The sequence below is a fragment of the Semicossyphus pulcher genome, unplaced genomic scaffold (assembly GCF_022749685.1).
Source record: "Semicossyphus pulcher isolate SPU_LCO1_2020_fin unplaced genomic scaffold, fSemPul1.0.p SCAF_8, whole genome shotgun sequence".
Classification (NCBI taxonomy): Eukaryota; Metazoa; Chordata; class Actinopteri; order Labriformes; family Labridae; genus Semicossyphus; species Semicossyphus pulcher.
Window position 1 is genome coordinate 31,607,470 of NW_027211759.1, and position 121,896 is coordinate 31,729,365.

The 121,896-nt window shown below is 39.1% G+C and overlaps 3 protein-coding genes and 1 pseudogene across 6 annotated transcripts in view; 2 read left to right on the forward strand and 2 right to left on the reverse strand.

The window, feature by feature from the left end:
• psme3ip1 (proteasome activator subunit 3 interacting protein 1) overlaps positions 1-3,429 on the forward strand; it is a 9,429-nt gene extending 6,000 nt beyond the window's left edge. Inside the window, exons 5-7 of the mRNA XM_069686580.1 lie at positions 623-762; positions 1,195-1,280; positions 2,222-3,429. Of these exons, the coding sequence (XP_069542681.1) occupies positions 623-762; positions 1,195-1,280; positions 2,222-2,484 (489 nt within the window). The 3' untranslated portion in view covers positions 2,485-3,429. The remainder of the gene's footprint in view (positions 1-622; positions 763-1,194; positions 1,281-2,221) is intronic.
• A 3,909-nt stretch (positions 3,430-7,338) lies between these two features.
• On the reverse strand, positions 7,339-57,489 carry cpne2 (copine II). 2 transcript variants are annotated; one of them, XM_069685645.1, is made up of 16 exons: positions 57,285-57,489; positions 53,477-53,677; positions 46,749-46,928; positions 45,430-45,504; positions 44,999-45,070; positions 44,353-44,436; positions 44,030-44,119; positions 43,573-43,671; positions 41,240-41,326; positions 37,044-37,103; positions 25,843-25,976; positions 25,093-25,147; positions 24,570-24,621; positions 20,106-20,239; positions 13,460-13,696; positions 7,339-8,738 (listed from the first exon to the last, which is right to left on the reverse strand). In XM_069685645.1, exons 2-16 carry the CDS (start codon positions 53,651-53,653, stop codon positions 8,634-8,636), a joined length of 1,641 nt encoding a protein of 546 aa, XP_069541746.1. In that variant the 5' UTR covers positions 53,654-53,677; positions 57,285-57,489; the 3' UTR covers positions 7,339-8,633. The 2 variants fall into 2 exon arrangements, with proteins under 2 accessions (XP_069541746.1, XP_069541747.1); XM_069685646.1 differs by lacking the exon at positions 37,044-37,103.
• A 1,152-nt stretch (positions 57,490-58,641) lies between these two features.
• nlrc5 (NLR family, CARD domain containing 5) lies at positions 58,642-97,020 on the reverse strand. Of its 3 annotated transcripts, XM_069686303.1 has the most exons (56): positions 96,985-97,020; positions 95,659-96,002; positions 95,075-95,128; positions 94,305-94,388; positions 93,151-93,336; positions 92,782-92,936; positions 92,441-92,572; positions 91,426-91,741; positions 90,061-90,484; positions 89,577-89,730; positions 84,704-84,834; positions 82,830-83,061; positions 82,501-82,742; positions 81,681-81,764; positions 81,413-81,496; positions 81,102-81,185; positions 80,903-80,992; positions 80,581-80,628; positions 80,451-80,480; positions 80,084-80,167; positions 79,650-79,733; positions 79,418-79,507; positions 79,156-79,236; positions 78,415-78,498; positions 77,869-77,952; positions 77,421-77,510; positions 77,193-77,240; positions 77,076-77,105; positions 76,900-76,983; positions 76,728-76,811; positions 75,378-75,467; positions 75,124-75,183; positions 74,475-74,558; positions 74,268-74,351; positions 73,726-73,815; positions 73,507-73,572; positions 73,106-73,189; positions 72,515-72,598; positions 72,229-72,315; positions 72,040-72,099; positions 69,856-69,939; positions 69,665-69,748; positions 69,498-69,581; positions 67,520-67,594; positions 67,311-67,394; positions 67,125-67,208; positions 66,306-66,386; positions 66,111-66,194; positions 65,215-65,298; positions 63,959-64,042; positions 63,777-63,860; positions 63,590-63,667; positions 63,192-63,275; positions 62,542-62,625; positions 60,900-61,013; positions 58,642-59,779 (listed from the first exon to the last, which is right to left on the reverse strand). In XM_069686303.1, the coding sequence occupies exons 2-55, from the start codon at positions 95,990-95,992 to the stop codon at positions 60,932-60,934; spliced, it is 5,736 nt and encodes a 1,911-aa protein (XP_069542404.1). In that variant the 5' UTR covers positions 95,993-96,002; positions 96,985-97,020; the 3' UTR covers positions 58,642-59,779; positions 60,900-60,931. The 3 variants fall into 3 exon arrangements, with proteins under 3 accessions (XP_069542404.1, XP_069542402.1, XP_069542405.1); XM_069686301.1 differs by having other exon boundaries at positions 58,642-61,013; XM_069686304.1 differs by lacking the exons at positions 92,441-92,572; positions 92,782-92,936; positions 94,305-94,388; ... (1 more) ...; positions 95,659-96,002; positions 96,985-97,020 and having other exon boundaries at positions 58,642-61,013; positions 93,151-93,277.
• A 5,621-nt stretch (positions 97,021-102,641) lies between these two features.
• LOC138612521 (myosin heavy chain, fast skeletal muscle-like) lies at positions 102,642-113,162 on the forward strand (annotated as a pseudogene).
• Positions 113,163-121,896: the final 8,734 nt, after the last annotated feature.

Below are 121,896 nucleotides of genomic sequence, written 5' to 3' on the forward strand. Positions count from 1 at the left end.
CTTGTCCACTGTACACGTACACACCAAGTGCCCTTGCAGATAGACAGATTCCTGACAGACAGGTTTATCTGCAGATAAATAAGAGAATGGGTTGTCGTGGAAACTGTATCATAGGCTGGTAACTACAGTGAACTCAAAGAACACACACAAACACACAAAGTGCAGACCTTATTAATGCAGTAAAAAACTCTGGACCTCTCGGATGTACGTCACTTCTACCTAATGTCCCACTTTGTGTCTGCTGACCCGTCTGTCGGACCTTTTGTCTTTTACCATGTGTGCTTTGTCTCTCTGTGTGTCTCTCAGTCTACTTTCCTCCGTCTCTGCATCTCGACCTGATTTCAGGTCTCCTGAGCTCTGTCCATCTCTTGGTGTTCTTTTAGGCGCTGTATCTGTGTCATCTCTCTCTGCTTCTCTCCCTGAGTGCCTTTCTTAGCTTATCAGAACTGTGTCACTTTTTCCATATCACTGATGGAGGACTGTAATGGCTCCCCCTCGAAGAACGGAGAGAATGCAACTTGAATGGACTGTTGCTGAATTTTGTTCATGTTTTTCTTGCTTCTCCTGGCCCCCCAGTTAAAGGTTCCTTTATGCTTTATTCACCTTAACTCTGCACCTTCACAGCGCTCTAGTAAAGCAAGTGTCCACTGAAAGCCGCAAAGAGCCTGAGAAAAAGGCGGCACCGAAACATTCAGGGGCAGAGCAGAGGACCAGCCACCTGTCTCAGGCCCATTTATTAGCTGGAGCTGTCAAGAGACGCAGGTATGCAGATACCACTTTAAAAACTCCTTAGGGAAATATCTTTGTCTTTAGCTGCCAAATGCTCCAATATGTTCACCTGCTGGTCACTTACTTTGTGTTTTTGCAGTGTTGTGTTGAGCAGATAGCGTCACTTTATCAGAGCTTTTTTCACAGAAAACAACGCTGATGAAAGTCCATCTGGTAAAATTCGTAAACTCAAGGTTCCTTGGTATTCCCAGGTTGCAGTTGCTAAAAGCTTAAGAAGTATCCAAATAAACACATTTTTCTCACAATATATTTTAAGACTGAAACCAAAACAATGAGCAGAAAGATGTGAAAATACAGAATTAGGTGACAGTTCTCTTTCCCATTCAGTCATTAGAACCATTGTTGACATTTAAACCTGATAACAGCATTTTTAAATCTTCAAAATCTCTGTGTTCTCTCACCCAGCTCCTCTCAGTCGTCTGACAGCAGTAAGAAACAGAAGGTGGAAATCACAACAACAGCAACAACAGGAAATGGAGACAGACACACAGGTGGGCTGCAGCCTTTTTAGATGGCATATCTGTCTGTCTGAAGTGGACAGAAGTTAATTTGTACACCTCTGACAAGTCCTGGAATTATTTTAATTTATATGCTGACCTGCTATCGCCTTTATAAAAAGAAAGGATGGCTGACCCTCTTTACAAGGTGGACAAGGAATGTATAGTCGGTGAAAGCACAAAGATTTTACGCCGCGTATGGCACCTTCACACCAGGATTTAAATGCTAGCTAGTTCACAAGCTCGATGCTGACTATAGCCCTTTTTACACTGCAGTTCCGCCCCGGCGGCGTTACAAAGCTCCACCGTCATGCAGCCTTTGTCATTTTTCATTGGATCAAGCAACGCCGACGTAAAGCCGCCCCAGCGTGTGTTTACACAGCGTTCCGGCATTATGGAAACAAAACGTGTGAGAGGTGTAAACAAACAGCACGTGCTTCAAATACACACACACGGAGCTGTTCCGCCCTGCCGGCTCCGCTGTTTACACAGATGCTGTTACTACCTCCGATGCTGGCTCGGAGGCGGAACGACTTCGCCCCACCGCTCAGCCTCCATGCTTTCTACATAGAAGATGGAACAGAGGTGTAATAATCCCGCCTTGAACTGGCAGTGTAAAAAGGGCTTATGTCTGAAGGCTGTTTGGTGCTGAGCAGCTAGTGCATTGTTGGGTTATTTAAACTTTTTTTATGAAAAGGATTGTAAAAACAGTAAAGCTGTGCGACAGAAAACCCAAACAATGAACTGAAATACGCAATAATTCTCTGTAAAACATTTTATGGTCTAATGGTAAAATGTTCATGGTTTTACAGACTTTCCATCATGCAAGATTTTCATCTCTGACCTTAAAGAAAAGCCTGCAAAGAGAAAAAGAGCCTCATAGGATGACATCTGCATGTAGAAGCTCTGAATCTGATGGTGTGTTTGCTGTTCAGAACAGGAGGAAGGAGCAGGAGAAGGAGCAGGGGGGGCTGAAGACAAACAAATGGTCCCCGGCCTGACAGCGAAGACACCCTCAGCTCCAGTAGGCTCTGGTCAAGGCACGCTACACCTGCCGTCAGCAGCCGTGTGCGTTGGCGTTTTACCGGGACTCTGGGTTTATTCCGGCAGCAGCGACTCTGACAGCAGCTCAGACAGCGAAGGTAGCGTGGACACAATCATGTTGCCGTACCCCCGGCACAGCAGGGCCTACAGATAAACACACAACTGCATACTCTCACACAAACAAACACCATACACACACACACACACACACACACACACACACAAAACCTGAAGTTTGTCTGCAAGCCTTCAGAATGGCTTGCAAAGTGTCAGAAAAGGTAACCTCACACCAGATATGGAGACACACACTGTTGTATATAAAGGTCAAACACACACACACACACACACACACACACACACACACACACACACACACACACACACACACACACACACACACACACACATCAACAGTGTGTACCTGCAAGTTAGTCGTACACCACACATACCTAACAACCATTTTCAGTATTCCTGTTGTTGCACAGCTGTGAGTTGAACTGTTGCTCTTTGACATCAGACAAAGTTCAGTCCTTCAGTATAATCCTTATAAACAGTAATATTAGTACAAATTTAAACTCTATTCTAACTTAATCTGTGTATCTATTTGTGATTTATGCTATTGTGGCACTCAAACATGACACCTCCGCCCTTCCTTCCCTCAATCAAATCTCACGCAGTTTAAGCCGAGCAGCCAATCCCGCACTGCCTATCCCGACGACCTCCTGCCCCCCCCTACAACCCCCCTCCCAACCCAAGCCACAGTGACTGCGAGCTGTGTTGTTGGCTGAGGGAACAGTGATTGACAGCTGTGGAGCAAAGAAAAGAGACTGCTTTAGAGTGGGTCACATGAATCACCTTTTAGCTCTGAGCAGCAGAGGAGAGAGAGTCGGGGCAGGACACGCTTCTCTCTAGCTTTGGGTAAAATGCAAAGTTCTTGTGGCTTGAAAACAGTTGTTTTTATTTGTGTGATGTATTGTGTTCTCTCATCAGTAGTTTGTCTGGAAGTCACATCATGCTTGAAAGATGCTGCTGTCTCAGGTGTTGGAGTTTTGTTTTGTTGTTCAAGTCTGAGCAGAGAATAATAAAGAGCTTTCCCTCGTGTTGTTTCTTCACTCTGTGTGTGTGTGTGCGTGTGCGTGTGTGTGCGTGTGCGTGTGTGCGTGTGCCTGCGCCTGCGTGTGCGCGCGCGCGCGTGTGTGCGTGTGTGTGTGTGTCTGTAAGATGGAGACAGAGCAGGTTTATACTAATAATTCAGTTCAAGTTTCAAGCCTCCTCCAGTCAGGCACTGTCAGGTGTGGAGTTTGTACATGGATTATGAGTGATGAGCTACAAAGAGGGATTTTCCCTTTTCAGGTTGTTTAATTTGCAGGGCTGAAAAATATCTAGTTATTTACAAAACAAAAGCAAAATTTCAGCAAAGGTCATTTCTGAAAATGATTAATTCGCTCAGATTTATTTTAGAACCTAGTGGAATACCCACGGGTAAGGAAATTATGCAATAGCTTTCACAAAAACAAACCATAAACTGAGGGATGTTGAATGCAACATAAGGATGAACAAGATTTTAATCAGGAGGGTTTTGTCGGTAATCCAACAATTTAGCACAAGTATGCATTCACAAAGTATATTCATATATATATATGTATATTTAGTAGGAACACAATTTAAACTGCTAATCTGAAGATTTCAGTTTTGCTCTCTTTGTTGCATGTGCGACGTCCAGGGTTGGCTCAGATTTTAACTCTTGATTTTCCTGGCTGACGGTCGCTTTCCTTTTCAGACTGTTTGCCTTCATCTGAGCGTCCAATTTGTTTCTTTTTCTTTGGATTTCACTTATTTTTGAAGTTGGATTTGTAGTCATCGATCTTTTCTTTGTTTGTTCAGCCTTAGATGATTTTTTACTCTCAACACTTGCAGAGACTGGAAAAGCCGTCGCCTAGCTCCGCCTACCCTCACTGGCAGACCAATCATTGCTGGCTGATGGAAAACACGTCACTAACTGGGCGCCGCTTGTGATTTTTTCCGTGAAATTTGCACCTAGTCTGTAATTCTGCAAATGCAAAGGCTTTCATCAGTGGGCCATAGGCTCAATCACCATTGTGTTACCTCATTCGGCGATAGATAGTGACTTAACAGACACTTATTTAAAGCGAAAATCTTTCAGATTATCACTTTAAATACATGAGCCTTTCAATATAAAGCACTGCAGTACAACACCACCACCCACTACAACTTACAAAAAATAATTTTTCATACCTTTGTGACGGTGTCAACAAAAATAGTAAGGCTATTATTTGTAGAATTCTTGGCAGACCTGTCGTGTTGGATCACATCAGAATGCACGTGTACATATAGGTTTATTTCATAGTATACTCACTATATGTAATTGTCGGGCTCATTATGGACAACTAAAAAATCTAGCAAAAATGCAGCAGAATCGAAATTATGTTTTCTATCTCTACACCTGTGGTCACTAGTGTATTTTAATTTACCTAGTGGTCTTGTTCTGACCTTTTAAGGAAAAATGTTTTCCTACCAAGCTGCCTATTTTCTAAACTTTCCATGTACATGAATAGGAACCTTAAAAAACAGAATGACAATTTTTATACATACTGTTATTTAACAAGACATAATCACTATGCTGAGGATAAGCAGGTTCAATAAAATAAATATTTTTTAAAAAATTAAAAAATAAAGTTATTTGCTATGTATTCAGTGATAATTTGCAAAAATGTGCCAATAAACACTTGGTTCAAGATCAAGATAAACTTTCTTGTCCCACAGTTGGGAAATTTGTCTTGGCTGATGGGAATGTCATTGGTTTTGTAGGTAAAATATAAAAAAGTCAGGATCACCAAGTTAATTAAGTGTATATAAGTGGTCTAAGTATTGTAATAATTTCTACAGCTTGTGCCAAAATAGAGTGTGTTAAAGCACCACCAATTTGTTAATGTGTGCAGCTTTTCTCTCTGCATACAGAGTTCCTAAAGTTCTGAAAATACAAGTCTTTTTTTTTTTAAAACCTTGTTGGCCCAGGGTTGAAAGATCGAGACAGTGGATGAAGGCTTGGCGTGATTATTTTTATTCCTTAGTTAGTTGGGGGTTAAAAGATGTGAGATGAATCTCCTGACCCAGACCTACATGCTCCATTACATTAATGCGTTAAATTGGACTAGTGTGAAATTGAACTTATTAGGGTAATTGGATTCTGGGATGTGTATTCAATCCTCATTAAAACCTTGGCAGGAGAAATGTGCTTCAGTAGCTGAGATCAGTTAGCCGGGTGAGATACAAAAACAGGATGGTAGTCAGGGTGAGATGATATCAAAATATACTGAAGTCCCCTAAGTGTCATTAAAAACCTTAGCAGTGCAATGTTTGTATTTCTCTTTAGTGGACAAAGTGCCAGGATGCACAATAGTGCAGTGGTTAGTGCTGTCGCCTCACAGCTAGAAGGTACCTAGTTTGAATCCTGATAGGCTGGGATAGGCTCCAGGTGACCCTGACCAGGATAAGCGGTATAGATAAGGGATCGATGAATGGACAAAGTGCCTGTCAAAGAGTGACTCAAAGCCTTGTAAACATAAAATGATGATAAAGCTGGAGGATAATTTGATCTTGTGTCTACAGAAAGTAAAAGCTTTCCTGTTTGTGACAGTTGTGACATCATTGAGGCAGCCTTGAGTTTCTCAGTTTAACAGACAGATCCAGCTCTGTGTCATTGCTGAAGCTGTGAAGAGAGTTACCATGACAATGAACGTGTACAAAAACAATATTAGTTACAGGTATAACAGCCACAAGTTTTACAGGAAAATCTGTCTCCAGACACCACTTTTGCAAGCAGTCAGGCAATTGTGATGGTCAAGGTAGTTCGTGGTAAAGACAGCAGCAGGAAAACAAAGCACCAAGAGTGCCACACACTGCCCAAGATGGCTGAATGATGAAGTGCGATGAGAATAAAATCTGTACAAAAAACGTTTTCTTCTTTGTTACCTTTTTGAATTTAATTTTGAGGTTTTATTTTTAACCGACTTCACTCAGCTACTTTTAAACTGGTAGCAGCAGGTTGTAATTTAGCTGAGCTGTGAGTATTTGTTTCACCACCCACTCATTTCTCATTTTTCATCTCCATGTGGTCATTTTGTATTTTTGTGGTTGTTTTGTGTCTGTGTTAGGGTATCTCCATGGCCCTTGCCCCATTTTTAGTCCCTGTTGTGTTTTGCATGTCTTTGTAGTCATTTTGTGTGTCTTGGTAGTGTTAAATATTTTTTGTGGTGGTTTTTATCTCCATATAATCATTTTTTTAAACTAGGCTATATTTTGCATGCGTTCGACATTGTCATCAGTCTAACAAGGAACTTTTTTTTAGCAAGAATGTAGGTTGAGTTGAGAGACGACATCTGCACTTACAGTATATGCAGATGTCTATTTGGAGATTCATGAAATAAATTGGTGCTGAATGGTGGTGCAGTGGTTAGCACTGTTGCCTCACAGAAGGTTCCTGGTTCCTAACCCTAATCAAAAGGGGGCCTTTCTGTGTTGAGTTTGCATGTTCTTCCTGTGAATGCGTAGATTCCCTCAGGGTACTCTAGCTTCCTCCCACAGTCCCAAGACATGCTCGTTATGTTCATTGGTGACTCTAAATTGCCCATTAGGTGTGAATGTGAGCATGAAAGGTTGTCTGTAGTGTCAGCCCTCTGATTGACTGACGATCAGTCCAGGGTGTAACCCCGCCTCTCGCCCATTGACAGCTGGGATAGGCTCCAGCCCCCCACGACCCTAAACAGGATAAGCGGTATAGATAATGGACGGATTAAATAAATTGTCATTTAAATCTGACGGTTGTCCTGCATGCCTACTTGGACTACAAATGGAAACCAGACCATTTTCCATACTAAAATCTTGTCCTGTGCCAACAGATGCTCCATTCATATGCAGATATCTGTTAATAGAGATTAGTGGTGTAATAATCTTACTTACTTTCTATCTTATAAAGACAGAAGACATGTGCTTTTTCCTTCAGTTTATTAACCTGAGTGTGGACACTGACACAACTTTATAAAATCAATAGCAACACATTTAGTACAAAGATGCACAGTAATACACATAATAGTAGTTAAAGAACACATTTCAGCACTGCATAAAAAGTACATTAAAAACATTGTCTTATCAACATAAACAGCATCATATAAATATACATTCGATATATATGCATATCAGAAACTCTTCTTCCAATTCCACTTTTTAAAACTCTGACTAACAGCCTTCTCAGACACTTTCTGTGCCATGTAGTAACACTTCAGTATTTTTCAACAGAATCTCATTAAAATATTTACAAAATCTGATAAAGACATAATTTGAGAAAAAAAAACATGCCTTTGTGATCATCAGCATCAGTTTGTAAACAGTGAGTAGATATTGGCAACATGCAGGATGGACCACAGTCAATTATAATCAAAGGACTTTGCAAAATCTAGCAAACGGCCCCTTATTCAACAGCCACATGAGTTCACACAGTATCCAATAAACATCCTGTGTTGGTGCTACAGCTGCCACTATGGCCTCATCCATGTCTGATTCTGTCCTCTTGAATCAAATAAGCACAGTGGAGCATTAAAACCTCCCTCCTAGACTACTGGTATTTAAAACTGCAAAATGAAACCCTCCCCCTGACGACAGAGCAGGGGTGAAGACACAGCACACCATTAGGGCTCAATCCGTGAGTTCACCACACGAGAGCACAAAAGCAAACAGCCATCATCTGATCTGCTACCTGAAAAGGATCCATGTGACAACATAAGGGGATTCAACCACTGATATAGTTCAGCTTAGAGCGCAGACTTTACACCAAGGACTTGTATGTACCACATGGTATCAATCACAAGACACATACATGCAAAAGCAAAGAATGTACATCGTCTAAATCAAGATATCTTTTATTTCTCTAAAAAAAAGGCCAATGTTTTACCTGCATACTTATCAATCATTGAAGACACCTGCCATCACTGTAGACATAAACATCTTAAAGACATTGTCATCATAGACCTGGATACTGGAAATGTAAGAATCACAGAATATCCCTTCTGATGGATTCACACTGCATATTGATCACACATCCTGTAACCAGTAACAACATTGCTAATATAATGGCAGAGATGTCTTCAATATCTGATTTTTCTTTTGTCCACAACTGAGTGTTGTTCATGGCTAATTTGCACTTTCTTTTTATGTTGTTTACTGTCATGGACAAGGGACATTTAATTGATCTACAGCGCAGCAAGCGGGCTGTCTTCCTCTGGCGTCTCACTCTGATGTGTTTCTGGGAGGTAGATTTCGCTGCTTAAAATACTGGGTCACCTGCTGAGGCAGCTCGGCCAGGACTGACTTGGCGAGGGTCTCCTTGGGTGCCTGACAGAAAAAAAAGAACAAGAGAACACATTAACTTCTAAAATAACAAAGAGAAGGAGCTAATTTGAGACTGAAAAAGGTTAGAATCCTGGTGATCATGGTCTCTTGGTCCAACTTGGAGTGACTTCACTAATCTTGCGAGTATTGCATGTCAAATGTACCAACCCAAAACTGGCTGATATACGTGTGATGTCAACTGTACTGTTTTATGGGCACTTCTTTCTACATATACAGTCATGGCCAAAAATATTGGCACCCCTGCACTTCTGTCAGATAATGCACCACTTCTCCCAGAAAATTGTTGCAATTACAAATGCTTTGGTATTCACATGTTTATTTCTTTTATTTGCATTGGAACAACACAAAAAAGCAGAGAAAAAAAGTCAAATCTGATATAATTCTACACAGAACTCCAAAAATGGACTGGACAAAATTATTGGCACCCTCAACTTAATATTTGGTAGCACACCCTTTGGAAAAAATAACTGAAATCAATCGCTTCCTATAACCATCAATGAGTTTCTTACACCTCTCCACTGGAATTTTGGACCACTCTTCTTTTGCCAACTGCTCCAGGTCTCTCAGATTTGAAGGGTGCCTTCTCCCAACTGCTGTTTTGAGATCTCTCCACAGGTGTTCTATGGGATTTAGATCTGGACTCATTGCTGGCCACTTCAGAACTCTCCAGCGCTTTGTCTTAAACCATTTCTGGGTGCTTTTTGAAGTATGCTTTGGGTCATTGTCCTGCTGGAAGACCCATGACCTCTGACGGAGACCCAGCTTTCTGACACTGGGCCCTACACTGTGCCCCAAAATTCTTTGGTAGTCTGCCATACACACAGTCAAGGCATCCGGTGCCAGAAGCAGCAAAGCAACCCCAAAACATCTGTGAACCTCCACCATGTTTGACCGTAGGGATCGTGTTCTTTTCTTTGAAGGCCTCATTTCGTTTTCTGTAAACAGTACAATGATGTACTTTACCAAAAAGCTCTACTTTGGTCTCATCTGTCCACAGAACGTTCTCCCAGAAGGATTTTGGCTTCCTCGGGTAAGTTTAGGCAAACTCCAGTCTGGCTTTTTTATGTCTCTGTCAGCAGTGGGGTCCTCCTGGGCCTCCTGCCATAGCGTCCCATTTCATTCAGATGGCGACGGATAGTGCGAGCTGACACTGTTGTACCCTGTGTCTGCAGGTCAGCTTGAATTTGTTTGGAAGTTGACTGAAGTTCTTTATCCACCATTCAAACAATCCTTCGTTGCAATCTTTTATCAATTTTTCTCTTCCATCCACGTCCAGGGAGGTTAGCTACAGTACCATGGGCTGTAAACGTCTTGATGACATTGCGCACAGTGGACACAGGAACATTAAGAGCTCTGGAGATGGACTTGTAGCCTTGAGATTGTCCATGCTTTTCCACAATTTTGGTTCTCAAATCCTCGGACAATTCTTTGCTCTTTCTTTTCTCCATGCTCAGTGTGGTACACACAGACACACAACACAAAGGTTTAGTCAACTTTTCTCCATTTTAACTGGCTGCAAATGTGATTTCTATATTGCCAGCACCTGTTACTTGCCACAGGTGAGTTTAAATGCAAATTAAAGGAGCATCACACGCTTGAAATACAATTATTTCTTAAAATTTTGAAAAGGTGCCAATAATTTTGTCCAATCCATTTTTGGAGTTCTGTGTAGAATTATATCAGATTTGACTTTTTTTCTCTGCTTTTTTGTGTTGTTCCAATGCAAACAAAAGAAATAAACATGTGAATACCAAAGCATTTGTAATTGCGACAATTTTCTGGGAGAAGTGGTGCATTATCAGACAGAAGTGCAGGGGTGCCAATATTTCTGGCCATGACTGTACCTGCAGCAGGGGCCTTCCACTTAATCTACACCCTTCATGTCTCTTCACAGTGTTAGACTAGAGTCAAGCTCAACAGGGTCTTCTTTCCCCGCAGACTCTGCCAGTAGGCCTTGTATTTGTGTAGTAGCTGCACAAAGCTGCTTTGAAGTGGTATAAACTTGTAAGGAAGGGGCATAAACCTTGCGACAGAGTAAATACACAAGAAAACACACAGAACGACTGACCATGAAGCCCTGCTGTAAAGGTCTTCATGGTCCACCTGGACAGATGCCCAAACAATAACGGCAAGTGGACTCAAGGCTGTAACCCACACACACACATACACACACTTTTCTTTCTCAGTCACAGGAAGGATTCTCACACACAGCTACCTGACAAAGTATTAGTATCCTAATTTCTATACCCTTCTGTTTTTTATAATTTTTTTATTTACAAACAGAAAAGTAACTCTTTGCTCAAATGATTACTCAAGACTGAATTTGATTTGATTGATGTTTATTATTGTTTGTATTACTTTTAAAGCGTTGTACATTTTGGCTACATGTATCATTTAGATAATAAATCCATACAGGCTTTTTGGCCTCTCAGGTAATCAGAATAAGGGCTCATGGTTGGTCAGCCCACAGTTCAACACTGACAGAGCTTTTGCATTTTGATGATGGAACAGTCTCCCTCTGGAGTCAGATCAGCAAAATCTGTTGAATGTTTCAAATGTTCTCACAAACCTGTTTATTCTCAGAGTAATGTTATTGATGCAACCTTGCAATGTTTAGTCCCTATTCTATCCTATTCACAAACTCTTCTCTTGATGCTTCTTATGTCTTCGAAACTGTGAAGCACTTTGTATCCACGGCTTTGTTATGTAAGTGACGTTTTCCTTACTTATACTGTTCTGTTGGTGGTCCATGCTTCTTTGCCTCATACATTTGACTTTGAAGTAGATTCATTCTAAAGATACAGTAAATAATTACTTCTGATTTAAATGACAAACTTTTAGAGAATCTAATCACTACTAACTACTTTTAAGACAATCATTTGTAGACAAAGTTAGCCTTCCAACACAGGAAAGTATTTAAGATCACTCTCACTATTATGTTTCCTCTCTGTCATAGCTTCATGTCTCCCTCTTCCTCTGTATTATGTCTGTTGCTGTCTCATACCCTCACAACAACAAACTGGAATGAAGCCAGCAAGCACTGTCTGTTCCTCCTACTACAAAGGAAGTCAGCTCACCCACCACCAGCCCACACACACAAACACACACAATATATGAATACAACAGTGACATAAAATGTCCCCCATGCACACAATGTGCTGAGAATGTGTACCCACTAATTAGCTCATGTGCTCACCTGCAGCACAGCCGTATGAATACTCACATTTATTCTTACATTCTATTGTATGTGTTCTTATCAACGCAGCACATACCACACACGCTCACCGTCTCTGTAACGTCTGAGATAAGCAGGCAGCTCTCCTCATCTAGCAGACCTTGTATTTGTGTTGTATAGTGTGTGTGCTGTAATCTAAGAACCAACAGGCTGCTATTTGGTAGCACAATCACACTCAGACAGTGTGATATATCATTAAGTAAAGTCAAAGTGACACTGCAAATCACAGCTGCAAGCTGAAACCTAAGGTTAAGTGGAATCTTTGCAAGTTGTGACTGAAAGGTTTCAAACTTCACTAAAATATGTGATGTTATGTGATGACTCTATTTTACATAAAGAGTCTTTATTGCAGGTTATTGTAAACATGCATTAACACAACTCCTTTTACTCAAGTATTTGACTGAAGTCAAATTTGATGTACTAATATTTGAGTATTTGCTCTGATTGTTGCATCTGCAAATCAGCTCGATGAGAATATCTAACTGCTGTTATTATCTTTTCACTTAAGTCAGCCGCAACAAACATTTGTTGGGTACTTGGGAGCAGCCAAAGTAAGCTCTAGACACAACAGTGACATACTTAGAAGTTTTCAGGTGATCTTGCTCTTCAACAGTTGACAGACTGATAGATCCAGCAGATATCGCTGCATTCATTCAGAATCCTCTGATTAATGGCCAGCTGAAGAATGTCCAATATTCACTTTTTTAATCTCTTTTTTTGGGCTCTTTTTGGTTTCTAACAACTTCTCAGCTGCTAAATGCTTCACTGTGTGCTAACAGTTCTTGTCTGCTGTTTGGTGATTGTCAGGTTGCCCAGCTAGCAGGGAACGTTCCCATAACATTGGCTAACATTACCTACAAGTTCTAATTCCGTTTTAATCTAATATTCAAAGACTGTTTTAAGGATGTTCATCATTTCAAATAAAGTTCTTGTAACGTTGACAAAACGTAAGACAAACTGCAACATTGGATGTCTTTGAGGCCTGGGATGTCAGAACGCCTTTTATAAAACATTTGCTCAATGTTACGTAAAAACAAAGGTAGAACCAGCTTACTGCAACATTCTGAAGATCTTTTCAGGACGTTAGTAGGGCCTGAACTATCAGAACATGATTTATAAAACATTCTTGAAATGTGATTTGAACATGAAAATGTTTTCAGACAACGTTCTCCTTCTATTAAAAGGAACATTCTGGGAACCAAATAAAAACTTCCCGCTCAAAACATTACCAGAACATCGCACGTAACATTCTCAGAACGTTCTTAGAACAAAATATTTCTAGCTGGGTGCTTACCGTGCACGTGTTTTACTGTAAGTATACTATTTCTGATAAAAAAATGTACCTTCAATCGAGCATTGATATTTACTTTCATAAAGGATGGAGCACTTATTTTACCTATGGGACTTTCAACAATGGTGGACCCGATGATCAAATGTCATTGTTCTACAGCCTGAAACAAATACTTACATTACGGAAATCCCTGAAAGGAACAAACTGCACAATGTCTCGAACAGCCTCCTCTCCTGTGTTGGACCTCAAAACGCTGGCGTCTCCATCTAAGAACTCCATGGCAGCAAAGTCAGCGTTGCCCACCCCGATGATAATGATGGACATGGGTAGCTTAGATGCCTGAACGATGGCGTCACGTGTCTCGTCCATATCGCTGATGACGCCGTCTGTTATGATAAGGAGAGTGAAGTACTGCTGCAGAGCGGAAGAGGGATGGTGGAAAGGAAAAGATAGAGGGAGAAAAGGGGGAAGAGGACACAAAGGGAGACAATAGATCACATTTTCATGTACTGATAAAATACAAATCTCGTAGAAAGTTACTCTATAAGTAATCTGCATCAAGAAAAAAGGCAAGGAGTTACAATCACGATGATGTGCCGTCAATAATGTTGAGCAGAGTGACACTATGTTGTGGGGGTGGAAAAGGACTGCGAGGAAAAAGACAGAGATAAGGGAGAAATGAAATAAAGCAATAAAGAACATTTCAGACAGTGTTAGGAAGGACAGTAAAGAGGAGACCAGGAAATGATTCCAGAGGGAGACAGAGAGACGAACATCACAGCATTCGGGAGAGGAAAATAGAAACCAGAATGAAAGCTTTTCTGCACTAAAGCAGGTTGGGCTCCATTCATTTGACTGAGCACACCATCTGTTCCTGGAGAAAAAATAATGATGGAAGGCAAAACTAAATCCAGAGGAGAACAAGAGGAAGAGATGGAACAGAAAGGGACATTAACTGCAGTAAATCAGGCTGGAAAGGGACCAAGATTGGCCATCAGACTGGAATATCCTGGAGCATGTCCATACTTTGTTTCTTTATTGTTTTTTTCTCTATATGTAGATGTAACACTTTTATTCTCAATTTTTGGACTGTTTTTTTTATTCTTTATGCTCTGCCACTTCTTTTGCTGTGTAAATAAAAGCCTCTCTTACATTAAGTGGTGCTCCCGCAGCTGCTGTACAACTGAAAAGTCTGGTGTGTCGAGAAACATGTGAGCAGTTTGTTTTCCTCCTGCACCTGTGAAGGTTAATCTGGTTAATCTGGTTAAGGTGAAGGGTAATATAACATTTTTAAAAAAGGTCGCCTCTGAAACGGGCCATTCAGAATAGCTGCTGGTTACTACATAGAACCTTGCTTTGGCTGAAATCGACCAATCATCAGTCACCATCATTCACCTCAGGCTGCCTTCTTGCACTAGCTCGTAGTCAAAGTCCTTGACAAGGTTTTCAAACATTCCTATACTTCCTGCCGATTCTGGCTCGTACATGGCCGAATAACCGATCCTAGAGCAGCCATGTTTTCTATAAATTTGGAGTGACAGTTCAGTGCAGCCACGGGCTATGTGGTCACTACAAATTCTGTCAGCCAATCATGGCTAAGGTCTAACCTTTGAATGGCAAAATGGCTTGTTCGTTTCAAGAGGAAGGAGAAGCTCCGAAAAATAATGAAATTAAAATAGTTAAAAATGAAACAAACTTTACCAGCGTGATTCAAAAACACATTCAATAAATAGAAAATTGATTGCATCGCTAAAATATGTCCCCTTTAAAAGTAGCATGGGAGGTAAAAAGATGAATCTGCAAAAGTTCTAATTCTAATCAGACATGGAAAAAAATCTAGAGTTTATGGTAAATTGATTCGTAAGAGTGACAAAACATTTTTTATAGACCAGTGAAATTGCTTTTCAATTAATTCCCATGATAAATATTTATGAGATTTTAGACACATTTTTAACATAAAGTGTACCAAGTGTCAAGTGCGGGTTTAAAACAAGGCTTCTAACAGACAAATACTAGCCAAGTAAGGCACACACACACATACACACACACATACACACAGAAGAACATGCATCGGTTCTGTGTACTAGAATGTGAATGCTTATCCTGATAAGAAAAGATAATGTGGAGACACAAACTGACTTTACTCAGAACAAAATCACACTTCCTCATTACACAGACACACACACAGACAGACACAGACACACACACACACACACACACACACACACACACACACACACACACACACACACACACACACACACACACACACACAGGGAGGGCTCTGAAGCCTGTCTCTTTAATGTGCTAACAGCAGCGCTCATTAGAGAATCATTATCACACAGACAGACAGGGTCGCTCACACACTGGGGCACACGCACACTGCACTGGCCTGCAGCATGTTTGCATTTGTGTGTGTGTGTGTGTGTGTGTTTATACACAGGCACACAGTCTGCAGTCACAGGTTCTCTCATTATCTGAGGAGCAGGAACACTGAGGCAGAAGATCAGCCGATTTTTGCAGCCTACAACCACACTACCCACTTTCCCTAACACACACACGCACGCACGCACGCACACACACACACCATTCTAACCGGTAGCCTAGTATGTGGTCCAACCGCACTTCTGCTGTGGCTGTCACATCTTATTTTCAGTTAATCCTTCCTATGTTTCACCCCTGTTTGAACTCACTGTATTACATAAAATGTCTGCAGTCTATCCTTACAGAAAGAAAAGAATTCTGGATGAGTACAATCCTTTGTATATTTCGTTCATGTTTTTGTTCTCCACAGGGTGACAGGGTACAATTAGGGACAAAAAGCACAGTGGGAGCATAATGATACCCAGCTACTGCACTCTCTTCACATTTAGGCAGGCGTCGTGCTACTGGATATATAAGACTGGGACATGTGTTAGTTAAAAGTTCCAAATTTAAAGTGTGTAATATGTTTTTATATGAATGATATTTCCTCACATTTTTTTATCCTGCTGACCTACAGTCTTCAGCAACATATACATATCTTCTTACAAGACCTTTGTGCTCAAACTCTTCTGGTATAAGCTGCAGTGTCGTCACACAGTTGCATGAGGATAGAGTGATGGACCACGGAGAGCAGACAAGCTTGCTTTAGCTGCACATCCTGCTGTTAATCACAGGTTTGTTTCTTTTTGTGATGGAATGACTACATTTTTATACCGGGCACGTCTAGCTGTGAACTGAAAAAAGAAAAAAAAATACTGTTAGAAATTAGAAAAAGATATACTGGCTGGTTTGTTCTCCTGCAGCACCATTCACCATATTCGCACTGCAGCCATTTTCATTTAATGTCAGGCTCAAATTACAATGTTGATTTATAATGTTACACTGCTGCGTCCAGGTTGAAGAGGTTTATAACATTAGGGAATCGATCAATTATCACTTAACTCACTTAACTTAGCTCAGTGGTAGAGTCGGTCGTCTTTCAATCGGAAGGTCGGAGGTTCGATCCCCAGCTCCCTCAGGCTACATGTCGAAGTGTCCTTGGACAAGACACTGAACCCCAAATTGTTCCCGGTGGCATAGCCAACGGGTATGAATGTGGTATCTGATTGACAGTTGGGCACTTTACGTAGCAGCCTCTGCCATCAGTGTGTGAATGAGTGAATGTGATATGTAGTGTAAAAGCAGCTTTGAGTGGTTGCAAAGACTAGAAAAGCGCTATATAAGTACAGTCCATTTACCAATTCCTTGCTAAAATCTGTTTCTGTTTGGAAATGACACCTTTCCTATTGTATAGTGTAACATTATCAAACGATAATTTTATTATGTAAGTGTTTGAAGTGTGTGTGCTAATGTTAGCTTATGAGTTAGCAAATATTTAGTTTTACTTAAAATATGGTCGAATGTTCCAAATTGTCACTATCCATTGTCTTGCTGATCAATCGAAGCAGTAAAATTTGAGGACTTTTCAGATTCCCTTTATTTATAGGATTTGCAAACCTTGAAAAACAGCAGTGTAAAATTATAAAGACATTGGAGGAAACTGGCCACCATGTGAATGTGATGAATTGGGCCCTACTGAGATTAGAAACGAGGACCTTTGACGAGACTCAACTCATTTGTGACATATTAAGCTAAGTTTTTGAATGAAACCAATGTATAAGGACTCCTTCACAGTTACATTTCTAAATAGAGTACAAGGGCAAGTTATTTAGAGGTTTTGTTTTTATTAAAATCTTAGTAATGCCGGGGACACACCGGATGCCGAAGCGCTGCGAAGCGCCGCGCAACGAAAATCGCCGGAGCGCTTCCGTTCACACCAGACGCGCATTTCTCCGCGCCGGTCGACAAGCGCCTCTGCTCCTCAGCTTTGATGGCAGATGTAAATATCTCTTTAGAACTTTAGTTCAGTGTAAGTATGCTAAATAATCATCAATAACCACTTAACACAAAGTACATCAGAGGAGGATGGAAATGTGATTAGTTGTATACTTGTACCAGTAATGGACAAAATGTAAAGTTTAACAAGAGGAAAAGTTACCACAGTTGTTAAAATTCATTCTTTGGGGGACATTTAAGGTTCGTGCCAAATTTGAAGGCAATTCATCCTAAAGTTGTTGAGATATGTAAATAAAAAAGTTAAATTTTAACCGCATGGTGGTGCTGGAGTAAAAGTCAAGGGATGACAGAAGTCATACAGGCCCCTTTAAAGTTGGGAGTTAAACGCGGGACTGTTATGCCTGTGTTACACCTCGTCTTTAATGTAAGATGCACGGAGGTGGAATAGAGGGGCAAAGTTGTTCTGCTTATGAGGCAGCATCGGAGGTAACAGAGGCCTAACAGTGTTAGTGTAAAGGGCAGAGCCGGCAGGGCGGAACAGCACAGCACGGAACAGTGTGTGTGTTTGTGAAGCTTGTGCTGTTTGTTAACACGTTGCGTGCCTTTTGGTTCAGTAATGCCAGAATGCTGTGTAAAGACACACACTAGGGTGCTTGGATCAAAGTTAAATGGCAAAGGTGGAGTAATGGCGGAGCTTCGTTATGGTGCTAGGGTGGAATCGCAATATAAAAAGGGCTTAAGGTTCGTCCACTGGGGAATCTGAGTTCTGAAGTTACAGAAAAGGTAGTAAATACAAGAAGAAAATTATGATGAGGATGCCTCCGGAAAATGCTGTTAAGCCTGAAGATGTGTGAAGTGCCCAGTCAGCGTCTTAGCTGCTGAAAGTTAGTGTGAGGTGAAAGAAGTTTTCCCTCAGTCTGTCAACCTCCTCCCTGACACTGTGGTCAACATGCCAGGAGTCTGGGCCAAAACATGCACACACTTTCCTGTCCTGTCCTGTCAGCCATCAAGCTGCAAAAACAGAGTAAATAAACTGAGGACAAACGGCCCTGACAGGCATCTACTACTGATGGCCTTTATTTAGAGGGATGTTTGTTGGTGAAATTTGCCTTAAAGAATGATAATGAGAACCAACATGATCACACCTTTTTCTGAGTGGTAATGTGACTAAAGAGTGAAGGATTACAGAGACAGTGACATGACATGTACAGAGGCAGTTAGGGCGGGAAGGTGGTGTCCCAGTGGTTCAGGGGTCATTATAGCTCATAACACAAAAATACAGCAGTCTGGATAGCAAACTGCCACATGGAGCAGAAATCTCAAGGGAAACAGTTAAACACTAGAGAGAATAGACAATAGAAATTCTCAAAACTGATGGCATCAAGCAGTCTGGTAAAGCTGAGAACTAAAAAAATGGTTAAAGATGGAAATTCAGTCAAGGAATTAGGAAAACCTAAAGGTGATAGCAGAAAGAAGAGTGCCTTAGAGCTCAGACATCCAGAGAGAGCTCAAAGTAGAACTGCTACTCTTCATCGAAATGGATTACACATGATTTAAAGTAGACCCAGAGCTCGCTGGCGGGATTATATATCCCACCTGGCCTGGGAACACCTCAAGATCCCAGAGGAGGAGTTGGAAAAAGTTGCGGGAGGAGGTCTGGGCTAACTTGCTGAGCCTGCTGCCACCACGAGCCAACCCCAGATAAGTATGAAAAAATTGGATGGATGGAAGCAACAGCATGCGTTTTTCTAAAAAGTACTTTGAACCACATGTAATTCCTAAGTTTAAGTATGAACTTGTTGATGCTATGCAAAAAAAAAAAAAAAAATATATATATATATATTTATATATATATTTATAGTACTGAAGCCTTTTCCACTGAACCAGGTGTTTTTCTGTGCTTTTGAGATTAGATGCTACTGAACCAACAAATTAATGCGTTAAGCTAAGCTAATTTCTTCCTCTACAGAAAGACAAATGAATTGCATACACAACCTTAAAAATCCTTCGCCAACTATTGAGTGGAATTCCCATGAGCCTAATGCCCACTTGATCTTTGCTCTTTTGCCACTCACACGACAAATTTTCTACTAACCTAATGAGCAGATTGCTTTTCTCCGCCCGAGGCTCTCTGTGCATTCAGTCATGATCTGTGCACTCACGGGCAGGTTTGGCATAAAATATGTAGTCAATAAATTCCCCAGACGATGAAGATGATTTTGATTAGTCAAGAATTTTGATTAGTCTGATTTATGGGCATTTTTAAAAGGCATTTTGAAAGATTGTGATAGTTTGTCTGTGTTCAGGCAAGGATTGGTAGTGTTTGGTGATATGACCAGCATCTGTGTCTAGCAAAAACAGCTATTTTCTACATCAGTCTCATAAAGTAATGAGTTGAGATAATAAAATTGGGTGCATGCAATCTTTACCGCCTGCATTTTAATGGTTCACAAGAGAATATTTTCAAGAAATGCAAATAAACAGGTAAGTTGTTTTCACCTACCGCTGCCTTCTCTTGTTGGAGTGCCTGGGCAGCAAAACGTGCTACATGGTTGATGATTGGAGCAAAGTTTGTTGGGCCATAGAATCGAATGTGAGGGAGACAGGCAGAGTAGGCCTGGGCGATACCCTCTACACCTATACATGGAGAACGACACAGACAAAGAACGACACAGACAAAGTATTTCAATTCCGACACAACATAAGCCTGCAGAGCAGAAAGTGACGCTTGTGATAGAGGGCAAGAATACATGGGACATGTGGAAAAAAGGCTTCTGCACATACAGTATATCACAATTCAAATGAAACAGTTTGAACAGAAGGTCAGACACTGTTTCTTTAAATAACTTAACAAAGAGTCGGTCTAGACCTGCTCTTTCTGTAAAGTGTCTCGAGATAACCCTGGTTATGATTTGGCGCTATACAAATAAATTTGATTTGATTTGATTTGATTTAATGAAACTGGAGAGTCAACAGAGCAACTTAAACACAGCTGTTTATATTTCATGTTTATTTCTAAATATACTTTTGTTCTCTTCTGTAACATCTCAGTTTCATAAACAAACACATCAACCTTCCTATCCCTCCTAATCCCTGAAAAAAGTGTGTTCCAAATTGCTGTATATCAATACTTCAGCTTCTCATAAGTTGCTCCTTTAAAAGATATTTGCACCATGCAGCTTATATAAAAATATGTTTTGTAAAGCAGTTACAGGAGCACTTTGTGACTGCAGTTCTCTAATTCAGGTTTTTATGTTTGGCCAAAACGTTTTATCTGAGATGGCCCTGGAGGCTGTTTTGGTCTTTCCAAGAAAGATGAGCTGTAATCTCTCTCATGTAGTTTGTACAGCAGCAGTTTGTCTGCTAACCTTAACATGAAGGTCATGTGTGGAGGCAGATGTTTCAATAAAGAAAAGTCGTACATCTATTTTGAAGAAGCACATAGAAGTTAATATTTTGACACAAGTCTTCATCAGCATAGTGTTGAGTATAAATAATCTTTTGCAGCATAACCTTCTGCTTCTGTCAGGATAAAACATGTGTTACTCAGTATCACTTGCAGTCTCACAGTTGTGCACTCAGCAGTTGGTACGCAAGTTGTTTGCATTTGTCAATAAACACATTTGCTTCCTACAAATTTCAAATTGTAATGATGCATTGACGGATCTGAATGCACAATATTTTATGAAGTGCATACTTTGTGGTTCACTTAATCAAGGTGACAATTTCCGAATCTTTAAAAATGGAATCAAATATGATGTGAGTGAAGAAATGCAACAGCCTGTATCTATGCTGAGTAAACTTTTGACACGCACCTTTAATACAGGGTCTACTGTACAGCTACGCTTGGAGCTCTGTAAACTGCAATTAGGCACCACAGCGCTTTGAGATAAATGCAAACATGTTCATAATGTTAAATGTAGCATGCTAATGTTTAAAGACCCTTCCAGTGAGAATCAAGTGTTTAACCTTGTAAACATCTCCATGTGGTGTTCTTCATGTGCTACAAGACATATCAGGGACAACATCAGCAGTCATCTCCATGGCTGGGCCTGTCTGCTTTAAACTGCAGTGTACCAAGGACGGGCTGAACAACACGTTTTCAGATTGGCAGGTTTGAGACGTCACAAACCTAAGGAGCCAATCCCATTAATGGACGGGGTGACGCTATGCATATCATTATGTGTAACCTATGGCAACCACTTCGGCGATGCTCGAGCCAGCTGTAACCGTCCTCGTAGTTTTCGCAAACTCACTACTGACTAAGCTAGCTAGGTTTTAACAAGTTGCCACTAAACGATGGCAGAAACGTGTTTTGTTTTCTCAATGGAGGGGGCGGTGGGAAATTTAGATAGTGGGCGTGGATGCAGATTCAGGAGTTTTTAATGAGGGAGAGGGAGGAGATGCCTTGGGAGGATTCTTACAAGGTAACTAAATGTATTTTGCAGAAAAAAAACGAATTTATTATTCCAAGCAGAGCATTTTATATGTCTTAAGACATGACTGGAGCTGGTCTTTCAAACTTACCACATTTGCCATATTGGGTTCGTATGTCAGCCCGCAAACATTTGCTACGAACACTTAACAAGAAGTATGGCTTAGATTGATCAGAATGTATTTTGCAGACATTGTGACATAAAACAAAGAATGTGACAATTTTAAAAGTTGTCTTGGGGTTGCAGAGAAAAAGCCAGGGGATCAATAAATCGGTTACAATTTACCCTGAGGGTAGCAGGAATGTTTGTATGAAATTTCATAGAAACACATCCAACAGTTGGCATTTTATTTCACTCAAAACCACATGCCAGTCCCATCATTGTGCAAGAGGAATCAGGATATCATTATAATCAAAATGTCACATTGGCTGTTGAAGACATAGAGCGGTCAAACACCAATCAAAGTTTATGAGGAGGGTCAATCCCTATTCTAGGCATTATGGGGTGCTAAGTAAAAGAAAATTCAGAGTCCTGAAGCCCTGAAGTTTTAGGCGTTATTTACTCAGACTCAGCAGTAACACACACTGACGTGAGCTCCTGCTGCTGTCACGTGATCTTGAGGTGGCTTGTCTCTCTTTTTACTGTGCAGCATTCTTTTAAAACTGAAAAATACACCAGTTTCGCAATGATGTGTTAGTTCTTTCGCTGTAGTGTCACAGTGACATTGCAGCCTTATATCTAAATGTTAATAGAGAAAATGGGACAATAATCTACTGTCCTTTAATGTAACACTAAGTCTGTTTCAGCGTCTGAAGTAGTGGTGGCAACCTTTTTGCAATGGCAACCTCACTGCAGTCATATTTTAATGTGGCCCTGACAGTATATGTAGATAAATATTGTCTTCATAGTGAAAGAAAAAGCTTAGCAACTCCTATCTGTTATTGCAGCCTGCCGGCAGAATGTGGGGGTCCGGGCCACAAAGAAGACAACAACCTATAAGTATAGATAAGCGACAGTGTTTTCAGCTGATGGGATTATAAATAGAATAGAGGTATAAACAAAAAAACAAGTCAGTGTGATCATCAAGTGAAGGCAGAGGTTCAGCTGTTTTTTGTTAGATATCAAGAAAAGTCATGTTTTCTTGCATTTATATCATGTACAATGTCTCAATGGGCTTTACAGGCCACTTTTAGCAAGCATATTTGGTCTCAGCCAAGTAACTATCAAGGCAGATATACTAGACAATATTGCATTTTCATCATTTATGTTGGCAAGTAAGTAAAAATATAGAAATGCCCAAAGTATGTTTAAGTTAGGTTAAAGTAATATCTCAATGATTTTCATTTAAATGAATGTCTGTTAAGTCACTATCTATCACCGAATGAGGTAACACAATGGTGATTGGGCCTGTGGCCCACTGATGAAAGCCTTAGAATTATGGACTGGGTGTCTGATGCGAAAAAAACACTAGGTGGAGTTCAACTGCATCAACCCCATGAAACAGAAGAAAAAGAAGAATTATAAAAACTCATTGTCAGGTCATGTAAGGTGAGGATGGATGGAATGACGAATTTATCTTAATCTTTACATATAAATAATGACAATTGGTATTTGTCATTGGTAGATAGCAAAGTGGGCTGTGCACCTGTGAGTCTTTTCAATCCTTTTAGTAGTAAACACTACCACTGGCTAGCAACCACAGAAAGTTTGAAGTAAATAAAGTTACTTAAATTAATGTACTTGGTTTGATTCAGTTCAATTTATAAATAGTAATAATGTAATTATTGTCATTATTAAAGTAATAATCATTCATTTAAATAAATGTCCCTTAATTCACTATCTATCACCGAGTGAAGTGACACAATGGTGATTGAGCCTGTGGCCCACTGATGAAAGCCTTTGCATTTGCAGAATTAATGGACTGGGTGTCTGATGCGAAAAAAAACACAAGTTAGTGACGCGTTTTCCATCACCCAGCAGTGGTTGGTCTGCCAGAGAGGGTAGGCGGAGCTAAGCAGCTGCTTTTCCGGTCTCTGCAAGTGTTACGAGTAAACAGTAATCTACGATGGCTGAACAAACAAAGAAAAGATCGATGACTACAGATACAACTTCAAAAATCCAAAGAAAAAGAAACAAATTTGACGCTCAGATGAAGCAGAAAATCAAGAGTTACAACCGGAGCTGGACAGTGTCCAAATATCCAGACACTGGCAATTACATTACCATAACCGTTACCGCCAAAGAGAATGAGACTGAAATCTCAGAGATTAGCATTATAAGATCAGTGAAACCATACAATACTGAGTTTTTCACTAGAAAATATCCTGCTCTCTAAATACTTTGGTTCATTGTTAAAGTATTAATTCTATCAAATCATATATCAAATGATATTTTTTACTGTCAACATTTTTTGTTTGATTTGCCTAAAATAGTCCAATCAAAAAAAATTGAAGCATGATGTGAAAATATCTTTATTTCTAAAGGTTACAGAGTTGTCATCTATCGTGTCTGACTAATGCACATTAACTCACCAAAACAGAAAGGGTTGGTGGGGTTAAAGTTGATGGCGAATTCGTGTGACACCTAAAGAAACAAGAAACACGGACCATAAATATTCTTCCTTCACTACAATGCAAAATATTATTCAGAAATATTGTCCATTTCTCCCACACCTTCTCCCTCCCCCTCTCTCACTCCCTCTCTGTGTACTTCTCTCTCTCCTTTGTCCTTTTCATCAGCTCAGTGCCATGGCAACACAGATGGGTTGACAGTTGCGTAAGCATGTGAATATGCATGTATAATGCTTACAGTTTTATCTCTGTGTGCATGATTGTGTGTGTAAAATGCATGTATCACATAGGACTGCTTACACTGTAATTTTGCATAGGACAATCCCCTCTTCTGTCTCATTCTCATTCTTCCTGCTACGTACACACATACATACATTACATACATGTATCACACATATCTCTATCTAGCCTGCAAACATGCACACACATAGGCACACACCCACAAACCAGAACAAACAAGAACACCACCAATAAAAACACACACCTTCCAGTCTGGTGGGAGTTGAGCTCCAAATCCCAGAGCAGGAAACATTTTGTCGCTGAGGAGGAAACCATGACAACAGATTGGAACGTTAGTTAAACCCTTTTTCTTCATCAGAATTCAACACGCTGGATTTAGACAGTGGAGGAAATCCTGTTACCTTTTTTCACAAAGAAACACAGTAAAAGACATTTACAGAGAAACAAGCAGAGAGAAAAATGAACACAATACGGCAAAATGGTTTGTCACTAAGACGGAAGCATCTTTTTGGGGGGCAAGACACACAAAAAATCTGACGTATTATCTTATTAACCTGAGTGATTTAAATAATACCTTTAAGTCATTGTGGAGAGAGAATAATCACTTTGAATGTTCTTAAAATGGCATATAATTATATTCCTGAAGATAACATATTTATTATTAAAGGTCCTCATTATATTTTCAGTGACATACAGCATATGAACATATTAAAATCCTAAGAAATAATTTGTTAAAGACACACTAAAACCAATAGATAATTTTACTCATGTGGCCACAGGTCATTTTCATGGTATCAACTATCTGAGCCTTCATAAAAAACAAACATTACAACATCAGCCAACACTCTTATCTTGTCACATTGCATTTAATCACCCAGTTCTCCAAAAATGATGACTACTGTTGAACAATCAAGAGTGTTATTACCTGAAGACAACTGAAGTCCTGAGTGATTAAAACATTGCAACAATCAAGAGGGCTACAGAAGATACTCACGTGTCATAATCCTGTATGATTTGTCCCACAGCTAAAATGGCAGCGAGATACTCATTGCTGCCAAGTGGGTTGATGTAGTGGAGGGAGGACGGCTCACGAGGGTTCCCATTCGATGCTGTGAAGTCGATACCGACCTATGGAAATACAGAGATTAGAGGTCATCTTTGAAACCTGCAGTGTTGTTAAGGAGCTGTATTTTTTTTACAATGCTGTGATACTGTAAATGTGGGGGGTCGTAATTTGTTTTCCTTCATTATCTGACACATGCTGCTTTGAATGATGCCTCAATCACTTACGGTTTGGTTTTGTTTCTCTGTAAGAGGTGCAGTAACTGTAGAAGTATAACTGTTTTATCGTCAGGATTAATACAGTGATGCTGCAACAGAAGACTGTGCCATGTCCTCTTACTGAGGAATTTGAGGAAGTGAAAGACTGTTGTGTTTAATTTACTGGCATCATTTTAAAGGGATTTTGCACGTTAGGAAGTTATTTTTATCACTTTGAAATCACTAACAACATTACATTTCTGTAAAGGGTTAAGATGAAACACAATACAAGGTTCCCTCACAATATTAGATACAAACTGTATGTCAGTATACAATTCCGTAATTACTCGATCTATCCAAAGAGGAACTGGAGTTACAGGTCATTTGAAAACAGTATTATAAAACAGGTCCAACATCTCAATATCTTATGACAGTCACGGATATATATATAACAGTCAGATGTGAAAAAGTTATATCCACAATGACTCTACCGATTGATCGTTTGGCAAATTAAAGGCAGCTATTGGCCCGACAGATAAAAAGGCCAATTGAAAACTTTTCTGATACAAATAATGTTGAAGAGGATGCTGGATGCCATTACTATTACTATTATTACATTACTATTCATAGCCAGCAAAAGTGCACTTAAAACCTTTGTATAATAATAAAATAAATATAAATGTATACTTTTATGTGCAATCTGCTCTCTTTCTCTTTCTTATCTGTCCTATATGTCTGCAATTATACATCATTACTTTGTTTCTGACATCCATTGTTACGACAATAATTATATTTAACTTCAAGTTGTCTTTTGTTTAATGAGCAACAAACCTTATTGATTAAATATGTTCACTTTAAAATACAAGGTCAACAACAAGCACTGAATACGTTTTTCATCATTCTTGGAAGTACAAAGTTTTCATCTGACAGTTTAAAAAAAGAAAGAAATATTGGACCTAAAGCCACAAACAAGCTTATTTTTAATGTGGATGACCACAGGGTGACACTGCAATGACATACAGTATGGACTAATACAAACACAAGAACCAAAGATGTAGCCAAAGAACAAAAGCAAAAACACACAAGGACCACAAACATACACATGCCGATACACAATGCCGAACATAATATGAGATTAAGAGTGACAAGCTTTTCCTCAGGCGGTGAATAGTGTTTGTGTGCTGACAAGAACCCAACCCAGAAACTCCGCCTCCCTCCCATCAGCTTAAAGATAGTCTAAAGCATCTCCATGCTGTCTTCATAAAAGAAAAATATTGTCGTTGAGAAAGAGAAAATGGATAAGAAGGAGGAAGGAGAAAAGGTGGCCGAGGTGTAAAAACAAATTCGAAAAATTAGTTAAAGGATGGTTTGAGAGAACGAGAGGACTGAGCATGAAGAGCAGCAGGGGCAGCAGGAGTGATGGACACAGAGATGCTGGGTGACAGAATTAGGGTGCTGTTGCATTTTGCATCGGTGTGAGCATGTGTGTTAGTCCTTCAGCGACATATGTGTGAAAAATACTCGTATGGCATACTACTCATGCCACAGGGTGTAAGAATAACGGCCTGTAATCACAGCTAGTTGCTGGAAATTAACTTGATGGCTCAAAAATGTGCTAGGGATTTAACCAGGTTATTGTTAACTATTTTAATAATTTATCAATTTAGTCATTTTTTAACAACAGTGTCAAATATTTGATGGTTCCAGCTTCTCAAATAATAATATACTTTGGTGTTTTTCTAGCTCTAATACGACAGCAAATTTCACATTTTGGGATTTGAACTATTAAGATATTTAATGAAGCTACCTTAAGATTCAGGATATTGTCAAAAGCATTTTTTCCTGTTGTAAAAGAGGGTATACATAAATAAAATGCCTGCTTGTTTGAGAACATGTTAAATACTGGTAGCTCAGTAATTTGACCTTCCTCTTTCTTCAAATATCAGCTCTCCTTTTGCCAAGAATAAATATTCAAACAAATTTGAGCATTATTTGCACATACCACCCCATCCCATCAACAGTTCCTTTCCTCTTTTTTTACAGTTTCAGGCCACATCTGTGATGTGGAAACATTACAAGTGCATCCTGCTCTTCTCAAATCTCAGCACAACACAGAGCAACTGTCCTGCTGGGGCTCTGACAGCGCTGTCAGCCGAAGACTCAATCAAAGTGGACAGCTCTTATTCAAATGTGCAGTGTGGGTTAACACAATGTAAAAGATAATAGAATCTCAGTGCCTACCTTGTTTAAGAGTAAAGATGACAACTTTATGATACAAAGTTAGTCATTATGTCTTAAAACTTTGAGCACCATCTCTTTCCTGACGATATGCAAATGTTCCGGCAGCCAACGCTGGCGTGTGCCCTGACAGTCAACCCTGTCAGGTCTCGTAAACCCAAGACGTAAGTAGCATATCTGTGACTATGCTGAATGTCTTACACCAATTATTAATCTTTTTGAACTATACACCCTGTTAAACATAGCTGGAATTACATTTCTGTTTACCATTGTGTTAACTCTTTGGTCTGCTGATGTTTTAAGTGTTTTAAGATTAAATGAAGAAAAGGAAGAAGAACTTGATTTAACCCTGTTGAGGAAGTTTTTGTTTATTCTTTGTTGTTATAATTGTTATAATGGGTTATGGATATAATTAATGGTTAATTATATACAAATCTATTAGTGATAAATGATACTTCGGCCATATAAAATAACTTAAGAAAAACATTTTAAACATAAATCAAAGGAAAGAGCTGCAACTGGCCGACAACATTGAGTGCAGGCTGGATGACCACGGTGTTATTTCTGCTGTAGCTGCTCTAAATCCGTCCAATTGGCCATCTGATGAAGACGAGCACATCCTATTTGGAGAGGACAAACTTCTCACTATACTCAAGACTCTTGCTATTGAGGCCACAACCAGTCCCATACTCCCATACCATATGAGGAATTCCACAAACTCAAGTGTCATGGTGTCATGGGAGAGAGTCTGCGCAAAGTGCTGACCGCTGTCTCCACGCTCCAAGTGTCAACAGCCGAGTGTGAAAGAGGATTCAGTGCCATGAACCATATTCTCACAAACAATAGAAAAAGAATGAACGTCTCCACGCTGAATAGCCTGCTCTTCATCTCAGTAAATGGACCAGGGGTTTCCTCCACCCCTGGCTGAGATGCACCCTGAGTATATATCTGAGAAATTAAGCCAATTTGATTCACAACAATGAAATGTTTGTTTCTCTGCAAACGTGCTACTATACATGCATCAATGTGTATCTTGCAAACATATGTATTTTTCAGTCTCCATTTCCTTCCTCCATTCTGGACCTGAAATTTTTTATGCCCACACTGACAGTCGATGGAACAAGATCATCCAAAAAAACTATTACTGTTCTTTCCTGCCATGCCCTCTCCGGTGACAGACATTTTTAGTTTGATGGCTGTGAATTGGTTGACAGTGGGAAATGACACCATTCTGTTTCCAACTTATTCCTCGCCCCAAGCTATTAGTAATTGCTAACACACCAGTAGACTTAACACAACATGACAAACACAGTTTCAACAGGCAAGTGTTCAGAATTAGAATGAAAACAGAGGAGACAGTGCAGCATCTCATTACTGTGTATGTGTGTCTGAGCAGTGATGTGGCAGAAAATGTCTGTGGCTGCAATCAGTTAGAGGGTTTTCACTACTGCCAAATTACTGTGAAATGATTAAAATACTGACAATAACACTGTGAGTTTTTTCAAGCTTTATATTAATAAGTCTTAGCCAGTTGTCTTATTTGCAGTAAAACAGCCAGAAAGCTAGATAGTGGTTAAATGAATGAGCGTGTTTTAACATCTTCTGCAGTCGAGATGTTCCAGTGACATACAGGACCCGCTGTCACCTGCCAGACATCTAGTCTGAGAAAGTCGTTTTTTAATCAATATTTGTATTGGATATTGTGCCATAGGGCACAATACATAAGTGTTAAATTGATTGATTGTGTTATGTGGATGGATTTTACACTGCATTTAATCACATGTTATAATTTCTCAAGAAGAGTTACCTTAAATGTTATTAAAACCAGGCATTCATTGACAGGGTTGTATCAGAGACATGACTATTAATAAATTATGAAAAATGTTAAATTTAATTGATTTTTAAAGTTATTTAGAAGTATACTTGATCATAATTTGTGTTTCCCTGCTGTGTAGTCTGCTGCTGTTTTAATTTGCTGATGATGCGAACTCAACAAATCTCAATAGTAACTCTTATTACACAGTTTGTTCATGTTATGTGTAAGAAAATGTTTATTGGTTCATATATCAGATTTTTGAAACTCTGACATTTTTGAAACAATATTGGGAGTGCAGGTTCAAGGCATAGGCCATGCATGTTCTGAGTAGGGCCTGGTAATATGGCCAAAATTCTATATCACGATATAGGATTTTTCATATCTCTGTAACGATATATATCCTGATATATCATGTTTTCTGGTATGGTAATGGTAATAGTAAATAGTAAAATGTAATGATTAGAGTTTAATCAACTCTAGTCATTAAATGTAGCATTTCTAAAGTAAACAGGTTTTTTAAGCTACATATTTCCATTATTTCCATTTAGACATGAATGTAATTAGGCTGCAAAGGATGTGTAAAATAACATAGTCAAAATAGAGGTTGTTTACCTAAAATTTCCCAGGATCAGATCTCCTGGACCCCCTTCCCAACCCCCTCAAATTCTATCACACTGTAATAGGCTAGATCATTATAACATGTATAAAACTAGCTCTGTAGCCTATCAAGCTCCAAAATCACTGGATCCTACAATTCCCATAATGCAACTAGGACGTATCTTGCATGAGACCCTCTCTGCCATTTCCAAAGTTTGTAATGCAGGTTGACATGTTAATGTCCTGGGGGGTTTTTTCAACTTTGGAAAGCTCTCCCAGAGATCCTGAAGATATTTTACATCTGCTCTCACAGAGGACCCCTTCAATTATTTTAGACCTAGACCTTTTTGAAAACTACTTTTAAATGTAGATGTATTTCTGTAATCCAAATTGTTGATGCTATAATCAATAGTATTTTGTGTTAAAATAATAAGAAATAAAATGCAACATAGGCACAATTTTAACAGAAATTCCAAGTGCCATCAGTTACTGTCAGGCTTTGGGAATAAAGAGTTACAACAAGATCTGATATTTTTTCATTGTTGCATGGACTAACTTCATTACTTAAAAGGTCTCAACATTTGTTGTGAGAGTGACATTTGATATCTACATGTAAACAGCCTTGTGGACTAGTATAGAGCATGTAATCCGTAAAAACAACAATATGCCTTCTGTGGTATTGTCTGTATCTTCATCTTGAGCTGTAAAGGTGCTTGTCTATGCTCTCATTCATGAAAAGTTTGTTCTCTCTGTGAATCCACAGGGACACAAGTAGTACGCTCTACAAAGCTTTGAATGATATCAAACATGAGATATGAATAGTTGTGTATTTCAGTTAAAAATGAGTCTTTCACAAACAGCCCCTCAGCAGTAGCGGGCTTTGTGTCGGTGTGTAACAGAGACACGCTGCTCACGCCTCCAGCTCCCACAGCCCAGAGGAGAGACTTTCCCTTCCTGGAGATTAGGATTAGAGCCATACTAAGTCTGATTGAACACCGCAGAACAGCTCTTTCTGCATGTGTGTTTCTGTGTGAGTGTATTTTTGTACACAAATGTGTGTGTATGTTTACTGCATGTAAAATCTGTGTTTCTTTGTGGCAGTGTGTACGAGAGGAGAAGATGTCATCAGTGATCAAGCGTCTGCGAGAGATTATGTGTGTTTGTGCATATCTAAATCAGTCAGCGTGTGTAAGCAGGGAAGGTGCATGTTTGAAGATACTGTATGCGTGTGCATACCTACAGTAAGTCTTGTTCTGAGTGCAGAGGTTTATGTGATAAAATGTCTGTAAGATGAAGATACTGTGTTTGGATCCATGTGAGCAGATGTGTGTGTGTGTGTGTGTGTGTGTGTGTGTGTGTGTGTGTGTGTGTGTGTGTGTGCGTGTGTGTGCGTGCCAAAGTCACGGTTTAGGAGTTTGCATGTGAATCGGTCATAGTGCGGAGGGAGAGAAGTAGAGAGAGTGAGAGGATATTATATGTTTGTGCTCACATGTGTGTATGTTAATGAGTTTGTAAGCAGGAGAGAGGAAGTATCTGTGTTAAGACAGTATTAGGTGTGTGTGTGTGTGTGTGTGTGTGTGTGTGTGTGTGTGTGTGTGTGTGTGTGTGTGTGTGTGTGTCTGTGTGTGTGTGTGCATCAGTGACAGAGCTGCAGGTCTGTGACAAAAGGCAAAAGATTAGGAGGGGAGCAGCGAGGATTTAAGAGTTTCATTCCGCCTTGAATTTGCTCATCTTGCTACCACTAGAACAGGAAAATGTTCACATTGCACTAAAATTATTCTCATTACAAAGCAGCAAGGTCCTGAGTGAGGACATGATCAAAATATTTACATCCGTCTACAAATTGTGATTTTTTATTTCAACATGCTATGGTGGCTGTTTGCCTTTTTTAGTAACATCTGATTCACAGTCAGGATTGGAATATCTCTGCAGCTAAGGGCTGTCCAACACTGTCCAGCCTCTAACTGAGGCACTCCACTGCTGGCTGATGACAGAGAGGAGTGTTTCTCATTCACCTCAGTCATCCAAAAGAGAGCAGGCTGGATGTAGAGAGTCCTAATGCCCGGAAACTCAAAAGCACGTCTCGACTGGACAAGCCAAAACTCCCCACTCTGGTTTTAACTATTCATCAAGGGACATGACCAGAGAAAGGACAAGAGGAGTTATCTACTTATACAACACATGTTTGCAAAGTCACCCTCTACATCACAGCAAGTAGGGGAAAGCTCTCTAATTCTAACTTCACCCATCTTTAGTTTGTATTTGGCTGGCATTAGCTGTGTCCCAATTGCCGATTGCATCACAGTGGCGCATCGAAGGCTGTCCCAATTCGAAGGCTCCTTCAGATGTGGCTGACAAATGTGTCTTCCTTTTCCAGGGCAACAAAGGATCCATCAGGTACGTCCTTCGCGGCCCAACGTATCCCCAGATGCATTGCACACCAATTCAAACGAGATGCCAGACTCTTACGAATAAACTTTTAAATGTAAAAGTTTTGTAACTAGTGTTACACATGTTTAAGAAAATGAAAGGGCTTCTGAAAATAACTATCTTTAAAATAACAGGTTAAGTTACGTGATGTTAGTTATGCTAGCTAGTTAGCCCACTAGGTACCTGTTACTAGGCGACAGGAGCCTGGAAATTGTACCTTTGGCTGAGTCTGCACCCTTTTTAGTTCATGTAGCCTACAAAACATGCAGCGAAAAGGATACAGCATTGTTCTGGTGTTGCAATGTAGAAGTTGTTAGTCATAGAGCATGAAAAATGTGTAACAAACAACAACAACAACAACAACAAAAAGACAATTAAAAAAAGTTGCTTATTTACATATCCACCATGTTCTGGAGCAATATAATCATTCACTTGGAGTCTGGCCAGATGATTAATGTAAAACAATTTCGCACTCTCTTTTACTGTGTCGACCAGCTAGTCCCCACTGTAAAAAATAATTTTTGAGGGTAGTAAATTCTTGCAATTTGTGTAAATTATACTAAAAGTATATAAGTCAGCAAGTGAAATAATAGAAATTAGTAAAGTTTACATGCATTACCTAATTTTCATCAGTAACAATTGCAACCCAAAATAACATGATAAAATCTACCCAAAGGTATTGGGCCTGTACTGCAAAGTGCGCATGTGTCAACGATTCTTCTTGGCTGCAGGCCAGGGTTGGATTAATAGGTGTGAGTATCGCCAGTATTGGTGTGCCATTGGGGTATATAGATTACGATATACGATATACCAGACGATTTGCAGTCGCCGTATTTGTATATAACAAGAAATTAAATTCCCAAAAGGCTCCACGGTGGTGCAGTGGTTAGCGCTGTTGCCTCACCCCTGTGCATGCGTGGGCTCCCTCCGGGTTCTCCAGCTTCCTCCCACAGTCCAAAGACATGCTCATTAGGTTCATTGGTGACTCTAAATTGCCTGCGAGTGTGAGCGGGAAAGTTGTTTGTCTCTATGAGTTGTTATTACTCCTTTTTATCAAGTAATTAGTTGCGTGATCTAATGAGAAATGTTAAGTAGAATTTACCCAATTTATTTTAGTGTCCCATGGTTGTTAACTTCAGGTGCTCTTCATTCAAAACATAGGGTAAAATTTACTCAATCAAAAAAAGTGCAAATTGTTACCTCAATTTTATTGAGTAGATTCTATAGGTTGCTTTTTATAGTGTAACTGTTTTTGCCTGTCTGTGGCTAAGAAAGTTGTGTAAAACAGTGATATCTTTTGTGCAAGAAAGAGGGAACAACAAACCCAAGAGGAGTTGCAGCACTATTAATGACACCTTTCACATCATCACATCACTTTCACATTGTCATTTCATTATCACATTAAAAATAACAACCATGAAAAATAACCCTATTTCAGTTGAAAAAGCTTTGAGGAAAAGTATAATTAAAAAAAAAAAATCCTTTCCAGTGTAACACTGGCTCGGAACAATCATTTAATGGGTCAACTGTTTTTGTTTGCGTGACTCACTTGACTGTCTCTAAGTATTTTTTAAAATAAACAATAATTTAGTCTATCATTTAAAATTATAAGAATCAAGTTAGAGGTTTCTACATTACGTGTAAATGTTTTGAATATGTCTGCCAGGACGAAAACTTGAACTGAGAATATATAAATGAGGTTAAAGTCCTTTTTAGTGATAAAAAAAATACATTCATACATTTACACAGAGAAACACACATATTAATATTGTGCTCAATTGCTCTCTTTCATGCATTTCTAGGTATCTTTCTCCCCCACTTATTCATCATGGTGCAAACATTGTCATTAACAGCAGAACGTCACTATGGCAACACCACTATGCTCTCTGCTTAAAGCCTCATTTCCAATAATAAGATAATGTGAAAATAACCGGCTGACAGTGAAGCTTGTCATTGTCTGTGTTTGTGTGTGTGCTCCTCCACAATGGCCTGAATTAAAACTGAGGATCCAGCAGCTACCTACCCCCAGGAGACATAAAGAACACATCCTCTGACACTGACACAACAACACCAGTGAAGTCACCTCCGCACAACTAAATTTAACTTGACCGAGACCTTGAGCTAGAAAATACTTAACACAATCACAGCAGTACTTTCAACAAGAGGGGTGCAGGTGCTACTTAAAAGATACTACAAGGGACACTATGGAGCCATGTTTTCCAATAGAGCAGCAAGGTCAGAGGGGTCAAAACAGTTGGCCCGACCTCCAGAAGGAGACAGAACCTTTTTTTTTTTTTTTTTACAAAAAAAATGATAAGTATTATGCTTTTTAAGAATAACTGCCCTTGGACTGACTTAAAAAAACAATGTGCGATGGTCTGAAATATCTTTCTGAATAATCTTGGAAATTGTCTTTGAATTGAAATTTACAAATGTGCAACAGAGTAAAGCTTAAATAATTCTTACCTACATAGCTGCAAGGTTTCATGCAGATGTCTCATTTGTGTGCAGATGCAGGAGTGAGTGTGTTCCTTGTATGAACATCATCGCCAATTCTGTTACTTAATGCCATGTAAAAAAAAATTGTGCATGTCCACTGTCTGTATCCATTCTGAAATAACTCTGTGGCTAAAACACAACTGATTCCTGTTGTCCTCACAACATGAGTGAAAATGTAACTCAATCAATGTGCTAAAACATGAAAAATAATCTGTACTGGTCTTTCAAACAATGCATTGGGATATAATCTAATAGCTCCAGGGTCAGAGGCATTGCTTCACCTGTATTCACCTATTCAGCCAAAGTTCCAACATTTAACCTCGGGAAGGGTAAGATATTTAGTCAGTGTTACTTAATTTCTCATTTTAACATTGACAAATCTTTTGTCGATACATATATAAAGAACAAAAGTAATGACTCTTAAAAATATTAAAATACAAGGTGGTGCACGGGTGTCTTATCCCAGAATCCCCTTTAAGGGAAATGAAACAAAATCAAGCATGCAATGATGTACAATGTGTGTATCCCATCTGGAGCTTGGTTGTAGCTCACAAAGCTGGGAAATGGTGGAGACATAGAGGAGAGAAAATAAAATTGACGCTTTGCACGTGCAGACTGTGTTTGTGTTCTCTCAATGTATATGTGATGTGTGCATGTGGTTTCAGAATTTGTGTACATGTGTATGTGCGTTTCAGGAACAGTGAGCCACCCTTAATGGTCCAGAGATTTATCAGAAATGTAATGTATTTGTTGGACAGAAAAAATCCAGAATAAAGTCTGTGTGTGTGTGTGTGTGTGTGTGTGTGTGTGTGTGTGTGTGTGTGTGTGTGTGTGTGAATGATTGGCTGTTATAAAACACAAAAAGGTGTGACACAACAAGAGTTTCTCCTAACAAGAGACAAAAATAAACTATGACGATTTGCTGTCTCTCTCCCTCCTTCTGGTAAAACTCATGTCTCTTTCTTTCCCCGCTTCTCCTTCTGTCGCCATAAATCAATCTCAAAATTACTTTCTATTTTCGCTCTTTAAAAATATCAATTTATTGTATTCAGTTGTTTTCCCTGGTCTCTTTTTACCTTCCTGTTTTCAAAATGCAACAAGAGTACCCATATTTAAATATTTTACAGTACCCCATTACTATCTTCTCCTCCACTCGTTTTTCAGTCTCTTAGTAACTTCTGTCCCTTACAGTTTTTCTTTCGTATGGAAACACTTGTGATCTAACTCTAACCCCGGGAGATGAAATTAGCAAATCTGACTGTTTTCCATCTGTTTTCGAGAGCAAAGCGTGCAGAAACATGTATCTAATTACCACATCATTGCAGAGGAAGAAAAAAAACAGGCATGCCACTCACTGTAAACATGAGCTGGCATCCTCCCAGGATGTAATCCAGAAAGGTGTAGTCTCTTGTAATCTAGAGACACAATAGTGACAGAGCAAAGTAAGGAAACAGTAAAGGAAAATAACTGTAGCCACAAGACAAACTTGGAGTTGGTCAAAAATAATCACGTTTTGATTAAACAATCAGGTATCGGGCACTTGGCATTTGTTTAAATCAATAAATCATTAGTCATGTTAACCACACAAGCTGGTCATCATACTCTAAATCTCAAATAGAAGCACAGGCAGGTTTTACACTACAGACTAAGTAAACAACCCAACTAAACACAGCACACTGAAAAAATAAATTAACTTTAAAAGCATAACCCCAAAATGCCAAAACAGACCATGTTTTCTCTGATTCATGTTCCACTATTGGAGCACCAATCATTACCTTGTTTGAACACAATTTCCACTCCAATTACAATGAACATTAAGCATTTTACTGTCATTAGTCTAATCCCTGTCGGCAGCCAACAAATAAAATTATGTATTATGTATTGTACTGTATTAGCACTTTTGTGCATGTGCAAATGTGTATATGTGTGTGTGCAAATGTCTCTACAAAGGCTTGTTTGCGTGAAAAGAGGAAGAAGGCAAAGAATCAATTATGAAAGCTTGTCATCATATGCACACAGCTTTAATGCCATTCCAATAGGCATCTGAAGACTCGGTGTTCCAGCTTAATGTGTCCTCTGTGGGGCTCAAAGCTGCCGCACTAATTAGATATTCAGGGGGAGTTATGAACGCCCCGTTAGAAGTGTGCCAAATGATCAAAAGCGAGCGTAAGATGGGTCATTATGAGGTGACAAGATGTGAGGAGAGACTGAGTGATTTGTTTGACAGTCGAGTGCGTTATTTATGTTTCTAATGCTCAGAATTTTACTGAATAAAACTTATTGCAATTCACTTCCAAACACAATCAACAGAGACAACAGTAATTAAAGTGCTAATCTCAAAGATCTCAGTTTCGTACCTATGGCGATTAACAGACTTCCCAGATATCCAGACAGTGTTGCATGTGTGACGTCCACGGCTAGCTCCGATTGTAACGGTTGTAATTCTTGATTATCCTCGCTGACGGTTGTTTTCTCTTTTAGACTGTTTGCCTTTATCAGAGCGTCGAATTAGTTTATTTTTCTTTGGATTTTCACTTATTTTTGAAGTTGTATCTGTAGTCATCGATCTTGTCTTTGTTTATTCAGCCATAGTAGATTACTGTTTACTCGCAACACTTTCAGAGACCAGGCGTCCGTTTCAGAAAGCAGGTTTAGTGAAAACCCCGGGTTTGTTAACCCCTGAAGTGAGGGAAACCTCAGATTTGCCGTTTCAGAAAGAGAGGTAATTTTAACTCTGCGTTGGTTACTATGGTAACTGTGTCTGTGAACCTAACCTGGTCGGGAGCAGGTTTTCTTCAGGAAATTCAGAGTTTCACTCTGTCTCCTCCCTCTAGAATATAAAACCCTCATTCGACTTCCTCATTCATTCAGCCCGTCTCACGTGTGTGTTTGAGCGGTTACAAATAACATAAAAAACGTTGCGTCTCTGTGCTGCTCTGACCCCTTTGCAAAAGTCTTTTATAATTATGATAAAAAAAATCAAAAGACAAATCTGTGTCAAAGTCATCATTTTTAGATTTTCCACCACCACTGCCGAGAGCAGCAAATAAGACGCCGTAAGTTATTGGATTTTTTTTTTTATAACTAACACATTCAGTTTAATCAACATGAATTATAATGTATGTGAAGTCAGCATCATGTTAGGGATAAAGCTATAAAGCTAAAAATGAAGCTCATGCACATTAAAACAGCCACTGTATGATATTTCATTAGTTTAATAGTTAAAATCTGATTGAAGTGAGGTTCAGCCATGAGCCTGTTCTGCCTGAGCCGCACCTTTGAATGATGTTCTGGTGTTTTATTTTTTACTGCTTCCATGTATGTTTTTTCTCCCGCTGGATTGCTCCTAAATTAATATACATTTTAGCTTCCGGTCGTGATTAAGTATTAAATAAATAGACCAGTTCAAACTTGCAAATTTACTCGAGCAGCAGTTTCTTCCCACGCCGCTTCTCTCTCTTTTGCAGCTGCAGCCGTGTTACTTTATTTTTCTAAAAACATGCTCGTATTCGCTGAATGTCCGCATGAGGATTTCGAGCTCCACTGATGTGACGTAGGAGGACCTCTTTTTGTGTACCATTGCCATGGTGAATCGTGGTATCGGGGCTCCATGAATGTTGGCTTTTTATAGTCAGCGTGCACGCACTTAATTCTGACTGAACCTACTCAGATTTGATTGAACTAACTCTGTTCAGCTGTTCCGAAACCAAAAAGACAGCGAATTTGAACTCAGAGTAAGTCAAACCACAGTCCGGGGTTAGACTGAGGGTTTGTTGAACCTCTTTCTGAAACGGACCCCAGAAAAGCAGCCAAGACAAGTGTGTTTGCTGCGTTAGCTCCGCCTACCCTCTCTGGCAGACCAATCACTGCTGGGTGATGGAAAACGCGTCACTAACTGGGCGCCGCTTGTGATTCTTTCCACGAAAGTCGCCACAGACACCCAGTCTGTAATACTGCAAATGCAATCACCATTGTGTTAGCTCATTTGGTGATAGATAGTGTCTTAAGAATATTGCCAGAGTCCGCCCGTTTCTCTCTCAGGCTAACACGGAGGTGCTGATGCATGCTTTTATCTCTTGTCGTTTAGACTATTGTAATGCCCTGCTCTCTGGTCTTCCCAAAAAGACTATCTCGAACTTACAATTGCTACAAAACTCAGCCGCACGTGTGCTGACGAAGACCAGAGGGCGGGAGCACATTACACCAGTTTTAAAGTCGCTGCATTGCCTCCCCGTGTGTTTCAGGATCGATTTTAAGGTTATTTTATTACTTTTTAAGTGTCTTAATGGTCTTGCGCCATCTTATCTATCTGAACTGCTTTTACCATATCAACCCTCGCGGACCCTGAGGTCCTCCGGCACCGGCCTTTTAGTCACTCCTAAAGTTAGAACAAAAACCCACGGTGAGGCAGCATTCAGTTACTGTGGCCCACACTTGTGGAACAGCCTGCCAGAGAGCATCAGGACCGCAGAGACTGTTGATATTTTTAAAAAGAAGCTCAAGACTCACTTTTTCATCTTGGCTTTTAACTGATTTATCCTATTCTTTTAACAATTTTATTCTTTTAATATCTAATATTTGTATTGATTTATTCTTAATTCTTTTTGCACTTTATTGCTTTTATCTTATTTTTTCAATTTTTATCATTTTATTTCTTACATTTATCTCAGCCTTTCTTATTGTCTTTTAGCCTTTTACTTTTTAGCTCCAGTGTTTCCTCATGGGAGCCCTTCACACTGGGAGTTGTGTCTGGTCTGCCCACGGGGACGTCGTCCTGGAGATCCCTCAGGCCCGGAGGACAGTGGGGCTCTGCACCTTGTGCGGAGTCTATCCCGGTCTTTCCGGGTAGGGGTGGTCTCTGTGGGTGGCACTCCCTGCGGGCATAGACTGTGACCCCTCCCGATGCGGATGGCTCCCATAGGTGGCGTTTTCCTCACCTGTTCCTCAGTGTCCTGCCATGTCTCTTTACCATGTTTTATCCTGAGTGCGTGCGTGTGTGTGGGTGGGTGGGTGTATGTGTGTGAGTGTGTATGTGCATACGTGTACATGTGTGTGTGATAAAGTGTATGTGTGCCTCTGTGGGTGGGTCGGGAGGGGCAAGCTTCCAGTATTTGTATTATTGTGATATATTTTTAATTTTTCTGTGAAGCACTTTGTGTTGCATTCTTTTTGCATGAAAGGTGCTATATAAATAAAGTTTGATTTGATTTGATTTGATAACAGACATTCATTTAAATGAAAATCTTGGAGATTATTACTTTAATAAAGACAACAATTAAATTATTACTATTTATAAATTGATTGTAGCTCTAACTGAATCAAACCAAGTACATTAATTTAAGTAACTTTATTTACTTCAAACTTTCTGTGGTTGCTAGCCAGTGGTAGTGTTTAGTATTACTAAAAGGATTGAAAAGACTCACAGGTGCACAGCCCACTATGATATCTACCAATAACAAATACCAATTGCCATAATTTAGATGTAAAGATTAAGATAAAGCAAACTTGGATGTTACTGAAAAAAAACAAAGGTCATTCCATCCATCCTCACCTTACATGACCTGACAATGATAACTCCAGAGTTTTTATAATTCTTCTTTTTCTTCTGTTTCTTGGGGTTGATGCAGTCGAACTCCACCTGGTTAGACAGAAAAACTATTTCAGGGAAAATAAATATGGTAAGTTTCATTACCAGAAAGAGATAATGATAAGAAGAGTTGAAAGAGTGCAGGTGAGATGGGCAACTGAAAGACTCGGATCTGCATTAATTCTATATTACCTACAGTAATTACAACTTGACTGTCAAATTTAAATATTAAAAGCTATCTATACAATTGGTGTGAGGTATACAGTTAAAACTGGAGCTTACACAAAAATGCTTTGTGTTAAAAATCACCCATGAATTGACATGATGAAAATGAAGATGCAAAAAAAGTGAAGCTTAATACAAGTGTATGTTACACACGTTAGATAGCAGTGTGTTTGATCAAAACAGACATTTAAGACTATACACACACACGCACTACACACAGTCACATGTCGAAAGTCAGCTGGTGATTCATATGACAGGTAGCTCTAAATGCCTTGTCGTGTTACTAGGGCTCAGCTAAAGGCTGTTTTACATCTCAAAAGCACCTCTCATTTTCTCATCCTTCTTTTCACACACTGTCTCTCTTTCCATCCCCCATCTCTCCACCCTGCCTCTGCCTTTTTTCGCTTGTTATTTTGTGTTTCCCCCCGCAACATTACCACACATGAAGGGACTCAGTGGGAGAACAAGTCGTGAGGCTGCTTTGACACATGCACACACGCAGTTTCACAAATTAAAACACACATTTCCTTAAACACTGATGCAAACACACACGCACACAGCTACTAATGAATGAAGAGTGTTTTGATCCCTGCATCTTTACATCTTAAGTGGAAAAATTGTGAAAAGAATAATTCTCAATAGCATTTAGCAGCTCACACTTTAAAACCAACCAGTTCTCAGTGGCTGTAATGTGTGAAAAAATTCCACATGCAAATCTGTGCATGATTATTCAGGCTTCATTGTTGAAAGATGACTGAATGCATTTAAACTGCAAATTATACTGTATGGGGCAGAGTTGTGGTAAATTAAGTGCAGCTAAAGGATGAAACAAAACTGTTATCTTTTGGCTGATGATGGAGTGTGATTCTCAGTTATTCATGCAAGATCAGATAAATGCTGATTTTAAATTTTAATGGTGAAAAATGTTTTTAAATGAAAACATTTGAAAACATGTTTTATGTAAATTATGTTTCACAAAGTTAGGAAATCAACGATTAAGTCAAGTCAGATGTTGCCTTCACATAATAAAATGACCCTGGTTTCTTCTGCACAGTGAGGCATACAAATGTACCTGCAAAGCTTATTGTTAAAACACTTTTATTGTACACTTAGTATTGGCTGATATCCATGGCTGCAGTATCATTATGGGGAATTAAATAATCTCAACGGTGTATCCCTAATAAAAACAGACAACTTAGATATTCCTGGATCCTCAACATTGATGGGAGTAAATGTCAACTTTGGCGGGATGCTGGAATAAAAATAAGAATAGTTTATGGTATATTTTAGGATTTCTCATACTCATCTTGTCAGCTCTACACCACCAGATTGGTCATCTGCCATTGTTTTAAGCTGTACTGTACAGTCTACTTTTCGGGGCCAGTTTTAGCCTGTCACTTTAGGGTGAGCTCATATCAATAATAGGTGACAACTTCTGCAGTAGGTAGTCCAAAGTTTAGAGAAGTAGACTAGTTGATCAAATCCCTGTCTAACTTTTTATTGGTAAAGTGCATGAGTCTCTGTTAACAGTGACACACAGCTGTCTCATACAATGAGAATGGAGCAGACCTGTTTGTGCCTGAATATGACCAGAGGAGGGGATGTGCAGTGGGCTACTTTGGAGGCCTGCTGTAGGTTGCCCACCCGATCAGAAGTTAAAGATAGTACTGGAATTTATGTGCTATTTTTCTCCATTGCTGTTTAAGATGCAAATTTGGTGTGTTGACCCAAACTACTGTATGTCCCAAGAGACTCAGCTGTTGTTGGATTTAATCTATCTAATAAGACTGCTTATGTTAGAATGCTGACATACTAATGTCACCATTAAGCTATGATGCACATTAACACACACACTGTATTTCACAATTCATTACTATGGTGAGTATTTAGCAATTAGAATGTTTGCTTGCTAATTGGGTATTGTGTGTTGTGTGGCTAATGGGAGTTTTCAGACCCCATTAACCAACAAAAAAATAATAATTGGACAACTTGAAATGTTGAGAAAATATATAGATGACACTAAACTGAACAGGCCTATCCACTTAGTTATGCTAATGAAAAATAAGTTTTACCTCCACAGAGTTCTGGGCTTCACTCATCTTGGAAACCGTGGTTTGAAACTCTCCTATGAAGTCGTGGCCTCCATCATTATCATAGTCGTAGCACAGGACCTGTTATTTTGCAGAACACATCACATTATGCCATTATCTCTTCCATAAAGTGTTAGCTTTTAAAGATTTCATTTTGACTCTGAATAATTCTCTGGTAATTGTATCCTCTTTACACGTCTCCATCATTTTCAGACTTTTTAAAACATGTTTTTTTTTTAAAAATGTTTTAAATGTATTTTATTTAAATAAAAACTGGCTACATTTCATATGGATAGCACCACTGGACTCATTTTTCACAGCATCCTAATCAAATGACCTTTACACAATCCTAACCAGTGCATAAACATTGCTTTCATTTAAAAGAGCAAAAACTGAATTCCTCTCCAGTTTTATAACAAATTAAACTGTAACCACAAACCTTGATGTTCCTGTCCACATCTCCATTGCATAGAGAAATAAGTGGAACAGTAAAGGGTTTCCATGCTGGATCTAAAGTGTTCTTTATGACCTGAAGAAGCAGACACAGAAACAGGCACATAATTACTGAATTGCACAGCAGCAGATATATTAAATGCAGCCACAGAAGAATGACCTAAACTGTTTTTTTTCCAGCCTCCAGCACTTACTGTTAAAGTTACAGTTTAGAACCGCCTGTGAGACCTGGTTAACCGACAATGACAGGCTAATGGTTGACAATAATAACAGTGAGATGAAGATGCTTTGAAACCACGTATGACTCACCTCTGTCCTGTGCACCAGCATCCATTTGCTGTCTTCTCCCTGTTTGTGAAACTCAAGGTAGGGGTCCGACTTCCCAAAAAAGTCCTGCTCAGAATAAGGATATTTTGTTGTAAGGTCTTTATAAAGATGAATCTTGTTTATGCTTAGCTCTTATCTCCTCAGCTGAAGATCAATACATGTATAACTTATTTGAGAAAAGTTACATTTTGTTGTATTAAAAAGACACTCCGACCTCCAGCATTCAATGTGCTTCGTATGGATTCTTGTTGGTTAACCAGAGGATGCTCAGCAGGCACGCATATGATTTACATTAAATCAATATTCCTGTGCTGTTTCTTACTTGAAAGGTACATGATTGAAAATAAACCCATAGAAAAAAAGAATCAAATTCGGCATTGTTGTCAAATCCAACTACAGTACAAGTAGACATAGAAAGCCCATTAGTTTGGGGATAAAGGTGAAAGGTGTGAGACATTGACTGTAAACGTTGTTGTGTGTGCTTTGTCTCATGATGCTTGTGTTGCTCTAATGCACTTGTGTGTGAGTGTGTGTGTGCTTGTATTCTATTCAATGTGTATGTGTGTGTGTGTGTGTGTGTGTGCGTGTCTGTGTGTATATTTGTGTACTTGTGGGTCTAACTGCCTACCTTCTTATCCAGTTTACGCCCACTCAGGGTCAAAGTGATGATTCTGTTATCAGACAGCTCCTGAGCTGTTATCTGAAATAACATAACAGCACAACATTAGCTGCTACAAAAATACTGGCAACTCCTTCCTCTCACATCATCATCGGCAGGAAGAGCCGCAACAAAACAGTCATGACATCAATAATAGTAACAAAAGCAGCCTCAATTACACCTTCATCATAGTTATCATCATCACAGCTGAAGCAAACATGCCATTATAGTAAACAACAGTGACCGTATCCACATGACCAACTATAGCCACCTCTGATGGCCCGGTACACTGTCTGCCTGTGTGTGTGTGTGTGTGTGTGTGTGTGTCAACAGGACACAGAAAGAAACAGATGTAAAGATAGAGAGGAGGGGTACCATTTAATCACAGTACTGAGTCTTACCGTAATGGATCCCTTGCCAGCTGGCTTTCCATTGGCTAAGATCAACGGTCTGTGAAGTTTCTTATTGGACACAATCTAGTGCATAATCAAAGAGACACAGATGGTTCAGGAATCATTAAGCACATGAAAGACAAAACACAAAACACATGTTGTTGTTGGACCCGCTAAATATCCTAAACCTAATTACCTGAATCAGGCCATTCTAGTTCAATTTAGAAGTTCCCTCAATAACTCCTTCAATTCAACTTTTGACCCCATGTGTTTCTGAAACAAGGAAGGGAACGTGCAGGCTTTTGTAGGTTGACATCTGCTGCATTTTACATTTAAGATAACTTACAACATAAAGCATAAAAGACTGACAGAGCAGGAAGTAAATGAGAAACCTTCTTCTACAGCAGTCTGACAAACATCAATTATATATTCACACAGCGTTCTTATAAGATCAGTTCCTCTACACATACCTTAAAAGATTTTGCCTTCGTGTGCTATTATTACATAACATAATCCAAAACACACAGTACACAATGAAACTCATCTGAGGGGGAAGCGTGACAGGATATAATCTTTCCAGGCCAAGTCTCAGAACGACCACAAACCACGAAACAAATGTCATGCAAGCAACAAGGGTCTGCTAGTGGAGAGCAGCATTAACACTTTTTTACAGTTACATGTAAGAAAAAAGATCATAGGCTGGGGTTTAAATCAAGATGGTCGAGAGCTCTGAAGTCAAGGACTATCAGCCATTATCAGGCAACGTTAAGTTAATTACCCCGTAACACATTTGCTTAACTAGTATTGAAAAAAAAACTACAAAGAATTTGATATATATTACATGACACACTTTATCGAAAAGGGAAATTAATATTTTTGATAACAAAGTAGCTTCCAGACCAACAAGGCAAAGACATTTGTGTTCATGAAGCTTCGAAAGTGTGTTTTAAAAAAATATAATTAAAGTTATTAACAATAATCTGCATCATTATACTGAAATATTAAGCACCTGTTTCTAAAGCTTTCAGCTGCAACCCATGGTCATTAAGTTGAGCTATACTGTATGTAAACTTCTTAATACCACAGGTAACTGAACCAAATATCCTTTTTTGAAGTTCATTTTTATGGTGTGTATCAGTTGATACAACTTCTTCAAATCCATATGGATATGTGTCAATTTGTGCCAATTTGATAAGTATTAAGCAAGATGTCTGAATGCACTGATCAGTGGAACAAAAGATACATATACATATATATCAGACATATACTCAGTCATCATATTTAATATAGAACCAACTTTTGACTAAAGATGAAAAGCAATTCCATACCACTCCCAGTGTACAGATGAATTCTCCCAGGAAGTCATGTTCGTAGAGCTGTGTGGCACACTTGTCTTCATCAAACATGGCAAAGCGAAGCTTCTGGATCTCCTCAAAGTGGTAGTCCACCTGAAACTTCACTCCAAACACTGGGTTCAAGTTGTTCACAGCTGTTTCCGTGCGGCAGAGCTAAAACACAAGAAACGAGTGGAGAGAAGGACTTTTTAAGCAGACTATGGCTTGGTCATGTATCCAGCAGAACAGTTAGGTTTTACTGAAAAATTGTCTTTTTCAGGTTGTGATCCTATACACGATTTAATGTTTGCATAGAAAACAAAGTATCCTGGTCATTCCATTAACCTAACACAATGCAGGGGTTTGATTGTGCCAGTGCAGGCTGGTTTCTGACTCCTCCACAGCCAAACTTTCTTGTCATTTCTGAACCAACTGAGCCGAAGATAAACCCGCTTTAGTCTCAGGATGTCTAGACCAATGCATTTACTGCTCTGCTGGATTTTGCCCCTCCATCTTATCACCAGTAATGGCATACAAGTGTAACACCCATCCCATGTAACCATCTATATGACACAGTTAAGTCACACTGAAGTCAGTAAATGCAAAAGTTGGCCAGCACTGCTGAAATAACTGTGAGTTTAGCATCAACACTGTATAAGAGGTGAAGGTCAAATACATGCAATAGTACTAAATAATGAATGCAGTATAACAGCATCTCAGTGCTTTTCCCTAAAAAACTACAGAGGCTACAACAGCTTGTAACTTTTTCTTATAATCAATAGGCCAGAAGCTTATTTCCAGTCATTTGTGCACTTCTACATGAAAATGTGGTAAGCGGTGTAGTTCTCTATGACCCAACAAAGAATCTACAGCCATGCTAATGCCTCTGTGAGGCTGTTCCTCTTCTTTACACATCCATGATACTTGCACTGTGGTGATTTGAGCTAATTGGCAACATATTGCTGAAGCAAGCTAATATGTTTAAAAAGAAAATAACAATAACATGCTGATGTTAAGTAGGTATGTTTGCCTTGTTCACTGCATCAGTTTAGCATTTTAGGATGCTTAAATTGCTCATTAACACAAAACCAAATGAAGAGCTGAAGCTGAGGGGGAAAAGTACACATTTTCAGTAAAATATCCATCATGGTATAACAAGAGGGAAAGTCAGGGAGTAGGGTTGTCCCTTAGATGGCTTAAAATATTCAGGTCTTGGCTGTTTCCTTCTTGTGTTAATTGCTTTGTCTGTATGCCACTGGTGCTGAACAGTTAATTTTCAACAAGTTTATCTAAGCTTTTTCTTGTTTTTTACTGAAAACAGTCAGCTGCTGCTGCCGAAACAGAGTTCAATGAATGTACATTATAGTGAGGTCAAACCGAATTGTTAATACAGCATTGTCCACATTTGGTTGAGCTTTAAGGCATTATAAATGATGAGTTCTTATGGCCTTTATCCCTTACAGTACACAGACAGATCAGAGTATGAGAGTGACTGTAAGAGCACCCTGAGAGTCATGTTTTATGCTCTTGGTCCTCTAAACCTAGTGGTTGGGTGACACCACTAACACTCACTTGCCGTGCTACTCTCCAGTCTGACTCACCCAGAACACACTGCATAGTGTGTTTATCCACCATTAGATGAGGTCAGTAAACGTCTAGCCTGTCACTGCTTCTGAATTATAGTGAATATAAAAGGTATTTTTGAATGGTCATTGGACTGATACACCGGAGATGGCAGCCATGACATGTTAACATCCTTGTACTTACATCCATCTATTCTCCTGCTGATTCAGAGGCACTAGCTAAACAAAGCTCTTTGATTGTTGATTTAAGTGAATACAGTAAGTAACTAACTAGTGTCGAAACAGAATTGGTTATGACCCCACACATGTTGTTCCTTTTTTGGCAATGAATAGGCCCAATGTGCTTTGGTGTTCCTCTGACTCCTCCTTTAGTGCCACAGTAAGGCTGACATTTGTGGTTTTAGGTGAAGCATCTTCAAAATTACTGGACTTATTGCGATGAAATTAGGAATAGACACTCCTGTCCCCACAAGATGAACTATAATAAATGTACTGATCCCCTGACTTTTCATTTAGCACTGTCATCAGGTCAAAATGTAACCTTATCCAAAATGTTGTTTTCTAACCAAATACCTGAAAAACTGATGAAATCCCTACAGCTTTAGCTTTGAATTTTAGGCCTATTATCAAATGTTAGCATGATCACGCGTTAAACCACAATGGTAAACATGATTAACATGCTTGGTTAACATCACCATTGTCATGTTGGCTAGTGAACATGCCACATCATTCAGTAACTTTTATTTTTCTGCTATTTTTCTGCAGCCAGACTGTTTTCTTTGGGTCACTATGGGAAATAAATACCACTTTGCTCTTATTAATCTGTCCCAAGGCAGCTGAAATTTCCATTGTTGTTTGTCATCATTCAGTGTTTGACTTTGAGTTTAAATTCTGCAGATATAAGGTACCTCTATAAATTGTACTTTTACATGCTTTTGACCAAAATATCTCACATCTCTCTGACTAGACACTGTTATAGAACTGGGAAGAGCTGCAGACCTATACTTCACAGAGAAAAGGGTTTAAACTTCAGCCTGCTACCAGTGCTTACAGCACTTACCCATGTGTGTGACGCATGGGAAGAGGGCAGAGAAGAATGGGTGCACTTTGGCTTAAAAACTGATATCACAAAGGCGTCATGGCAGCCCAACAGGCTGAAGTGCATGTCTCATATTTGTGCCGCTGTGGATTTGAACCTGGCTCACTGGGCTAGGCAATAAATCAGACCCTTGTGGCAGTCCTCTCTGCCTTCGTTTATATCTGTCCACGTTTAATTTCAGATAAAATGAGACAAAAATAAAAATGAGCATAACAGGCAAGTGAAAAACACATTGTCCTCAATCAGTGCAACAGAATAATATGAACAGCTGGGTGCACCATGCAACAATAACTTACTGCAGGGCTATGAGATCAAGAATGACTTAGGTCTTAATAAATATCACACAATCTTCAATAACATTCCACTATTTATCTTGTTAAATGCTGGACCTGCTGTGTGTGTTCTTCACTTTTGAGCACACCATTTATAATTCAAATATAAGTTCCTTGTTTAGCAATTATTTGGGGTATGGGGTGTGACTGGAAAGCTGTTTGACAACACAGGACCTGTTTGGTTTGGAATACACAGTCAGACAGCTTAATGAAGAAAGGATGATTCAATGGGATGGCCTGAGTGGTTTCAAAGACTGGGACATGAGAGAAGATGCTGTTACAAAGGAATCACCTGGACAAACCTGAAGCTCCAAAACAAACACATATTGCAAAGAAAAAAGAACATTTTTGGGGGTGCTTACTGTGGGCATCCCAACACAATTAGCTCTAAAAAAAAATCTCACATACTTTCACATTTAAAAATTGATTTGTTGGGCAAAAAAGTGCTAATTTCCCATCAAGCAGATAAGGCAAGACATTAACCTCATTTTCAAGTCCTACTTGTTTCCACCTGATGAATGCAAGTCAGGTTTGATTATTGTTTACCAAATGTTTCACAGTGTTCGCAAACTAGTTGCTAACTCTGTCTGTTGTCTCGTCAGTGGTGAGCAGATCAGTAGATTAATCTGAGCCATTTCTCTGAAAACAGATGCCATCTTAAAATAAGGCTAATGAGAGCAGTGAGAGTGAATGATAACTCCGATAAAGTTTCAAGCAAAAAAGCAAAACAATAAGCAGAAACAGGCTAAAATGCTCCGTAGAGTTGAGAAGAACTGTTGTGTTGAGATATAATTATTACACATCGTGATTTGGTGAATTGTCAACTTAAAGATTCACGGTAGAGCAGCTTTAATAAACCAGGGTTAGACTTCTGTGGATATTTAAATTGATCTGTTGTATCAAGAGGCAGACACTGTGTTCTGGTGAAGGGACTTGTCTTATCACCTATCTTTCCTGGATGCTTATTTCTGATGAGCACAATAAAGCAGAAATGTAATTGAAAACATGTTTCAGTAGGAAAAAATGTTGTTCTTGCATCTGAGGTTTCATGGCTACATAAGACTGTGCCATGCCGTCGCACTCTGCTAAAGATGTCATTTTAAACCCCACTGATTTTGGCATGCCAACTGTACTGTTGTTAATCATCATCAATGTGAGCTCTCACTTGCAGTGTTACATATCTGAGTTCATAACACGTGTTGAGATTAGTACGAGGATTTGGAGTTAGGAGGGAAAAAAATCAAATGAATGTAGAAAATAGCCCAAGTAGTGTGCTAACTGGGTGCCATGTCATTTGCATAGCTGAGTTTCGTATTCCTGTAAGCCTATCTCGTTATTTAAAGCTTCTCTAACGCCAGTTTGAACTGGTATCATTTCATTCCATCATTTTTTCCCCCTGTTTCACTTTCCACTTTCATTCTCCTTTGGTTCAGTCTCACTTTTTTCTCTTTCTCTTCTCCTCCTCCATCCTCTCTTTCACTTTCTCTCACAGATTCTCCCCTCAACCTCTCTTTCCCTCCACCCTTTTCTCATCCCCCCTTCTCACACCTCCTTGCTCTCACACTTTTACCCTCTCTTACCCTCTCCCTCTCTTTCCCCAATGGAGCCAGATGCTTCTCACACCTCTATCTCACAAGACAGACCGACAGTGAGACAGAGAGAGACAAAGGGAGACAGAGAGAGGAAGACTGGAGACAGAAATGAGAAGGACAATCGTAAGAGAGAGAAAACAAAGCTAACAGAAAGGGATCAGAGAAAGTGAGAAAGCTGGGATGTGAGAGAAACGGCGAGCTGTGGATAATATCCGAGAAAAGGTTTGGGCCTCATTTCGCCTCCTTCATCGTTCCCTCACACCAGGAGTGCTAAGCTTTTGTTTCCCTTCCTGTTACCATAGAAACCGTTGGCAATTTCACATCGGAGCCACATGCCCTGCTGACCGTCAGCTAGCTAGAACCTGAGGCACTCGCCTACACACACAGATACACACACACACACACACACACACACAGGCACACACATGCACTGCCGCTTGCCCTGTTGACCAGCTGTTTGCTACAGAAAAGCCTCGAGGCAGCAACCTACACAAACCAAAGCTTCATCACCATGTTCCTCTGGAGCAGCTTAAACTTAGCGCTCATGTTTTTATATTTCTACACGATGAAAATATGATACTCCAGACATCACATCACATTTTGTTTACACAATAAGAGTGAGGCAGAAATCTCCCACAAGAAACAGGAACCAAAGTACAACTGCACCAAACATCTATTAACTGATGCAGGACCAGGTCCACTGAGGGGCTCTGTGTATAAACTCTATAGTCGAGATTAAGATCATTTAAATTCTACCAATTCTAATTGGGCTTATACATTTTGGTTCAAAACACACCCTGGTTTTGATCTACTTCTATTTTGATTCGGCACACACGGGGCAAAAGGTTTGATAAACCCTTGATCATTAGTTTATCATCGGGCTAAAGCAGTGGTTCAGTAAAATTCCTCAATAGGTGAAAAGTTTGGCGACTACTTGCAGGGCCAGTTGGTGAACTGCTATAGCTTGTGAGTTGTGATTATCAAAAGCTTGTGATAACTTGTCCCAGTTACAAGCTGGGCACAGTGAGTACCAGCAAATATCTGTAAAACACTTAATTGCCCTGGTTTTTACAATCACTACCAAATGGTCCCTGTTTTCACCACAGACATAAATTAAAAATATATGTTTTTCATTCACAAGGAAGTGAAGACAAGTGGAGCAAAATGTATTGTTTTACTTCTCTGTTGCATATTGTTCATCATTGTTCAGTTAAAAGTCTGCAGAGGGAAGAAAACACAAGTTTTCTCTCTGACAGAGGAGGATGAATAAAAGGGCTAATAACTAATGACAGCTTCCTTGGACTCGCTGTCCCTCTTCAAGGTCAAATGAAGTCATAGGTCAAAGTAAACCAAAGATCAACTCTTCACAGAGCATTAACTCAGATTAATTTCGCCTCCTTGAATGGATTGCCTAATTGCAGCGATTCCTTTTGAATTAATTGATTTCAGTGTGAAATTTCACGGCAGACATGGAGAGAACTCCCAACAGAGAGGGCCCAGCTAGTAGCTAGCCAGTATAAACACAGGAGTTCTTGCTTTTAATCAGTGTAAAACAGAGATTAGGGTTTCCAAAATTAAAATTTCACCTTAATAGATGTTGCAACATCCTACCAGGCTGAGCCTGCTGGGGCTCTTGGCAGATGGTCATCATGAGTTTGGATGTGGGTCACAGCATACACTTTTTGCAGACTTACATAGCAACAAACAAAACCCTCAGCTCGGCCCTTTGCTGGAAGAGTCTGCATGCTGGATGTGACCTTGAAGGCACTTCTAAAACTCATTCAATCTCCCAGTCTCCCTTTAAACTACTTCTTATCTCTGCCTCTCTATTATCCTTTTCTCTCCACCTCAATGGAGTTGATATAAACAGCATGGAGAGGCACCAAACATGGGTTTGACTCTGTGTGATCCAAGCACTAATATATTATCTCTCTGTTCAGTCTTTTCTCCTCAATCTGCAGTTTTTATCCTGAACTGATGTTTTTTTAACTTCTGTTTTAATAAAACAAAACCGGCCTCTTTTTCACTGCTGTCCCTTTCTCCAGTATCTCCTCCTCCACCTCTCTCTCCATTTGCCATCTGTTTTTCTCTTATCCCATCATCCCTCCATCCTTACCTCCACCCAGTTTCCTTCCACCTCATGGAAGAGAACACAGAACGGGTCGGACTTGGAGGCTACATCTCGGTCCAGCAGGTTGGATGCAGTGACAGACATCTCCACCCGAGTGACGCAGTGCTGAGGTGCGACACTGCGCGTCTGGCCGTCAGTTGTTGAGCCCAGAGTGTAGGCCATGGTCTGAGGTCACAGCTAATCACCCTGGAGAAAAGAAAAGATAGAGGAATAAGTTAGATACACATAAGTTTAATACAACCACACACAGCATCCCACACAGGCTGTTTCTTGGCTGACAACGGGTGCCCTTTAAATCTAAGAACAGCAGAGGTACACTATGAACATTTGGACTACCTCTTAGTATTGGCAGCTGAAACTTCAGAGTGGAGTAGACAAAACTCCCTAAAGAGAGAGGGATGTAGTTTGGATGGTACAACAGGATTTTACGGTATAATTTAATTGAAAAGCAAGTCTAGATAAGTTGATCGAGGTGTATTTCTATTATCTGGTTAATCCTATCTGGTTAATTATTGTGATTCGCAAACAATTTGGCCACGATAATCGTGAACAACTAGCTGAAGTAAGACTCCGGGTAAGAATGCAGATATTAACAACAAAGGCTGATGGGAATGTGATAAGTTTGAAGCAGGTTAAAACCAAAGTATTAGACAACGGCTGTATTAATTGTTATGTTTTAATATTGATTAATCTGCCAATTCTTGAACCAATTACCTATTAACTCAGCCAATTGTATATATATCATATAAACCTCTGAAGTGCAAAAGCGGGTGTTACTAAGGTTTTACTTTTACAGTCTACAACTCTAACACAACACAGCTTTATATTCAACCAAATATCTGAAACTGAAACCATCCAATGTGGCATTTTTAAAAACCAACAAAGTTGGTGGGCCAAAACATTTTGTGCTATTACAGCAGGGATTTGTAGTCTCCACATTGGCTTGTATTGTAACCTAGCTACAAAATTGAACTGTGCTGCAAACAGTGTGTTGGCTGATTCAGATATTTTGCAGTTTTTATATGAGCTAGATTATGGCCAAAGAAAAAGCAGTGGACTGAGGCTTTGGCTGCTTGCATGCAATTGCTACATTCAGAAACATGTAGGCCCTGCTGGCACAGCTTTGAGTTTAGAAAAACTCAACTTTCTCAGTCAATATAAGAGACACTGAGAGTTTTTTGTTTGCTTCAATTGACTGCCTTTACAAAAAACAACGATTGAGCATTCACATTAAATGTGGCACAAATTTCCAGTTCCAATCTGTCCAGTAATTGTTGATATTTGTCAATGTTCAGTATAGAACTAGAACCTGCTGCTGACACTTTTTCCTCTTGTGAAAAATGCAATCAATTACATGAGATATTATAGTCTGGACCAAATGCACCAACCACCAGACATGGCCATCAATACACCTGCCATCCCTTTATTGCCTAATCAATGCTTAAAAATGCTGAAAAAAGATGAAAATATAAAAATAGAATGACACATTTGTGTAAATAATCTCTCTGATGATATTTTAACTGCCATGAAAAGCAAGAACTTGCCATAATATACTCCACAATTAATTATTAGTCAGCATCAGTCCTAAGTATCTGCCAACAACTGACCTAATGAACAATAAACAAAAACAAGGAAAGGTTCAACTAAAACAACATTTCTTAGCTGAACTGCACTGCAGGTTGTTGTTACATGACGGATACATGTAATGGTTACATTGTGATGGCTGGTGTCCAGGAAAACATGCGGTTTCTCGTTAGAGGTCTTACGTAACTAACACTTCAAAGCAGCAAATATGTGTTAACACACTGGCTGTTCGTATCTGTTGCCAGGCAGAGTGAGCATTTCCCATGAGATATCAGTAGTATACAGAATACAGTTATTACAATATACAATTTGTTTTATGTAGGTAACATGTTTACTTTTTACTAAGTATAATGGATTGTTAAAAAAGAGGGGAACGGTAAAGACAATGAGCAAATTAATAAATCACTCTTAAACTGGGTTTAACAGCCATAAAGAGTCAAGTTTCATAAGACTATTGATACTAAAGGGCTTAAAATACCCACTGAGGAAGAAATTAACACAGCAGTAAATTACATGCAGAATGTGAGGCCTTAATGCCAATGCAGAATGGCTCCAGAGTGGGTTTTTAGCTGCATGAGAGGCCCCAATGCTACCAAGTGTTAAGACCTCACGCACTCTTACAGTACCCTAAGCCCAGATCAAAGCTACCATAAAAACCTCTTAAACGGAGGTGCCTCAGGGTAAAAGAGGAGAAAAAGCCAGCAAAAAAACACACATGTATTTTCTAACACGTTTGAGATAAATATAAACTACATGTCTGAACTCAGGAATAACAAGTTAGAAATCGGAGGCTTTAATGACAAATAAACAGCATGCAACCTTGTCTCCATAAAGGTGGTTTTGTTCTCAGAGCGGCAAGCTACAAGGATGCTGTCTGTTGCTAAGATACTAATGTGTCATACCCAGCGTGCTCCTCCCTTCCCTTCACCCCAGTTCTGCTCCTGTGATGTCACACTGCTAGTGGTGATGTGCTGAAAAATGCCAGTGTGATATTTTCATTCATTTACTCATTTACTTCAGTCATTCACAGGCAATGAAAAGCTTGTTGTGACTGGCTGAAATACTTGTATTGGTTCGTTCAGTATTACTTACGGAGGATGAATGGACAAGACAACATTGCGCAGTTTGTTTTTTCAAAGCTAAGCTCATGCAAATTAAAGACACAAAATCTCAGTTGACACTAATTGCACAATTCATATACGCTGTAACAATGCATTTAGGCAGGTGCTTAGGCAGGATACCCTCTGAAATTTGCCTATAATTGTAAATAATGTCACTCCTATTTTTTGACAACCAACACCACAGAAAAAAAGTTCCAACTTCAAAAATGTGATTCGCTTATATATGTTAAGTATGGTTTATCTTAATATATAATTTTAATGTCTTCCAAAAGGAGGACCTTTTGAGTGTGCCATTATATAAAGACTAGTTGTACTTTGTAAAAAGAATAGAGTAGAAGCCCTACAGTTGCTGTATATATGCAGAGTGCATAAGACTACAGGTATGCATGGACTAAATCAAAATGATCCATACAAAACCACCTAAACTAGTTTATAGCAGCTTTGTTTCATGTCCCTAGTTGTTTCGACCCCGAAGAAGTCGTTCACACCCAGTCAGACTGCACATCAACACCTGAGTCACTTCTCTGCAAGAGGGCAGACATTGAAAAAAACGGACAGAGAGGGCAGGTTAAGTGTGACTGACTGACGAGTATAACAGCATGGAAGATGTTTTATACTTGTTAATGGTGTTTACACACAGCCTGTCCTGTCAGTACATGTCCTGTCTTCTATATTCGTGCCACACTGGTCAATAGAAACGAGGTGCAGACCGTAAGCAGTATAGTCATTTACAGATCCATTAGTCCATTTAAACTGAACAAGAAACAGATCAAAACAGTGAATCAGAAACTCCCTCTTTCATACGCAAACGAAAATGCACTTCCGCATGTTTCCTTTGATATTCACCCCGCATGCAAGGTGCAAAATGTCACATCCTAAACAACCTCCTTTTTCTGTGTTTAACCTCTAACCAAAGACTAAGCGCACGTTTAGGCTTCAGTGTCAGGGACAACTGAGCGCGTCTTTGTAGCCTCTTTGAAGCCCTCACCTTTTTCTAACAGCAAAAACCACCCGACAGCTAAATGTTAAATATCTACAAATACACGTTGAACCCGAAAAAAAAACGTCAAAACAAGTTTCACACTCACCTCAGTAAATGACGTCCAACTTCTCCGCTTTTCAGTTGATAATATTAATAATAACTGCGCACAGTGATGAGTAATACAATCCACCAAGTCTTTCTTTCTACAAAAAAGTGGAAAATGAAGTTGCTGTTGCCATTTTTAGTGTACTGAGAGGCGCAACAGTGCGTGGACGTAAATCATCCTTGTTGCCACCTGGACTCTGCTCTCTCTGCCCAACACCACTGAAGGATGGAGCGTAACTAAGCTAGCAGTTATTAGCCTACGACCGGAAGCACTGCTAATTTACTTACAAAATAAAAGCGGCACCGTCAAGCTAACGCACAACTCTTCCGTTGGAAGTGTGTTGTCGGGAAATGTATTGTTCCCCTAGCACTCCCTTGTGGCCAATACGAGTATTAAGAGATAAGATAATCCTTTATTGATACCCAGGGTAGAAATTCGGGTGTTGTAGCAGTACAAAGACAGAATAGCAAGTAAATAAATAAAGTAAGCCTATAAAAACAAGAATAGATTAAAAAAACAAAAAAAACAAAAACGAGGTATATACAGCTGTTATACAAGTAGGAGTAAGTGACAAGTTAAAGTGACAGTTCTGTGATAAAACGACAAGTTAAAGTGAAAGTTCTGTGATAAAGTGACAAGTTAAAGTGACAGTTATGTGATAAAGTGACATGGTATGCCGGATGAGATAATGCCGTACGCTATTAGATCTAAGGTTTACGATATGGTACAATATAATGTAAGAATCTGTCTCACATTTGCACTACTAGTCTTAACCACAAGGGTGTGCCAGGTTACTAACAGTATGAATGGCAATCCTGTGACTGTTTTCAGGCACAGCTGTTATTTCATTTCAGCTGCTCTTGTTGGCATCAGTAACAATGAAACATTTGTGCAAGAAATAAGTTATGTACTCTTGAAACTACAAGTTGTGTTTTCAAGTCATCTTAACTATATAAACAGAATTATGTTACAATTTAAATTCAACTGTGAGCTATTTAAACAAGATGATGTGCAACTTTGAATTTAGATGGTGGGCATTATTAATTCTTTACATTAAAACACAATCAACATGTATAAAATAATCAATATAAAACAGTTTTTGTAATTTTTGAGGTAGAGATTGTGTATTTGTAACTTTATTCAACTACCCTCCACCAGTATCAGGGGAGTTAGATAAAGAGCCTGTTAAAAGACAAAGTGAATTATTAATAGCATATTAAAATCATCTATTTAAATTCAATTAGAATTAAAACCAAGTTTAGAGCCGACTTTTAAATGAAAGATAGAAATAAAAATGGGGACAAACTAAATAAGTAAATAGAGGTCAGAACTCAAGGTGGTCTTTTTACATTTTTAATCAACATCTCAGTGCAAGTCAGAATGAATGAATGTCAAAGATAGAAACATGTCAAAAGAAACTTAAACAAGAACCTTAAAAAGCAAAACTAAATAACAAATTAGCTGCAACAGTACAACATGACCTCCCTCTGCTTTCTATAATTGTCTTTGCAGAGAATGTAGGCTACACAATGTGTCTTGTTCAATAGCATTTATCACATTTTAATTATGTACAAACAGAAACTCATTTATAATTGCAGCTAAATAAATTACTGAAAAAACAATAACCTGATTATTTCTTCCAAGATAACAGCAGAAATAAATAAGTAAACTGGACAGAGGCCACAACCAAGGAGGGTGGGTCCTCCTTTTCAACTCTTCTATTGTGTAAATATGATTTATTGTGTTTTCACTCATGTGGCCTCTCATTATTGCAAACATATCACGTTGCTAAGTGACTCAGTGTAGTCGAGTCTGCATACATGCAGTAAGTATTTTCTCTGGAAAGTACTTTTTGGAACCCCTGACATCCTGGCCTCTAGTTTCACAGCGGCATGTGTTGGCAGGATGAGCAGTGACAGTGTGTAGAAAGCTGGCAGTAAGGAGACTGAAGAGGCAGGGTCTATGCAACACAACAAATTTTGTGGTTTGGCCCTCTACCAGTTTCTAAGATAATCATATCATTACCCTCTCAACAGCTCCCAAAAGGAACACAGTTTATGATCTTAAATGTAAGGAAGTGTGTCTCATACAGTCTTCGCTTAGTACTTTATTTCTTTAAGTGGCTTATATAACCAACTGCTTTTCCACATGCATATAAATCAGCTATTATCCATTTTGTGTTGGTTAAATGCAAGCAGTCAGCTGCTGGGCAACTAGTAAAATAATTATAAAAGCTTTAAAAAATAAACAAAAAATAAATTCCTGGATCACTAGCTCACTTATGTGACAAAATTAAAAAATACTGTGTTATATTACTTTAACATCCCTATTGGGACCTTTAGGCTACTGACTTTACAGTAAGCATATACCCCTTTTCCACCGAAATTAGCACGTTGATGCAGGTTTTTCAGACCCGGGAAGACCTGCTTATAGATGCTGATTGTCTCTTTTCCCAATGCCAGTGGAGTATACTCCTGTCGGTCTCTTTTCACCGTCTGACGTCACAAACAAGCCAGAGACAGGGTTAGTTAACCAACATTGAAGATGTTACGGTGGTTAGGTCTTTATTGTATCTATTACTCATTCAGTCTTTTTATCAAACTCGGCACTGACAAATTAGGAACAATGTTCGAGCGCTGCTCGGACAGAGATGGGCAGAATTTGTAGCTGAGATGACAAGGAGTCGCAGAAGTTACTGATGAAGCATAGCATCGTGCCAGAAAGGGGACAAAGATTAGCGTGTCGACGCAGGTTTTATGTTCCCATCAATGCCAACCGGAGCTGAGTCTACTGCAGAGTCATTTGACCCGGGTCTAAATGCAGATTGTAGCCTTTCCCACTAAGCAAAAAAGCCGGGTGTTAGTGGGTTTTTTGACCAGGGGCTTAAGAGTGCATAATTTCATTTTAGATCTTAAATGTTGGTAGTGTTTTAGGTGTGAGTAAGATCAATCTTGATGCCTATACTGATCATTTTTATGATTCACAAAGTAAAGTATAATATCAGTCTGGCTACAGTATTACATTTATACAATATAATGTATGTATAATGTTACCCAACTTAGTTTAAATCTATCATATAATTTCATAACACATTTTGTTGTCGTTACTTAATAGTGACTTTATGGTATCACAAGGCCTTCTGTGTGTCCTATCCAAAGGCTCTGCAGAACACAAAGACAAGAAGTGTATGCCAGCTTTCTGTCACCAGTTAAAGAGTAGCACTCGACCTAGTGGGTATGTTATGAATATAACTGGTGTTATATTCACAACATACCCACGTCAAGACTGCCATTCAGACATGTGGACCATTGACAAACATTGTGTCAGTGTCAGCTTATCACGCCAGCTTAACACCGTGAAACTGGAGGCCAATAAGTGCATAGTCTTACATATAAACAGGTAAATCATTTTTTCATAAATAATACCATGAGACAATCCACAACCTCAATCTGCAGCAGTCATCGCATACACAATCTTTTGTTTTGTTTGTTTTTTTAGCACAAAATTGTTTTCTGACGATTTAATTTTTTTTCTGTATGATTATAATACTTTTGTAATGTTCATGCTCAACTCAATTTTTGAATGGAGCATGTCTTTACTGAAGCAGTGATTCACCTGAAATTCTGCTGAAGTGAAATGTAATCACATCATGTGGATGAGAAATTCAGCCTTCTGTCCCTCAGACTGAGCCTCTGGGCTTCACTGGAAGATATTTTGTTCCTCCACAGCCTGCAAAGCACAGAAGAGGGGAGTTTAATATATATCACGTTTAAATATGATCAAATAGGCATTAACAAGATGTCATAAATTGCAGTCCAAAAAACTGAATTTGAGTGTATTTATATATATATACACTGAATAAAAACACTTTTGTTTTTGCTCCCATTTTTCATGAACTGAACTCAAAGATCTAAGACTTTTTCTATGTACACAAAAGGCCTATTTCTCTCAAATATTGTTCACACATTTGTCTAAATCTGTGTTAGTGAGCACTTCTCCTTTGCCGAGATAATCCATCCACCTCACAGGTGTGGCATACATCCAACCGGCCTCACAACCGCAGACCACGTGTAACCACACCAGCCCAGGACCTCCACATCCAGCATCTTCACCTCCAAGATCGTCTGAGACCAACCACCTAGACAGCTGCTGCAACAATCGGTTTGCATAACCAAAGAATTTCTGCACAAACTGTCAGAAACCGTCTCAGGGAAGCTCATCTGCATGCTCGTCGTCCTCATCGGGGTCTCGACATGACTGCAGTTCGTCGTCGTAACCGACTTGAGTGGGCAAATGCTCACATTCGATGGCGTCTGGCACTTTGGAGAGGTGTTCTCTTCACGGATGAATCCCGGTTTTCACTGTACAGGGCAGATGGCAGACGGTGTGTATGGCGTCGTGTGGGTGAGCGGTTTGCTGATGTCAACGTTGTGAATCGAGTGGCCCATGGTGGCGGTGGGGTTATGGTATGGGCAGGCGTATGTTATGGACAAAGAACACAGGTGCATTTTAATGATGGCATTTTTAATGCACAGAGATACCATGACGAGATCCTGAGGCCCATTGTTGTGCCATTCATCCACGACCATCACCTCGTGCTCCTGTTGCAGCATGATAATGCACGGCCCCATGTTGCAAGGATCTGTACACAATTCCTGGAAGCTGAAAACATCCCAGTTCTTGCATGGCCAGCATTTTTGGGATGCTCTGGATCGCCGTATATGACAGCGTGTTCAAGTTCCTGCCAATATCCAGCAGCTTCGCAGCCATTGAAGAGGAGTGGACCAACATCCCACAGGCCACAACTCTATGCGAAGGAGATGTGTTGGCGTGAGGCAAAAGGTGGTCACACCAGATACTGACTGGTTTTCTGACCCCCCCCGGACCCCCCCAATACAGTAAAACTGCACATTTTAGAGTGGCCTTTTATTGTGGCCAGCCTAAGGCACACCTGTGCAATAATCATGCTGTCTAATCAGCATCTTGATATGCCACACCTGTGAGGTGGATGGATTATCTGGGCAAAGGAGAAGTGCTCACTAACACAGATTTAGACAAATGTGTGAACAATATTTGAGAGAAGTAGGCCTTTTGTGTACATAGAAAAAGTCTTAGATCTTTGATTTCAGCTCATGAAAAATGGGAGTGAAAACAAAAGTGTTGCATTTATATTTTTGTTCAGTGTATATGCTATCAGCAGATAGTGTTAGTGATAAGCAAATCCATAGGAGCCTGTTAGAACACTATGCAAGTTAACCTGATGAGCTGCAGAGCAGGACACGACTGTAAGGCTCTAACCAGGGCTTCTCCTCCAGTGACAGTCACACTGTTTGACTCCAGACTAGAAGAGAAAAACAAACAAACATACTTTATTCTTTCTTACATTAGAGTGTGTAGGACACAACTCAAGGACGGACTTCATGTGAACTACAACTGAACTCGTATTTTATTGCTTGCACAGAAGGCAATTAATTAAAATTGAAAAAAAAAAAAAGAACTGTGTCTGCTGTACTTTTTTTTAGCTCTATATTTGTTTTGTTTGTAAAAATCTTTATTTGTAAAGTAAACAGTAACTAAAGCTGTCAAGTGACAAGTAGCGTGAAAATAATCCTGTTAAGTAGGAGTACCTCAAATTTGTACTTAGGTACAATACGTAAGTTGACATGTTAAGCTCACATTCAAGCTCTGCCTAAATCAAGAAAAATAAAAGAAAGTTCTACTGAAGTTACTGCAGAAGAACTTAATTTAAAACTGCTTACAAACTTAAACTAACCTGAAATCTTAATAAAATTAAAGAACAAAAAGAAATTAACCAACATAGGTTAGGGTATGAGTGCGTGAGTGTGCGTGTGTGTGTGTGTCTGTGTGTGTGTCTGTGTGTGTGTGTGTGTGTTTTCACAAACTCACTCTATTATGGTCAGTTTCTGACAGAGAGGCATTACTCTGGCCAGCTCCTCTGCCACTTTATCCCCACAGTTATTCCATCCTAAACTAGAGACAAAGACAGAGGGGCACAGTTTGTAGTACTTTGAAACAAACAATCCCTCATAAAATGTAGATCAGTACTTACAAAACTCACTTTAGATAGCAGAAACAATTAAGCTATATGTCCCAAATAGGCTGATTTTCTTTGCGGCCTCTTGTGAATTTATAGATGAGGTAAATTCAATATGTGCATGAGGAATGTGATACATGCATAATCTCATGTTTTGTGAATGTACAAAGTTACTTAGACAAAAATCTTATAATATTGGTTTTAATTACTATTTACTGAACATGTACTGTATGGCATTTTTTCATCTTACCCAATATCCTGTATGAGGGGACAATGGGTCAGACTGGTAGCTACAGCACACAGCTCTGAAGTCCCAACAGAGGTCAGACTGACATAGAAAAAGCAGAAACTCATTATTCAATGTTATATTCATAAAGAAGTAAATTAAGCCATTCCCAAAGTGATTCCCAAAACAGCACAACAAGATTAAGTCTTACTGAATCTTGGTGAGATTCTTCAGGCACATTATAGCTTTGGACAAACTCACTGACCCATCATATCTGATGTGGTTTTCTGAAATACTAGAGAACAGCAACATGCATTAGGAGCATTAACCTCAGGACAAATGTGACAAATGTAATAAATGTCAAAGAGAAATTTGAATAAGCATGTGACTTACTCCAAAACAGTAATGCATGTCAGTGATGGTAAAACGAGGGCCATCCTTGCAGCACTGAGGTCACCCAGATTGTTACTGGACAGACTGGAAGACAGCAAAAACAGATGTTTTTCATCTGCACTAATATAAATATACAGAAGATAAGATTTTTCATTTGTAATGTTATCCTTGCACACAAAAAAAACCACAACAAAAATAATTTTATATTAAACAGAATGAAACACACAAGGTTTTACACATCATGTCATGATTCCTCTAGTTCGGTAAACTTCATGAATGCAGTACTTTCTGCACTTCTCTCTTTATAACTATAACATACAGTATATCTATGGTCTTTTGTTTTTGATTATAGTGCATAGGGTGTGGTGGAACCAGTGGCAAATCCCTTACTTGGATCCTTTTTTTAATAGAATTGAAATCCAATTAACAACGTGTGTTTTTGCTTTGAGTATGTGTTCCATTCGACAGTAGTGTTGAAATGTCAGTTTGAACTATATATAAAAGGCTGCAAATTAGTCAGTGTGGTCCAGTCCCGTTACTTCCTTGTATGCTATACAGTGTAGCCTCTTTAGCCATTCTAAAAGCTGCTGTGCAAAGGTACAGAAATACATGACAGAATGAAATGTCAGACCTTACTAAGGGGGGAATTCATTAAAGGACTGCATGGCTTTTGCGTCCGCTTAACCTGTGCAAATGACATAAAAAGCCTCGATTGTCGAAGCACACACAGAGGGTTGAATGCACCCCAAAATGTGCTGGAGAGCAAACAGTGTCTCTGTGCTCCGGGGATTACATGGACTAGCTGCTATTGTGCACTCGTTTAAAAAAGATGAAGCTGCGTTACAGAGAGTGAAACTAGTAAACACCTGTCGAGTCTGGACTTTACAGTAAACTGTTAAAAGAGCTGCCCTCTCCACTCCCTGCCCATCATCGATCTGTGCATGGAGTTGAGATCAGTCAGTGTGCGCTCAAATAATGCCTGAGAGCGCAGCACCGCGCAGCAGCACAATTAGACACAAAACAAGAGCAAACTGCACGGATCTGCAAAACTTTATGGGCATGTTTGCACTTGAATATCATCAGTACAATTTGCTTTGTGAATCGGACCTTGAGACGGAGCAGATAGCAGGGGCAATTGATGCGCAATTTAAGGAGCTATCAGCGGCCGCTATTCATTCTAAGTGAATTTCCCCCTAAGTGTATTTAATTTCCCAAACAGCATTTTCATTAATCATCATCATAAAAAATGTCCTTACCAAAGCTCTTCCAGGTGACTACAGCAGATCAAAGCCTCCAGCAGCTTGTCTCCTGATTGGTCACTGATAAGGTTCTTTGACAGACTGAAACATGGACACATAACATTATATGTAAAATATTTTTAAAAAAAAGACACATACTGACTTCATCAGCCATTATAGCCATGATCACCATACAAGACACAGGCATGTGTAACAACTATACAACATGTAGTGAATATATAGCAACAGCATCAACTCGTCAAGACTTTCTGTTGCTGTCATTCTGACACCTGAAGAACCTGCTGCCACATGGTCCTTATAAAGAACGCGATGACAGTCCAATAAAATGGCTAGTATGTTCTGAGTGACTTTTACTTCACAGAATTATGACCAAGCATTTGGAGAACCTATGATCTGTAGGAAAAGCTTAACTGCACTATCACACTTTGTAAAAATGAAAAAAATCTGTAGATTATTTGATCAGTTAAATGTTTTGAGAAGGACTGGACTAATGATTTAATTTAGGAATACATTAAATTAAGGTTTAGTACAAATATCATGACTTTGTAGATAACTGCTGCAAGAGTAGTTCGCAGCAGAACTGTAGTATGAGAAGGATTGCTCATGCTGTATAAGAAACTCCTTCTATAACTGGAGTGAGGCTATTTTCTCTTTATACACAATACAAGAATAATGGCTTGTGATAACGATGATCAGTATTTACAATATGTGTACTAAAATAAAAGTGCACACAGCCCAGCTTGAAAATGCAGGTTAATAGGGGTTAACAACAAATGAAATTATAAAATGTATAGGGGCATTTAGGACAGAGAGACAGCAAAGATGGGAAATCTAAATGTTTTTAAAGAGCATATTATCAGCCTATATTTGTCAATAGGACCTTCCTTGCCCACCTGATCTTCCTAAGATCCTTCCAGAGAGGCAGTAGTCTGGTCAACTGCTCTACTCCTCTGTCAGCCATCCTCCAGCCCTCCAACCTGAATCAAGGGCAAGAACACAACAAACATTTTAACGACAGACTGAAATTAGGTTAATCACATTTGTTTACGTGCAGCTTTACATGATATATCCATGTTTGAAAAACTCACTCAATCTCCTCCATTTGTGTGACTCCCTCCATAGCAGCAAGGAGATCTTGCACACTGTCTGCAGTGGCAACCTTATTAATCCTGGCGCACACACACAAACACAATGCACAATGCATACACACAATAAACTATTAACCAAGCAATGAGATCATCTGTGAAATAGTTCTCTTGGTTCCAAACTACCAGTTGATAGAAATATGTGAGGAGAGGAAATTGAAATCTCATGTGAGGAGGATTAATATCCATGTAATTATGATGTGTATTTACATGCTGTATAAACAGCACTGACATTTGCCATCCAAGTTCTGACCTCACAGCTCATCAGTGAGCAGCAGTTTACAGCTTCGCGCTATGAGAGAACAGGGAATGATTCTCCCAAGGGGGTGGGGTTGGAATCAGACACTACTTATTTATGAAGAGCATCATGCAGAGCTGATGACAGGCTGGAATGATGAGCTGCAGCAACAGTGGCCGCAATGTGAGCGGTGGGGCAGCAGTTTTGGCAGCCACAGTGTCAGCAAATGCACAGCATCATAAATAGATCAGATTATTCGAGTGGTGCATGGATACGTGTGAGTTATGAGTATCAGTGTGACTGTAGCAGCAGAAGACGTCTGACTGAAATATCTTTGCAGGTTTGGCACTGTATATTAAATAACACATATTACTACATGAGGAGCAATAAACAGGCCACAGCCTAATAAATCATTTGGTTATTTCTATTACAAATTTTTTGGGGGGGATAAAAATGCGTGATATGTTCGAAGACTACTGTCGTAGTGCCAGAGAGATCCAGTTCTACTAGAATGTGTTTCTTACTTGAGAACACGTATAGAGTTGACATTCCTCAGTGCTTGTGCCAGACACACACTGCTATCCTCACTCAGCTGCAAAGAGTCCAGACTTGGGGGGCACAGAGAAAAACAAACACACACACTCTTAAAACTTTAAGAGATTAAGACATGCCTGTACACATGTTCATTTGTTTGCACATGTGTGTCTTACCAAAGGCTTTCCAGCCTGACGCCTTCCCCTAATGCTTTGAGGAGCTGTAGCCTCCCAGCCACTGTCCATTGACAGTGAGACAGACTTGTGAAGACAGAAGATACCATTGTTTAATGTTCCCACATCTTATTTCCACATCACAGACACTATATATGAAAATTGTTTACACTTCTATGGAAATACTATCAAGCCAAATGTTAAATGCTTACTTGAGTGATCGTAGACGGGGCAATATTCTGGTCATAAACTGAGCTGCTGTGTCACTGATAACATGACCTGATAGACTTGGAGAGAGAAAGGAAGATTTTATTAAAATTTGCAACTGTAGCACAATAATGTTAATTTTGTTTAGGCTATTTAATGGAATTTCAACCACAGTGATAGAGTGATCTCGTGCACAATACAAAAAAGCTATGAAATATTCACAGCTAACAGTAATTATTTCAATAAATAAAATAAATAATAATAATAATAATAACAAACAATTAAGCTCAATTTATAGCAAATAGACTGAAAGAGATAACGTTTTTAATAAATCAGATTTGGGCAGCTGTTAAGTCAAACTGTGCATGAAAACATGGTGTCATGTTATCATGTTTAGTTTTTTATTTAATGTAATCTGTGTCTGACATGATGTAGTTCTAGTTTATTTTTGTTTTTGATTCATATTTCGGGGTTCAAATATCATTTCCTGTTTTACTTTGTCACATTGGCTGCTTCCCAAGTCTCTTAAATTGCATCCATGCTTCCTTCACTTGCGTCTTTCACTTGTGTCTTAGTCCCTCTCACCAGAGATGCATAGAGAGACGCGTGGAAACGAGGGAATGTTTTTTAAGAGACATGAGACATCCTTTTCCGATGAAGCGTCACGTGCTGCGATGTCGGTTGTCCATTTCTTACCAGCACTATGTCTTTATATTATTTGTTCATTATTTACATTGTTGATCACAGATAATCTGATCTGAATTAATTATTTAATAAGCCCAAATACTGTCTGTTCATGGACTATAAAAATGATTTATTAGGCTAAAAGTTTCAGGATAAATAGAAATCACGTCACGCTGATCAAACCCGACCTCACTGATGATCACTCTCACACGTAAAAAGTGTTACCTGCTGACAGAGAGACTCTCCTGCTCCCTCTGAATTCATTCATTCATCCATAATAAAAGTTAGCAGGGGAATAACTGATCATGACAAGAGGTATTTTTGTAAATTCAATTTCATAGAAATGAATTTGTTTTTGCTACTTTTGATTTTTAGACAACTTATTTTTACTCAGATGTTGACTCAGAAAACAAATCAAATTTGTAGTTATTCACTGCATTTTATATATTTTCAGCAAGTTATGATCAATATTTAGTTCTAAACGATCTCACCTTGTCAGATACCAACTCATTATACCGACGTTGTTTATAGTCGGTTTCAAGGCGCCCTGTAAAGTCTGTTTTAATGTCCGCTTCTTCCTCTCTGCGGTATGAAACTCCGGTGATGTTGTGAAGTTTCACATAAGTCTGATCTGCTGCAGCGTCCAATCACTAACTGATATCTTAGGGGGGCGTGTCGGCCAGTAAAAGACTTCCATGGAGGCTGCTCTCGTGTATCCTCGCTTATCGCTCCCCGGAACTCCCTCCTCTCTCCTCGCTCCTCCGAGCAGCGATAACAGCTTTGAGACGGTCCTCAATATGGCGGCTCCGGAACTACTTCCGGTTTGGGTGAGGAGCGAGGAGCTATCAAATAAGAGACTTGGGAAGCAGCCCTTGTCTCTCGTGTTGATCCACTTCCTGCCTTTGTGTGTTTCCCGCTTGTTTGATTATGTGCCCTGCCGTAATTGTTTTCACCTGCCCCTTGATTGTCTCACCTTTCTAATTAACCTCACCTCCCAAGTGTATTTAATCTTTGTGTTTCCCTGTCTCAGTGTCAGTTGGTCATTTGTCTTTGTCATAAAACATCATTCTCTGTGAAACCTTTGGATATCCTGTTTCCTCATGGCTGTTTGTGTTTTCTTACTTTGTTGGACCTGGACTGTTCTCAGTAAGCCTTTGTTTTTTGCCTTTTTGTTAATTAAACTTATTTTTTGTCTACATCTGGGTTCTCTCCCTTTTTATTTAAAACAGAACACATGGCTTGCCTTGAACAAAAAGTAAATGATCCACGTAAATGATCAAATGTGTTTATATCTCTCACTTTAAGCACTGAATTGCTGAAGCCTGCAGAATGGCCTCTGAGAGCTTCTCAGCCACAGTGGCACAAGTCTCTTTGGAACCAATGCTGCAAAAGACAAAAGACGGTGCGTGAATTACTGGAACTTCAAAGATGCATCGGTAAGTGTCAAATCTACAAAAATCTCTAACCTGAGTGAAGTGAGGTTTGGCAGCGAAGGCAGAACAGAAGACAGAAATTCAGCTCCCTCTATACCCAGGTGGTTGTTGGAAAAACTGTGAATAATGACAACAAACATTAAATTGTAGCTTTCTTTCTGCCATTTTCCACATCTCTTTTGCACTCTTACTTGTGCATATTGTATTTGTATGTAAGTACTTACTCCAGCTCTGTCAGAAAAGGACACCTCTGAATGATGCCCCTCAAGGGTGCAAGCTGGTGACCCTCGACTGCACAGTCAACAAGGCTGAAAGAGAGTAGAGGAATCGGGAGAAGCGAAGACAAAAGACAAGAGAGCAATTCATATAATGTCTTTAACAAGATTAGGAAACAATGAAACTTGATTTGTCAAGATCTGCTGATGTAGTTGTTAATAAGCTTTAGCTTCTGCCTACACCCTTTCGGTTTATTACTAAGAATTTTGATGGTGCTTTTATTTTCTATCTTTGTATTTTGTTTTGTCATTTGAAAATGAACTGAAATAAACATTGAAATTGAATTGAAAATTGCCTTAAGCCATGAAGTTGATATGATGCCATAAGAAATGTGCTGTGAAAAAGTTGTGCATCACAAATTAATTTTGCAATGCTAGAATGGTTCAAGCAAAAGAGAAAGTACCATATTTTCTCTGTTTCCATGAACTGAGTCAGATTTGCAGAGGCGTCACTGGAAACCCACAAACACACACATCGATCATTTTCCTGTGTGTGCAGCACAGCCTGGGGTCCGTTTCAGAGGAGGTTCAACAAACCCTCAGTCTAACCCCAGACTGTGGTTTGGCTTACTCTGAGTTAAAATTTGCTGGCTTTTTGGTTTCAGGACAGCTGATCAGAGTTAGTTCAATCAACTCTGAGTCAGTTCAGCCGGAGTTAAAAAGCCAACGTTCATGGAGCCCCGATACCACGATTCACCATGGCAACGGTACACAAAAAGAGGTCCTCCTACGTCACACCAGTGGAGCTCGAAATCCTCATGCGAACGTTCAGCGAATACGAGCATGTTTTTAGAAAAATAAAGTAACACGGCTGCAGCTGCAAAAGAGAGAGAAGCGGCATGGGAAGAAACTGCTGCTCGAGTAAATTTGCAAGTTTGAACTGGTCTATTTATTTAATACTTAATCACGACCAGAAGCTAAAATTTATATTAATTTAGGAGCAATCCAGCGGGAGAAAAAAACGTACACGGAAGCAGTTAAAAATAAAACACCAGAACATCATTCAAAGGTGCGACTCAGGCAGAACAGGCTCATGGCTGAACCTCACTTCAATCAGATTTTAACTATTAAACTAATGAAATATCATACAGTGGCTGTTTTAATGTGCATGAGCTTCATTTTTAGCTTTATAGCTTTATCCCTAACATGATGCTGACTTCACATACATTATAATTCATGTTGATTAAACTGAATGTGTTAGTTATAAAAAAAAAAAAATCCAATAATTTACGGCATCTTATTTGCTGCTCTCGGCAGTGGTGGTGGAAAATCTAAAAATGATGACTTTGACACAGATTTCTCTGTTGATATTTTTATCATAATTACAAAAGACTTTTGCAAAGGGGTCAGAGCAGCACAGAGACGCAATGTTTCTTATTTTAATCCGGTAACCGCTCAAACACACACGTGAGACGGGCTGAATGAATGAGGAAATCGAATGAGGGTTTTATATTCTAGAGGGAGGAGACAGAGTGAAACTCTGAATTTCCTGAAGAAAACCTGCTCCCGACCAGGTTAGGTTCACAGACACAGTTACCATAGTAACCAACGCAGAGTTAAAATTACCTCTCTTTCTGAAACGGCAAACCCGAAGTTTCCCTCACTTCAGGGTTAACAAACCCGGGGTTTTCACTAAACCCACTTTCTGAAACGGACCCCTGAAGTTCTAAGTTTAATACATTACAATATTTAGGTTGCAGGGTAAAGATTTAAGAGCTCTCCAGAAATATTTAAATAATAAATACAATAAAACAACTATTCTACTCACTAACAAATATACAAAAAAACCAATACATTTAAGAAGAAATCTTCATCCTAAAGTCCATAATTTATGAAAATGCAAATATACAATGTTTCCTTCTGCACTGTTCAGTCCATTTCTAAGTGAATGTGCACTTAAGGCTTCCACATCACACGTGTTTAAGCTGGATTATGAACAAATGTTTCCAAGCTCATTGTAATGTCACAGAATCCTACTACAAGAACCTACAAGTGTTTAACTGACATTTACGTGAGCTGCAGAGTAACTTTCCTCCTCCAGAATATTCAATTGTGTCTAAAGCAACAAAAAGCTCAGCACATTTTCGAGTGGAGGGGGACTTTCTTTTTAAAATGCAAACAGAAATGTTTTACCAGACTGTAGTCAGTTCAGGGGCCTTCATCAAAAACAGGTGTAGCGTGTTGTGGTGAACCCTGTAAAGTAAATGTTACACATGACCACAGACATATGGTTTGATATCAGGTAATATGCAGTGAGTTTGAAAATGTGTTTCACTACAAAAGGTCTTCCACTGTGAGTGTCTGTTTACTTGCAAAACTTACCTGATAGTTTGTATGTTGCTGCAGATTTCCAGACAGCGGCAGAGCAAACTAACCGCTTCCTCAGATCTGATCCAATGCTCCTCAATACTGACAAGACAGTGTGATAAAGCTCAGTTTTTCTACAATATAATTTAGCAGTTCAACAAGTTATTCTTATTCTTATTGGAAGAAGTAGAAGAAAAAAGCTTGGCAAAATGGCTAAGTATAAAATCTGTTGTGTTAGGAACTGGTTTGACAATTTCCTTTTGGATCAAACAACATAGGCTACATCTACTGAATTTCTAACCTGACACTAAGTCCTCTCTGGCTGCTGTCCAACAGTTTCACAAAGTCTTCAATCCAATCGGACTCCAGGTAATTGTTCCTGAACCTTTGAAGCAACCACAGAAGCAATCAGTGCTGATTTTCAGATGAATGTTAAGTATTGCAGTCTGGCAGGTGAGATGAAATAAACACTTGCAAACCTGAGACAGCTATCATTATGAGTCAGGTCTTTAAACAGAAGATGCCTTTCTGATTTCTATTAACTGCATACTCAGATAAAATGTGTAAAGAAAACAATGCATAAAAGCTTAATTTTTTTGTCCCTTAAAGCAAAAATAAATACTGCTTTCAAAAAGCTGTTAACGCTGTTTTAAATAGTAATTACCAGGGAAAGATGGCATTTAGCTCTCTTTTCTTTTACACTTATTTTAATTTGATCAAGAGTGACCAATACTAAAATAAAATTTTTCAGAAAACATTGGCATTAAAGAAATTACATTTTTATTTAAAAATAAGATTGTCTGTTTTCCTGAATTCCTCAGAATACGAGGTTGTAGAGAGACTTTTCATATGATGACAGCTACAGTATGAAACAGACTGAAGATGTACTTACTCCAGTTTGGTCACACTTGGACAGATGGACAAGATCTTTGCTAATCTGACCAGATGGTCACGTTCCAAACTGCCTTCTCTGACACTAATAGAAGGGACACAACAAACACAGAATAACTCAACATATCTTAAGAAGAGATATACTGCCTAGCTAACGGATACAATGTCACCATACTGAAACGTTTGTTGTGGCTGAAACCAAACTCACTTTTGTCAAGTACATGTGTCTCCTGTTGTAATATCAATTGCTTGTAATCAACTGTGTCATTATACATTTAGAGAAATATGGTACTAGATCAGGAACATCTCACATACTGCGCAACATACTTCAAGGTGGCACAATGGTACAGTTGAAAAGGTTTAATTGTGAATCAAACATGAAGTCTGAATGAACTATCATACCTTAAAGTTTTTTCACAAGCATCATCTTGTGTGAACCAGATGAGACACCTCTGCTCTGTTCCCAGACTACCAGCAGACATACAGACAGACAGACAGTCAGAAGATCCACATACAATAAGGCAGATGGGTGTGATTTTTTTTGAATTTGTACAATTTCGACAATAAACAATATTTGCTTTCTTTTGTTGTTCCCTTTGTTCCCACATTTCCTTTACTGACCTCACTTCTACACCAGACACGTTATCACAGGCACATAGAGCGCTGACCACATCCAACAGCCCCTTCTGGGTCAGGCTGTTGCTGCTCAAACTGTGGATAAAGACATATTAAAAATAGAAAAACTTATTCTATAAATCACCAATTTACTATCAAAGGTGTTTATATTACTGTTAACCATTTTTCAAAATTAAATACACTAAGCAAGTTTTGTTTTGAGTGGTTTGTCCAAATTTAAGAGTATTTTATGGAATAATATTAAAAATGTAAATAAAGTTACATTGCTTTGAATTAAATAACTTTCTCATTAACTGTTGTATTATTTTGTCATGTTTCAAACTACAGGCCTAGCTGCATGTCTAAATATAGTAAAACATGGAACAGAATCCATATGGAGTCAACTGAAACTCACATCTTTTCTATTTTTATGAAGACTTTCTTGAAATAAAGTATTTTTAATGTATATTTTGTTATATAAAGTGGTTACAGATTAATGGTGTGGACTAACTATGGCCTACATCAATATTTCATAACATGTGTCTTACTTGGCATAGCTGATGACTTTAAGCTTTGGTAGAGTATCCAGAAAAAGCTTCACTCCTTTATCTTCCAATTGGTTACTTGATAAACTGCAGTGAAAAGAAAGGACAACTCAGCATCCACACCCACAGTATGTGAGTAAGTTCTGGTATATGTATGGCTTATGTATGAAGACAACTGGGTTTGTGGGTGAATTTGTGCGTGGCACATACTCCAGGTTAGACAGTTGGGGGCCCTGTTGTAAGACCTTGAGGAGTCTCTCATAGTTGTCACCATTCAGGCTAAAACCAGTTAACCTGTGCACAGACAAACAGACACATATAGATAGACAAGCAAAAAAACAGACACATTATATTAGGGCTTTAAGTTAGGAAGTCAGAGCAAGTACTGGTGTGTTCACCCTCTTTTTTACTTCCTATTTTTTACTGTTTAAGGGAGAACTAGCCATGTGTTATAAAATCTAGTTTTATGGTCACTCTCTGTGGTTGATATCACGTGTGAAGTCCTAAAAAAGTTGAATATCTTTTAAGTTTACCAGTTAGGAGACTAAAATGTAAAGTTGGCAGCACATATTTGTCAGTCAAAGCCTAAAATCAAGACCCAAAGGAAGGCTGCTCTTGCTAATCTATTGTAAGAGAAATGTAAATGTGCTGCGATGGTCCGCCTCCAGTTGTGGTACAGAGCAGTTTCCTGCCAGTGCTGGCAGAGTCATATGAAGCACATACAGCACACAGTCAGACTGAAAGAGAAACTAGAAGACTAGATTTGATACACTCTATATACAACTGCTGTACCAACTTATTAGTTTTAGTTATACCGAAAGACAGTGCACCCAAAAAATTGGGATTGCTGATCACAAACCTGCAGCTGACTTCTTCTGCTTTCACACTGTCAAATAGTATGAGGGATTCAAACTGACGCCTGAAGATGAGGACAAAGCAGAATTTTACTCAAGCATTATCAGTGACACAAATCAATAGATGACAAAATAAAGACATATTGCAGTGACATATTTATCATAATTACTTCTAAAGAACAAACTGACACGATCCAAAGCAGCATGTCAAATGTGGCCATTTTTGTTTTGAGTAATGCAACACAGTTAAGTATTTTACCTGATCTCCACTGACTTCACTCGCTGACTGACCGTCAAACAATCAACCAGCATCACTGCTTCAGTTGTAGATGAGATGCTGTTGCTGACACTGAGGAAGGAGAGGATTTGGTTGATTCAAATTATTCTCAGTGGTTATTATAAAGATATTTCATATCTTTGAGGGTTATGGTTGAAAATGAACTATAAAAACTTTCATGAAATCATCCCTGAGCATTACAGGATGATTTATGTGTGACAAGGCTAAGAATTGACACTAAAGGGGCAGCAGCAGAGAGATGGATACATTCAAACTGGGCCAAAAGGTGTTTTTTATTATCTAAATGACCACTCATGGTGTACAAAATTCCAGAGATGTGGACTTGAGACTTGGTGACTTGGACTCGAGTGGACTCAAGTCACTCTTTTGATGACTTGCGACTTGACTTGACAAAAAATAAATGACTTGAGACTCGACTTGGACTTGAGGCATGATGACTCATGATGACTTGAGTGTGTTCATAAGTTTGAATGTAAGCTGTTAAACATAAAATGATTAATGTTGATCAATGTTGTCAAGTTTTTGTCTAACTATCAAGTCTCTATGCAGCGCAAACTGGGAATAATGATTGGACGAATGGCTGTCAGTCAAACTCATCGCTATAGCAACACACAACATCAAAGACCCCCGCTACCTGATGCTTTTTCCCCAAAGAGAAGCCTCATCAGTCATACTCGTTACTACTCAATACTGTTTCAGACCAGACCATCTTCGTGGCTGCGTCTGTGCCAAGATAATACAGATACAATTCATTGCCATACTTTTTGAACAGGTTATATAAATTGGCCAATAATATCATTATTAGATAGGCTACTAATACCTGTCTTTTCTCTTTATAAAGACCGGATACTACAGGTAAGAGTGCTGGATCTTGGGTGGAAAAAAAGTGACTTGACTTGGGACTTGACTTGAGACTCGAGACTTGCTTGAGACTTGGACCAAATGACTTGAGACTTACTTGGGACTTGAGCAAAGATGACTTGGTCACAGCACTGCAAAATTCCTAATTACGTTTTTGCAACTTCATAAACTTCTATCTCTAAAAAAAACATATGCACACCTAGGCTTATTTGTGACCATCTATATATCTTTCCATTTTACATCCATAACTAAAAATACACGTCAGTACAATATGGCATATTCATACAGTACCCATATAATAATAATTTTTTGTAAAGCTCGTCTCTCAGTTTATCAATTAATACTCCCAAAAGTCATTATTTGATTTTGAAAATGAAATAAACCTCACTGAACAAGGGAAACCTTTATCCAATCCACCATGACTCATTCCTGCATGTGTGTTGGTCTTACTTAAGTCTTTGTAATGACGTCATCCTTGGCAGGACCTTCAGCAGGTTCTCGATAGCCTCGTCTGTCAGTGAGCTGTGTGACAAACTGACACATAAAAGTATTTTAATGTCTATCTGTTGGGTCATAATCTTGAAGTGATAATGTGTGGATATATATTGAACACTTAACTCACTCTAACTCCAAATGGGAGTGACATTGGACCAATCTTCTACAGAGTGTACTTATATCAGTTGGTAGTATGTTGCTGTTGTTTAATCTGCAGCAAAAAGAGCAGCATTTCTTCATGTCATATTTTGATCTAATGAAATGTAAAATTAGAAGCATCTTCAAGAGCTTACAGCACTGTACCTGAAAATCTTTAGCTGCTGTTCTTTGGCACTGAAAGAGAGCACAGAAAGAGTTAATTGACTGAAAAATTAAAATGCAGACAGTAGTTTCCAGATGTTCACAGATGCGGCCTTCTACCTGGTGTCAGAGCAGAACTTCAGGATCATCTTGTCTCTGCCTCCATCACTGTGAACCAACAGGACACTGTGAGATCAACAAGATCTCATAACAAGATAATTGTGTCAAAAATAAACTCATGCATCTATCAATTTGTCTATAAAATGTACTGTACACTTGTATTGTACAGTAGGTTAAAAAAAAATGCTGTAAAAAAACATTTATGTAATGTAAAACAAGGATTCACACCTGATGTGAATGTGTGTTAAGTTGCTATGGGAGCACAAAGCACCAGCCAGCATCACCACTCCTCCCACGTTGGTCCCATTGTTACTGACACTGAAAAAACACACACAGAATGAATAAGCCAGGGGAGGAAGGACATAATTAATCTCCTAAATAAGCCATTTATACTGAAAAATGTCCAGGGGTAAATGTAGTAGCTGCCAGCATCCACCCATTTTGTTTGGAACCTGTTTGTTGGGTAATGAACAGGCCTGGTCCTGCCTAATCACCAAGATTAGATCAGCTTTGTCTACTGCAACACTGTAGAGCACTTCTGCCATGGCCTGCCAGGCTCATTCATTGTTATGAAATGTACACCATGCAACCTCGTATTGTGGGGGTGTGCAACACATTCATTTTGTAATACAATTTTTAATGTGTTTTCTTTCATCACTTTGTGAATGAGTCTTACTTGATCTCCTGGATGCTTCTTAATCGAGGCAGGACCTCCAACAGCTTCTTCAGACCTTTGTTGTCTAAGCAGTTACTGGACAGACTGACAGACAAGAATGTGGGATTAAAATAATGACAGGGATGAGATAAGAATACAACTTGGTTTGCTAAAGTCTAACTTGAGCAATTCAAAGTTCTTAAAGTACATAATCATAGGTCCACTCAGTATTCATATGGCCTCACACTCACACTGATTCTGCAGTGCTGCTATGTTTTGGGTTAACAGGGTGAATAGAAATGAAGCTACTGAATTAGGTTAAATTGATCTTTTTCAGTAGTGACCTTAGTTCTGGTGATGGAATAGTATGTTAGTCATGAAGAGCACAAAACATGAGATATCAGTCGAGAATATTACCCCAGGCAATAAATCTTAATGCTTATTTAGAAACATTCCACACACATTGTGTCAGAGTTCCCTCTAGCTTTCCATTTACCTGAATCTACAATTTACACAAAAAAAAATACATACATAAAATATCGTATGTTGATGATTTTTGTGTCTTACTCAATCAAAGTGACATCGGAGGATGTTCCCAAACTCCTGCACACTCTCTCCAGATCAGCAGGCAGCAGACCACAGCAGCTGAGACTGACAAAGGCAACATCTTTATAATAACCATCATTACCATTAATACCAGGGTCAAGTTATTTTAAGCTAAGAAATAAAGTTCCCTTTTAAACAAAAGGGCTTCTGCTTATTGTTGCTTTACTAAGGTGTTTGAGCTTCATTGAGCAGAATAATGACTATCTTATGTTCGGCTGAATTTCTCTCTACTTTAATCAAAGCAGGATATTATAATGTCTCAACTGGTTTTGGAGCCAATCAGTGCCTAGTATGCAACCTATAAAAGTTTGATGGGGAAACTTGAAACCTCCAGTGTAAATACACTCAGAGTGGACTTTTCAGTAAAGTAGAACACATCTTTCATCTTGTGTTCAACTTTTAAAATGAACATTTCTAAAAACAGATTTTCCAATAAAGAACAACAACAAGATACAATATTTAAGATGATTTAAAAAGGTCATTAATTTGGTTGAAAAAACATGCAAAGCACAAATTACTATCCAAGCAGAACATTTTTACACCTCTGAAGAGGACCTTTAAAATGATCCAACATTGCATTCTCTAGAAAGATGGAGTTGAGTTACAAACAGGCCTGAACAAACATCCCTCTGCACAAACAAAACAGCTGTTTTTCTGGTATTGCCTGGGTCAACACTTTTAGATGATCTCTCAAGCTCTTACCAGAGAGTTTTAGTTGTTTCATCAACAGGCTGTTCTCTCCCTCCAGAGAACACCACAGATGCATGGACAGGACTTAGTAGTCTGAAAGAAAAATATAGTTACACTGCATGGTCTCACCAATATTAAAGAATTGATTTAAATATTCTATGACTTAATATGACTTAATAATTTATAAGTAAGTTGCAAGTTGGTCAATTTACATGGCATGGTGGACCTGCCTGTGTGCATTTAAAGCATGCAATTTACATAATGTGATGTGTACCTTACATGAAGCTCCTTCACAGCAGGACAATCAGACAATAGAGCAGTCAGAATGACCAAACCTTTCACTGAGGAGCAGATCTCACTCAAACTGTGAAAACAAGATTATTTTCCTTACCAATCTTTAACTTAAAATACTTAAACTTAGTGGGTCAAATGTCTTCATTGTGTTTTGGATAGAAGACAATAGACTGAAGCTTTTTGATGGTACATTGGTATGAATCCAGTCTTACATGATCTTTTTGGTGATGCTGAATTTTGGCAAAAACTGAGTGAGGGTCCTCAGAGTTTCAACATCCCATTGGCCTCCAGAGAGACTAGGGTATAAACACACACACAAACACACAATAACACACAGAGCTCTATTCGCATTTCATTTCATTAACTATATGTATCAACATGTAAAAATCTACGTCTCTCCCAGGGGAACTGTCTCTTGTCTACGTTTTTACTGAGACTGCAAGTAAAAGTGAAACCAAAATATACAAAATAGAATTTCACAACTGGTTGTATCATTGGGAGAGGGTCTCTTGAGCCCTTTTTACACTGCCAGTTCAAGGCGGGATTATTACACCTCTGTTATGTTCCGTCTTCTATGTAGAATGCTTGGGGGCGGAATGGTGGGGGTGAAGTCGTTCCGCCTCTATGTGTATTTACGTTCACTTACTCCAGGATAGACAAGGCAGGGCAACTTGCCAACGACCCTGCAAGTTCTTGGATTTCTTGTTTGCTCCATTTCTGGTTCAGCAAGCTAGAGAACGATAATACATGATAAACTTATCAATAAAAAGTGCTATTCATTCAACTGAAAACCTTATTTGAATCAAAACGTATTATATTGTTTTTAGTGTCTGTAATAGGTTCAGATGTTATCTATGGTCCAGATTGATACGAAAAAAAGTCAAGGTACAACTTATTAAGAGCCATATGACATTAAAAGAGGCTTAAAGTTCAACAAGGAAATTGGCAATGTTAGTGACTAGCTGGAAAGATGTCAACATTTGATGAGGGTGTTGTTGTGGCCTATGTTGTACCTGATTGTTGGGTCAGGCTTCATTTGATGGCTAAAAAGGGGGAATACATAGATAAGTGAGTATTTCTGTTATGAAGTATTCGTTTGATGATGATGATTATTTTTCATGTTTATCTAACCATGTAGCTCACCTCAAATCAGAGTTTTGGGAGAAAGTTACAGTCACTTCCTTCATCCCACTGCAAAAAGAACAAAAGTATTTTTTGTGTAATTATAGTATAACATTGAATACTTGTTTACTTTAGATTCACATAATTCCTTTTAAGTATAAAAAGTTAGTAAGTGTTGGCTGTGAGTGACAGTGAGGGAAAAATGAGTCAAAACTTAAACACATCCCTTCTGGAGAGCCTGTGTGGATGTGGCGTATGGCCTATGTGTGTTAAATAATGCTATAATAACAATAACTCTAACTCAGTTGGCAATGTGCATGTGTGTGAATGTAAGGAGTCATACTCTGCGTGAAGGTGCTGGATGCTCAAACATGATGACATTTTCCCAATGAGATAGCCCACTGCTTTCAGAGAGCTGTTGTTTCGACCAAGCCTGCAAGGTTGGACAGGGAATTGTTATGAATGGAATCAGCCATAATCTGCAAAATCTTGAGATTTTGTGGTCATCTGAAATTACCATCTCATCAGCAGTGTGTACTTACATCACCGAGACCAGTTTTGGTAGTTTGGCAAAAACCTCAGCAATGTGTTCTATCCCTTCGTCTTTCAGGTTGTTGTCACTCAGACTATAACACAAAAAAACAAAAAACTTGGTGTCCACTTTTAGAGCCACATCTAAAAGATTTCACCATTAAAACAGATATAAGGTGTCAGCAACCCGATTCAGAAACACAACAATCTGTTCAAACATTTCCAAAGAACTCAAGACCTCCACCAAAGGCGCCAGAACACATGAACACATAACACACTTGTTATTGGCTGAATCAGTGCAATTATGTTTTGGCAAATATACTTGATTTCAGTGATGTCTGGACAGTCCTGTAGAGCAGAGGCCAAACTAGCTGCTCCTGTGGCAGTCAGACTGGCACCACAAAACCTTTAGAGGACAAAGACAAAATCATTCAATCATTGTTTTAAAGGGTCTTCAAGGCAGATTACTTCTACTCACAGTACTTTAAAGGTATTAACAGTAGTGTGTGAGTACTGTCTGAGGAGGACAAACAACATATAAACAACACCACTCAGAGAGAGAGAGATAAAAGTAAATATTTGAATCTTACTCTAGTTTTCTCAGGGTTGTGAATTTTGACAAAATTGTGGACAACTTCTCAGCAAACTTGTCGCCATACTTGCGGCTGCGAAAACTGAGGGCACAGAGAGTTAAAAGAAAACCTGTTTCAGTCACAATGAAACAAGAATACATTTTTTAATCAGAATTGTGTTGCAAAGAGTCCCCAGAAATTTGGCACTAAAAATCAACTGTTAATTGTTTTATGTTTGAGTCGATCTTGCGTTCTGAAGGTCTTATTACGTGGCATGCAAGTTTTGGGTCTGATAAAACAAATCCCTTGGAGGCATCAGTTGTCGTTTTTCTTCACTTGGGTCCAGACAAAGCGCTTCAAATAGTTTCACAGTGTGTGTGACAGGTGGCCAAACATCTCAGGAATGCCAAATGCAAAGCAGCAGTTTTTTCCACATACTCTGCTGCCTTTAGTCTGTCTGTATTTTTGATTTCTATAGCACCAATTCCGATCCAATCTCAGTGTCAACAAGCTGAACACCAGGTTGCAGTTTCTTCACTTCACTTTTCAACTGCTCTTCATGTGCAGCAGGCCCTTTAGCCATTAAGATAGTTCTTAGCCTCACATGCACTCAACTATGTATTTTGCAATTGCATTATATGTAATGGTAATGGTCTCGAATGGATGAATGAAGGAATTACCCAAAGTGTTTAAAGTATGATTTAAACAAGGGTTGAAATGTTGTTAAAAATATGAATTTTTCATTTAAAGTAGAAAAATAATTTGATTTCACGTTTGTAGATAGACAGGTTTGGGTGTGTGTGTTTGTGTGCCTATGCAATCATTGGTGAGGACCTACCAGAGGTAGTGAATGTGCTGACACTTGGTCAGGGCGTCTAAACACTCCAACTCCATTGAACATGCTCCAAAGTCCAATCCGATTCCAAGATCACATACTGAGTTAACTACAAAAGCCAGAGCATCAACATCATTTGGTAATAGTCGAATGTTGCGCAGTTCCAGGGTCGGTCTCGTATGCACAACCTGCTTAGCCAGTTGGTGATCCTGGCTCTCCTGGACACAGTGGCAAAGTTCCAATACCTGGAAAGATGCAAGAAGAAAGGATCAGGAATTACTGTGATAACTGGTTACAACACCCGTGCAGTTTCACCTTAATTCATAATCTACCTTAGGCCCAGTCAGAGTGTTACTGTTGCACAGGTTTTTTAGCAGTTTCAGGACAAGAGCTTGTTGTCTTTGGACCCAATTTTGGCCTCCTGTTCCACTTGAGGTCCTGGCTAAAGAAGCTAAGGCCTGTGTGCAGTGTGGGGAAGCCAGACCGCAAATAAACAGGTGCAGGGAGTCTGTAAAGACTGTCCTCTGGTCTGACTTGGTTGTCCAGCGAGTTTTCAGGCTGAACCTGAGGAGCAATGGGGAAAAAGAGCAAAATTAATATCTGATTTGATTAGGATTATAGTACACTGCTATGTTATTTTGGTGCATAGAGGACAATTTCTAGCATCTCTTGCCAGGTTAGAAAAAACCCCTCACTGCTTATAGACTTCAAGACAAATAAAGGCACATTCCTACATTACTCACTCTTGTGTCTTAGCCCTAGGCTACCTGGCATCCGGGGTCTAAAACTAAACAACTGTTTGACATGTGTTCGTAAAGGGGTTGTATTCAGGGTTTTATAGCACCTTTTGATGAATACAACACACATTTGCAGCCTGGTTATGACCCTTTGCAGATTGGGTTTTATTGTCATTTTAGCATTAAGTTAACAGTGAAAAGGCAGCAACACGCTACTACTATCTACATGAAAAAATTGGCAGAATGATAATGTTAAAGAATATACAGTATGTCATTTATAATGTGGCAACACACAGGAAGGCATTTATTGAGTGTTAGTGGTCGCTCCTGCTGTGTCACATCTGCTGCTACATGTATCACTGTCAGTGCCTGTCAACCCCCTTTCTGACCTCCTGAGCCTACCCAACTGTGATTGGACCATCTGCTTTGGGCCTACATCAGCATATTTGTGCTCTCCTTTTAGGGAGAAAGGTCAGAAATGTCACATAGCTTGCTCAATTTACACCGCTCATCTTGCTACCAAGACTGGAATATTCCTGGTTTAGAGACAGACATTTACTTTCCAAAAAAAGATATTTGCAAATGAAGAGCTTATGAAACATGATGCTGTGTTGTAAATGAAACTATCTTAAATCAAATGATATGTACAAATACAGCTGAATTAAGTAGTTGACTGACTGGTTAATGGACAAAAAATAAATAGCAAATATTTTTAGATGTCATTGCTTTCTGAAATTTTGTAAACCAACAATGGATTGAATCAGTGACTTAAATAAAACTAAAGTCCTATTTATAATCAGCCAACTAAGAAAGTAAAAAGCGGCTTATATACAAATGCATCAGCACTTAATAATCTAATCTAATCTAATGATATCATATAGTATAGCAGTCAAAGGGGAAACTTTTATGCATTACTTTTACTTTTGATACTTAAAGTACCTACACTTATATACACAATGGAGTGTTTATAGTGAGGTATCAATACTTTTAAATAAAGGATCTGACGGGACAATTTTTCAAGCTAAGGTTATGAGGATGTATTTTGGTAGCAGTGCAAACATAGCATTTCCTGTCTCTTTGATACTTGGTTCCCAGCACAGATTATACAGCACAAAGGTGGGAACAGCATAACAGGTGTAAACAGATGGAGTTTCATGTAAAGCTCAGTGTTGGCATTCAGAAAATTGGGTCATCCAGGACATGCTGTACTTAATATACATCTATTTCCAGTAGGTCGATAAGCTGATAATTAGTTGATTGCATCAAAGGAGTCTTAAAGGACGGGCACAGCAATTTAGTTATACGGTTGTATAAGGTACACAAAGTTACACTGTAGACTAAGCAATATGCAATGGTTACTGTGACTGCTGTTTAATAGAGCCGATAGTTTGAACTTTAGAAAGGCCAGCTGATCTTCAGCTCAACAGAGATTGCCTTCATAAATTTAACCATGCTACACAGTTCCTTACCTCTTCCTGAGCTGCATGTCACTAACATCCTGACTGGTCATGATTCTGACTGCCCCCAAAAACTCCTGTAATGTCAGATGAGTAAAGAAGTAGGAGTTGACAGGTGTACCATCCTCAAGTCTGAGCTCCACCTGGCAAAAGATGTAGACAGAGATCTATGTTACTCATAAGATCAACAGTTTTTAGACTCACCTATGAGAAAAAACATATATATATTTTTTTTTAAGATGATTTTTTTGGCTATGTCTATGGCCTCTGTACATGGGGCGCCCGCTCTACCAACTGAGCTAAACCAGTGCCCCCTCACAAGGATTTTTACCTTAGTAAAGATGTTCCTTGTTTATGGTCACTAGTTTCAAGTTTTCTTCAATAAACCATGATAATTATTCTTTTTTTAAATAACTGACCCATTTAGCATAAAATACGCTATAAAGCAGGGTTTAGGGCATGGCGAACTTGTGATTGACATGTTGGTATGTTATGTTTAAAAATTAAACATTCTTGGGAGACATCTGTTCATCTTAATGTAGATTTTTTAAAGGCTTTTTTTGTTGCCAAAATTTACATCCAACTTTATATTAGTATGATGAATAGGATGGACCTTGCTTTGCCAAAATAGCACTAGCAACACATAACTTAGCATTTGCCAACCTCTTGCTCCTCTCAAGCAACACCCTTTTGTCCAAATATGGCCACTTCTGATTTTAAGACACCAAGATGGGATCTCCATAATGCCAAGAAATTGTAGTCCACAAACCAATTGGTTTAGTCAGGATGGCATGTCCACTTCTTATTAACACCATATGGTCTGGACCATCACCATACAATATATCACTTAAGGCCCCTCTTGTTCTGGGACATGCTTTAGTGCAGGAGTTTTAAAAGGTTACTCTAAACAACACTCCAACAACTGGTTAGTACCTAGCTCTTGCAGTGACAGAAAGGCAATAAAGGCTGTTGCCTGGGAAGCCACGATCTGGGGGGTGCAGGCTTCAGCCTCAAACATTTAAATGTGAACCTGCAGCCAGATTGACAGCCTGACTGTCACCCCTTCCTCTGTGCTCAGAGGCAGTTCAATCCCTGGCTACAGCAGTCATCATGTTGAAGTGTCCCAAATTGCTCCCGAAGGTATAGCGTCAGTGTGTGACTGCAGGTAAATGTTTAGATCCCGATTGGAGATTGGCACTTTGCAAAGCAGCTTCTGCCATCAGTGTTTGAATGTGTGTGTGACAGGGAGAATGTGACATGTAGTGTACATGCACTTTGAGTGGTCTGAAGACCAGAAAGGCGCTATACAAGTGCAGTCCATTTACCACTTTGCTCGCATTCACCACACTCTCTCCCACTCGCTCAACCACACACATGCTCAGCACTGCCTGACACAAGTTGCAGCTGGGAGAGAGGAGAGGGGAGATGTCAGAGCGTTTAAGTCCAGTTTGAAGAACCACAACTTTATATATTCTAACTGTTCCATATGATCAAGAAAGACAGAGAGAGAGAGAGAGAGAGAGAGAGAGAGAGAGAGAGAGAGAGAGAGAGAGAGCAGCAGGTGATGATTTTCAAAACATTTTAATCATTTACAGATGTACTTTAAATGTAATTTAGGTGCTCACAGAGCAGAGGTTGTTTTTTATTCCCAGGGGAGGAATGGCCAAATCCCCCTACCAAGCTCCAGGGTAACCCCCCCAAAAGTTGTCCTGATGTCCTGAAATCCCATGGAGGCATGTGAAACAATTGAGCTAACACTTTGGGCCCTATTTACATGGCGCACGGTCTAAAGTGCATTGCACTAAGTTATTTAGGGCGTGTCAGACCCACTTATGCTAGTAACACGGCATACAATCTGGGTGCAAAGTGAGGCAAAAGGTGCAACAAGGTTGGCTTAAGTCCCTGGATTATTCAAATGTGTGTTTTTGGCATAACATGAATCAAACCACTCAGAGTGTCAACTCTCATTCCCTTAAAGAGCCAGGTGCGCGTGCAGACAGATGTGTTGCTATTTACACGCTGGATTTCAGTCATTCTTCTTATATAAACTGGGCTCGGGCCAGCATGTTTAACTTCTTTCTGTCCTCCGTGCCCCTGCACACACAGAACACATACAGGTCACTGCACGATATACTGCATGTCGATGCACAGATGGATGTTAAAGCCACAGAAGCGATCCCACTGCCCAGCAGAAACAAAAATGAAGAGAGACTCTCTTTGCTTGAGCCACCCAAGAGCCACAGCAGCGTAACATTAATTATTGAAATCTCCAGACACACCGTCAAGATCGGAAATAAAATTTTATTGTTTAGCGCCAAACCATAACCAAAGTTATCTCAAGACACTTTAAAAAAGAACAGGGTTAGACTCGTTTTTTAATATTATGTAGAGAGAGACCCAAGATCAATCCACCATCAGAAGAACTTAGCAACATTTGGTAACATTGGCAAGGAAAAAGTTCCCTTAAACAGGCAGAAACCTCGAGCAGAACCAGGCTCATGTTAAACAGCCATCTGCCTCGACTGGGTTGGATCTTATGTATATTAGTTCTGTGTGCTTACCATCACAGAAAGGTCACCTGTAACTGTTTATTTACTTATTGTTGCTGCTGGATCACATGACTGTATTCTTCAGTGCGCGCGTAATGGACACTGGACACGTGTATTAATATCTGGGGGAACGATTGTCGGTGCCACAGGTATGTTATGTCTGAGGATTATAATAAATGTACCTCTTAGTTGCATGTGTGTGAGTGTGTCTCTGTTTCTGCATGTATTAGAGAGAGTGTGCATTAGAATGAGCGCGCGAGATGGAGAGTTCGGTGTGTCAGCAGTTTTGGGTCCGTGCGTGGCGAGCAGGAATCTCCCTGAGGTGAAGCAGTTGTGTGTGAAGCAGGTGGGCACCCATGGGCACTAACATGGGCGCATGATCACTTGCCATTTACACAACATGGGTACGGGGCGTGAAAATGACAACTGTGTCAGGTGGAAAATAGCAATGACATTTTGTGTCGGGTGTACGATATGGCTCTAAGAGTTTTGTTGTAACTTATCTCCATGGTCATGGGGCAGTACTTGTAATCGGGACGGTGAATCAAATTGCATCTCACCTAGTGCACCAAAACAGCACCAGAAAAAGGGGCAGGGTCCTCTAACTGTTCTTTCTTCTTGACATTTCTACGGTCTGAAAACAGCTATTGTCATACCTTGACCAGTATTGCTAGCAACAGCCAATGAGCTGTTAATATTGACTACCATCATGTAAAATGTTTTAAATTAATTCATAAAAAGTGTGGGTAACACATCACCTACAGGGAATGAAAGAGAAAGAAGAGGAAGAGTTCTGTTTATAGCTACTCGTAGACCTGTAGGTCACTTGAAACATGATTTACAGCAATAAATCCTTGTTTTTATATTTGTTGAATTAGAAAGTGGACACTTGCTTTTAATCTGTTTATGGAATGGTGCAAAGGTTCACTGAATAAGCCAGGCCACATAATACATGGAAAAAGAATAATTTCTATGCAAGTCTTAAAAATAATTCATTAAGTCTATTATCAACCAGGAAGGATAACTTTTTCCACTCCTGTTCATTTAGCATCAACATGTTGTCACTGCGGGATATTTGTTTTGAATATGCAGAGGATGAAGGGTAAGAGACCTGCAGGTACAGAGACCTGGTCAGGTAAACTCAAATATGTTGTCACTTTATTGGCCTGCTCCTATTGCATTCATCCAGTGCCAACAGAGGCTTTGGCCTTTCATGCTAAAGGTTAGTGCAAATATTTAATCTAAAGGATGCAAATGCACAACGTTTGCACATAGTTTAAGTCATTCAATTCTAAATGAACACATCTTCCATGTATGTTTTACACACTGTGCATAACCACTCACACACACACACACACACACACACACACACTCCTTCCTGACACCCTACCTCTTTCAACAACTTATTACGCCTGTTAGATTCAAAGTAGACCCTGCACACCCACATCCACATAAAGAGCATTCACACACGTTCAACAATTGACCCTTCGCTAAGTCCCGCCCCCCCTTGGTTACTGTTGCTACGCCTGTCAAACTTTCACACCGGCATGTAAATATTATGCCGTTTTCAACTATAACAGTGACAGATGTTCCAATGGAAATAATAGCATTTCTGGAACATTAGGTCTTATATATCAGAGAGAAGTAGACAGAAAGGACTACAATACCCATTTAAAAGATACATCCAGAATATAATATGTCAGCGGAGTGATGAGAATTAAGAGGACATAAAAATCGATGCAAAAGCTCACCGGTCCGGCTCAAGTTTCAGGCACCCCACGACAATTCATGTTTAGGACAATCATACAGGAACAACAATGTTCTTGCACAGCAGGGTAAGTCAATATATTGTTTAATTTTAAGCTAATGTTAAGTTATGCCTATAACTTTCATTATCTAATATGTTTTGGCCCATTGCTAGCAAAACTAAATGATCCCACTTCTTAATTTTGCTTGAAGCTTGTCAGGATATTGCTCGCATATCATGGGCTTGATCCATACACTGGATCTGGATTAACTTTGAATTAATATTCAACCGTCTTTGTTTGCTAACATGCTAACCTAGCCAAGTTAGTTTGTGTCTTGGAGCATAAACAAAGGAGCTTTTCGTTGATATTCGATGGATTAAGCTGCGAGTGTGGTTTTTGGCTACAAAAACAACACACTCCCCTCTGAAATTTGGGGAAACCTGCTGTCGGACTTGCAGATTCCATATGCGCACCATTACTGCATCTGAAAACTTGACAGGCCTCCCATGCCTTGGTACAGTTGCTAACGTAGGATTGGACATTGGCCGTTCAAGGGAGGGGCTTAGCGAAGGGTAAATTGAATCTGACCTGTGAGAGGAGCCCCGTTCTGATGGAAAACTCCAAAACATGCCGGGAAATGTCTTCTTCCATGAACAGGATCTTGCTGTCCTCTAAGCCTTTCCAGGCCAGCTGACTCAGTTCACACAACTCAGATTGATACTGACTCAGTGCGTTAGCAACACTGCACAAACAGAGAAGAGAAACAAATTCTTTAATTCATTAATAGTAACATGTGATTGTAAAATGTGCTGCAGAGGATGTTAAATAATGATCTCTCAATAGTGATCTCAACACTACGCAAAATTACGATATTTCTAGAATCAAGCAGCCCTTCTCTTTTACACAAAGTGTATATTTGAGTAATATAGCCTACTAAAAGGCATAATACAGTGATAAATCATGCTTTCCTCTGAATTCACCTTGACAGACAAATGTATTGAGATTATACTGTATTTGTACGTCTTGTCAGTGATGGGGTCTTAATGTGTCTTGTAATCTATTAAGCCCTCACCTCAGTGGAGGTCTTGTGTTCTTTTGCTTGTCAATTCTTCTGTCTTTATCCTGGTCCCGGCTCAGAAATGCACTAAGAACAGTGAGGTAAACCTGGGTAAGGGTGGAGGGTATCTGGACTTGTGTGGGAGATAGCTGAGCGCTATCATTTGACACATCCATCATTTTGTCTATACTTCCTCTTCTTTTTCCTTCATGATTCTGCCTTTCTGCATGACTCCCTCCTTTTTTTTCTCTTGCTGTTTTCCTTGGCTCACTTCCTCTTTCTTCTGCTGCCTGGGTCCCTCCTTGGTCTCTCTCTTCCAGCAGTAAATGCTCCAGACAGATGCAGCAGATGTTGCAGAGGGCCGGGAGGGATGACATTGCAAGAAGGTGTTGATTGGAAAGGAGGAGATCCCCTGCCTTTGCCCGAAGCCCTCTGTTTGCTGGGTGAACAAAAGTTTTAGCACATATAAATCAAAAATGGACTCACACAGGTGTTTCACTTATTGTGCCTGATCAGACCTCATCTCTGACTGAGTGGGTGTTTTCAGACTAAGCATAATTGACATCTTCCTCACTCTTCTTGTAAGTTTTATTACACATCAAAGCTAATACCCAGAATAGCTCAGCCTGACTTCAAGCTGAGCAAAGGTCAGCTCGTAAATCTTCACAAGTATGTTGGCTTGCAAGGCCAATTGCAAAATGCAAATGAGGAAATTGCATTGAAATAAACGAAAAACCAATTTCCTAATACATCCAATACTAAAATCTAATTCTACAGCAATTATCCTATAGCATGCAAATTTGGTTACCGTAATTAAACCACATTGGTTTAGTATCCTCATAAAGTGACTCATAAAGGGGTACACTGTTAACTTGGTGATGCACACTAAACAAACCCATAAAGCCAGATAACTCGGATGGCCAAAGCTATTTTGCACCTCCAATATTTTTTTGCCTGTGAAATCCTGATATGGCGGTAAGATCCAAAAAATGGATCCTTACCATAATGCAATTCAACAATTTGAAGTCTTCTTGAGGACATCATCAAGGGATATATTCTGAAACTACAGGCTATGTAGTACACCAGATGACAAGTACAACTGGTGTTATTGCCCTTTTAATATAATTATGTTTTGAACAAGGACTGGGAATACTATAAATATGCAATTGTTTTCACTACAAATAAGATAACCGCTAAATAAAGACCAGGTGAACAAAATAAGGGAAACAAACCAACAATAAAACTCAGCATGTCGTATAAAGTAACAATATACAGTATGTAAAAGTAACCCCTCAGATGAATTTAAAAAATGCAGCAAGTATTTAATTACTATAATTACAAATATTAAAAATGCAAATATAAAATCAAACATGTGTTCACCTTTTACTTCAAAGAAGTTGTGCACATACTCCTTGATTTCTTGGCAGTCCCACCCCAGCAGCTGTCCCACTTTGTCTGATATTCCTTCCAAATCCATGACATCACGTACACGGCAGGTAATCACCACAGTGCACCCTGGAAGAAGCTGACGATTTAACAGCCCTGAGATGAGCTCTGCGACAGGTACAGGGCTTGTTGGGTGTAGCAGCTCTTTCTGGACCTCTTGTTTGGTGAGTTTGCTGTGAAACTCGTCATAGCCATCCAGCACCCAACAGCTTTGCTCCGGATTTGAAAGGAGGTAATCCACAATGGCTCTCTGTTTAGAACAAAATACACATAGCATAAATCACAAATAAAATGCATTAGTTCACCTGAAGTTAAATACAGGCTATGATTTGATTTTTAGCAATTGTTTAGGTAACATTACAATAAAAATTGTGGTTTAATATAAAAAAATATGTCCACAAAGCTAAAAATTGGTTAAAAATACAACTTTTGACGAGTCTTTACCCACTAAAGTCTCTCTTAACAAGGGCACTGACTGACTGTAGCAGATTTCAAACAACCAATACTATTGATTGTACAATCACTGATATCATTACAATCAATAATTTGTTAATGGAGTTTTTTGTGTTTTTGTTTGGAGCTCCAATAACTTCATGTGTCCCTCCCTATGCCCTTGTCTGCAGAACTCTGCTGCATAACTCTGGTTGTTTAAACAACTTTCCTCATGTTTCGACTTCTCATCCCCTCATCTGCTAAACTGTATCGTTCTTTCTTTTCAAAGATGTTTAATTTCATTTTGATTTCGAGAGGAAATCTTTAGAAAACTCTTATTTACCATCAAGACCAAGTCTTGGCAATAATTCAATAGGCCCTCATGACCTGTCAATCAACCTGAGAGCAATCTGACAATTAATTTAAGTACAAGATTGCTTGGCGTTCTGCCATTAAATTTTTAACAAGAAAACATTTGTTTTATAAAGGCACCATTGTAATATTGCTACCTGCCTACCTTTTCTTCGTCGCCCCCTGTCGGAGGGAGGTAGTGTCGGAATAGAAGCTCAGATAGGGAAACAGGATGGCACAGTAAGCCTAGCTGACGGAACTCTAGCAGGACAAACAGGGAGGATGAAGGGATAGGGCCCTGTATCATAAAAGAGAGAGATAGTGAGAGAATGGGATGGAAAGACACAGAGTGAGGGAGAATAAATTAGAGAATGAGCCCAGCTGCATTAAAAAACTATTTACTAATTTTGTGTGCATGCTATCTTGCTCAAAGACTAAGATTACAGCAACCAAATGGAAATATTTATTAAAAATAAATATTGAATGATGAGAAAAGTGTAGACTTACTAGTCCATGTGCCCACTGCTGGCCTAAACAAGACATAAGCAGAGTTTTTCCTGATCCTGCCTGGCCAAGGAGAACTGTCACCTTTCCTGAACATCCCTGGAGGAATGTCTCTAATGTCACCCTGGCCTCCGCAGACCCATAATCCCCATCAGCCTCTGATATAAGAGGGAACATGATTAGTGTGTAACAGAATATTAGTCAGCATGGAAGAAGGAAAGAGTTATGTCTGTGCAAGCGGGCTAATCAATAGTAAGTTTTCTTTTTTTACCCTTTCAATGTCATTTGCATGAATCACATTAAAGTGTACTCAAATAATATAATTCATACTTAGATAAAGATTAGATTTTAAAAATAAAAACTTATATTGACCAGGTGTTCTGCTCCCTTTTTCTGTAGATCCAGGGGTTTGATCAGGTCTTTCCCTGCCTCTGTTTGCAGTTCTTGGGCTGACCCACACATTCTCCAGATGGACCTCCTTCACCAGGAGCTCACTAAGTCTCTCCCACCTCCTTAGCAGTAAACTCATTACTGCAGCAATGTACTGCTCCCAGTGATCTATGGGTAGAATACATAGATAAACACACTATTTTTAGAGGCCAATTTTTCTGCAGAAAATAAATGCTGTTTTGGGGAGGTCTGACAACCCACATGTGTTAAATTGTCCCCCTATTTTTTATACCAACAATAAGGAAATTCCTGTTAGACAAGCAATTTCCTGTTCCTGTGTAACAGAGATAAAGTTATCTTAGAAAACTTAATATTTAAGATAAAATACAGTCCAAGCAGAAGTCACAGTACGAGACAGAATAAATGGGTGTCTCTTCTTGTTTGTCTGGTAAATAAAATGATTCACTAAAAAATACTAAACCAGCTGCACTGCATTTGTGGGAAATGCAAAGGGAGTTGGCGTTTATCTTTATGAGCAAGGCTATTTTGGTTCAGCAGTAAACATAGGAGCTGTGTAAACCCTGGTAATGTAATAGCCAGTAATAAAAAAGTAACATGGCTGACATGCCTGGTTTTACGCTCATGTTAACACATCAGTCTGGAAGGAAAACATCCATCCAGTTTAAATGTCTGTGCAAACTCAATTTGAAGTTTCATGGTTACATCTCACTTGGTGGCTAGTAGCATTTGTTTTATTGTGAGAACTGAATACAGTGATGTCTCTTTAGCTGACACTACCAGCTCAACATGAAGAAAAATATTTTCCTCAGCAATGTGATAGTTCTGCAATATTAACTCTTTAAAAGTAAAAAATAACTCACAATACAAAAAGTACCAGAGGCTGTGTTTTGTTATGAGGTATACAACTACAGTAAAAGGAAAATGCATTAAATGGGGAAATGTTTAAGTTAGAGGAATGCAAATGCCAGTGAGACCAATTGGCAGCAAGGGAGCCTCTGTAACACTGTACCCATTCTCATAACAAATCCATGGACTTTAACCAGTGAATCACCATTTGCCTGGTTTGTGCATGTAAGTGCAATACAACAATATGAAGGGTTGAGTGTATTTTCTACCAATCCGAGGACGTTTAATGAGCTGCTGCTCTGAAGGAGGTGATGATGACTTCTTATTCGTTTCACTGGGCCTGGAATTTTCATCTAGAGTGAAAAAAAACATAAAACATACAGTACAGTAACATCCTAACCAGCATAGAAGGACTACTGCTATCAAGTGCAATGCGGGATTTTGCATATGTTGCATGCTATTTTTAAGCCCTCACTTGTCATTTCTAAATCAGCAGGAGATTTCGGGGATTCCCACAGTGAAACAAAAGACAAAAGTAACAAGATTCACTGAACACATGCTGATCATAGAGAGACAAACTGCTGCCTTTCACTTTCACTTTTCCACTTTTGGTTCTATGTAAGGCTATGTCTGCTGAGTAGTGCTACACTGACAAATAAAAGTGATAATAAAAAAGGTTCAAAGTAAAGAAACAGCTTTCAGCAATTATCAGACCACTGGATCAGATTACTAACATGAGAGCCGCATTTGGGGTGCTCTGCATGCAAATACACAAGTGAAGCACAGAGGCAAAAATAACTGACTTTTAAGGGAACTGAACGGTGTTAACTTCTATAATGATTGGATATCCATGCAAGTATACAAAAAATAAAAAATCACTGGCTGAAAACTGCAGACTCTTGTTGTTTTTTTTGCATGCAAGTGTAGCTGAGCACAAGCCAAATTATTCTTACATTATGTTATATCTTTCATTACATTTGCATGCACACAGAATCATACATATTCCCTCACAGTCATACAAATAGACATCAACAACTACCTGTGTTTCTGAGAGACAATGTCTGTTCTGTGGCCGGACACTGTGCGGCATCAACTGAAAAGTCAACAGAAAAGTCACTCTGTTAGCCAGGCCAGGGCAAACATATGTTTTCTTACTAGTATTTTTAACAGTACGGGAGTAACCACAATATTAAAAAACATATAATATTTGCTCACCTCATTCTAATCAATTGAGCATGCATGCACAGAAAGAGTTTAAATATTCAGCCAATTTTTATGATTCACAGCCACAGCTAATGTGTCATTTATGTTAAAACTCTCTTTACAGCACATGCACATAATTCTTGCCATACTGTACTCTACTTAAAACACTATGATCTTTTGAAATGAACCTTGTGTGTGAGCGTCAAGCACAAACTATGTGTATGAATGTAACTTTAATGACTTGTTAAATGACCACTTTTGTCTTTGTCTGTTTTTCTGTGCATGTAGGCTACCTGACTACTAATGTGAGTTTTGGATGGTAGGGGACTGAAGAATCTCTCACATAGCAAACTCTAAACATTCAGTATCAACATACCAGTCAAGGACTTGTCAACAATTATAGCACCATTTCAAACTTACTGTTTGCATATCCAGCCGCTGACATAAGCCTGGACTCCAGGTACATGGGGATGTTCTCGCACAACAAACACATGCTCTGGAGGAACTTGCAGCAATCTGCAGTGTTTGCCAACCTGAAGTACTCCAACATAGCTGTGATGTATTCTGTTTGTGCTGTTGCAGAAGAGGTCAGATGGTTGATGTTCCATCCAGCTTCATTGGGCATCATTTGGCACAACTGCATTATAACTGCAGGTGACTGACTTCTAAGGATGTGAAGCAGTTCTGGGGATTCCTGAGCCAAGACGATGTTCACATTTTCTTCGTTAGGGTCAATCTCCTCATCCATGGTCATCCTCCATGAGCTGGTACAACAATAGACAAAAGTCATGAACACAAGCACTTATATTGAAATTCATAAAAAACTCAAAAACTACAAACTCAAACAGTTTTCAATGAGGAAATATTTCTATGATTAGAAAAATAAAAGGGAGCTACCTAAGATGATACATACAAACACTTCAAACACTTGTACTTCAGAAGGCTGCGGAACTTGTGAATCATCACAATAAAAAAAACATAGAAAGCCACAGTTTGAAAAATGTATTCTGAGTGGCAGGCTAGTCCATTTCATGTGAATGGTCTAGACACCAGGCTGCTCTTTTATAAAGTCAAAGTTTCTAAAATGTTAACAAAACCTCATTAATAGGCAATATGTTGCCTTCTTTAACGATTTAATAAACATTTTGCTATTGTAAACGTTTTTAAAAACGCGAAACGTTACTAAAAAAAACGCATCTGTTTCGCTTTGTAAGTCAAACTTTTAATTACTGTGTTTCCTTGTGCTTTTGTTTCATAATCTGTTCAATGAAAATTAAAAGCTACTATTGAAGGAATCTGTTTATTTAATTCTTACTAATGTAGCCTACATTAGAGCGAGTGGATTATCAACAAAAACAGGCAACCCAGATACATTTGCTTACGTCGATAGCAAGAATGTATGTACAATCAGACAACGGGCGCGTGCATTTGGGCTGCACTTTTCAATATGTTTTATACAGTATGTAAATAGCTCGTGCGCATGGGTTATACTACATAAGGCTAAATTAGTTTCGGGCACCGATTAAAATCCAGACGCCTTGGCTGTAAGCAATTACATGAAATTCAGTACTTTATGTGATATAAACCGGGTTATCCTCAAGCCTGCCATGAAAGAAAGAAGAGGTCATTTAAGGTAACGATCACCGCGTTGTGCTGAGTCTTCTGTCTGCAGCTGAACAGGAACAGGCTGCAATTTTCCACTACATTAAAAGTTAGCTTACATTGATAAATTAGGTAAGGACTTACCAAAAGCTGTTGTCGTAGATTGCATACTGCAGCCAGGGTATCTTTTATTTTAAAACGAAACCAACAGCCGGGAATATAGTTTTGGTTTCGTTTTCGCGCCGCGGCTCGTATTTAAATAACTGTGCTCAGAAAATAAATGGATGCAGACAGATGAGGTGGATGGATGGATTAGAACTCCTAATTAGCTAAAGAGATGTAACATTAGAGATGTGGATCGATTCTGGCAATAGAGTGACATTGACATTTCGTCAGAAGGTGTGTTTTGTTATTGATGAGCTCAGCTCTTAAATGGCAGGGGTCTATTATGGTTATATGAAACAAGCAAAGGATGTCGCAGGGATTCCCAGCTGCCATATTCACAGTGTAGATCCTGTTTCATAGAAGGCAAACAAAACATTCCCATTGCTATAATGACTTTTAGGGGGCAAATGTACAAGCCTAATGACTATACTCAAGAAAATAATTATGTCCTTTTGCTGTTTTCTGAATCAACAGTATCTACAAATCCTGTGAAAGGTTCCCACCTGCAGGAAGAATGTTTGCTGCAATGCCGTGACAGTACAGGTAGGGAATGATAAATCATGTCACCTATTAGTGAGTTCAGTTAGGTTATAATGATGGAGAGTGCATGAGTACTGGATTAGCATCAACATAGGTTTAACATACCAGAAGTAAAAGTACTCATGATGCAAAAAAGGCCATTTCAATATATCATAATTAATGATGAGTATGCCCCACGAATTTGAACTTTTTGTATTGTGGGTAGCTTCACATTTTAATAATGTGAATTTGAAAGGTGGGCTTAACAACTAACAAATGTTTAAAAATAAATAGTAAAATTAAAAATGTAGAGGAATAAAGTGTAGAATATAGTCTTCCAAAACGTAGTGGAGTAGAAGTAAAAGTAGCATTTAATGGAAAAAACTAATGTAAGTACAAGTTAAACCTTTCTTTAGTACACTGCTCCAGTGGTTCCCAACCTTTTTTCCTTGGAGCTCCCCCTGCTTGTATCTAAGAAAGGCTGAGCCCCCCTAGCCTGTGCACACATACACCAAAACAGTAAAGTGATTCGTTCAAAATCTTTATAGGCAAAAATTGATGACCAATCAGCCTACAGTTCTGTGTCGTTTTAGTTTATCAAACTTATCTTTAGTTATTATATTAATAATCTTTAGTTAGTTAGTAATCTTTTAGTTAGATTTAAATATGTGCATGTAGGCATTTCTCCATGCATGTATGAATGTATGTCAAAAAATATATCTGTGTGCATAGATGTGTGTGTATGGATGAATAGTTTAACAGACTTTTGATTATTACCATTAAGTGCTTTTTTAATGATTTTATTCAACATGTGCAAATCTAATCTTGACAATCTCAGTGCAGACAAAGCCTTGCGCACTCCCAGCGATCTTTGGCGCCCTCCCAGGGGGGGCCCGGACCCCGGGTTGGGAACCACTGCACTACTCCACACAGAAACCTTAACTACTCAAATTACTTAATGTATGACAGAGGGCGAGACTTAGCATGTCTTTCTCATTGCACCCCAAGTTAGAGAACAACTGTGTGATTCTGACCGCTCAATCTAACTCACCCTATAATGCAGACTGAATCTCCTCTAAAAAGTACATAACAGAGTAAGTTAAGAGGACAGTTGAAATATGCAACTTTAAAACTACAGTTTATACTTTTTTATTAACGATAACTACAATTAATTGATGAGTGATGATTAAAGAAGATGAAACTGTGTTAAGCTCAAGTTAGGTAAGCATGTCTCTACTTTTTACCAGTCCTTAGAACAGTCTGTACTTAGCTAAATTCCACCACTGGAAGTGGGGCACATATTCAAGCCTGGCACTCTGCCAAGTGCCTCTAAAACTGCTTTGCTGAAGTGCCCGATCCATTTCACAGAATGTCGACCACGCTTGAGCAATAGCATAAAGTATGTCGTTTTTTTGTCTGCTATGATCCATCGAGAGAACCAGTGCCTGTTTTAATATCAAGTATTTGAATATCTGTTAGAAGAACCCCTGATCTCTTGAAGAACACACTCTTGTAGTGGTGCTCTACAACAAAATTAATCAACACAACTGAAGCGTAATACCCAATTGATTTGTAAGTCCAGTCAGGAAGATCAAACAGACAGGGGGTCCTCTCTGTGTGCTCATTCTGTCTCAACTAAGGTTGGCTGCAGTTCCCCTTATACTCTGTTTTTTTGGACACAAATAGATGATACCATGATTGGTCAAAGTGTTTCCACACTATTCTATCTCAATTTGGTAACTAACAAGCCTACTGGCTTTTTACAGAAGCTTCAACAACTGCCTTGTGTGTCAAAACTTCCGCCCCCAACACAGTACACCACCTGACCTCTGAGCTCCCAGCCTCTCTCTTCCTTCTCAGTACTCCAACACATATCTCATTACATTGAGCTGGCGTAATTAGATAGATGCATAACAACAAATGTTAAGAGAGTTTCAAGAAATTTTTTTATAGAAAATGCCAACACGTTTTTTACAATATTGAAGGATTCGTGGACTTGCACTCAGACAGACTTGTACAAAATAAGAAGATAATACCAATCTATTTCATTTTTCATTGTATCGGTGCACCACTTAAAATAATTAAGGAACTCAATTCAAAATTTTTCAAAGAATGATTACAGTGATTCTATCAGTTCAGTTCTCACTTGAATTGAAAAGTAGCATCGTGCTAGGTGGGCTTAAATGAATAAGACAACATGTCAGAATGTGTGCCACTCAAATAGAGACTCTAATCCGTTTCTACTCAAACTAGCCTAAATAGTACGGCTTTGGCATCCGACCAAATTGGGTAAACCCTGGAGTGGGAGGGATTTGCTGCGAGCCATGAATCAGCTGCATGCTCACTGGTGCTCTGTGGAATGTGTCCCCTGAACATCAACTCATTTCAAATTACATTTTTTCTTGGCACAAGAAGCATCATAGGAGCCAATATGCTTTAACATGCCTTCTATAATCATGCCGTTAGCCTAGAATCGTTTGTATATATACGTATATATGTATGTAGTTTAAAAAAAGAAATCTCTGAATTTCCTGAATGAAGCAAATTGAGGTTTTTACGGAATGGGAGGTTTGATTGATTAATTAAGAGTTAAAGACAGTTTGCAGACATGTGAATCTATCAAGCTAAGCACTCCAGTGTCTGTCTGCAGCTTGGACAGTTGTTGTCAATTTGCAAAAGGCTTTCATCACATTTAATGAATGGACACAATTAGATAATATGTAAATTTTCTCAATTCAGCATAGTTGGCAAAATGTTGATTTATTAGACAAAAAATTAGTGGAGATCCTACCAGAAAGAGGCATGTGTAATGCCACCATTTTATTTGTTATTTTGCCTCTCGTCTGGAATAGCTTCTGGAGCTTGTAAATTCATGTAAACATTATATTTTGGATGTTCCTTCTTTGACTTGATCCCGTATAGCTATTAACTCTATCTGGGATTACACCCTCCCACTCTTTGACGACATGCCTACTTCTTTCACCTACTCAGATTACGTGATGGAGCATGACAGAGGGCCCCCTAACAAATGCGTCTCACTGACACTTAGCATGTGTTTCTCATTGCACCCCAAGTGGGATGACAACTGTTTCACTCTGACCGCTAAATCCAACATATACTTGATTGAATCTACTTTAACAACGCATCATAGAGATTGTAGCATCTTATTTTTCGTTGGGAGACAAAGTGAATTTAGTTAAGGAAGCAATTACAGCTGTGCATTTTTTTACGTTTGCCAGAGAAAAAGAATGTAATTAAAGATAACTATACTCAATTCACTAAATGCTTACCAAATTACGAAAAGGATTCAATATTAAGCCCCATCTTTCATGAACCTAAGAATTCTTACTACAGACGCCTGATGTACGCCCACTAATTTCAATGTATAAACTTCTATTGCTGTCTTTTTCCCCCTAAACCTTGCATGTTAAATAAAGTTTGTTGTTAGCTCTGATAAATCAATCAATCACTTTACGTCAAGTCTAACATGTATAAAATACATACAAACAAACCCTTATCGGTCTTAAAAGAAAATCATTTGCTCCTTTCTGCTCACTTTAGATCAAACAGGTTAATTTGGAGGCAATAAATCAGCAAGAGCAGATAAAAATCACATAGCCACCAGATTATCACAAGCAAAAAAAATACACACCATATCCTGTATTTGATGGCTGACTGTTACAGTGAAGTAACTAATTGTAATGAAATTTATTAAATAATCTCCATTGAAAGATAATCTCCATTGAAAGAAGATTATGTGATAAATAGTATAACAATGTTATGTAAGGCTTAAAGGTTTTTTTTAGGTTCAATAACAGTAACAAGTTTTCTCCCGGCTCTCTTGATACTTCCTCTCTTAAAATAACGAAATTGAACTAAAATGACTTTATTGGTCTGTATAAACAATGAGGAATTAATCTCAAAGCTGTTTATACCATTAAATGTGAGTGATAATAGCACAGCCACCTTTTGGAAATTATCATTCTTAATCTAATTTTTGTTTAATTTTATTATCTTATCTGCTGCTTAAAAGTACATATGTCAATATATATTCAGTGTTTCGAAATGCTAAAAAGCTTCTTACTTACAAGTGCCAGCTTAATATTTTAAACTCCTCAAGAGTTTCAAGAGTCAGCTGTCACTCTTACCATATTTGGTAGATGCTCTTCTTTGAGCTTTGCCCTGTAAGCAAACCAGACCGAATATAAGGAGTCAGGGAAGAGCTTCAGAGTGTGTGGTGGAGGACCAGTGAACTTTCTGCTTGTGGTGAGAAACCTCCTGCTATTCACTGTACCATTGAAATGTATTCATCATTTTAGAAAAGAGTAGGAAGAGAGAGTAAATATATATATGTATATTATTCAATGCAAATGGTGGTTTCCTCAAACTCAAGACAAAAATTTAGATTTAACTTTTGACTTCATACTATACATATCCAATTCATTTTAAGTGTTAACCTGCTTTGACTTCAACGGTTTTTTTTTGACAGGATTGTGGAATACATTATTCTTTTCATAAAGGGAAAGGGTAAGGTATGTGCAATTTTTACCATTAATTTTAACATAGAGTATGTAGAATTTGTTAAATCAGTGAGAAGCATGGTGCTGAGGTGGTTAGCACTGTTACTTGCAACATCACAAGGAACATATCTTTCTGTGTGGAGTTTGCAAGCTCTCCATGTGCCTGTGGGGGTTTTCTGTGCGTGTTCTGCTTTCCTCCCACTGCTAAGGTTAATTGGGAACTATAAATTGCCCATAGGTGTTAATGTGAGCATGAGGGGTTGTCCATCTTTACGTATCATTTGTGTAAGACGGGTGTAGCTTGCATCTTGCCCAATGTCAGCTGGGATCAGATGCAGAACCCCTGCAACCCTTTTAAAGTATAGGCAGGCATAGTTGGTGGATGGATGCTTGATTTATGTTGAGCTGGTTCCAAGAAGAGCCCATGTTAATTGGAACAATTATCAGTCTGTCCTTCTAAAAGGCATTTGTTAAGTTTAAGGACACATGCAATGTGACCAAAAAGTATTCTGGTAAGGCATTGTTAACAGTTGAAAACAACACCATCACTCTAATATTGCGTTTGTTTGTTGCGTTACACAGACATAAGCCGCCACCATGAGTACGGACGCAGAGATGGCCTTGTATGGCAAAGCTGCCATTTACCTAAGGAAGCCAGAGAAGGAGAGGATTGAGGCTCAAAACAAACCTTTTGATGCCAAGGCTGCCTGCTATGTAACAGACGTCAAAGAGCTGTACCTGAAGGCAACAATCATCAAGAAAGATGGTGCCAAAGTCACTGTCAAAGTCTTGGACACTCAGGAGGTTGGTATCTTTAACTCAGAGTCAACTTATTCAATGTGATCAGTTCTCATTGTGACAAATTTCCTTTTCTAGGAGAAGACAGTTAAAGAAGAAGACGTCTGCCCAATGAATCCTCCCAAGTTCGACAAAATTGAGGACATGGCCATGATGACCCATCTCAATGAAGCCTCTGTGCTTTATAACCTCAAAGAGCGTTATGCAGCATGGATGATCTACGTAAGAAATTGGCCCTAATAAGAAACAAGAAAGTTTTAGAGATGGCTTTACTTGTGGGAAACACTGAGATAACTACTGAATCTCTGTAATCACTTTCAGACCTACTCTGGGTTGTTCTGTGCCACTGTGAACCCCTACAAGTGGCTCCCAGTGTACGATGCTGAAGTTGTAAGTGCCTATAGAGGCAAGAAGCGTATGGAGGCTCCACCCCACATCTTCTCCGTCTCTGACAACGCTTTTCAGTTCATGCTTTGTGGTAAGAAATAACCATAAGAACAGAGAATTTGTATGAGTATTCTCCTGAAGGAAAATGTGCTTCATTACTTTGTTGTTTTATTTAACAGATAGGGAGAACCAGTCTGTCTTGATCACGTAAGTAACATTTTTTGGCATGTTTAACATCTATATCTTAACAAATATCTAGAACAAGTCTTCACAAAACTTTTTCTATACCTAGTGGAGAATCTGGTGCTGGAAAGACTGTGAACACAAAGCGTGTCATCCAGTACTTTGCAACCATCTCAGTTGGTGGAGACAAGAAGAGGGACACATCAAAGGTGGGGTTATGTCTATGATGGTATCAACTGAAAGTACTTTTAGTATGGAATATTTTTCCATGGGGGGGAAAAATCACTCCCACTATCAACTCTAAACCTTCTTTGTAGGGTTCACTGGAGGATCAGATTATTGCAGCTAATCCTCTGCTGGAGGCCTATGGTAATGCCAAAACTGTGAGGAATGACAACTCATCTCGTTTTGTAAGTATGAAGGAATTCTTGCAAAATCACAGAGGTCCTTCTATACATTGCCCATGTGGATGGATATTTAACATCCCTTTGTTCTAAACAGGGTAAATTTATCAGAATCCATTTCGGCACAACTGGCAAACTGTCTAGTGCTGATATTGAGACATGTAAGTAAAACTCCTCATAGTACATACATATTACTGGAATAAAGAATTGGCCACTATGTGACTAATGAACAACATTTGTAGATCTGCTGGAGAAGTCTAGAGTGACATTCCAGCTTCCTGATGAAAGAGGCTACCACATTTTCTACCAGATGATGACCGCCCACAAACCTGAGCTGCTTGGTAAACACACTGACTTGTTGCAAAATGTAAAACTTACTTCAATTTCCATAGAAAACAATGTATTGAGCCTGTCACTCTTTTTGATCTCCAGATGTGGCACTCATCACAACCAACCCCTACGACTTCCCAATGTGCAGCATGGGTCAGATCACTGTGGCCAGCATTGATGACAAAGTTGAGCTGGAAGCCACTGATGTGAGTAGTCTTCACTACAAAATGTTTAAATATGTTGTGTGCAATAAATGCAACATCAAACTGATCTTTACTGCATCTTCTAAAGTGTCTGTCTCTTGTTTGGACACCTCTCTTGAACACAGAATGCTATTGATATCCTGGGCTTCACTGGTGAAGAGAAGATGAGCATCTACAAGATGACTGGTGCTGTGCTTCACCATGGTAACATGAAGTTCAAGCAGAAGCAGCGTGAAGAGCAGGCTGAGCCTGATGGCACAGAGGGTGAGTTCTTAACATCAGCAAAGAATTATAGCTTGAAAACCACAGTCTTGAAGTTTTCCATTAGGCTGGTTTCTCTTACATTATGATTGACTTTCAGAATCACATACCGTATGTATTAACATTTAATCACTTAACTATTGTCAGAGGCTGACAAGGTTGCTTACTTGCTGGGTCTGAACTCTGCTGACATGCTGAAGGCTCTGTGCTATCCCAGAGTGAAGGTCGGAAATGAGTTTGTCACCAAGGGACAGACTGTACCTCAGGTAATCATGAAATATTAATATCCAATATACTATTTTAACAAATTGGTTTGGTCACTTCTACTTCAGTAATATGGTACTGAGTTTGATGAAATTAATACTTAGAATGCTTCCTTTAGGATCTTTCAAAATATGATCTTTGGTGTCATACATCTCGTAAGAGGAAGCTCAGGAAAGCAGTATTTAAGTATTTTACAAAACACTTCATTGACTTTAATCAAACAATATCCTGGTTTTTATTCAGGTGCTGAACTCAGTGACTGCCCTGGCCAAGTCTATCTATGAGAGGATGTTCTTGTGGATGGTTGTCCGCATCAACCAGATGTTGGACACTAAACAGCCAAGGCAGTTCTTCATTGGTGTGCTGGATATTGCTGGCTTTGAAATCTTTGATGTAAGCTTCATATTCAACAAGCTGACATACTTTTCTTGATAGAATTATCGTTTTTGCCTACAAAAAAATCACACTGTTTTTCTGTCCCCTCACAGTACAACACCCTGGAGCAGCTGTGCATCAACTTCACCAATGAGAAACTGCAGCAGTTCTTCAACCACACCATGTTTGTCCTGGAGCAAGAGGAGTACAAGAAGGAGGGTATTATCTGGGAGTTCATTGACTTCGGTATGGACTTGGCTGCTTGCATTGAGCTGATTGAGAAGGTAATGATTCAATTTTGTGATTCTGTGTAATTGTTCTTAGTTATACTCAACTTAAATAACACATGTCTTCCGCTTTCTAAAGCCCATGGGCATCTTCTCCATCCTGGAAGAGGAGTGCATGTTCCCCAAGGCCACAGACACATCCTTCAAGAACAAGCTGTATGACCAGCATCTTGGCAAAAACAAAGCATTTGAGAAGCCAAAGCCCGCAAAGGGCAAGGTTGAGGCTCACTTCTCCCTGGTGCACTATGCTGGTACCGTGGACTACAACATCGCTGGCTGGCTGGACAAGAACAAGGATCCACTGAACGAATCTGTCCTGCAGCTGTACCAGAAATCCTCAGTTAAACTGTTGTCTCTTCTGTATCCTCCTGTTGTTGAGGGTATGATAGCAAAAACATTAACTGTAACATGCCTTCATGTAATGTTTGTCATGTCATGTCTTGTTCTAACAAAACGGCATCTACTTAAATTCATCAACAGACACTGCCAAGAAGGGAGGCAAGAAGAAGGGTGGTTCTATGCAGACTGTGTCTTCACAGTTCAGAGTAAGTTTTAACATTGAAAACTTGGATATGGAATCAAATCACAGATAACACTCCAATTCTTAATTGATATATTTTGTGACAAGAGTTACCACTTTGCATCTACAGGAGAACTTGGGCAAGCTGATGACTAACCTGAGGAGCACTCATCCTCACTTTGTGCGCTGCCTGATTCCCAATGAGTCCAAGACTCCAGGTACATAGAAAAGAAAATCTCAATAGAGACTTTTTTATTTTGTTGGTGCAGTTTACTTTATTTTGTGTTGTTCATTCAACAGAACAATTCTAACTACAATAAATGTGGTTTTACAGGTCTCATGGAGAACTTCCTGGTCATCCACCAGCTCAGGTGTAACGGTGTGCTGGAGGGTATCAGAATCTGCAGAAAAGGTTTCCCTAGCAGAATCCTCTATGCTGACTTCAAGCAGAGGTATCAATGAGTATTAAAAGATAATATTACTGCAGGATATAAAGAGAAAATGCTCACACTGTCCTTTAACTCTTTCATGACAGGTACAAGGTGCTGAATGCTAGTGTCATCCCTGAGGGCCAGTTCATTGATAACAAGAAGGCTTCAGAGAAGCTGCTTGGATCAATTGATGTTAATCATGATGAGTACAGATTTGGACACACCAAGGTAAGCAACTTGATTGAATTCATGTACTTAAATGTAGTTACCAAGTGGTGACAAGTGGTCCAACTTTTCACAAAGTTTTGATTTATTTTGATGGCAAATAAGGCCATGGACGAAAGAACAAGTGAAGTAATGGAGAGGTAAAAGAGGAGAAATAGCGCACCCATGTGGCCACTGATAGAGCCTACAGTTTGCCTTCTAACTTTGATAACATGGAACTGAGAACACAAATTCATTCTGGTCTTGATTCTGGCCTTGCCTATTGTAAATACTCTGCAAATTAGGTCAATTAATCCACTTGCAACCCAAATGATCCTGAGATACTTGATTGCATTCTGTCAGAGCTCCTGCCTCAGAAATGTTAGGAGTTTGAAATGACCATAACTTAAGAATTGTTAGTCTTCCTACCTTAAAGTTTGTCACAATTCTGGATTGTGAAACTGCTCATGAGCCCGTTCGGGTTTTCCCAAGCTTTGCTGCCGTCAGCCATTTGAGAAATGATTTTCCTGTGAACAGTATTGGAAAAAAAAAAAACTGATGCAAATTAGAAAACATAACTCAAGACATTGTCAAATTATGACACATTTAAATGTCATAGAGTGCACATTCTCTAAGTAATTTTCTGTTGTACTTTGTGTTTTAGTATTGTGGACAATTCAGACAAACAGTACATTTCTGTTTATTCAGGTGTTCTTCAAGGCCGGTCTTCTGGGTACCCTTGAGGAGATGAGAGATGAAAAGCTTGCATCTCTGGTCACCATGACTCAGGCTCTCTGCCGTGCTTACCTCATGAGAAGGGAGTTTGTGAAGATGACGGCGAGGAGGCATGTTTAAAACTCTTACTTTTGAGTAAACTGTAATGCAATTAATTATATTGAATTACTTGGTCCATAACAACATTTTTTTCCCCAAAGGGATGCCATCTATACCATCCAGTACAATGTCCGCTCATTCATGAATGTGAAACACTGGCCATGGATGAAGGTGTACTACAAGATCAAGCCTCTGCTGAAGAGTGCTGAAACTGAGAAGGAGCTGCAGCAGATGAAGGAGAACTATGAGAAGATGCAGACTGACCTTTCTGCTGCCCTGGCCAAGAAGAAGGAGCTGGAAGAGAAGATGGTCTCCATCCTGCAGGAGAAAAATGATCTGCAGCTGCAAGTAGCATCAGTAAGTATACATTTTTGCTTTGACATTTTGTGTCCATATATTGTGGACATTCTAACATCTTTTTTTCAATGCAAACAAGGAATCAGAGAATCTGTCAGATGCTGAGGAGCGATGTGAAGGACTTATCAAGAGTAAGATTCAGATGGAGGCCAAACTCAAAGAGACAACAGAGCGACTGGAGGATGAAGAGGAAATCAATGCTGAGCTCACTGCCAAGAAGAGAAAGCTGGAGGATGAATGCTCTGAGCTCAAGAAGGATATTGATGACCTGGAGCTTACCTTGGCCAAAGTGGAAAAGGAGAAACATGCCACTGAGAACAAGGTATGGAAATTATCAACAAATTATCTTGCAGATCAAGTAATATCTGAAGATTACCACACAATAACATCTGACTTGCAAATGTAGGTCAAGAACCTGACTGAGGAGATGGCCTCTCAGGATGAGAGCATTGCTAAGCTGACCAAGGAGAAGAAAGCCCTTCAGGAGTCTCATCAGCAGACTCTTGATGATCTGCAGGCTGAGGAAGACAAGGTCAACACTTTGACCAAGGCCAAGACCAAGCTTGAGCAGCAAGTGGATGATGTAAGTTTACAAAGTCACTCAGATTGGCAATGTTACATAGGTGTTGAACATGAACATTAAAAACTATTGTTAATGTTCAGCTTGAGGGTTCTCTGGAGCAAGAGAAGAAGCTGCGTATGGACCTTGAGAGAGCCAAGAGAAAGCTTGAGGGTGATCTGAAACTGGCCCAGGAATCCATCATGGATCTTGAGAATGACAAGCAGCAGTCTGATGAGAAACTTAAGAAGTAACATTGTCTTTGCATTTCAACAAAAATGTATTATTTTAAAACCTATTGTTAACAGCATAAACTCTAACTGTATAACTTTATCTTTTATTCTTACAGGAAGGACTTTGAAGTCAGTCAGCTCCTTAGCAAGATTGAGGATGAGCAGTCAATGGGTGCTCAGCTTCAGAAGAAGATCAAGGAGCTTCAGGTGACATATTGTGTTACAGAAAACATAATTCATATTTTTGATTTTAAGTGAAAGTTTACTGAAATACCACTTACTTAAAATCAACAGGCCCGTATTGAGGAACTGGAGGAGGAAATTGAGGCTGAGCGTGCTGCTCGTGCCAAGGTTGAGAAGCAGAGAGCTGACCTTTCCAGGGAACTTGAGGAGATCAGTGAGAGGCTGGAGGAGGCTGGTGGTGCCACTGCTGCTCAGATTGAGATGAACAAGAAGCGCGAAGCTGAGTTCCAGAAGCTCCGTCGTGATCTTGAGGAGTCCACTCTGCAGCATGAAGCCACTGCTGCCGCTCTTCGCAAGAAGCAGGCTGACAGTGTTGCTGAGCTGGGAGAGCAGATCGACAACCTCCAGCGTGTCAAGCAGAAGCTTGAGAAGGAAAAGAGTGAATACAAGATGGAGATTGATGATCTCTCCAGCAACATGGAGGCTGTTGCTAAGGCAAAGGTACACAATACATACAATTTTATTTTAATACCCAAATTAGTGTAGTAAACAAGGTAATAATCATTAGAAATAAATCTGATCACTGAACTGAGCACTCTTTATCTCCTTAGGGAAATCTTGAAAAGATGTGCCGTACTCTTGAGGACCAACTTAGTGAACTGAAGACCAAGAATGATGAAAATGTCCGTCAGATCAATGACATGAGTGCACAGAAAGCACGTCTCCTGACAGAAAATGGTATTTACAAGTTATAAGCGAAAGATTTGTTGTTTTCTGAATCTATTATGGTAAAACGTAACACAAACTAATACATCATGATATCTTCCTCACAAGGCGAGTTCGGCCGTCAAATTGAAGAGAAAGAAGCTCTTGTCTCCCAGTTGACCAGAGGCAAACAGGCCTTCACACAGCAGATTGAAGAGCTGAAGAGACAGATTGAAGAGGAGGTTAAGGTAAGACAACTTTAAATTTGTACTGTCTGATACCTTTTCTATTTGTTGTTTAAAAGTTTTACACACTGAATATTACTTTTTACACCAGGCCAAGAATGCTCTGGCCCATGGAATGCAGTCAGCCCGCCATGACTGCGATCTGCTGAGGGAGCAGTTTGAGGAGGAGCAGGAGGCAAAGGCTGAGCTGCAGCGTGGAATGTCCAAGGCCAACAGTGAGGTGGCTCAGTGGAGAACCAAGTATGAAACTGATGCTATCCAGCGTACTGAGGAGCTTGAGGAAGCCAAGTGAGTACAGGTTAAGCGTTTCCAATCAGACAACTACACAGTAAGAACATTTAAATGTCAAGAAGTATTGCATTGTAGCTTAGCTCAACTGACAATGCTATTAATTGTATCAATGCTTGTATTTCAAGACAATTAACTAAATCATAATTTTTATATTTGCTTTGTCACTTTTGCGCTGCACTACTTGAATATGTTAATCTAGGTTCTCCAGGAAATAAGTAATTATTTGTATTTCATTCATATTTATATGCAAAAGTATGTGGAAAAACATTATTGGCATTTTAAACTTTAAGATTTTCACTGAGACTAATAACACTCTTTTAACAGGAAAAAGCTTGCCCAGCGTCTTCAGGAGGCTGAGGAGCAGAATGAAGCGACCAATTCCAAGTGTGCTTCTCTGGAGAAAACCAAACAGAGGCTCCAGAGTGAGGTGGAGGATCTCATGATTGATGTGGAGAGGGCTAATGGTCTGGCTGCCAACCTGGACAAGAAGCAGAGGAACTTTGACAAGGTAATGTTTACTTTGGGCAACCATGACAAGCAAAGAAGAAAACTTGTCATTGTGTTGTTCAATGACTAAGTGACTAAATTGTTATTCAGGTGTTGGCAGAGTGGAAGCAGAAGTACGAGGAGGGTCAGGCAGAGCTTGAGGGAGCTCAGAAGGAGGCTCGTTCTCTCAGCACTGAGCTCTTCAAGATGAAGAACTCCTATGAGGAAGCTCTGGATCAGCTGGAGACCATGAAGCGTGAAAACAAGAACCTGCAACGTGAGTTCTACACTGTACAGTAATATTGGTATAATATATATTAAGAAAGTGTGTATTTCCTAGATTTTATTCATTGCTCATTTTACATTTTAAGGCTTAACAATATAAAACGCATGCATCTCTCTGCAGAGGAGATCTCAGATCTGACTGAACAGATTGGTGAGACTGGCAAGAGCATCCATGAGCTGGAGAAGGCCAAGAAGCAGGTGGAGACTGAGAAATCTGAGATCCAGACAGCTCTTGAAGAGGCTGAGGTACATTTTTTTACAGGCAAGATCTTCTTCTGAAAAACTATACAAAGTCAGAAGGCAGAGACTAATATTTCATTCTCTGATTATATCAGGGAACTCTGGAGCATGAAGAGTCCAAGATCCTGCGTGTCCAGCTGGAGCTCAACCAGATCAAGGGTGAGGTGGACAGGAAGCTGGCAGAGAAAGACGAAGAGATGGAGCAGATCAAGAGGAACAGCCAGAGGGTGACCGACTCCATGCAGAGCACTCTGGATTCTGAGGTCAGGAGCAGGAACGATGCCCTGAGAATCAAGAAGAAGATGGAGGGAGACCTGAATGAGATGGAGATTCAGCTGAGCCACGCCAATCGCCAGGCTGCTGAGTCCCAGAAGCAGCTGAGGAATGTACAGGCACAACTGAAGGTATTGTATGACGTAAAGTTCTGGTAAAGATTATGGTCAGTGTCCTTAAATTTTGGCATTCAATTAAATGTTTACATGATATTTTCACAAGGATGCCCAACTGCACCTTGATGATGCTGTCAGAGCCCAGGAGGACCTCAAAGAACAAGCTGCTATGGTAGATCGCAGGAACGGTCTCATGCTCGCTGAAATTGAGGAACTTAGAGCTGCTCTGGAACAGACAGAGAGAGGCCGCAAAGTGGCTGAGCAGGAGCTGGTGGACGCCAGTGAGCGTGTTGGTCTTCTGCACTCTCAGGTGAATTTTCTTTTCATTTCTCCACTATTTCACCAATCATGATTTTATATAAATTACTGAACTTCTCTTTTCTTTTAGAACACAAGTCTAATGAACACCAAGAAGAAGCTTGAGACTGATCTGGTCCAGATCCAGAGTGAAGTGGATGACACTGTTCAGGAAGCAAGGAATGCAGAGGATAAGGCCAAGAAGGCTATCACTGATGTAGGTGTATTTAATTTGTTCTAATTTTGTTATTTTTCGTAAATGGGTCTTTTCAAGATATTTCTCATCAACATTGAATGGTGTCTCCTCTAGGCTGCTATGATGGCTGAGGAGCTGAAGAAGGAGCAGGATACTAGCGCTCACCTGGAGAGAATGAAGAAGAACCTTGAGGTTGCTGTTAAGGACCTGCAGCACCGTCTGGATGAAGCTGAGAACCTGGCCATGAAGGGTGGCAAGAAGCAGCTCCAGAAACTTGAGTCGAGGGTAAAAAGTCTTGTTAATTTCTTGCACAGCTGAGGATAGACTTTGAGGAAAATATGTATATTTAATGTCTTACTGTATTCTGAAGGTGCGTGAGCTGGAGACTGAGGTTGAGGCAGAGCAGAGACGTGGAGCTGATGCTGTTAAGGGTGTCCGCAAATATGAGAGGAGAGTGAAGGAGCTCACTTACCAGGTATAGTCATTTTGATATTAAAAATGTAAAGTGCAAATAAATCAAATATAGTTACCATTTTAAGTTCTTAAACATGTGAATCTCTCTTTTCTATAACAGACTGAAGAGGACAAGAAAAATGTTACCAGGCTGCAGGATCTGGTTGACAAGTTGCAGCTGAAGGTGAAGGCCTACAAGAGGCAGGCTGAGGAAGCGGTAAAGACATAACTTGTTTATAACAAAGACAACTTGACACTATGTAGTCTTAATACAATGCACAATAACCTTTAACATTTTAACAATGTTTCATATCCATGGCTACTTATTTCAGGAGGAGCAGGCCAATGTTCATCTGTCCAAGTGCAGGAAGGTCCAGCATGAGCTTGAGGAGGCTGAGGAGCGTGCTGACATTGCAGAGTCCCAGGTTAACAAACTGAGAGCAAAGAGCCGTGACTCTGGCAAGGTAAATAAGTTACTTCTATTTAAAATCAGTCAATATTTCAAAAACAGATTCTTCACAGTGTTGTATTCACTTTACAGCATTCAGTTTAAAAACTAAAAAACGAATTGATCAATATTGTCATCTTAAGCGTATTGAAAGTAAACTCACACTACCATTTATCTGTTTTTTACAGGGAAAAGAAGCAGCTGAGTAAAGCACGCTGAGTGTTTGGCTAAATGGTTTAATCATATAATATGATATAATTCATGCTGAAACAATAAAGCTTACATTCTTGATCTAACAATGCTGTCTGTAATACTTTTATCTCTTAACTTTCAACGAAAAGTAGCTAATGGGAGATGTGAATCATTTTTAAACTTCACACAACAATCATGTCAAAAAAATTACAAATTTTCAGATATTAAAAAATGATTACAATGATTGAACTTAATTATCGGCACCTTAGTTTGAGAAATATAAAATAAGCTGTTTTATTACATATCGTTTAAGCCCCCCTGACAGCCAGTGACCAAAAATGCTAAAAAAATAAATAAAATAAATTTCTTAAAATTTTAGGTGAAGGTGTTACTGGCAGCTAATAAGCCAGACTGGCCAATTTGGCCTAGTGTCTTTGAATTCAGAGTAAGAGGAATGGATTGCAGGAAAAAGAAAATGTGTGTTGCTTAAGTCACTTTAATCATAAGCTGGAAAACAGGCATGAACATAGATGCATTAATTACCTAATCAACAATGGTCTCACTCTCTGTGCAGGCCACAAAAAGATTTAAGACACCACAATAAACTCTGTTATTCTCAAATCACAACTTATTTTGCTCAAATCAGAAAGCAATCAGCTGCACTTTCTCACAAAAAGCAATACATGATCTCACTATATATCAATTCTAACTATATACACTTAAATACAAATGGTTAGGAAGAAGGCAAATAATTAAGATCATAACATACATCATTCATTTAAATCAGCGTGTGAATTAACCTTACTTGATGTTTCTGTATCACATGATAAAGGAGCTAATCAAATATGACACTGTATTAACACTCCATAGATAATTATGAACATTTTTCAAAATATATTTAAAAAGATTTGTTGATTGGTTGGGAGTTTGATGTGAGTGATAATTGGGTACACTTCAACTCCAAAGAAAATGTAACATTTATGAATGGAAATCAGTCTGAAGAACAGGAGTTTTTTAGATTGTGAATTACAGACATCATGTAACAACTGCATGTAAAACTGCATGCTTTTCCGACTGCATGTTAAACACTGTTGCCTGTGCCATTTGGAGATTGCTGAACAAGTGGAATGGTTGACATTCAAAGTGCTGTGATGTGCAAAGAGCCAAACATGGACTTGAAGCTATGTCTGCAGAGTCAGTAAAAGTGTAAATAGCTTGACATATGAGTGTGAATACCACTGGCATATCTCTTACAGCTTATCACAAGTAGTAGTTACATGTTTGTCATTATTAATTTCTTGCTCTATTAACATGTTTGCAGGAATTATTTTACTTTGCAGCACTTTGCTCTATTTAGTATTAATAATTATAAATAAGTATTTCTTAATGAAACAAATGAAACAATGTATAAGAATAATTAGAATCATTTTTGGTACTGTACTGTAACAGTTTAAATATAATGCCTGAATCAATGAATAAACAAGTTGACCAGAGATCTAAAATTAAAGTTTTTAAGTAAAGATTATCGCAAATTCAAGATGAGACTTTGCTGATGGGAACCTGAAACATAAGATGCATGTGCTTGCAGCAAATGCCAAACTCATCCAAGCATCAGCTGTCATCCTTACCATATATGGTATGAGTCCCTTATTTAACTTTTGCTTTGCAAGCAAAACACAGTCAATGCAAGGACTCCAATTCTAAGCTGTGAATGGTAGTGTTTTTGGAGAAATTATCAACTATGATGCTTCACACAACAGTAGTCTATATGTATATATATATATATATATATATATATATATATATACAGCAGTGTTATACAGCATAGCAACATTTTTGATTTGATTAAACATTTTGATATCAATCATCTTTCTAACATTACTTAAGTCGGTGTGTACGAAAACTTTTTATTAAGTCAACACATTAAGCTAACGTTAAGCTAACATTGATTTTAATACATTTATATAGAATTTCCTTAGTCATTAATAGCTTGGTAGCTCAAGCTCAATAGTTGGCAGTGAAATCTACTATGGTGTTGAATGTCCGTACTTTGTGAACCTATTTCCTTTTTTAAACCTAATTGCATTATCTAAAGATAGTACCGGAATTTGCACTCATAACCCTGTCCCCCCACCCCCATCCCCACTTTACGCAGAGTAAATCAACAGGTGGCAGGAATTTATGATCCAGGCATGCTCTGAAATAGACAGAAGGGGTGCTAAGTGTTGAAGCAGCTGGTCATGCTCCTGAGTCTGTTGGACTTCTCATGCAAACATTTCATCTCTAATTCACAAATAGAGTTATATCTTCCAATCAGGAATTGGATGTTTCAAGTGACTAAATCTTTTTATGAAGGAGAAAACAAGTCTTTTCAATAAAAAAAACAGGCTTGCAGCACACCTAGTTCAGCTACAAGGGAAAGTAGAGGGGACACCATATCTGCTGTAGAGCTGCAGCACTGCCTGGATGAAGCTGAGAAGTAAATAGTGTCAAGAAGTGCCTTAAAGAGGTTCTCTAACATCCTCTCTGCAAATATTAGAGTAACCTACTAGATACACTAACACTAACATTGACATTAAACATAAAATATATAAAACTTAGTCATCACAGATCTGGAACTGCTGGGGTTATGAAAAATATGGAACCTGAGAAGGGGCTGACAGATATAATGTTGACAACTCCTCATCACTTTAGTCACCCTGAGAAACATGTTGAAAACAGGTTTAAATTTATATTTGGGCGGTTTTAAACTCTGTAGTTTATAGTTGTCTATAACACTGCATATTCATGCTGCTTTTGTGAAAGATACATAATATGAGCTCAATCAACCAATCAATCAATCAATCAATCAGTCAATCAATAAATGTTTATTTATATAGCACAAAATCATTACCAAAGTTATCTCAAGACACTTTATAAAAAGAGCAGGTCAAGACAGTATACTCTTTGTCATATTATTTAAAGACACTTAGCAGTGAGAGTAACAGTGGCAGAAAAACTTCCTTTTATCAGGCAGAAACCTCGAGCAGAACCAGACTCATGTTGAACAGCCATCTGCCTCGACTGGATGGGCCGAAAATGGGATAGAAGGAGATGCAGGATAGAAACAAACAAACAGAGCAACAACAGATAATACAAACTGATGGTTACAATGCCAATAACAATGGTAAAAATGTGTAATATTAGGAGGACAGCATAGTAATGATCAATCAATCAATCAATCAATAACATTTTATTTGTATAGCGCCAAATCATAACCAGAGTTATCTCGAGACACTTTACAAAAAGAAATAATTATGATAATAATAATTGTAACAGTTGAAGTCAACAGGTCTATTATTACCATTAACAATGATAAGGGAAGACATATAATATTAATTATAGAAGTTACAGTCAAGCAGCTTTAAGATTCACATTAACAACTTTAATAGTGATAATAAAAGTAAGACTGATATTAATAGTTGTAGCAGTTGGATTCAAGCAGGTCCACGTTGGCAGGTGGTCTGTAGCAATGATCCACAGGAACCTACGAGACATGGGAACTCAACAACTCCCGGGAAGATGTATAGTTAGCAACGTTAATGTGACAAGAAGATACATAGATAATAAGATGCATTAATTATAATTAACATAAATGCATACAGAGAAAGTGGGAGGGCGACAGAAAGAGAGAGAGAGAGAGAGAGAGAGACAGGAGCTTGGTGTGTCAGATCCCTCGGCAGTCTAAACCTATAGCAGCATAACTAGGGGCTGGTTCAAGCCTGAGCCAGCCCTAACTATAAGCTTATTCTTAAAAATAGAGACGTATCTGCCTCCCAGACCCTGACTGGTAGATGATTCCAACAGAGAGGGGCTTGGTCATTGAAGGCTCTACCTCCCACACTACTCTTAGAGACCCACAAGCAGGCCTGCACTCTGGGAGCACAATGTTCTAGAGGGGTAATAGGGCAAAATAAGCTCTTTGAGATATGATGGTGCCCGACCATAAAGAGCTTTGTGACACTGTGTCCTAATTGAATGCAACATAAGCGAGCATCAGCGACAAAATCAGTTTAATAACATTGCTTTCAGTTGGACTGTCCTAACTGGCCGCGAGCGATGCAGCAGCGCGACGCGCAGTTTTGATCCTGATGCCGTTTCTATTTTTAGTCCGGTCGCTCGTGTGGACAACGACGAGGAGCAGTTAATTCATGAAGTTCAAATGAGTAGTTACCTTTATGATACCTCCTCATTTCACTACAAAAATGTAAATTAAGTGGCAGCTGGCTGGAGTGAGATTGCCAAGGAGCTGGGAGTGTCCAGTAAGAAAATGTTTCTTGATATACTTTTACTTTCCTTGCTCAACAGGGCAAAGTGAAGCATCTCACATAACATTACTGTCAACACATTTACTGACATTCAGGAAAACACAGTTACCTCAACAGTCCTGGATTACCCTCTAATCTTCATAGTGCACCCCTCCGGTCTCCAGCGCACAGCTGATAGTAATATGGTTTGTTTATATGACATTATGTATGTGTAAATTTGTCAGATGCAGGAAGCTAGTGCAGAGAAGCTAATACAGGAGGAATGTGATCTCTCTTTCTAGTTCGTGTCAGTACACATGCTACAGCCTTTTGGACAAGCTTAAGAGTCTTTAGAGACTTATTAGAGCAGCCTGATAATAAGGAATTGTAATAATCCAACCTAGAAGTGACAAATGCATGGATTAGTTTTTCTGCATCATTTTTGAGACAGGATGTGAGTTTTGCTATGTTGCATAGGTGAAAAAAGGCTGTCCTTAAAATTAGTTTTATGTGGGAGTTGAAGGACATGTCCTGATCAAATAGAACACTTAGATTCCTAACAGTGGTGCTGGATGCCAGGCTGATGCCATCTACGACAGTTATATCATTAGAAAATGATTCTCTGAGATGTTTGGGGCCAAATACAGAGTTTAGTAGCAGCAGTTTAGTAGCAGAAAATGTTTAGTTATCCAGGGCCCATATTCATAAAGCTTCCAAGTACAAAGAGTTGCTCCTAGTGACGGAATTCTCAGAAAATTCTTAGAATTGTGATGTTTTTTTTTCCACTGCAATACTGACCTGGACTTCAAACACACTTCAAACATTATCATTTTTATCACTATTTTTTTATTATTATTATTTGAATTTTTATTATCATTATTATTGTGATCACTGTTTATATGTCCACTTTTTTTTGGTATTTATTTTGGTTGTAATTATCACTCCTGCTCTCTAAACGGCTTGCAAATGATCATTATTACTACATGAAACTTCAACTTAATCCGATTTTATTTTTTTAATTCAGTTTAATTTAATTTATTCCCCCCCCCCCCCCTTTTCTCTTCTCCTTTTACTTAGTCAAGTATATTGTTACAATAATCATTTACATCAATAAGGTCTTTTCTTGATTAGTATCATTACCACCATTATTGTGTTCATGTTTTGTTTTTGTTTGCCTCACAATTACCCTCTAATCTACTGGCAAGTTATTATTATAGTTATAATTAATTGTTATCATTATTATTATTATTGTTATCATTATTATGAATACCTTCATGATTAGTTATTCATCATAATTAATACTATTACAATTAGTATTATTATTTATTTATTTTTATTATTATTATGATAATTGGTTATATGTTTACTTTTTTATTTATTTATTTTTGACTTGGTTGTAATTGTAAAACATGCTCTAAACTGCTGTTACAAATATTTTTTTTTTAAATCAATAAGATTGTTATTATTATTATCACCACCATTATTATGTGTATTTTATTTTACTGTATTCTTTTATTTATCTTTTCTTTTCTGCCGCCCAATCTCCCTCTAATCTACTGATGATTTATTATTATTATAATTGATTATAATAATTATTATTATTATTGGGTGCTGTCTTATATGCTGGTTAGCTTTTTTACTTATTTTCAAGTTCATATTGAGTCACAAGACTATATCAAGATATATCAGCTTTTTCAGTACATGTATCAAAAGCGCAGCATACATAACTTAAATATACAATCACACTAAACCTCACCTCTCAACGTCCCAATCAAGTCACCAATTTTTTATATATATATATATATATTTGTTTTTTTTCCCCGTTTATTATTTATTTATTTATTAATTTTCCTTCTTTTTGTTTTATGTATCACGTCACAAGCATTATTATTATTATTATCATTATCATTATTATTACCTTAATTTCACAATTATGTGACCACCTCTTGCGTGGCCCTGGGGCCTGGGAGGTACTCAGGGTACTGGACTGTGTTAGGACAGCCTGAAATCAGAGGACCTGATCCCTGCCTGACCCCTCTCCTCACAGACACCCTCTTGTCAGTCCTAGATGTGTACCTGCAACTAGAGCAGACAACAGCATAAAAACCACAGTAGAGAAGGGGGGGAAGAGACAGGAAAGAGGTAATTGGAACAGAAGAAAAAAAAAAAACGAATGCAAAACTCTGACCACATCCAGCTGTCCTTCCTCAGATCCGCCCCGATGCCTCCCTGTCCACAGGCCCAGATCAGAGGTCATTTTCTCTTCTTATTAAATACTCTCTCCCCTCCTTATCCCCACCCCACCGTCCTCCACACAAAAATCCCCCCCCTTGTCTTGTGCTATGTCATGTCCCATTTGTCTCTCTACATGTTGTATTTGTATTGCACCTTTTGTTTGTGATTTGTATTGCTTTGTTTGTTGTCACTGGCTTTGCTCTAATAAATTTTTTTTTTTTTTTTTTTTAAATGTTGACGTTTTCTAAGAATTTCCCCTGAAAGTTAAGACTAGATCCTGATAAAGATAAGTTATTCACAAAGCATCTCAGCCCTTAAGAGAGCTCCTAAGGTGAGAAACTGTTAGGAGTAGTGAGGAGGACTTTTAAGAGGCTTAAGAGAACAGTGTTCTCCAAACACTGCATAGTAGTAAGCTAATTAAACAATAGCCTACAGAGTGTATCGTGCAGGGATCATGTTTGTGATGGATGGATAGATCATGCGATCTCCAACGCAACAGCGCGATATTGCCAGAAATGAAAGTGATCCCGACTTTGAGATATTTGGCAACTGGAAAAATGCAACAAAGTGCAACAGTGATGACTTGGGTCCGTCGCAACTGTCAATCAGCAGGGTGATCACAATTACAGGGAATAGGCATGGATATAGCAGGCTTGGGTATGGGATGCACATCCACATTATTGCACGGGCATATTGTAATTCTGCCTTTAAGTTAACTTTGACAGCAGTTATAAGTAAGAGGTAGACTGTCTCACCTGTGAGTGCAGACTCCTGTTTGGGTGCTGCAATCTCCTCTTGCTTTAGACTTCAACACATAGTCAACCACTGCTTTTGGCACTCCTCACTAGTGCGCGCAGCCAGAGGGAGATGCATTTATCTGCTGTGCTGTTTTCCCATGCCTGCCTCTTGGTTTGAGCTGTAAAACTGGGGCCGAATTTATGTTTTAAAAGGGTTTTTCGTTCATCAACTATTTGAGATAAATGCAAATGCAGCTTCTAATAAGCTTTATATAGGCTGGTCAGCATTCACAGAAACTAGTGAAAGCTGAGCAATTTTCCCTCTTAAAATATAGATTAGGTACTAAAATTACTAGCATGGTAAATAAACGTGATCAAATAAATGGAACTATCAGCATTTGAAGTTGAGCATGTGTTTTCGAACATTTTGTAGGCTGTATACTTTGAAGTGTGACTTACAATTTATTCAACAGAGATGTTCATTACATAAAATTATGTCATATGTCATAATTTCACAATGTCTGAGTAAATTCTATGATTTGGCAGATAGACTTCACTGTCCTTCTCTGCCCATCATCACTGAGAGCTTTTTTTGGGATCAGCCAATCACAGTTTCTGAAAGATTGTGTCATACCTAGCAACGGGGTCAACCACACCTCCTCACTAAGATAAAAGTTTCTGTCTCTTCCTTGCTCAGAGTTGCTCTGAGCGTGTTCCTCAATTACTCCTAAGCTAGGACTCCTTGCTAGAAGCTTTTAAGCAAAAGGGCCTTGGTCTTTATGTCCTTAAAACATGCATTGAGTTTAGATTTAGGTTTCATCTGGCTTCATTGATAAGTATAACTAAGTATCATCTACATTACAATGAAAATTCATGTTGTTGAGTGTTTCCTCATGATATTACACAGATGATACATATATAAGGTGAAATGAATCAGTCTGAGCAGTGAACCTTGTGGAACTCCATGACTAACTTTGGTGTGCATAGAGGACATTACATTAACATTTACAAACTGAGATCGATCTGATACATAGGATTTAACTAATGCGGATCCCGTAATGCCAATTTCTTGTTCTCGCCTCTGCAATGGTCAATCATGTCAAATGCAGCTCTAAGAGCTAACAGGACAAGTGCAGAGATAATTCCTCTGTCCGAAGCAATAAGTAGAGCATTTGAAACTTTCACAAGTGCTTCCTCAGTGCTATGGTGGACTCTAAATCCTAACTGAAAATCCCAAAATAAACTGTCGATATGAAGAATCTTACATAACTGATTAGCGACTACTTTCTAGAGGATCTTTGTGATAAAGGGCAGGTTAGGTCTATGGTTAGCTAAGGTGCCTAAATCAAGATTAGGCTTTTTAAAAAGAGGTTTAATTACAGCTCTCATCAAGTGGCATTAAATAATTTCACAGTTAAAAGACAAACAAGTCTACCAAACCATGATCTAACGTCATGAACATCTGAGGTACTTGTGCTGAGAAAACCTAGTAAGCATGCACCAAATATCTGAACATTTTGGAGTGTCTTTTCTTGTAACACAGCAGAGCCTGAC

Bases quoted from the DNA above. Each gene is read 5' to 3' on its own strand.
- nlrc5 (XM_069686303.1), bottom strand. From the start codon at position 95,992: ATGACCATGGATGAGGAGATTGACCCTAACGAAGAAAATGTGAACATC. The intron at 91,742-92,440 runs GTAGGCAGGTAG...TGTTCTAAACAG, and splicing joins CAGGGGGCGACGAAGAAAAG to AGAGCCATTGTGGATTACCT. The intron at 89,731-90,060 runs GTGAGGGCTTAA...CTGTTTGTGCAG, and splicing joins AACACAAGACCTCCACTGAG to TGTTGCTAACGCACTGAGTC.
- cpne2 (XM_069685645.1), bottom strand. From the start codon at position 53,653: ATGGCCTACACTCTGGGCTCAACAACTGACGGCCAGACGCGCAGTGTC. The intron at 41,327-43,572 runs GTAAAACTTATT...CTGTCTAACCAG, and splicing joins AAGCCCAGAACTCTGTGGAG to GTGGAGTTCGACTGCATCAA. The intron at 13,697-20,105 runs GTAGGTGAAAAC...TCCGCTCTGCAG, and splicing joins TCCAACAAGAGAAGGCAGCG to CAGTACTTCACTCTCCTTAT.